Source organism: Vipera berus (assembly GCF_964194415.1).
Source record: "Vipera berus genome assembly, chromosome: 4".
NCBI lineage: Eukaryota > Metazoa > Chordata > Lepidosauria > Squamata > Viperidae > Vipera > Vipera berus.
This window is the reverse complement of record NC_138206.1, coordinates 78643410-78765305: the sequence shown is the minus strand read 5'-3', so window position 1 is coordinate 78765305 and position 121896 is coordinate 78643410. Positions and strand designations below refer to the sequence as shown.

Below are 121896 nucleotides of genomic sequence, written 5' to 3'. Positions count from 1 at the left end.
AGGGACCAGTCCACCCCCAACGTGGAACAGATGACTGAACGGGAATGCAGGGAGCTGCTCCAAAGGCTCCTTGCAGCTCAAAGGACGCCACAAGCCTCACCACGAGGGATGCCAGTGCAGGGGGCCTCTGGACACCGGGTAAGTCCTTCCTCAGCGCCCACGAGGCCCCTTAACATGGCGCCAGCCACCCTGGGGGACCCCGGGACCCCGGAGATTTTGGCGTGAAATTTCCCACCAAACTGTGATCTCCAACTTCCGGGGCCAACCAGAAGCAAGATGGCGGCCCCCAGCCTCGAGGCCCAGCAATCGGTGGCATCCAGCCAAAGCAGCACGGAAACCACCCCGTCTTCCCCATCAGAAAGCCTCAAGGCCTATGATGGCCTCAAAGCCTGCCCAGCTGAGACTGCTATAGCAGAGATTGGAGCAACTATCCGAACCCTGTTTGCAGCTCTGGAGGCCAAAACGACCGCAGCCTCAACATCGGGGGTAGCCAGCCTCCCTCGCTACCCCCAGGAAGCTCCCGGAGGAGCTCCACGGCCCCCAATCCTCTCCCCGGGGCCTAACTGCCAGGAGGGGTCTAGCCTGGAGCCTCCCAGCTACGTCCTGCAACCCCAGAGGGCCCCCAGTGAACCCCCAGGCCCTCCAGCCTACTTTTCACCACCGCCCAGACGCCCTGCTTGCCAGATGGTCTTTGGGGGGGCCTCCGGATGAGGACCCCCTCCAGCGCCGTCTTCAGCCACCTCCAGGGTCTTCAGGACCAGCGATGGGCTCCTCCAGGCAATCCACGGCATCCATGTGCCATCCCGGCCCTATCCTGCGGTCTTCGCCCCCCGGTGAGTGTTCCAGTGCCGGGGGGGGCTTCAGGAGGAATCTTCGGGGCTTCTGCAGCCTTCAGCCCCTCTTCAGGCCCAAATTCCAGCCTACAGGCCCAGGCCTGGGCCTAGCCCAGAGACAGAAAGAGACACATCTGCTCTCTCCGCCTCCCAGGCTCAAATGAATTCTGAGCATGCTCAGTCGGAGCCATCCAAAAATCAGAGAAAAATACCACCACCTGCCAGCAGAGGGATCCCTCTTCCATTCACCTCAATGGAGAACTCACAGATATATAAAAATGAACATAGAGCTAAGAAAAATTCTCTTTCATCTGTTTCTGCCCTCCCAAATAATTTTGAAAAACTGCAACTTGGGGGGGAGAATTATAGCAGTTGGAGTAGAGATGTGCAGGTATGTCTATTGAAGGATGGGACTCTAGAGATTGTTCTGGATCCCCCACCTCTTCCCTGGGGACCCCAAGAAGAGTGGTATCATAGACAAGCATATACCACTCTACTGAGCTCACTGGATAGCAACTTGTACCACAGCATTCCAGATGGGCTCACAGCTGGTGAGGTTTGGCGGTTATTATACAATTTATTCAACAGCGACACCATCGGTTCGATCACCAGACTCACAACTGAGTTTTACACCACCAGACTGAGGTTTGGGGCTAACATGGCCGAGCACCTGGGAAAATTGAAGGTGCTCAGGGCAGAACTGATGTCCAGAGACAACCTTGTACCTGAGGCGAACATGGTCGCTGTCATTCTGGCTTCCCTGGACAAAAATTGGAGCAGTTTCATTGTTTCACTGGAGGGGACCAGGAAGGAAGCCATGACTCTATCCTACCTCGCAGGGAGGCTCATTGAAGAGGATAGAAGACGAAGAGATGCAGGAGAATATGCCAGAGCCACCACCCAGCGAGCCAGCAGGAGGCACCACAACTCAGAGCAGGTTAATGCTCTACTTAAGTGTTTCATCTGTGGCTCTGAGGGGCATCTCAAGAAGGACTGCCCCCATCACCAACAAGGCCCCAAGCGTGGTCCCAATCAAGGAAGGGGCAAGGGGCAAGGAAGGGGGCGTAGCAGGGGCAAAGGTAGTGCCAAGGGCAAATTTGTGCATACTTGTCCTCTCACCCCCACCACAAAGGCTGATAGCCCCACTGACTTATGGTTACTGGACTCTGGAGCTTCATCTCACATTACCAATATGAAACAAGGGTTTAAAAGGTTAAAGAAAATTAACTTATCTGTCAAGGTGGCCAATGGTGATAAGGCTTTGATTGTTGGGGAGGGCACTGTCTCTGTACCTGGACTAGGAAATATTGAAGGGGTACTGCATGCTCCCTCCATTGCCAACAATCTGTTAAGCATTATCAAATTATGTGACGATGACAAGCTGGAAGTTTTATTTCGCAAAGGGGGAGGTCATGTCACCCGGAACCAGAGGGTCATTGGAAGTATTGCCATCATAAATGGTTTGCCATACTTCTCCCCTGAGAACCCAGCCACAGAGGACAGTCCACCGGGTGCCACCTCAGAAGGGGCCTGCGCATGAAAAGAGAGAAACCCCCCACAGCCAGCCCCAAGGCTGTCTAAGGAGCGCAAGGCCGAAGCGGTTGCACCCAAGCCACCTCAGCCAGCCCCACGGCTTTCCGAGGGAAGTGTGGACAAGAAACCCAAACCTCAGCAGGCACCCAAAGCACCGCTCAAGACAACCAGAGCCAAGAGGGTATTAGTGGGGAAGCCGCTCCACGATAAGTGTGCCCATCTCTTACACCGAAGATTAGGTCATGCGAGCTTCCCTGTGGTTAAAAAGATGGGAGAGTTTGCTGAGGGAGTCCAGCTCAAGGATTGTGAGGTGTTCCTGGACTGTGCCATCTGTAAGAGGGCAAAGAGGAAGGCTGCCCCCATCCCTAAGGTGTCACTGCGTAAGACCTAATACCCGTACCAACTAGTACATGTTGATTTGGTTGGGCCATTCACACCATCACTAGGGAAAAGACAGTATTTTCTCACTGCCATTGACGATTTTTCACGGTACGGCCACGTGTATACCCTCACAGAAAAATCCGAAGCCTTTGATGCCATAAAATCACTGTACAACTTTGTAGAGACCCAGTATAAGACCAAGATCGCACAACTGCAGAGCGACCGCGGGGCTGAGTTCATGTCCTGAAAATTCCAGGACTGGGTAAGGCGTAAGGGCATCTGACATTTTCTTACAGCGCCATTCACTCCTGCTCAGAATGGCGTGGCTGAGAAAAAAAATGGAATCCTGCAAACTATGATGCGTAGTCTGATTGCGGATGCTGGGGTCGCAGAATCATACTGGGCAGAGGCGGTGCACTATGCCAATTACACCTTAAACCGCACCTGGAGCAGTGTTGTGGACCAGACCCCATATTTCCTGGTCCACGGTAGGAAATCAAGTCTGGGACACTTGCGTGTGTTTGGCTCCTACGCTTGAGTGCACATCCCCAAGCAGCTGTGGAAGAAGGGGAGATCTGTCTCCCAGAGACTGAGGTTCTTGGGCTATGCTCCTGGCTCCAAGGCCTACCGTTTCCTGGGAGAAGGGGGCAGGACTGTGATTTCCCAATCTGCCTCCTTCGAAGAGGACTCCACTCAAATGATCTGAGCCCATATGTCAACCGACCCAGCAAGGACACACCGACCACAACATCACCTGAGACGACCACATACCCTGCCACCGACGAATGCGAGGAACAAGACGAAGATGTCATCGTACCTGGTTCAGATGGGGAGGATGAGCCGTCCAGTCCCAAGGGGGAAGACACGCCGTCTTCACCCCCAGCGACGTCTCAAAGACCCATGATGCCCAGCACCTGGGACCGAGGGTCTACACGTCCCAATTATGAAATGCCGGTGGACGTGGAACCCACAGAAGAAAAGGGCAGTGAGTGGCAGAAGGTCAGGAGGTCAAAGCGGTCCAACAAAGGGATCCCGCCAAAGAGAATCGACATTGGGCACATCGCATCTGTCAACAGCGTTGTGGTCACCCCAAAATCCTTCTCTGACATCCAGGAGCTGCCCATCGAAGAACAGGAGAAATGGCAGCTCACGATGGAGCAGGAGATGGCGAGCCTGAAAAAGCTCAAGGTCTTCACCCCCCAGCAACCACCAAAGGAGAGGAAAGTCATTGGCACAAGGTGGGTTTTCAAGGCCAAACCACTTGCCAATGGCCTCTACCTGTATAAGGCCCGTTTGGTAGCTCAGGGGTTCGCCCAGCGCTACATGGAGGACTACGTAGAGACCTACTCCCCAACCGTCCAGGCAGAGAGCGTCAAGGCCGCCCTCATAACTGCAGCCGCTCTGGGGGAGGAAGTCTTCCGATTTGACATCCAGACGGCTTACCTTCACGCCAACTTGGACCGGCAGATCTACGTGAGGGCCCCTCCTGGCTACCAGCAGGAAGGGGGAAACACATGGCTACTCCGAAAAGGGTTATATGGCCTCAAGCAGTTGGGGAAACTATGGTACGACTGCCTTAGAAAAAGTTTAGAATGAGTTGGTTTCAGTGCATCCCATGCAGATGAATGTGTTTTCACTCGCAACTCCAAGGGTACCACAGAACGGGTGTTAGTTTATGTGGACGATCTCCTATATGTAGGGCCTGACAAGGAAGGGTGTGATAAATTTGCCAAGGCCCTGGGGGAAAAGTTTACCCTGAAGTCTTTGGGGCGGGTTGACATGTACTTGGGTGTGCACATCTTGGTCACTAAGGGGGGGTTCGCTCTATCTCAGAAAGAAAAGATTGAGGAGTTATTGGCCTAATGCAAAATGGCAGAATCTAACCCAACGTGTAGCCCGATACAAAGTGACTATTACAATCACACTCACAAGGATGGTCCTGAGTTCACAGATAATGGGCTTTACAGATCTGTGATTGGCTCCTTGCTATATATCAGCAATTGGAGCAGGCCTGACATAGCTTTAGCTGTGAATCTACTGTCCAGGCATGTGGAACACCCAAATGAATTCCACTGGACTGCTGTTAAGAGGGTACTTAGGTACCTCAGGGGCACGACCAATGCTCACCTCGTGCTGGAGCCAGAGAAAGGGAAGACGGCCCAGCTCTCCGCTTACTCGGACGCAGACTGGGCTGGTGACACTAAGAGTAGACGGAGCACCTCTGGTTTCATCATATTGCTAAATGGCTGTCCTATCCATTGGCATGTTAGGCAGCAAAAATTTGTTTCTTGCTCCACGGCCGAGGCGGAATATGCCAGCCTGTCAGACACGGCCAATGATTTGATTTGGTTCGATGCTCTGATAACGAGCATCTGGGCACCTCCTCCTCTGCCCATCCAAATTCAAGAGGATAATACGGCTGCAATTACAATCTCGGGGGCATATGCAGTGGGCTCTAGGTCCCGCCACATAGACATACGCTATAAAAATGTCAGGCAGCTTGCCAAAATGGGGTTTATATATGTTGAGCATTGTAACACAACTGACCAGATAGCTGACCTGTTCACCAAACCTGTTCCCATTGACCGGCACAACCTTCTGTGTAAGCGTTTGTGTTTGGTCTTCTGAACGTGTATATGCATGTCTATGACACCTGCTCGCCCCCTCACATACATTCACTGGTCCCTGTCATTGGCTGGCAAGAAGGGGAATTGTTAGATGTTTTTGTGCCAGCCATGGCAGTTCCCCAAAGAGGTCATCAGATGGGAGCAAAGAGGCATCGTTGCTCCCACTGGTGGGTCAGGGGTCCCCGGCCCCTGCAGCCCCATTGGAGAGAGTTAATTGGTAAGGGAGGGGCTGAGACCCCCCATAAAAACCTCTGCTCAGGGGCTGCACTTCTCTGCTCTCTTTGTTCTCTCTTCTGCTTGCTTACTTGCTGATCCATGAGCTCAATCCAGGCATGGATGCCTCCATGCCAGGGAACTCTTTCTATTTACTTCATCGTTAAATAAAGCTTTGGCTGATTGCATCCCTGCGTGCTGCCTTTTACTTGGAAGCACCTTAACGAACCATCGGCCTCGTGAGGCCATCTCACACTTCTACTAATGGTCAAGCCAAATGCATGGTTTGCACCACAAAAGAGTCACTGAAGCATATAGTGACTGGGGACTGGCACCACAGACTGGCAGATTTTTTGCTTTGCCAACATTCCACGCCATGCACGGCTATAGGGAAAAGCCCAGCAGAGCTGCACTGGGGGAGGCGACTGATCATGAAACTGGACAGGTTGCACCCAGACTGAGTGGCAGCAGAAGCCTCTCATCCAAAACCCCTGAGGGGGCTGCAAGCGGGTGACGGGGTGTGGGCCAGGAACTATGGGCACGGGAATTTGTGGGTGCCAGGAAAAATCACTAAAATGTCAGGCCCTCTCTCTTACGAAGTGGGCCTAGAGGGCAGGCGAGTTGTCCGGTGCCACATCAATCAGCTTAGGAAGCATTGCCCAGAATGGCCACAAAGCGAGGACTTCATCATAAGTCCTCACCAAGGGCTGCAAACTGGCAGCCAGGCCAGTCCATGCAAAGACTCTGAAGACTTAAACAGCCAAAGCAACAGGGAGTTGGCCGTAGAGGAGGGAAGTCTGTAAGTGTAACACGGGTCCCCTGATGGAGAAAGTCAACCTGAGTTATACAGCCACTCTGCTAACTCTGCTGAACAAACTGACTCTGGGGTGGGCCAACCTGGAAAGGCCAGCCAGAGAGCACTGAGCCATTCTGAATCACTTGAACTGAGAGACACTGGTCTACCCAGCCCAGCGGGCAAGCTGGTAGGCCAGGAAGTGCCTCGGTCCCCCAGGCATTCCACAAGGGCTTGCAAACCTCCTGCTTATCTGCAAGATTTTGTCCTGAAATAATAAAGCTATAATGTTGTATGTACCTTTTTGTACTGACTGCTGACCTACAAGATTGTCCTGAACAATGAAGCTGTGATGTTGTAAGTGCCCTATCGTGCTGCTAAGAGGAAACCTGTTTTCACACCAGTGTTAAACCTTTTGTAATTTGTATTGCTGTAATTACTTTCTGTTGTTGCTATAATGTTTGTTCATTCTAGGGGGGAGGGGTGTAATGTATTGGGCTTGTTTTGTTAAACACCACGTGGTAATTGCTGGGAGGCTGTTTGAGCAGGGAAGCTAGCTAATGGCTCCCAGCTCCTCAGACAACCTGTCTCCAGCATTGCTATTGGTTGCCCCTAGGGCGGCAATAGTTTGCTTCAAACCTATTGGCCGCTGCCTAGGGGCCAGGGTATAAATTTCTGCAGCTGCAGCCCTGTTCTCTACTTCAGATTCTGCAAGCAATAAAACATGACCTTTGCTGAACTCACTCGCCTCGTCTTCATTCCTGCGCAACGAACCCAGTACACAACATTGTATTATCATAGATTAACCATATTTTAATCCTTCTTGAGAATGGTTTAACTCTGTTCTGTAGCAGGAGAAGAAAACTCACCTATTAACCAGTCCAGTTCTTCTACCTGTTCTCCATATATACCATGTTTGCTCTTTCCAACAATTTTTTTCACTTGTAAATAGAGGTGTATGGATATGCAGAAATGAAACAAACAGGAGAAATGGCTTGTGTTTCTTGCTTAAACAAATAAAATGATTGTATTTAGTTTCCATTTAACAAATTTCAATACAGGTAGTCCTTGACCTACGACTTACAAGCCCAAAATTTCTGTTGCTATGTGACACAGTTGTTAAGTTAGTTTTGCCCCATTTTAGACCTTTCTTGACACAGTTGTTAAGTGAATCACTGCAGCTGTTAAGTTAGTAACACGATTGTTAAATGAATGTGGTTTCCCCATTAACTTTGCTTGTCGGAAGGTCATAAAAGGGGATTACATGATCCCAGGACATTGCAACCATCATAAATATATGAAATAGTTGCCAAGCATCTGAATTTTGATGACATGACAATGGGAATGCTGCAATGGTTTTAAGTGTGAAAAATAGTCATGTCACTTTTTTCAGTGCTGTTGTAACTTTGAACGGTCACTAAATGAACCATTTTAAGTTGAGGATTACCTCTACTTTTGGTATTTGATATTTCGGTAGATCTATTTATTACCTCTGAATAAATGAAAGTGCTTTATTTAGTAAAATAAAAGTTGTTCTTTCCATTGTTCAGTGATGTTACAGTTGCACATCAAGACACAGTTTCAGTATTTCACAATGCCATAGCTGGAGTACCATGAAGCAAAAAATAAAACAAAACAGGAAATTAAACAAAGCAAGGAAGAGGACCACTTTCCAAGGAGTGGACACCAGCCCAGTAATTTTTCCAATGAGTACTGAAAAAATAATGACTTGAGAATAGAACCATAGTTTAGCTTGAAAGGCTCTATCTAGGTTTGGAGATTTGTTATCCTGACAGTTGTTGAGAAGTATGAAGGGCATGCCATAAACATAATCAAAGCCATGATTCAAAGGATGGTGACAATAATCATTGTTAGTATCACAGTTTATACCTTGGTGCCATTTCCCTGAAAATCAAAATGGAAAGTATTACTTAGTCCAATATGTTCTTTGGGATAACCTCAAAGCACAGTACTCCAAAAATATCCTCCTTCTCCATTTAAATCTAAATTTAAAATGACAGGGACTGTGCTCTTGAAGAAATGATCTCACTGCATTGCTTCTCTATTATCCTTTAACAATAATTTAAACCTACTATGTTACCTTTACATGATTTCCTATAAACAAAGTATATTTGTACTGGAAATTATCAGGGGAAATTTGATGATCTTGTTGTTCCATGATGCAACTGACAGTGAACGTTTTACAGTGTCCACTTCTAAAAGATATACTCACTTTTATGCAGATGACAAGAATATAAAATCAAAACAGACAAAACTTGGAGATATATATTTCTAGAAGTTCTATGATAAATATTATATTTAGGTAATGCTAAATCTGATGAATTTAGATTAAGTTCAAAACATAAACCAGTTACAGGTTTTTAAATTTTTCCCCCCAGAATTATGTTTGCATTTAGTGAAATTTCTTGCAACATATCTCATATTACTATGCCAGCAAAAGAAAACATGTAAATTATCCTTGCAGATTTGTGCATTAAGCAATTTATTTGGATGATATCCATACATATCTATTTTTAACCTCTAATAAAAACTTTTTTGAAATGTATAAGAAACTACCTCTTGGTCTGTCCCTGTCCCTCTTTTTCCTCTCTTTTTGTTGAATCATGACCATGCCTACCTGAATAAGATAAAAGCTATAGAATTTATCCTTATTCCTCACAATGCTCATATCCATACATGTGAAACTTGAAACTGTCTTGCCTCTATGCTTATGGCCAGTTGTTAATGTATTACTCTGCTGCAGGTTGAGGAAACTATATAAATTTTGCCTTGTCCTAATATAGATAATTAAGAGGTTTGGAAAGCTGTTGTTTTTATCTACCTTATGGATTCCCCAGCAGCATCTTGTTGACCTTGGTGGGAACCAGAACTGCTTTTAATCTTATACAGCAGTTTTTTCTATGTTCTTATTTAAATATGGTTATGTACACTCTATCATTTGTAGAGAGTAAGAAAGTTGGCCTTTAGATAAATAATTAATAATTGTTTGCTAGGCAATAGCAATAGCACTTAGAGTTATACACTGCTTCACGTTGCTTTACAACCCTCTCTAAGTGGTTTACAGACTCAGCATATTGCCCCCAACAATCAGGGTCCTCATTTTGCTGACCTCGGAAGGATTGAAGGCTGAGTCAATCTTGAGCTGGTCAGGATCGAACCACTGGCAGTCAGCAGAATTAGTCTGCAATACTGCATTCTAACAACTGTGCCACCACAGCTCTGTTATCATAGTTTTTGTGGCATCAAATACATTTTCCCTTTCCCAGTTGTTTTAAATGTTATGGTAGCCCCATTTTTATTTCCTTTATATCACCTTTTGGTTTATGTGATTTCATTCATACAACTTTATGAAAAAACTCTCTACCTGATCTGATCTGATCTGGTAAAGCTGCTCTGCTTCGGGTACAAAGTAAGGCAGCTGTAATATGCTGAGTAAGTTTCACTCCTTCCTTAGCTAGTTGGTCAATGTTGGGGGTCATACAATAAAAGTATGAAATGTTAATATAAGTAGATAGCTAAAAAGGAGCTAGTCATAGAAAAAGAAATGAAAAATGTATGTAGAGATGCTCTAACTGCTGAAGTGTCCACTAGGTTATTTCTATCTATGTGGGGTTGGTTCACTGATTGCTACTCTAAAAGATCTACATTTCTGCTATCTATGCATCGAATGTATAGCCCTTAGAAAGGAAGAGTCTGTAAGATATAGCATGTATTTAGCCTCTTATGGAGTACAAAGTCTATAGTGGAAGAAGTGCGCTGTCTTTGAAAAATCCTCCATATGGCAGCATCCAGCTGTATCACCATCTATAGCTTTAAAGGGAGAAAAAGAGAAAAATGTAGTGGGAATGGCAGTTGGTTGGAAAAATCCAGAGTATGTTTTTTGGGAAATTAAATAAATTATATCAGCATATCAAGGACAATGGAGGGGGAAAAAACTGCAAAAAAGAAAGGAAAATGATTTTCCACTTTGGTGAGCTCTGTCCTAAATTGCTTTTAGCTCCCACCACTCAAGAAGGTCTTTTGTTAGAGCACATAAAAAGGGCCTGAAACTACTCTGTTTGATTTGTGTACTAAAAATACAGGTTAAAAACAACTCCTGTTTTTCTTACAGTTGTTAAAGACAATGTTTCAAGAGAGATTTAAAGTACTGGGTTACACATCTTTTAAAATCACAGTATCCTTTTTGAGTTCGTGTGATATGTAAACATATTATGGTTTAGTATTTCAGAATCAGGCTGGCTCCATGAGTCAGAGCGTAAAAGGTATAAACTAGCATATTGTAAAAAAATAGGCATCTACTTAAAACCTTTAAATTGGCTGAAATTTAATTTTATAGGAGTATTTCTGAAAATTATTCATAAATTATTCATAAAAATCCTAAGCTCTGAAAGAGGATTAATTATAGCAAAACAAAATATGAGCAACTGCATAAGTTGAGAAGGTTGAAGCCATGTTCCCTGCTGCTCTCTGGATTCCATGATTCCAGGTGCTCTCATGTGCAATTGGAATTGAAATCAAACATATCTAAAGGGTATTCATTTGGGAGATCTGTAGGTTGTGTGTAGACTTTATGCATAACAAAACTTAAGAGTGACAGCTCTGATACACCAAGGCAGGGGTCAGCAACCTGAAACACTGAAAGAGCCACTTGGACCCCCATTTCCCTCACAAAAGAAAAAAATGGGAGCCGCAAAATGTGCGTACGCATGTGCGTGCAGAACAGGGGGCTTGATTGAAGAGTGGAACCTAAGGCAAGACATGCACTGGCCCTGCCCCTATCCAGCTCTGGTTTGGATGGCTCTGCCATCCTGGCTTCTCCTCCCCTCAGAAAAGACTGCTGTCCCCCCGCCCCGTACTCTCCCTCTCTGGGACTTTCTTCTTTCTACCTTTTGGCACAAAGGTTCAAAGGGAGCAGAGGAGGAGGCTGATGGGGAGAAGGAGCTGCTGCGGCAAATCTTCTGAGGCGGCAGCAGACGGCCGTTTGGCTCACCTATCTCAGCCTGCTGCAGTAGGCCAGAGTTGAGGCTTATGGCTTGCTCTGGGAGGGATACTCTGTTCCTCCTCTTTGGCAGAAGGATGGAGGAAAACCCAGCCAGAATCCACAGACCCAGAACCAGTGGACAGAAAGGGGAAAGATGGAGAGGAGTTTGCAATCTAAACCAACTGGTTTCTGGAAGGGGTGCTTGGAAAAGAGAGGATGAGAAGCAGAAAGTGGGAGAAAGGACAGGAGGGTGAGGAAGCAGCAGTTGTGCTTCATGGGAGGTGGGAGCAGGTGGCCTCTCCTTCAAGCTTTGCCAAGTGACTCTGGGAGTGAAGTGAGGTCCGAGTCCCCGGAATGTCAACTTTGCAAAAGAGGGAGGCAGTAGTGGGATTAAAATAAAATGGGGGGGGGAAGTTGAGGAAACCCAGCAGACGCCTACATCACGGGGTGAGCAAGAAAGGCAAGATCGGGGAGAGGAAAAAAGCTTTCGGGGCTTGCCCAGCAGGCAGCTGCTCCCCGCTCTCAGAAATTGCCATGGCAGGAGTCAAAAGAAGTGGGGGAGCACCTCTCTCCCCAGTCTGCCAAGCAAATGAAAGAAAAGTCAAATGTAGCAGCTGGCAGGCAGGGACTGTGAGGAACAGCCGGGATTGGAGGAGCAGAAGTCAACACTGCTGAAGAGGAGGAAGGAAAGGAAAAGTGGGTGTCTTTAAATAGTCATGCCCTTTCCCCTTTTTCCTATTTTTTGCAACAACCGGTTGCAAACATCCACATGTGTATGCACGTCAGGTTTGGAAGCCTCTGTTTAAGTCTGTGCATGTGCACAGACATAGGCTGACTCCTCCTCATCTCCTGCGTTTTCTGGATCTCCTGTGAAGACGTTTTTGGGTCTCTCTGCCTCTCTCTCTGCCACTCAAACCATCCTGCAGCTCAATCCTTGAAGCGGTTTCAATTGGCCCCTTCATTGCCAAGTGTCCCCATGGAAGTCAGTGGAGGTCCGCAACAACTCGAAAGGCCAGCCACTGTGTTGTGATTCAGGGTCAGCCTGTGGGTTTGGCAGTTGGGTCGGACGACGACTCAGAGGAGGAGGGGGGTGTTGAAGATCTTGCTGATGATAGCCCTCAGGCAGGCCCCTCCCACTTGGTCACCATGGAGACCCAGCTGTGTGAGCCTGACAGTGTGGATGAAGATGACCCACAGCTGGCCCTGTTCAAGGACGCCCAACGCAGGAGGCAGTCAAGTAGGAGCAAACAGAGGAAGGCTGTGGGGCTTCTCGGAAGGAGGCAAAGAGAGGCCACGCCCTGAACTCTTTATAAAGGGAATGTTTGGGGAGGGCTGGTTTGCTGAAAGCAACCGCTCAGATAGTGTTTCAAAGCTCCTGTATCTTGGTACGTGTCTTGTTTGTTTTTGTAATAAATTTGGCAGACGTATTCCAGCCTCTTGCCGTTTATAAAGGGGTTGCCTTTTCTGAAAGGCCGGTAGCAGGCTGGTACAGAACAGTTTGCTTTCAGCCTCCCACCCCTTACTAATATTATGGAGCAGCTACGTGCTGAGAATGCCCAGCTCACCCAGCAACTCACTTTGCTGGCAGCTCAGGTGGCTCAACTGCAAGCTCAGGTTCATGCTGCACCCCCACCATCACCCCCACCCAGGAGAAAATGCCAAGTTGCAATGCCGGATATGCAGCTCGTTGGGGCACGCCTCTGCTGGCTCAACCTAGCCCATTGTTGGACAACTTTGTGGGGTTTTGTGATCATATGCGTCTGATGTATGAGGACCCTATTAAGACGCAGACTGCTACTCGACGTCTGAAAGCTCTGAGGCAGGGTCAACGCCCCCTACCTCAGCGATTTCCGGCTGCTTAGCCAGGATTCCGCCTGGAATGAGGCTGCGCTCGTGGATGCCTTCCAGGATGGATTGTCGGAGGAGCTGTTGGATGAGCTGGCCCGTGTGGATATTCCCTCAGACCTGAATGGGCTGATCCATCTCTGCCTGCGGATCGATGCTCGGTTGCAGCAGCGAAGGAGTCGCCGTGCCACCCCACAGACCCCTGCCACCCCTGTTGTGCGTGAGCCCCCAGTTCAAAGGGAGGAGCCAATGTAGCTGGGTGCCGCCAGGTCTCGTCTATCGGTGACTGAAATGAACAGACGACGATCGGGGGGGTTGTGTTTTTACTGTGGGGACCCTGGACATTTGGCTGCTTTTTGCCCAAAGAAGTGACAGCGGGCATCAGTGACCGAGCCTGCCCCGAGAAAGTCCCCTACTCTTCTGTCGGGAAACGCCCCGAGCCCGATCTAGATGGTGTGATAGATCGGGCGTCCCACAACAACACTGAGCGACGTCTTTCCGATGCTGCCTGTGGACCTCCAAGGCATCTGATATTGGAGGCAAGTCTGATCCTTCCTGGCAAGCCAGAGGGGATTCCAGTCCATGCCTTAATTGACTCGGGCCACCACAAATTTTATGGACTCAGCATTTGTGGCCAAATGGGCTGTTCCCCAGTGCCCGGTGGATCCGCCCATGTTAGTGGAGACTATCGATGGCCGAGTGCTCCTGTCTGGGCCTATTACGGCTGCCACGCAACCATTATGTATGGCCATCAGTTCCCATGTGGAGGCCATCCAGTTCTATATCACCTCAGACCTGCACTTCCCCATGGTCTTGGGACTGGCATGGCTCCGGGCGCATGACCCACAGATTTATTGGTCACAGAACTTGGTCACCTTCCCAAGCTTGCAGTGCGTAGACCACTCCCGCCATATCTGTGCCGGCCAGGTGGAGGGTTTCCCAGGGGTTTCCTTGCCTCCCGAACTGTCCGACTTTGCTGATGTGTTCAGCGAGACAGAGGCAGATCAATTACCCCCGCACAGGCCCTATGACTGCCCCATTGATTTAGTCCCTAATGCGTCTCTCCCAGTGGGGCGTTTGTACTCCATGTCGGACCCCGAGTTGGCTGCATTGCGGGACTTTCTGGAGAAGAATTTGGCTCGCGGTTTCATCCGGCCCTCGTCCTCGCCAGTGTCTGCACCCGTGCTCTTCGTCAAAAAGAAGTCGGGCGAATTACGGCTTTGCTGCGATTACAGAAAACTCAACGCCATCACGGTGCGCAACCGTTACCCGCTGCCCCTCATCCCCGAACTCTTGGACCGACTCTGGGAGGCTAAGATCTTCACGAAACTGGACCTGCGTGGAGCTTACAACCTCGTCAGGGTTCGGCCGGGTGATGAGTGGAAGATGGCGTTTGGTACTCGCTATGGACATTTTGAGTACACGGTGATGCCGTTTGGCCTGACCAACGCCCCCGCTGTGTTTCAGCATTTCATGAATGACATTTTCCGGGATTTGTTGGATCAGTTTGTCGTGATCTACTTGGATGACATCCTGATCTACTCCCCGTTGCGTGAGGTGCACCATCAGTATCTCCATCAGGTCCTGCAGCGACTCCGAGAACATCGGCTTTTTGCCAAGTTGGAGAAGTGCCAGTTCTACCGGGTGACCATCGATTTCCTGGGTCACTGCATTTCTCCTGAGGGCATCGCCATGGAGCCGAGTAAAGTTGAGTCTTTGCAGAGTTGGCAACCCCCGCGTCGCGTGAAGGATGTTCAGCGACTTCTTGGGTTCGCCAACTATTACCGAACTTTCATCCCTGGGTTTGCTGCCTTGACAGCCCCCCTCACCCGGCTCCTGCAGAAGAAGACTCGGTTCCAGTGGAACGCTCCAGAACAACAGGCTTTCCAGACTTTGAAGGAAGCCTTCATGAAGGAGCCCATCTTGAAGCATCCTGACCCGCAACGGCCGTTTGTCGTGGAGGCGGACGCCTCCGACATTGCCATTGGGGCGGTGTTACTCCAGGCAACGATGCCCAGCGGTACCCTCTTCCCTTGCGCGTACCATTCACGAAAACTGAACCCTTCGGAGCACAATTATACAATCTGGGAGGAGCTGCTGGCCATCAAAGCGGCGTTCGAGGCCTGGAGGCATCATCTGGAGGGAGCGCGGCATCAAATCGAGGTCCGGACGGACCATAAGAATCTGGAAAGCCTGCAGACCGCTCGGAATTTGAACCAACGCCAGATCCGGTGGTCTCTTTTCTTTGCGAGGTTTGACTTCCGGGTTCGGTACATACCTAGCGGGCACAATCAAAGAGCGGATGCTCTGTCCAGGAAGCCCGAATATTCCCGAGTGGAAGACAAGCTTCTGCCCAGGACAGTGATCCCCGTCGAGTCTTTTGCTGCGGTGTGGGAGCCGGTTGATATACGGGCTCAGATCTGGGAGGCACAGCAGCAGGAGGTGTGGGTGGCTCAGCGGAAGGAGGAGGTGGGGCCAGATACTCCTTGGACGGTCACGGATGGACTCTTGTATTATCGTGACCGGCTCTACGTTCCGGGAGGGCCACTCAGGGGACTCATCCTCAGCCAGTGTCACGATAACCCGGCAGCGGGGCATTTTGGCCTGTTCAAGACCCTGAACCTGGTCTCCCGTACCTTCTGGTGGCCCCGAGTCCGACACGACGTCCAGTCCTATGTTACCTCCTGCATCCCATGCAGGCAGGCCAAGTCAGCGACAGGGGCCCCGCCTGGATTACTGCAGCCTTTGCCAACACCCAAAAGACCCTGGGGGGCTATGTCCATGGACTTTCTGACGGATTTACCCCCATCCTCTGGTTTTACGACAGTGTATGTGGTGGTGGACATGCTGACCAAGATGGCGCACTTCATACCCTGTCGCGGCTTACCGTCAGCCCTCGCCACTAGTCGTATGTTCATTCAGCAGGTGTTTCGGCTGCACGGCCTCCCTGATAGAGTCGTCTCTGTTAGGGGGGCCCAGTTTACAGCCCACTTCTGGCAGGAGTTGATGCATGCGTTGGATATCATTCCACTGTGTACAGTCTGGCGGGGCGGATCTCCACCCGCAAGTCTTCCTGCGCATGCCCACGATGGCGGAGGTGCTGGGCTGAGCTCCATGGAGCGTTTCCAGTTTTGGCGTCCTTACCGGTCCTTTGGAGTTCCTCCGAGCCCGCGGAGATGTTTTTCCTCTTTGTCGTGGCTCGGAGAGTTGATTGAACCGAGAGAGAAGGAGAGTCGGCATGCAGTTGGAGTTGTAGCCCTCCATTTTCCAACTAAGCTTCGGTGTCTTCATCTCGGAGGCCCTGGTGGAGCTGGGAGGAGCCGCGGCTTGGAGGGCTCCGAATGGTGGATCCTCGGGGCCGATAGAGCCGCGGCCTAGAGTGGCCTCCGATTTTCCTGTTTGCTTAGTAATGGAGGTTGACTCGGCCTCAGAATAGAATGGTGGAGTGATCGACTGCGAGCGGAATGGGGAGCGTTTTGTGTGGCTGGCTGGGCGACGGGCTTTTTGCCTCCGGCTTTCAGCCCCCTGCATCGGGGTCCATCGATCTGCTATCCTGCGTCTCCTGCTCTCCCCGCTTTGCGTTTCCCGCCTTGAGATGAACTCTGCTCTCCAACTTAACTATGGTTACCCTCAGGTTATTCCTGATAACTGCTGCTCTTCTTTTTCTCTCTCTATGGTCCCCACTGAAGCAAGAAGGTCTTGGACGAGCCTCTGTGAGAGGGCGGCTCGTATATGTTATCATCAATACCAACCAATTACCATCTGCTGCCTCCCTAGAGGTGAGAGATCTAGGGAGGTATGCCCTTTTGAGTTGGCAATTGTCCATCCCATCGTAGATCTGGGCCCTTCTTGAGAGGGAGGTGCCTGTTCTATCCTGGAGTCATCTGACTGGTACCCAGCTCAGTGGCAGGGAGCTGGTGAATTGGACACTTTTGACTTTCAGCTTTCCAACTTTTGACTGATGGACTGCCTGACTGGACTCCCCCGGACTAATGGTTTTATCTTACTCCAGCACAGCTTTATTGGCACTCAGGGGTGCCCCCCTCTCCTGGGTGCGACCCGCCTGCTTTTCCATCGTGCCTCTTGATGACGGACCCAATTATTGGGACCCCGAGAGATGGCTGGGCAGGGACAGGAGCCTCTCTTCCAAATTTAATAAGAGGCCCCTGGTGTGTTTTTTAGCTAAATGTTTTGAGGGGTTAGGGAGGGGGGTGGGCTTATCGGCTTGGTTGGAAACTAGGGGGGTTCCACCAACCGTTTCTCAGACCAGGTCAGGGACTGATCACGCCGTGGTGGGGGCCGGGCTGGGGGTTTATGGGGCCCCGGGGCAGGGTGTGGGATTATCTATTCCCACGGCGGTTGGGAATGGCCGCAGGTGTAGGAACAGAGGGCCACATCAATACCCGGGGGTGCGTCCCCGCTGTCTTCAAGCGGTGATGCGCTCCGACCCTCTGATTTCAGCACATGGTACCGGGAGCGAGGATGAGCAGCCACCTGAGCTCAGGCTCGTGTATTTCAATGCCAGGTCTGTAATGAATAAAGCACCTCTCATTCGCGATCTGATTGAGGAGGAGCATGCAGACCTGGCTTGCATTACGGAGACCTGGTTGGGCCCAGAGGGCGGGGTCCCCCTGGTTGATCTTAGCCCATCAGGTTTCCGGGTGCTGCACCAGCCTAGGGCTCAAGGTAGGGGCGGTGGAGTGGCAGTTGCTGTGAGGGAGACCTTATGTCCGCGGGAGGCCACCATAGTCCAGATAGCCGGGTGTGAGTCCCTCCTCCTGAGATGTGGTCCCAGAGCTCAGTTGGGCTTGCTGTTGGTGTATATTTCACCTAGACACATGGCAGCAGCCCTGCCTGAGCTTCTCGATATCCTCTCAGGGTTGGTGGTTGAGTTCCCCAAACTTATAGTTTTGGGTGACTTCAACCTACCATCCCTGGGGGGATCATCTGAGTTAGCTCGGGAGTTCAAGGCTTCCATGACGGCCATGGACCTGAAGCAGGTTATTCTGGGCCCAACTCACGGAGGGGGTCACACGCTCGATCTGGTTTTTCTATCTGGACGGTGGTTAGATGATCTTGGGGGGGTTTCCCCAATTAATTCACCCCTGTCATGGACCGATCATCATCTCCTGCGGATGGTCTTCCGTTTTGCCACTCCCTGTCGTGGGGTTGCTGAGCCAACAAGATGGTTCCGCCCTAGGCGCCTTATGGACCCTGAGCGGTTCCAAACGGCGCTTGGGCCCCCACCTGCCTCCTTTGCTCACAGCTCGGTCGATGCCCTGGTGGAAGCCTGGGAAAGGGCAGCCACAGAGGCACTCGACCAAGTTGTACCCATGCGGCCCTTGACCCGACGCAGATCCCAACGGGCCCCATGGTTCTCCATGGAGCTCCGCGAGATGAAGCGTCGGAGACGGGGCCTAGAGAGCTGTTGGAGGTCCAGCCGATCCGAATCCGACCGGTTACGACTAAGGTCGTTTACGAGAACTTATCTCGCAGCATTGAGGGTGGCTAGGTCTAACCACTTTGCCACCCTCATTGCGTCCACAGAGAATCGCCCGGCCGCCCTGTTTAGGGTGACTCGCTCTCTCCTTAATCAGGAGGTGAGGGAGGAACCCTTGCAGGGTCGAGCCGAGGAGTTTAGTCGATTTCTGTCGGACAAAATCGCTCGGATCCGGACCGGCTTGGACTCCGACTGGGCAGAGTCTGACGAAGAGGATACGGGCGGTCTTGTCGATTTAATCTGGGAAGAGTTCGATCCTGTGACCCCTGAAGAAGTGGACAAGATCATGGGGAAGCTGAGCTCCACCACGTGTTTGTTGGACCCGTGCCCCTCCTGGCTGACTTATGCAGCCCGGGATGGGACACGAGGCTGGCTCCAGGCAGTGATTACTGCTTCTTTGAGTCAGGGTAGTTTTCCCGCCGCCTTGAAGGAGGTGGTGGTGAGACCCCTCCTCAAGAAGCCTGCCTTGGACCCAGCAATTTTAAACAAATATCGTCCGGTCTCCAACCTTCGCTTTTTGGCGAAGGTTGTTGAGAGCGTGGTGGCGCATCAGCTCCCTTTGTTCTTGGAGGAAGCTGATTACCTAGACCCGTACCAATCGGGTTTCAGGCCCGGGTACAGCACGGAGACGGCATTGGTCGCGCTGGTAAATGATCTCTGGCGGGCTCGGGACAGGGGTTGTTCCTCTGTCCTAGTCCTTTTAGACCTCTCAGCGGCTTTTGATACCATCGACCATGGTATCCTGCTGCGACGTCTCAGGGGGTTAGGAGTGGGAGGCACGGTTCTCCAGTGGTTCTCCTTTTACCTCCTGGGACGTTCGCAGTCAGTGTTAGCAGGGGGGCAGAGATCGACCCTGAGACCTCTCATTTGTGGAGTTCCTCAGGGATCGGTTCTCTCGCCTCTCCTGTTCAACATCTATATGAAGCCGCTGGGTGAGATCATTCGTGGTTTTGGAGTTGGGTATCACCAATATGCTGATGATACCCAACTTTTTATTTCTACCCCAAACCACCCCAGCGATGCCCTCGACGTGATGTCCCGTTGCCTGGAGGCGGTCCGGGTCTGGATGGGGAGGAACAGGCTTCGACTCAACCCTGACAAGACTGAGTGGCTGTTCGTGCCGGCATCCCGTGAAATTCCGATTATCCCATCATTGGCCATGGGGGGTGAGCTATTACCCCCCGTAGATAGGGCCCGCAACTTGGGGGTCCTTCTAGATTCACAGCTCTCTTTGGAAGAGCATATTGGAGCTGTGACTAGGGGGGCCTTTGCCCAGGTTCGCCTGGTGCGCCAGTTGCAGCCCTATCTAGACCGGAATGCCTTGCGCACAGTCACTCATGCGCTCGTGACCTCTCGTCTAGACTACTGTAATGCTCTCTACATGGGGCTGCCCTTGAGGTCCACCCGTAGACTCCAGCTGGTACAGAATGCAGCCACGCGAGTCGTCTTGGGAGTTTCCCGATACTCCCATGTTACACCTCTGCTCCGCGAGCTGCATTGGCTACCGGTTGCTCTCCGGGTGAGGTTCAAGGTGTTAGTTATGACGTACAAAGCCCTTCATGGCATGGGTCCGGATTACCTACGGCAACACCTGCGACCGGCGTCAACGTCCCTCCATCCAGTGCGCTCCCACAGAGAGGGCCTCCTCAGGGTGCCGCCGATCAAAGAATGCCGATTGGTGACCCCCAGGGGGAGAGCGTTCTCTGTGGGCGCGCCAGACCTTTGGAACAGCTTACCGGTTGAGCTCCGGACGGCCCCCGACCTTCGCTCCTTCCGGCGCGATCTTAAAACATTCTTTTTCGAACAAGCTGGCCTGGTCTGACGGGATGGGGTTGGGTTTTTAAAATTAGTTTTTAACTTAATATGTATTGATTTTATGGGCATGATGTTTAATTGGTTTTTAATGGTTTTTTAATTTTTGTATCTGATTTTTATTGTGTATTGCCCTGTTCACCGCCCTGAGTCCTTCGGGAGAAGGGCGGTATAGAAATCAAATTATTAAATTATTATTAAATTAAATCAAGATTTGCCTCTCGTCCGCGCATCATCCTCAAACTGACGGGGGAACCGAGAAGGTCATCGGTATCCTGGAACAATATCTGCGCTGCTATGTCAATCTGCAGCAAAACAATTGGGTGGACTATCTGGCCATAGCTGAGTTTGCTTTTAACAATTCGCAGCACACCTCCACACAGATGACACCGTTCTTGGCTAATGTGGGTTATCACCCCCGGTTTTTCCCCCTTTCTCCTGTGGACTCACCGGAGCCGGCAGCGAACGACTTCATGGCAGAGTTACAGGCGATCCATCGATTGGTGCGACGTCAGTTAGAGAAGGCCAAGGCCGATTACAAAAGGTTTGCTGATCGGTCATGACGGGAAACGCCTCCACTATCGGTGGGGGATCAGGTCTGGTTGTCCACCAGGAACCTACCGTCAACACGGCCGGTGAGAAAGTTAGATCACCGATATTTAGGACCGTTCCCAGTCGAGGCTGTCATCAATCCAGTCACCTATCGCTTAACTCTGCCACGTTCCCTGCGCGTGCACCCAGTCTTTCATCGGTCTCTGTTGGTCCCCGAGCAACCGGCTTGTCCACTCCGCCAAGCGGAACCTCCCCCATCAGGACCTCGTGATGGAGGCAGCACCCCTGAGTACGAGGTCGCCAGCATCAGGGATTCCCGTTGGCTGAAAGGTCGTTTCCAGTACCTGATTGAATGGAAAGGTTACGGACCAGAGGACTTCACCTGGGAAGACGCGACCGCCGTTCATGCCCCTGCGTTGGTGACTGCTTTTCATGAACAATTCCCATCCCGACCGCATCCGGATCGGCAGGCCCGGGGGAAGGGCCCTGCGGTGCGGGATAGTGTTGTGATTCAGGGTCAGCCTGTGGGTTCGGCAGTTGGGTCGGATGACGACTCAGAGGAGGAGGGGGGTGTTGAAGATCTTGCTGATGATAGCCCTCAGGCAGGCCCTCCCACTTGGTCACCATGGAGACCCAGCTGTGTGAGCCTAACAGTGTGGATGAAGATGACCCACAGCTGGCCCTGTTCAAGGACGCCCGACGCAGGAGGCAGTCAAGTAGGAGCAAACAGAGGAAGGCTGTGGGGCTTCTCGGAAGGAGGCAAAGAGAGGCCACGCCCTGAACTCTTTATAAAGGGAATGTTTGGGGAGGGCTGGTTTGCTGAAAGCAACCGCTCAGATAGTGTTTCAAAGCTCCTGTATCTTGGTACGTGTCTTGTTTGTTTTTGAAATAAATTTGGCAGACGTATTCCAGCCTCTTGCCGTTTATAAAGGGGTTGCCTTTTCTGCAAGTCCGGTAGCAGGCTGGTACAGAACACACTGCTCCTCCCATGTCCACTGGTTTACCAGTGAGCCACTCCCACCTCCTTCCTGTCTCCTGTCCTTGCTGCATATCCTGTGGAGATGCATTTGCATCTCTCTGTGTCTCTCTTTGCCACTCAAAGCCATCCTGCAGCTCCATCCTTGAAGTGGTGTCAATTGGCTGCTTCATTGCCAAACATCCCCATGGAAGTCAGTGGAGGTCCACAGCGACTCAAAAGGCCAGCCACAGTGCCTCCAAGTCCATTGGTTTTACCGGTGAGCCACCGCCTCCTCCTCCTCCTTGGCTTTGGCATCAACACAGACCACTGAGCAGAAGGATTGGCTAATCAGAGTGCAGGTCTCTCCTGGCCAAAGTAGCTATGGTTGGAATGGGACCTTGCCTGATCTTTTGTCCAAACTCAGCCAGGTGGGTCCTCTGGCCTTTTGAGTCACCGCAAACCTCCATTGACTTCCATGGGGATTCTTGGCAATGAAGGGGCCGATTGAAACCACTTCAAGGATTGAGCTGCAGGATGGCTTTGAGTGGCAGAGAGAGACAGAGAGACACAAACGCGTCTCCACTGGAAATGCAGCAAGGGCATGAGATGAGGAGGAGGCAGTGGCTCGCTGGTAAACCAATGGACTGGGAGGCGCTGCAGCTTTCTGGGACACTTTCTCTGCCACAGTGCCCCAGTTCGCCAGAAGTTCAGTCTCAGTGCTGTTTTGCAAGCGGCAGAAGAGTGAAGCCCAGTATATGTAGCTTCTCTTTGCTTGATAGTCACTTCTCTGTGTCACTCACTTGTTCTGTAAGTCACACAAACACTAAAAAATCACTTGGTAATGCACAGAAGCAGCAGGCCCACATGGGCAGTACCTGGCCCCATGTGCTCTTTTGGCTTTCCTGGAGTCGCATGCCTTGCGCTTACCGAGCCTTCCTCCCTCTACCCTACCACAAAGCTAGACAATAGAAGAGGACCAAGGATGAGTGCAAGTGCCTCTCTCTCTCTCTCTCTTTCTCTCTCTCTCTCTCACACACACACACACAGACACTCACACACACACACACACAGAAAGAGAGAGAGAGAGAGAGAGAGAGAGAGAGAGAGAGAGAGAGAGAGAGAGAGAGAGAGAGAGAGAGAGAGAGAAGGGTGAAAGAAGGAGGCAGCACTCACCTTTACAGCAGTCCTCCTGTTTCTTCCTCCGCTGCAGCCACGTGCAGTCCGAAGAAGAAAAGTGGTTTGTGGGCAGTCCCACAAACCAAAGAACTTCAACCAATCAATTCAAACTTAGGAAGGTTTTTTTCCGTGAGAAGTTTGAATAGATTGGTTGAACTTTTTTATTTTATTTTATTTTATTTTATTTTTTGGACTGCACATGTTGGAGGAGGACTGGGAGGCACAGGAGACAGCTGAAAGAGCTGCATGCGGCTCTGGAGCCACAGGTTACCGACCCGTGCACCAAGGCAATATGCAGCAGATTAAATAATCATACATGAAGCTATTTAAGCCTAATGCTTAACGATAGTCACAAATAAGACTTAATGCAGTAGATTAAATAAATTAAGTAAATCAAATAAAGTTTAGTGAAACATCTGGATAGATTCACTAAAGTTGTATGCATGTGTTTACTTATTTGTCAAATTTATATGGCCACTGTACTCACAGGAGAGTTTAAAATGAAGCACACTGCCAACTGCTTAACCAGCTTTAAAGCAATATAAAAGTAATCTTAGGATACTTTACTTGACATTAGTGTTATCATAACAGCCTATATGTCCAATTCCAAGATCATCAGCCAACATTAGAATGATATTTGGCTTAGAATCAAGAACTGCATCCATTCTACAGGTATGAAGCAATATAAGAAAAACCAACAGAGTCACCAAGTAGATTCTGAAATCAAAATTAAGGAAAGCAAATAATATTTGTAAAAAGATGTCAAGTAGACACATACAAACACCCTAGAGAGTAGGTTACATGAGAATTTAGGTTTTGGCAAACCAAAATTTATTTTAGTTGATTAGTACAATTAGTTGATATCTGCAGTTAGTTTCAAGATTCAACAACAGATACAAATATGGATGCTACCATTTGCAAGTAAGACTTTGTTAAAAAACCATATAACTCTTTGAAATATTTTCAATATACAGTAAGATGCCCATATATAGAATCAAATGAATTTTGTAATACTTTACAACTGTCTTTTAGCAACATGAATGCCTGTTAAACAAGCAAGATGCATGTACTTGTTCAATTTAACTATTTTTTTCTCCCTAATCTTTACTTATTTGGTTACATTGATAGCAATAGCAATAGCAATAGTGATCTATTAGGTTATGAAATAGAAAGCATTATGAGATAAAACTAGAATATGTTTATCTATTTACTAGGCTTATTTTTGATATTATAATTTGTGTAAAGAAACAATGGAAATTTGTGTTATGGATGATATGGATGTTAAAGGTTAAATTTGAATACTTTAACTAAAAATTAAGAATTAGATAGAATTCAAAACAGAATATGGATATGCATAAGTAAAAATAGATTGACAAATTTAGGTTATTGTATTAGTAAGCTGTGATGTATCGGGATGAGAAACAGAAATGTTTATGAAGTAAAACTAGAAGTTACCTATATAGGTATTAGGTTTATATTAGATGTTATAAATTTTGTGTAGTGAAATAAGGACATTTGGGTTATGCATGCTATTATGAATGTTAGAGGCTACATTTGAATACTATAATCAAAATTAAAAATTAGGAAAAACTTTAAAACAGGATATGGATATGTATAACTAAAAATAGACTGATAATTGTTTTAACTGAGCTTGTTAGAAACTTTCTAGTTTAAGCATGTTATATTAAATGTTAAGGGAAATAGAGAAGGATGTTCTGATAATGTAACATGAGATAGGTACTAAAAACTCTGTTATTGAACCTTTGATTATCCATTCACCATAATGCTTTCTAAATATTTTGATGTTAAATTGGAAAACTAATAAAACTTGTTTTAAAAAAAGCCATATGCTATGCATATATTGGAGGTGGTGACCCTTTGAGAGCTGTATGCAACGAAATTTCATTTTGATGTATGCCGATTGGTGTACATTCAAAGTGACAATAAAGTTATCATCATCATTTAGTCTGACTGAGGTAATGAGGTAATACCTGCATTACAAGGATTGACATGAATTTCAGATTTCTGTTGGCAGTAAAGACTGTCAGAGTAGGCTGAAGAACCACACTAGATTGGGAGGTTAACAAAGTAATCTTAATTATATAGGTGTAGATATGTGATGACTTCTGTAATTCTCAGTATACTTTCTGTTCACAGAAAGGTGCTTGATTAAAACTGTTATAGAATCACTTCTGTCTTGATGGTTTCCCTCCTGTGTGTGTTTTAAGTTAGTGGTGCCTATATATAGAAAGATTTGAGAACCACCACCTGTGAGTAGATATTTGCATACTTACTACTCTTACTACTCTATTTCCTCTGGCCTGTAAGAGGTATTTGTCTCAGATCTCTTAAAAACCATTTCTCCTTCTTAGTAGCAAATCTGTGCCATCTTGTGGTCTACTGGATTTCTTATATTTACTTTAATGTATTTAGTTGGATCTTGTTTCTTTTTCCATTGATTGGAAGTTACAGATCACATTTATCCCTTGCCACAACCTAAAAGGACTTTCAGTGGTACAATATAGTCTTTTCCAGCACTGAAACCTGCATTCTAACATTTAATACTTAATGTATTTGTCATACAATTTATTTTTATTTTATTTCTATTTATTTATTCATTAGATTTATGTGTTACCTTTCTCATCAATTAATCTTTTTCTTGTAAAAAAAAAACTTTATTCCTTGACACTAGTTTATTTCCAAGGGGGAAGGTCTGATATTCCAGTCACATGCTTTGACATTCTAAATGCAAGGGGTAGTATAACAATTATATATTTTTACTTCTACCTAGTAATTGCCACAGAGCAACACATGGTATAGAACCCTATCACTCCAGGATTTGGATGGCTAGGGGGAAATCCAGTCTGTAGCACTGAGAAACACCAAGACATTACTTCAAGGGTCAAGAGGTAGTCTTGACCAAAAACCTTCTGGAAAAATTTATGCCTCTTGTCATTCCTGCTTAGGGGTTTAGCTGATAGTCTTATTTCCAGTGCAGGTGTTCCTAAGGTGACAATGAGTAAGAACCTTGTTTTTTTTGGTGATGGCCCCACCCAGTGGTGGGATTCAGCTGGTTCCCACCACTTTGGCAAAACCAGTAGCTAATTGTTTGTTGCCCAGGCCCAGATTGACGTTCTGGAAGCAGCATCTACTCAGAGAACCTGTTGTTCACATATCTGAATCCCACCACTGGCCCCACCTCTAGAATTCTGTTCTCCAAGGTTTCCTAACTTTTTGCAAGTTGTGATTTTTTTATATCTTACTATGTTTTAGAAACAGAGAAAGCAAATTAAATTCTGCTGCTAAAAGTAACCAACATTGATCCCTCTTTCATTTAAAATTTAAATGATAATATAATGTAATGTAACATAACATAATTCTATAATTTTTTTTTTAAAAAATATTTTTTTGTTCTGAAAGTTCTCCTTTATGGAGAACTAGTGAAGGGAAAGCGCCCCAGAGTGAGACCAGAGTTGTGATATAAGGATATCTGCAAGAGGGATCTAAAGGCCTTGGGAATGGACATTAACAGCAGGGAAACATTGACCTCTGATCACTCAGCTTGGAGGCTAAAGACGCAGCATGTCCTTCTCCAATTTGAAGAGACACTTGTGCTGCAGGCTGAGGCAAAGAGGAAATCCCAGTGAAATCTGAGGGCTCAACAGGGGACAGATTGTATCTGCCCTCAGTGTGGAAGGGACTGCCACTCTTGATTTGGCCCTTTTAGCCACACCAAATGCTGCTTTAGGACCTCTTTCCAGAGCATGATACCATAGTCTCTCAAGACTGAAGGATGCCAATGATGATGATGATTTTTTTGTTCTCTTCACCAATTTTTAAGCAAATAAATAACCATTGGTAACATGATTTCAAGATATCCAAAATGTTTTAATAGATAGACAACATTGTTTCTTTGACAGTTCTATCAGGAATTAATTGGTTTCTTTATCACAGCAACAGAAAGGGAAAATTCCACAGCATGGTTGCAGATTTTTTCCCCATTGATTGCTTGGAAGATCCAGTTGATTAGGAACAGAAATAACAGTCAACTGGTGTTCTCTCACTGCTTCTTCAGCTTGCCTTATAATGATGTCAAAATGTAATTCAGAAGTTGGGGAAAGTGGGGTGGATTCTGAAGGATCTCTTAAGAGGTCAAAAACCAAAGGAGGGTTATAATGGGTTACATTGTCTCCTGAACATGGGCACATAATCTTTCCATAACATCCATCAGCCCCATTTGGTTGAAAGTTTGGAGTCATATAATGAATCTTCCAGAGACTTCCACCTTTTGTTGGGGGGGGGGGGAGAAAGAAAGAAAGACAGAAAACAATTAAAAATAAAAACTTAGCTTGATTAAATATGTCAGCTTTCTTAAAGCTTTTTCATTTTAAATCAAGCTTGGAACTATTTCTTTCTAAAGAGCAGCAGAATTCTTTTTTTAAAATTAGTTTTCCAATATTACAATAGTATCTTTAAAAAGCAATGTGGTGTCTGGGTTATAATAGTTCCATTTCAGACAAATACATATTATTACAAATCTCCAAAAAAAAATTATTGAAAAGTTTTATAAAAAATTACAATATTATCCCCTCCCCAATCCACCCTTAAGCCCCCCTCCCCCTCCCCCACTTCCCAAAGCTGATTACAGGGTTACATATATATAATCATAATCTAACTAACATTAACCAACTATATAAATAACCAAATACATAATGTGCTTTAACTCCCCTATAACAGAAATACAAGCAAACTAAAAGTATCCAAATTATACTAATGCAATAATAATACCATATAATTAAATCTAATAATAAAAAAGAAAAATTTCCATTATAATAAACTATAACAATCTAAAATTTACTCATAAGCTAAAAGGAACTTTTTAGTCCCATATTTATTCTGAATTTAATCTATCCATCTTCTCCAAACCAAAATGTATCTTTCTTGTGAATGATCCTTCAAATAAGCAGAAATCTTAGCCATTTCTGCTAAATTTGACACTTTAAGCGTCCATTCTTCTATAGTAGGCAAGCAATCCTTCTTCCAATATTGCCCTACCAATAACCTTGCAGCTGTTATCAAGTTCAACATCAAATTAATTTCTTTAGTATCACAATCTGTGATAACACCCAATAAAAATAATTGTGGAGTAAACTTTTATCTTTCTCTTAAAAATCTTTGGAATGTTCCACCAAATTTTAATCCAAAAAGCTTTTATATTTCTACAAGTCCACCAAATATGAAAATAAGTAGCATCCAAACTACCACATCTACAACATTTGGGCTGTAAGTTGGGATACATACAAGACAGCTTTTCAGGATCCAGATGCCATCTATAAAACATTTTATAAAAATTTTCTCTTAAACTTTGGGCCTGGGTAAATTTTACATTTCTAACCCAAATTACCTCCCATACCGGTTCTTGAATATTTTGAGCCCACTTTACCATACAAATCTCCAAATTGTTGTAACCAATACTTCCTCTCTCTTTTTTCCTTTAATACATACTATCTCTTATCTAAATTAAAATATTTCTCATTGCTATCCATCAGTCATTTAATAGTTTTCTTGTATTTATGAATACTTTAGTATATTTTATATTTTAACATTCCATCTTTAAAACATCAAACACCTTATATATTTTTCTAGCTTTAATTTTACATTGATATTAAAATTAAACGTTTAAAATTTCTCATTTTCATATTGCTAAATAACCTCCCCCCTTCATGGATTACTGCCTTGTCGTGGTGAAGCTATGAGCTATGCTGTGCAGGGCCACCCAAGACGGAAAGGTCATAGCAGAGAGTTCTGACAAAACGTGATCCACTAGAGAAGGAAATGGCAACCCACTCCAGTATCTTTGCCATGAAAACAGTATTCCAGCTGAGCTATTCAAAATCTTAAAAGACGATGCAGTAAAAGTGCTACACTCAATTTGCCAGCAAATTTGGAAAACTCGACAGTGGCCACAGTATTGGAAAAGATCAGTTTACATTCCAATTCCAAAGAAAGGCAGTGCCAAAGAATGTTCAAACTATCGCACCATTGCACTCATATCTCATGCTAGTAAAGTTATGCTTAAAATCCTACAAGCTAGACTCCAGCAGTATGTAGATCGAGAACTACCAGAAGTACAGGAAGGATTTCGAAGAGGCAGAGGAACTAGAGATCAAATTACCAACATACGCTGGATCATGGAGAAAGCTAGAGAGTTCCAGAAAAACATCTACTTCTGCTTCATTGACTATGCTAAAGCATTTGATTGTGTGGATCATAACAAACTGTGGCAAGTTTTTAAAGAGATGGGAGTACCAGACCATCTTGTTTGTCTCTTGAGAAACCTATATGTGTGCCAAGAAGCAACAGTGAGAACTGGACACGGAACCACTGATTGGTTCAAAATTGGGAAAGGAGTCCGGCAAGGCTGTATACTGTCGCCCTGCCTATTTAACTTATATGCAGAGCACATCATGAGAAAGGCAGGGTTAGATGAATCAAAAGTTGGAATTAAGATTGCCGGAAGAAATATCAACAACCTAAGATATGCAGATGATACCACTCTAATGGCAGAAAGTGAAGAAGAACTAAATAGCCTCTTTTTGCGGGTGAAGAAGGAGAGCGCAAAAGTTGGGTTGAAACTTAAGATTAAGAAAACCAAGATCATGGCATCCAGCCCTCTCAATTCCTGGCAAATAGATGGGGAAGAAATGGAGGTAGTTGCAGATTTTATTTTCTTCGGCTCCAAGATCACTGCAGATGGGGACTGTAGCCAAGAAATTACAAGACGCTTGCTCCTCAGGAGGAAAGCCATGGCAAGTCTAGACAGCACACTTAAAAGCAGAGACATCACTCTGTCAACAAAAGTGCGTATAGTCAAGGCTATGGTCCTCCCTGTTGTGATTCAGGGTCAGCCTGTGGGTTCGGCATTTGGGTCGGACGATTCAGAGGAGGAGGAGGGGGGTGTTGGAGAGGTTGCTGAGGGGGTTGGAGAGCTTGCAGATGAGAGCCCTCAGCCAGGCCCCTCCCACCTGGTTATGACGCAGACCCAGCTGTGTGAGCCTGACAGTGTGGATGAAGATGACCCACAGCTGACCCTGTTCAAGGACGCCCGACGCAGGAGGCAGTCAATCAGGATTAAACAGAGGAAGGCAATGGGGCAACTTGGAAGGAGGCAGAGAGAAGCCATGCCCTGAACTGTTTAAAAGGGGAATGCATCCCACCAGGCTCAAGGTTGACTCAGCCTTCCATCCTTCCGAGGTAGGTAAAATGAGGACCCAGACTGTTGGGGGCAATAAGCTGACTTTGTAATAATGCCGCTTGGGGGGGAAGCCCTAATAAGCAGGCATATACATAGAATGAAGGCTATTGCTAAGCACATTGGTTTGTGCTTAAATTGTAAGCTGCCCTGAGGCTTCGGAGAAGGGCGGGATATAAATGGGATTAAAATAATTTTAAAAAATCTGCAGGGCCAGTAGTAGGCTGGTACAGAACAGTTTGCCTTCAGCCTCCCATCCCTTACTATTATTATGGAGCAGCTACGTGCTGAGAATGCCCAGCTCACCCAGCAACTCACTTTGTTGGCAGCTCAGGTGGCTCAATTGCAAGCTCAGGTCCATGCTGCACCCCCACCATCACCCCCACCCAGGAGAAAATGCCAAGTTGCGATGCCAGATAAATTTACTGGCACTCCAGAACTGTTTCCTGCTTTCCTGGGACAATGCCAGCTCTTTATCAGCGTGAGAGCAGCTGATTTCCCCACTGACCGGGATAAGGTGGGGTTTGTGTTAAGCCTTCTTTCAGGTGATGCAGCTCGTTGGGGCACGCCTCTGCTGGCTCAACCTAGCCCATTGTTGGACAACTTTGCGGGGTTTTGTGATCATATGCGTCTGATGTATGAGGACCCCGAGTTGGCTGCATTGCGGGACTTTCTGGAGAAGAATTTGGCTTGCGGTTTCTTCCGGCCCTCGTCCTCACCAGTGTCTGCACCTGTGCTCTTCGTCAAAAAGAAGTCGGGCGAATTGCGGCTTTGCTGCGATTATAGGAAACTCAACGCCATCATGGTGTGCAATCGTTACCCACTGCCCCTCATCCCCGAACTCTTGGACCGACTCCGGGAGGCTAAGATCTTCACGAAACTGGACCTGCGTGGAGCTTACAACCTCGTCAGGGTTCGGCCGGGTGATGAGTGGAAGACGGCGTTTGGTACTCGCTATGGACATTTTGAGTACACGGTGATGCCGTTTGGCCTGACCAACGCCCCCGCTGTGTTTCAGCATTTCATGAATGACATTTTCCGGGATTTGTTGGATCAGTTTGTCGTGATCTACTTGGATGACATCCTGATCTACTCCCCGTCGCGTGAGGTGCACCATCAGCATCTCCATCAGGTCCTGCAGCGACTCCGAGAACATCGGCTGTTTGCCAAGTTGGAGAAGTGCCAGTTCTACCGGGTGACCATCGATTTCCTGGGTCACCACATTTCTCCTGAGGGCATCGCCATGGAGCCGAGTAAGGTTGAGTCTTTGCAGAGTTGGCAACCCCCGCGTCGCGTGAAGGATGTTCAGCGACTTCTTGGGTTCGCCAACTATTACCAAACTTTCATCCCTGGGTTTGCTGCCTTGACAGCCCCCCTCACCCGGCTCCTGCAGAAGAAGACTCGGTTCCAGTGGAACGCTCCAGAACAACAGGCTTTCCAGACTTTGAAGGAAGCCTTCATGAAGGAGCCCATCTTGAAGCATCCTGACCCGCAACGGCCGTTTGTCCTGGAGGCGGACGCCTCCGACATTGCCATTGGGGCGGTGTTACTCCAGGCAACGACACCCAGCGGTACCCTCTTCCCTTGCGCGTACCATTCACGAAAACTGAAGCCTTTGGAGCACAATTATACAATCTGGGAGGAGCTGCTGGCCATCAAAGTGGTGTTCGAGGCCTGGAGGCATCATCTGGAGGGAGCGCAGCATCAAATCGAGGTCCGGACGGACCATAAGAATTTGGAAAGCCTGCAGACCGCTCGGAATTTGAACCAATGCCAGATCCGGTGGTCTCTTTTCTTTGCGAGGTTTGACTTCCGGGTTCGGTACATACCTAGCGGGCACAATCAAAGAGCGGATGCTCTGTCCAGGAAGCCCGAATATTCCCGAGTGGAAGACAAGCTTCTGCCCAGGACAGTGATCCCCGTCGAGTCTTTTGCTGCGGTGTGGGAGCCGCTTGATATATGGGCTCGGATCCGGGAGGCACAGCAGCAGGAGGTGTGGGTGGCTCAGCGGAAGGAGGAGGTGGGGCCAGATTCTCCTTGGACGGTCACGGATGGACTCTTGTATTATCGTGACCGGCTCTACGTTCCGGGAGGGCCACTCAGGGGACTCATCCTCAGCCAGTGTCACGATAAGCTGGCGGCGGGGCATTTTGGCCTGTTCAAGACCCTGAACCTGGTCTCCCATACCTTCTGGTGGCCCCGAGTCCGACACGATGTCCAGTCCTATGTTACCTCCTGCATCCCATGCAGGCAGGCCAAGTCAGCGACAGCGGTCCCGCCTGGATTACTGCAGCCTTTGCCGACACCCAAAAGACCCTGGGGGGCTGTGTCCATGGACTTTCTGATGGATTTACCCCCTTCCTCTGGTTTTACGACAGTGTATGTGGTGGTGGACATGCTGACCAAGATGGCGCACTTCATCCCCTGTCGCGGCTTACCGTCAGCCCGCGCCACTAGTTGTATGTTCATTCAGTAGGTGTTTCAGCTGCACGGCCTCCCTGATAGAGTCGTCTCTTATAGGGGGCCCCAGTTTACAGCCCGCTTCTGGCAGGAGTTGATGCATGCGTTGGATATCAAGATTTGCCTCTCGTCCGCGCATCATCCTCAAACTGACGGGGGAACCGAGAAGGTCATCGGTATCCTGGAACAATATCTGTGCTGCTACATCAATCTGCAGCAAAACAATTGGGTGGACTATCTGGCCATAGCTGAGTTTGCATTTAACAATTCACAGCACACCTCCACACAGATGACACCATTCTTGGCCAATGTGGGATATCACCCCCAGTTTTTCCCCCTTTCTCCCGTGGACTCACCAGAGCCGGCAGCGAACGACTTTATGGCAGATTTACAGGCGATCCATCGATTGGTGCGACATCAGTTAGAGAAGGCCAAGGCCGATTACAATACGCCTCCACTATCGGTGGGGGATCGGGTCTGGTTGTCCACCAGGAACCTACCATCAACATGGCCGGTGAGAAAGTTAGATCACCGATATTTAGGACCGTTCCCAGTAGAGGCTGTCATCAATCCGGTCGCCTATCGCTTAACTCTGCCACGTTCCCTGCGCGTGCACCCAGTCTTTCATCGGTCTCTGTTGGTCCCCGAGCAACCGGCCTGTCCACTCTGCCGAGCGGAACCTCCCCCATCAGGACCTCGTGATGGAGACAGCACCCCCGAGTACGAGGTCGGCATCAGGGACTCCTGTTGGCTGAAAGGTTGTTTCCAGTACCTGATTGAATGGAAAGGCTACGGACCAGAGGAGTTCACCTGGGAAGACGCGACCGCCGTTCATGCCCCTGCTTTGGTGACCGCTTTTCATGAACAATTTCCATCCCGACCACATCCGGATCGGCAGACCTGGGGGAAGGGCCCTGCGGTGCGGGATAGTGTTGTGATTCCGGGTCAGCCTGTGGGTTCGGCATTTGGGTCGGACGATTCAGAGGAGGAGGAGGGGGGTGTTGGAGAGGTTGCTGAGGGGGTTGGAGAGCTTGCTGATGAGAGCCCTCAGCCAGGCCCCTCCCACCTGGTTATGATGCAGACCCAGCTGTGTGAGCCTGACAGCGTGGATGAAGATGACCCACAGCTGGCCCTGTTCAAGGACGCCTGATGCAGGAGGCAGTCAATCAGGAGTAAACAGAGGAAGGCAATGGGGCACCTCGGAAGGAGGCAGAGAGAAGCCACGCCCTGAACTGTTTAAAAGGGGAATGCATGGGAGGGCTGGTTTGCTGAAGGCAACCGTTTGAATAGTTCCTGTTTCATGGTCCGTGTCCTGTTTTGCTCTATTTGCTTTTGTGTTCATAAATTTGGCAGGCTTAGTTCCAGCCTCTTGCCTTCTTGTAAAAGGGGTTGTCCCTGCCTTATCTGCAGGGCCGGTAGTAGGCTAGTACAGAACATTCCCAGTTGCAATGTATAGCAGTGAAAGGTGGACCATAAAAATTGCTGAGCACCAAAGAATTGAGGCCTTTGAACTATGGTGCTGGAGAAGACTCCTGCGAGTCCCTTGCACTGCAAGGCGATCAAACCCATCAGATCTTGAAGCTAAAACTCAAATACTTTGGCCACCTAATGAGAAGGAAGGACTCACTGGAGAAGAGCCTAATGCTGGGAAAGATTGAGGGCAATAGAAGAAGGGGACGACAGAGAATGAGGTGGCTGGATGGAGTCACTGAAGCAGTAGGTGTGAGCTTAAATGGACTCCAGAAGATGGTAGAGGATAGGAAGGCCTGGAAGAACGTTGTCCATGGGGTCGCAATGGGTCAGACATGACTTCGCAGCTAACAACAACAACAAATAACCTCCTTTCCCTTTACACATTTTTCTCCAATACCTAGTAATGTAATACACTTCTTATTTATCTCATTTCTGTATCAACATTAGTAATACAATATTAGAATAGTAGTCATTAGAATACCAATTGCAAGGAGGAGAAAGAGGAGGAGGACAATATAATATTCTTGTTTTTCATTTATAGTTTCCACATATTAAAAATTAACCAAAATTTCTTCCGTTTCAATATTTCATACATCCTCCCATGTCACTACATCCAAGTATATTAGTTACATTCTATAATTTTTAACATATATACTGTTCTGAACCAGCCTGCTACCGGCCTTGCAGAAAAGGCAACCCCTTTACAGACGGCAGGAGGCTGGAATACGTCTGCCAAATTTATTACAAAAACAAACAAGACACGAACCAAGATACCGGAGCTTTGAAACACTATCTGAGCGGTTGCTTTCAGCAAACCAGCCCTCCCCACACAAGTCCTTTATAAAGAGTTCAGGGTGTGGCTTCTCTCTCCCTCCTTCCGAGAAGCCCCATTGCCTTCCTCTGTTTACTCCTACTTGACTGCCTCCTGCGTCGGGCATCCTTGAACAGGGCCAGCTGTGGGTCATCTTCATCCACGCTGTCAGGCTCACACAGCTGGGTCTCCACCAGGTGGGAGGGGCCTGGCTGGGGGCTCTGCAGAGCCTCAAAGCCATCATCAGCAAGTTCTTCAACACCCCCCTCCTCCCCCTCATCTGAGTCATCCGACCCAACCGCCGAACCCACAGGCTGACCCTGAATCACAACATATACATCTTAATCCATATCATTTAAAGAACTCAATATTTCAATGTTAGTATTCATACATCTGTGTTTTTTTTATTTTTTTATTAGTCAGTATTTTTATCTACTTATGAAAACAATCTCTTGTAATCCAAGTACAATCCTGTCTATTTTGGTATTATCTATTTCAGGCCTCTTAAGAATGTCCATATTTCTTCAATCTTATTCTTGCTTTCTTCCTTTGTCATGTCATTTTTCACTTCTTTGCCTCAGGATCATCAAAGCATTCTTGTGTTGTTATATCATATTGAAGTGGCCCTCCAGTCTCCACTTTTGAAGGATTGAGGAGTCTGTTAATAGCCACAAATCTTTTAATTATTTTCACCTCTTGATATAATTGTCCTGGTTTGAATAGATTTTTTTCCACCTTTTTTCCATTATAATCTTCAAAAGTCTGTATTTGTTGAACATTTAATTCTTCTGCCAATGTATTTGATTCTTCAATTTCTTCTGTTAAGTTCTGTCCCAATAAAATATTAGTTGTAGTCACAGTTTGAGTTTGTTTCTTTGAGATGCTTTCTAGTTCTTCTACAAAAGTTCTTGTTTCATCTCCAGCTGAAGAAAGGAACTGATAAGTTTGGTAAGATATTTCCCACATAGCATAGATTTGTTTTTGAAACTCTTAGATAGTGAAGTTTCACATCTGGTGTTCAAGGTTAATCTTATCTTGTTTTTCTTAAATATTTTCTTGATATTTTTTGAGAAAATCAGATTGCAATTTCAGGTTTAGCCACTGGGTGTCCCCCAAGTTCTTTGAAAATTCTTTTCTTTTAGTCCATTTCTTTTTTCAACGTTTTTTAAAAAACACCCCTGGGATTGCTCACTGCTTATTTGAAGGAAGGGTTGAATTCCCCCCTCCCTCTCCACAGGGGGGAAGGTACTTAGCAGCTTATTTAGGTGAAAAGAAGAAGATTAAGGTATAAGAGAGGAATCTTTCCCCCGTCTCTTTCACGCTGCTTTAATGTTGCCTGATGGTAAGTTTGACTTCGGCTGTCTGCAGCCTAGTAACTGGCCATATTACTTTCATTCGCCGGTACGAAGGGAATGCAGGCACCAACAGGGGGGTTGTAGCTCCCCTGAGTTTCTGCAAAAGCCCCTTCTTTCTGGTCACCCCTCCAGGGTGACTCTTCAGCCCTTTTAGGAACCCCCAGCGATGTGAAACTTGACATGGAAGACGAGAGCCATCCTCCAGATGTCTATGTCAGTTTGAGCTTCGGGCGCTCCACAAGGGCTCTAAATGGGTCAGTTTAGGAAGGACCAGCCGTGGCACGGTATGGTGGGGTGATTCCGGGGGGTGGTGGATGCAGAGACGGCTGCTGGGTGCTGTTTTCGGTGGTGCTGAGCCCCCCCCCTTCGGATAGTGGCGCTTCAGATGTCGCCGGCCTGACGGCCTGCCGGCCTGCCGGCCTGCCGGCCTGGAGAGCAATGCTGTAATGTTGCGGGCGTCCTTTTCCTGTCTTCTCATCGTAGATACCCTCTGCTTGTGCGGAGGGGTGGCGACGATGATTCCACCGGCTGGAGATTCGATTGGGAGTTAGGATTGTTATCAGCTGGCAGGTGCCGTTTTTGGCAGCGCAGAGCCCTCCCTCTCCTTCCGGATGGCGGCAGTGGATTGTGGGCCTGGACATTGGCTTCGGTGGATTTGTTGGTGAATGCCTGGATATTAGATTGCTCCCCGGGAATGCCTTTGCTCGCCGCTGGATCATCGTTTGGACTGGCGGGTGGACGCTTGGGGGAGAGGATGTTTTTTGCCCTCCCCCCCAGACTGGCGGCAGTGGCCGGCGGCCCGAAGATCGGCAGCAGCCTGGCTTGCTTCCTGTGCTGGCAGGCAGGTATTATGGCTATCTCAATGCCCGGCTGGAATCAAGACCTCCCCATTGACAGTCCAGTTTGGCCTTGGGACTTGACCGTGGTGGGAGGACGGTCTTGGACTGGTTATCGACCACCTCACTGGTGTGAGAGACCAGTTGGGGTGGGCTTGGCCCAGGACTCCCTTCTCTCTCCACCCCAGATTGGACTCCTCAGCCGGAGTGAGAGGACGGCTGGGGCTTCCTTTTTGATTGCCATCTCAGGTGACAGCTGAGCTGGTCTAGTGGATCGAGAGACATGCCTACCGGACTCAATATCACTTCATCTAAATAACAATACTCCATCGAACTACCCATTGGAAATATTTATAACATCTGCCCTATGTGGACATTTTATTGCTGCATGGTCTGTCTCCATTACTCTGGAGCTGATCTGTATGCCCTCAGGGGGGTTTCTCCCTCCTGGGCATGACCAACTGCCTGTTTCCACACTCCCCTTAATGACGAGCCCAATTTTTGGGACTCCGAGAGGTGGCTGGGCTTAGATAGGGGCCTCGAGTTGAGACGTGCTAAGAGGCCCCTGATACATTTTTTAGCCGGTTATTTTAAAAGGTTAGGGAGGGGAAGAGATAGGAGGGTGGGGAGGGAATCATTAACCGGCACTCAGTCTGGGCCTGTTAGGGGTCCTGACGGGACGGGGTTGGGGGAGGTGGTTGCTGGTTCTGTGAATGTTGGGGTGGGACTTCAAATCCCACGACGATAGGGAATGGCAGCAGGTGGTTGCACGGAGGGCCATATCAACATCTGGGATCGCGCCCCCGCTGTCTCCGAGCGGTGGCACACTCCGACCCTCCGGTTAGCACCCTTTTGCCCGGGGATGAGGGTGATCAGGTCCCTGAGCTTAGGCTGGTTTATTTTAACGCCAGATCCGTCGTTAACAAGGCTCCCCTCATTCATGACTTGATTGAGGAGGAATGTGCGGATCTGGTGTGCATTACGGAGACTTGGTTGGGCTCGGAGGGAGGGGTTCCTCTGACCGAGTTATGCCCTCCAGGTTTCTGTGTGCTACACCAGCCACGGGCTCAGGGCAGGGGTGGTGGGGTGGCGGTGGTTGTCCGGGAGACTTTATGCCCGCGGGAGACCACCATTGTCCAGATGGCCGGGAGTGAATCCCTCCTCCTGAGATGTGGTCCTCGGGCTCAGTTGGGCTTGTTGCTCACATACCTGGCGCCCAGCTGTGTGGCAACAGCCCTGCCCGAGCTGCTCGACACTCTCTCAGGGTTGGCGGTGGAGTTCCCTAGGCTTATAGTTCTGGGTGATGTCAACCTGCCTTCACTGGGAGGGTCGTCTGAGTTAGCTCGGGAGTTCATGGCCTCCATGACGGCCATGGGCCTGACCCAAGTTATTGAGGGCCCGACTCATGTGGAGGATCATACTCTCGACCTGGTGTTCCTGTCTGGACAGTGGTTGGATGATCTGGGAGGGGGTTCACCAACCATTGTTCCCCTGTCATGGTCAGATCATTATCTCCTGCAGCTGGTCTTCCGTTATGCCACCCCCCGCCGCTGGGCTGCAGAACCGACCAGGTGGTTCTGCCCCAGGCACCTAATGGACCCGGAACGGTTCCAGATGGCGCTTGGGTCTATACCCATCACCCTTACCCACAGCCCAGTCAATGCCCTGGTGGATGCCTGGGAAAGAGCGGCTGCCGGGGCACTTGACTGTGTTGTACCCTTGCGACCTCTGACCCGGCGCAGATCCCGCTGGGCTCCGTGGTTCTCTGTGGAGCTCCGGGAGATGAAGCGTCGGAGACAGGGTCTAGAGAGCGGTTGGAGGTCCAGCCGATCCGAATCTGACTAATTGCATCTAAGAACCTTTATAAGGTCTTATCTTGCGGCGATAAGGACGGCGAAGTCTAACTACTTCACTGCCCTCATCGCGTCCACAGATAATCGCCCGGCCGCCCTGTTTAGGGTAACTCGCTCCCTCCTTAATCAGGAGGTGAGGGAGGATCCCTTACGGGGACGAGCCGAGGAGTTTAGTCATCATCTGGCGGACAAAATCGCTCAGATCCGGACTGGTCTGGACTCTGACTGGGCAGAGTCTGACGTGGAGGAATCAGACGGTCTTGAGCATGTTATCTGGACTGAGTTCGATCCTGTTTCCCCTGATGATGTGTACAGGATCATGGGGAGGCTGAGCACTACCACCTGTTTGTTGGATCGGTGCCCCTCCTGGCTAGTTTATGCGGCCCGGGAGGAGACACGAGGCTGGTTCCAGGCAGTAATAACTGCTTCTTTGAAAGAGGGTATCTTCCCTGCCACCTTGAAGGAGGCGGTGGTGAGACCCCTCCTCAAAAAGCCTGCCCTGGACCCGGCTGTTTTAAATAACTATCGTCCAGTCTCCAACCTTCGCTTTTTGGCGAAGGTTGTTGAGAGTGTGGTGGCGCATCAGCTTCCTCTGTTCCTGGAGGAAACTGATTATCTGGACCCGTACCAATTGGGTTTCAGGCCCGGATACAGCACGGAGACGGCATTGGTCGCGCTGGTGAATGATCTCTGGAGGGCTTGGGACAGGGGTTGTTCCTCTGTCCTGGTCCTATTAGATCTCTCAGCGGCTTTTGATACCATCGACCATGGTATCCTACTGTGGCGTCTCAGGGGGTTGGGAGTGGGAGGCACCGTTTTATGGTGGTTCTCCTCCTATCTCCTGGGCCGTTCGCAGTCGGTGTTGACGAGAGGGCAGAGATCTGCCTCGAGGCCTCTCGCTTGTGGAGTTCCTCAGGGGTCGGTTCTCTCGCCCCTCCTGTTCAACATCTATATGAAGCCGCTGGGTGAGATCATTCGTGGTTTCGGGGTGGGGTATCATCAGTACGCTGATGATACCCAACTTTTTCTTTCCACACTGAACCAACCCAGTGATGCCCTCGCCGTGATGTCCCGTTGCCTGGAGGTGGTCCGGGTCTGGATGGGGAGAAACAGGCTTCGTCTCAATCCCGCCAAGACTGAGTGGCTGTGCATATCGGCATCTCGGGTTAACCAGACTATTCCATCTCTAACGATGGGGGCTGAGGTGTTACCCCCCCATTGATAGGGCTCGCAACTTGGGCATCCTCCTGGATTCACGATTCAATTTTGAAGACCATATAGGAGCCGTGACCAGGGGGGCTTTTGCCTAGGTTCGCCTGATGTGCCAGTTGCGACCCTATCTGGACCGAGATGCCCTATGCACAGTCACTCATGCGCTCGTGACCTCCCGTTTAGACTACTGCAACGCTCTCTACATGGGGCTGCCCTTGAGGACCACTTGGAGGCTTCAGCTGGTGCAGAATGCAGCTGCACGAGTTGTGATGGGGGTTTCCTGATACTCCCATGTAACACCTCTACTCCGCGAGCTGCATTGGCTTCCGGTTGCCCTCCGGGTGAGATTCAAGGTGCTGGTGATGACCTATAAAGCCCTAAATGGCTTGGGTCCGGGATATCTGAGGGAACACCTGCTGCCGGCATCAAGCTCCCTTCGTCCAGTGCGCTCCCACAGGGAGGGTCTTCTCACGGTGCAGCCGGTAAGAGATTGCCGGCGGATGACACCCAGGGATAGGGCCTTCTCAGTGGGTGCACCTGCCCTTTGGAACCAGCTGCCAGTGGAGCTTTGGACTGCCCCCGACCTCCGTTCATTCCGCCGGGACCTGAAGACCTGGCTCTTCGAGCTCTCTGGCCCAGGCTGAGAATTTTAATTTTAATTTTAATTTTAATTTTAACTGGGGTTTTACTTATGCAGGGATGAATATAATTTTTTTAATCTGTTTTTAACTTTTGTATTTTTGTTTTTAATCACCCTGTAAACCGCCCTGAGTCCCTCGGGAAAGGGCGGTATATAAATGTAATAAAATAAATAAATAAATGTCGGCTGACTTGTCAAACCGGAAGTCAACAGCAGTAGAATTCTACTTTTTTCATTTCAAGAATGTATTGGCTATAAAAATATTGTCAGAAACAGTAAATTGCTTGTTAATGGTCTCTGATTGTTGCAGCAAGATACTTCTATCCCAAAGAGGTTTTTTTTAAAATCCTGAACGGTATTGTCAGAATCCATTTATATTTCATTTCTAACTGCCTCTCTGTGCAAACCCAAATCAGGATGGGCAGCAATACTGCCCGTGGTATAGACACTGATCAATTCAAAGACTCTGGCCCCTGGAAGCAAAATTCAGGGGGGAGCCACCATGCTTGGGGTTTTTCCTAACTCAAGTCCTCAGTTATATGGAACAATATGGACGGGACATCCCCAGTGACAAAGCCCACATCTGCATCATGCAACCGCCCTGGACGGACCGGCTGCAGACTGGGTGGTGAACCTGCATGACTCCAACGCCCTAGAACTCAATGACTTTAACCGGTTCATGTCATCCTTGAGGAGGCGATTTGAGGACCCCTTAGCTGATTGTAAGGCCCGGGAGAAAATCAAAACGGTGAGGCAGGGCAGATGGCTGGTGGCTGAATATACCCAAGAATTCTGAGCCATTGTCAATAAGCTGAACTGGCCAGAAGACATCCTCCTTAGCCATTTCAAAGATGGGCTAAACTACGACCTGTTTGATGCTTGCCTGCCTCAAGAAGACCCACACCACCTTGATGACTGATATGTCCTAGCAGAGGAAGCAGAGATAGACCTACTGAAGAGGCACTGCTGAGGGAAACCATGGACCCACCCGCTGTCTTAAAATCTCTCAGTTTTGAACCTAATTTGCTATACCTTGACAGTTTCTACCTATTTTGAGATTTTTTTATGTCAGGGCCCACTTCAAAACCTCATCCCAAGAAAGGAGAACTCATGGAAGCAGTTTCTTCCAAAAGGATCTTTTATTAGGAGAAGTTGATAGCAGGCATACTAGAAAGGATACTAGAAAGGATCTGAAGATTTACTGCTCAAATTGATAGGTTAAAATGTCCCAAGCAAAACCCCACCCCATAGTTCATCCGGTCAGTTCAAATGACCCAATCCCCAGGTGTTAGGTTCCTCGTGGGAAAGGGGAGATAATATCAGGCCGTCTCTGGTTGTAGCTGCGATATTTTGGTGGCTTTTTGCACCTTCACCTGGGAGCGCAGAGATAAACCAGTTGCTGGAGGTTGCATTCCATTCTTTCCCTCCCTTTGCTAGCTGACATTAAGTGACAAGAAAGTTCACAGAAGAATAATGTAGGAAAGCAAAGTGTTACATTGTAGAGATAGAGAAAGTCAAGGCAATAACCCTCAAGCACTCCCCCCTTCCCCCTAGGAGTATGGCAGAACCCAGGAAGAGGAGAAAGTGAGATTCAAGTCAGGATGAAAAGAAAGAAAGAAAGGATTGGATTAGTGGGGAAGGCTAAGGGAGCCTATAGATATGAGTTCAGACAGTTTCTTAAAAGGGTAGATTTCTGAAGGGATTTATTTTTGCATTGAAATAAACTGTTATATGTTACATGTTGGTTTGTCATTAGTATGTTATGTCATAATTTGTTGTATTTCTGGACAGGCATCAATTTGTTTACATATCACCCATCTTAATTAAAATATTGGAAACTCAGAGATCAAGAGAAACTCAGGAACTTTAAATTTTGCTTTTTCCTCCCTAAACCTTTTGTTGATTTTTTTTTGTTCCTGCAGCCCATCCACTTTCTCCTACTTCCTATACGCCACATCTTCATATATATTTTATTTTATTTTATTAACAAATGGGTGGTGGTGATGGACATTTTCAGGTCAGCTGAGGAAGTGCAAACCTTCATTTAATTTAACATGCATTTTTATATTTTGGACATCATGTTATTTATTATGTGAATAATAGAAGTAAAGTACTATGGCATTCTTTCTATTATGATATATTCCAAAAATAATCCAAATTGTTCTCATTGTAATTGAAGCAACAAATAGAGCAAGAAATGCTCTATGCCAAAAGTGACGTCCATTTAAAATAATTGAATTAAATTAAATTGAATAGAGTTTTCCAGATCACATCTGATATTCTTAATGTTTAAATCTGATTTTTTTATTTCTAGTTACATAAATGCAACATATGTATCAGTTTCATGCACAAATTGCCATAAATTAAGAACAATCAAGTTATCAAAAGGCAATATTCTGTTTGCATTTGTATTTGGCCAATTCTTTCAGTGTTTACCAACCTATTTGATTATATTTTTAATAGTATTTATTTATTTGCAAATTGGACAATAAATAGATAAAAAATAATAACTAAAACAGCTTTATACTCACTCTTCTTGTCATGCCAACGCACTGCATGTAAATATGTCCCACAGTAATGAAACATAAATTCATGAGCTGAATGCTGAACAATTCCAAGCAATAATTCTATTTGGTTCTTGCCATCAATTATCCTTTTAGAAGAAATAAAATTTAAGTCTATTAGTTGAATTAATCTCAGTCTTGATCAGTGATACCTTGAGAACAAGTTCAGATCAGAAGAAAAATATAATATTACACATATTGCTCATACTGATGCATCATCTCTGAGAACAATGCTAAATAGTGACAAGGATGTATTATTAAGGAAAAAATAAAATTTAAGTGCATATACTGTAGATTAAAAGGTAAAGGTAAAGGTTCCCCTGCACATGCGTGCTAGTCGTTTCCGACTCTAGGGGCCGGTGCTCATCTCCGTTTCAAAGCCGAAGAGCCAGCGCTTGTCCGAGGACGTCTCCGTGGTCATGTGGCCGGCATGACTAGACGCCAAAGGCGCACGGAACGCTGTTACCTTCCCACCGGAGTGGTCCCTATTTTTCTACTTGCATTTTTACGTGCTTTCGAACTGCTAGGTTGGCAGAAGCTGGGACGAGTAACAGGCGCTCACTCTGTTACGCGGCACTCGGGATTCGACCCGCCAAACTGCCGACCTTCAGATCGACAAGCTCAGTGTCCTAACCCACTGAGCCACCGCGTCCCTTATACTGTAGATTATACTAACCTAATTGCTGATGACAATAATAAAGATTGCAACTTTGCATATTTGTCTCAGTTAAAATTGAATACCTCTCAAACACTTTTAGAATAATACTGCATACCTGTCTTGTGGCACTGATGCCCCAGCCAAATGCACCACTGTGGGGTAAATATCCATCAGACTTGTGGGTTCCTCAAGAACAGTATTAGGAGCGATCTTTCCTGGCCATCTAACTATTCCAGGCACCCGGATTCCTCCTTCCCAACCTCCCATGCCCTTTCCACCTGCAGTAGAGGAAAAATGGATCATTAAATCTTAAATTACAGTCTTGATGTCATGGTTCCAACTAATGAGACAGATCAAAGAACATTCAGGCATTGTTTATTCTAAAAAGTCTATAATAATGAGAACAAAGCATCGGCACTCATGGATGGATGCCAGAATCCTCCTCCCCTGAACACATCGTATCAAACACAATTCCCTCCCTTAATTTACATGTCATAAATCACATTCTCCAATTAGTTTAACATGCAAAGCTTCACTTCCTTTATATAGCGTGCCATTCCTTATCTTATTAAAACAACCTGGTTAGCATTTTCCTCCCCCACCAGCTTCATTTGATTCAAAGCAAAACAGTTTAAAGAAAAAGGCTGCCTTCACATCGATAAAGTTTTTTTCATTAAACTTTTGATGAGTCAGTCAGCCGTCACATCGCTGGATTTCACCAAAGTAGCTTCAGACAGTGAGTACCCCTTCCATTGTACTAGGTACTGCAATTTCCCTTTAAAAATTCTAGAGTCAAGAATGCCTTTAACTTCATAGTGTGTCTGACCTGCTACTACGAGGGGCCCAGGTGCCTTCTTAGGGGGAGGTCTTAAGGTGGAGTCCCGAAAAGGTTTCAGCAGGCTGCAATGGAAGACAGGGTGAACTTTCCCTAAAAGCCTAGGGAGTTTTAATTCTACTGTGATGGGGTTGATGATCCTTATGATGGGGAAAGGCCCCAAGAATCTTGCTGGGTAATTTGAGGCATAAATATTTAGTTGACAGATAAACATTTTCCCCAACTTGGAATGTTCTTTGGGGAGCTTTATTTTTATCAGCCTGTTTTTTATAAGTCTTGGAAGTCTTTTTAGCACCATTTTCATGTTTCTCCAAACTTCTTCCCACCCCCTTACCCATTGATCAAGTGTCTGGGAAGCAGAGGGCACCTGAGGGTATTCAGGCATTGGGCTGAATTTTCCTGTGGCTACTCTGAAAGGCATGTAGCCGGTGCTGCTGTGAACAGAATTATTGTAAGCCACCTCAGTGAAAGGGAGGAAGTCAGTCCAGTTTGTCTGTTGGTAGGAAACATAGCATCTGAGATATTGCTCCATCATTTTGTTAGCGGATTTTGCAGCCCCACTGGTACCGGATGAAAAGCACATGATAAGCCTTGAGATGATCCAATTAATTTAAGAAAACTCCTCCAAAATTTTGCTGTGAACAGCACTCCTCTATCTGAAATTATTCGCTTAGGGGCGCCATGCAGTTGGTAGATATGTTTCAGGAACAATTTAGTCACTTGTTGGGCATACTGTATGGGAGTCCTCTGCAGGCAATAAAATGAGCCTGCTTCGAAAACAGGTCTATCACAGTCCAGATGACAGTATTTCCTCTACTTTCTGGTAGGTCTACAATAAAGTCCATAGCTATTTCTTCCCATGGTTGGGAAGGATCTGCCACTGACTGCGGTAACTGAGGGGTCTTCCTTGGCTGAAATTGTTTTCATGGTGGCACATATGGTACAACTCCTGACATAGTTTTCCACATCTCGTTTTAGCCCCAGACACCAAAATTGCTGGCGGATTAGGTGTAGAGTTTTTAAATATCTGAAGTGTCCAGCCTGTTTTACATCATGGGTGTGTTTGAGAGCATTGAGACAGAGGGCTTCAGGTAGATACAGTTTCCCCCCCCCCCTTGTGTGCCAAACCACCCCTGCATGTTATCTTTGAACCAGTGATCGGTGAGGAGCTCTCGTTTTATCTTCTTCGCTCCCAGGTCTTCAGGATTAGGGTTTCTGTGAGGTGTGAGTTGTGCTGCAGGTTATGAACTGGGGATAATTGCCTCATAGACCTCTTCGCATTTGTTTTTGTACTAGGGCAATCGGGATAGCGCATCAGCTAAGAAGTTTTTTCCTCTCAGTATGTACTTTAAAGTGAAGTTGAAATGATTAAAGTACTGCACTTTTTTGGGGGACAGTTTGTGGGGGGTCTTCAGTGCCTCTAGGTTTTTGTGATCTGTCTATACTTCAAATGGCACCTTGCTCCCCTCTAAATAGTGTTGCCAGTTTAACAGAGTCCATCTAATAGTGAAGGCCTCCTTCTCCCAGATTGCCCATCTCCTCTCGCTTTCAGACTGCAACATCACTGGTATCCAACAGCTCTGACTGCAACGTCACTGGCATCAGCTTGGATTATGAAGGGGTCCCCTGGGCATGGATGCTTTAGGACTGGTTCAGCCACAAATAGTCTTTTTAAATTTTCAGAAGCTCTTTGACAGCTCTTCGTCCAAGCAAGTGGTTGGCCCAGTCACAGTTTCCCTCCTCCTTTGCCTGTCTTGAGTAGTTCTGTAAGGGATAGGGCAATCTCAGCAAAGGAGGGGATGAATTGGTGATAAAAGTTAGCAAAACCTAAAAAGCTCTAAAGGTGTTTGCAAGTCTCTGGGGGCTGCCATTCAATTATAGTTCTCACTTTGGCTGGGTCCATTTCTATGCCCTCATTGGAAATTCGGTAGCCAAGATAATCTAATCGGGTCTGATGAAATTCACATTTCGACAATTTGGCATATAGCTTGGCCTTCAAGAGTTTCTTTAACACTTCTCTCGCTAGCTTTATATGATCAGTCATATTTGTGATGTAGATCAAGATGTCATCAAGATACACCAGAACACCTTTGTGTAAGTGATCATGTAGGACCTCATTAATCAGCTGCATGAATATGGATGGGGCCCCCTGCAGTCCGAATGGCATGACTTTGAATTGTTAGCTTCCCAAGGGACAATTAAAGACAGTTTTCCACTCATCTCCCTCTTTTATTCTCACCTGGTAGTATGCCTCTCTCAGGTCCAATTTTGTGAAAAGGCTTCCCTTAGCTAGGTGGGTTAACAAGACTTTCAGGAGGGAGAGGGGGTATTTGTTCTCCACACTCACTGCATTAAGCCCTTTATAGTCTACACAGAGACAAAGAGACCCATCTTTTTTCCCCCTTGAACAACACAGGGGCTCCCACAGTAGATTTGGCTTGCTCAATGAACCCCCTTGCCAGGTTTTTATCCACATATCCATTTTGAGGGGGGACATGGCATACATTCTCGGTCGTGGGAGTTTGGCTCCTGGCAACAGTTCGATAGAACAATCATTGGGTCTGTGAGGGGCAGGATGTTGCATTCTTTCTCACTAAATGCCCCCGCCAGCTCCCGGTACTCACTGGTGACAATTGGTTCGCCTGGTGGTGGTGAGGCAGCCATGTGCGCTTGCTCAGTTGGTGGCCTAAATTGTCCTGCCACATCTGTTGAATCAGTGGGAGCTTTAGGCCCTTATAGGTAGTCTCACAGTTCTCATTCCTTTCTCTCACCAGATAAACAGCTTCCATTTGTCCAACCAGGCAAATCACAGCCTCAGTCATTTTTGGGGCCACCAGAAAGTGAATAAACTCCCAGTGCTCACCTATTTCTAGGCATAAGGGTTCTGTTAATTCCATGAGTAAAGTCCCTCCCATCAGGGAGCCATCAGCTTGCTTGAACCTCACAGATTTGGAGAGCAGTTTTGCTCGTATGCCGTTTCATGGCAAATGGCAAGCTAATGATGCATGTAGAGCATCCAGAATCAACTAGCCCCTTTAAATCTACCTGCGTACCTGACTTAGGGATTATGAGCTTGGCAGGTAGTGAGAAAGGTGGGATGTGTCGGCTCACCATTGGGTCGTTCTTTCCTTCATCATCACTGGTGAAAGAGGGTAGAATGGGGGCAGACCCAGCCTGAGTTCTGATGTCCTCCCATGTGGGGGATGTGACCTGGGCAACAGGGTCCTGTGTCATCCAGTTGGATTTATCTCCCATTAGCCACTGTGCAAGTTTCTTTCTCGCTGCTGGTCCTGGTCTATTCTGCAATTGGGGGTAGGGAACTGGGCAAGTCGCTGCTCGATGTCCCTGCTGTCTGCACTGGAAACACTTAATTGACGGGCTTGCAGGTGGCCTGGGTCTTTCAGCCATCACAGTAGTTGGAGATTTTCATGGGGGTGATTACCATTCCAGTTGTTCTGGTCTCGGCTCGGCTTCAGGTGGGAGAGGCTTCTTATAGTGGGTGAGCTGAACATCTAATCTTACCACTGCCCGGTACTATTCTTGCAGTTGGTCAGGTACATATTGGTAGGTGCAGGCCTGAAAAAGGTGGTCATCCAACCCTTCCCTGAAATGATGAATTATAGATTTCTCAGGCCATCTCTCTATCTGACCGGCTCTCCAGGGCAGGACGGCCATCTTGTTTTATCTTGTGGATTTGTTCTTCTGCTTTGAGGGCAATGGATGGGTCTTCAAATCTTTCTTTCAGCCCTAGGAGGAACAGGTGTGGGTCCTCCAATTCAGGGGCTTGTTCATTATATAAATTATCTAACCATTCGGATGCTTCTCCCTCTTGCTGGACACAATCACATTGACCATAGCACCTGGATCTGGGTAGAGATAGGACCAGTGAGTCAAATGAGGGCATACTTGGTTGAGAAAAAAGATCAGTTTCTCTGGGTCCCCATCGAAGGTTGCTCTGAAAGGTGGGGCCATCATTTGTTGCTGGGGGCCCCACTGCAGCTGTTGTAACCCTAGTTGCTGCTGGCTCCAAACTGATTGTTGATTCAATGGCTGCTGGGGCCCCCACTGTAGCTGTTGAACCCCCAGTTTCTGGCGACCCCATTGGTGCTGCTGTATGCCCAAGGGTTGCATGTTCGGGCCCTGCTGCTGCCACCCTTGCTGTGGTTGTCTGAGGGAAGGCTGCTGGCTCTCCCTCATTTGTGGGCCACTCAGTGGTTGCTGTACATTTGGGGTCAGTGACCAATCTCCTTGCTGTGGTTGTCCTCCCACCAGCTTCTGATCTCCAGGCTTCTGCACCACCCCAAGCTGTTGCAAGGCCTCTATTACCTGTGGCAAGCTCAGAGGTTGTTGACCTTTCACTTGTGGGGGTTTCCCAACCTCCCATTGCTGCACAGGCCCCAGGCTGGGGCTCTCTGTGGGTCTGGAGGGCATGGCAGAAGGCTCCTGGGGCTGGTGGGCTGTCTGGTCTGCAGACAGGATTTTCCACTCACCCAAATTCTCAGTGGCAGATGATCTGGTAGCTCTCCACCATTCTGCTTTTGAAGTCTTTGGCAGGGCACTCTTGAGGTGTCTGGAGTCTCCGCTGGAGTGGTTCCAGCCTGACGACCAGATATGCTCTCCTAACTACTTGGGTTCTCCCCACAACTGGAAGACCTGCACAAACTTATCTTTCCACAGCATGCTGTCTGTTACTTCCTCCTCTGAGGTGTCAGTAGCTGCCAGGTCACCATCTTCAAGCAATTTCTCTTTTCCCATGATTAAGATTTTTCCCTGAATCTTTGCCAGTTTCTCTCAAGGCTAGAGATAGCAGCTGGGGCTCAGGACCCCCAGGTTGTTTGAAAAGAAAGGTGATTCTGGCATGATGTCATGATTCCGACTAATGAGACAGAGCAAAGAACATTCAGGCATTGTTTATTCTAAAAAGTCCATAATAATGAGAACAAAGCATCGGCATTCATGGATGGATACCAGAATCCGAATTCTCCTCCCCTGAACACATTGTATCAAACACAATTCCCTCCCTTAATTTACATGTCATAAATCACATTCTCCAATTAGGTTAATATGCAAAGTTTCACTTCCTTTCTATAGCGTGCCATTCCTTATCTTATTAAAACAATCGGGTTAGCATTCTCCTTCCCCCCCAGCTTCATTTGATTCAAAGCAAAACAGTTTAAAGGAAAAGGCTGCCTCTTATATTGTCAGAGCAAAAACATCCAATGTTTGCAGCATTGACCATTACATTTCTCCTTTCATTAATGCATTAATATAAAGCCTAGATTCCAGGGACAGGTGAAAAAGGAAGAGAAATGAGACCACTAGTTCCAGTGTCTTTTTCCTTCTGAATATGAAAATTTTTGCATACACAAACCAACAAAAGCATCCACCAAATAAGCAAGTTTGTTTTTTAATTCAGTTAAGATGTTTAATTGCAAACATTTTAACAGAATAACTGAGTTGGAAGGGACTTTGGAGGTCTTCTAGTCCAACCCCCTATTCAAGCAGGAAACCATTTCAGACAAATGGTTGTTTAGTCTCTTCTTAAAACCTCCAATTTTGGAACACCCACAACCTCTGGAGGCAAAACATTCAATTGACTAATTGTTCTAACTATCAGGAAATGTCTCATTTCTAGGCTGGTTCTATTCTTGATTAGTTTCCATCCATTGCTTCTTGATTTACCTTTTAATGTATCTTATTAGAATGGAAACTTGCCCAAATTTCAGATCATTTTTGCAATAGGGTATTCTTTTATAATTCAAATATAGATCTGATTCTTTATGCATCTTTCTTTTCTTATTTTGTGGGGCCATTCCTGAATAGAACCAAGCCTTCTTCCTTTTATCACCTGAACATATATTAATATAGAAGTTTCTTATCCTGTATCAGAATATTGGTTCACCTAACTCCATACAGCCAACATTGATCGATAACCCACAAATCACAGAATTAAACATTAAATTGGGAAAAATTAAAAAGCATCCAATCCCAATTAGATATAAACTCAAACATATTGTGGAAAATAAAGATGTAAAGCTGAGGTTCAAAACAGATTCAAAGATCTGCATTTGAGGGCACAGTGTTTTGGCTATTGTGGGAATATGCTAAATGATCATAAAAAAGAAGTTGGAAAGCAATAAGAAATATGAGGGACGCGGTGGCTCAGTGGCTTAGGACACTGAGCTTGTCAATCAGAAGGTCGGCAGTTCGGCGGGTCGAATCCCGAGTGCCACATAACAGAGTGAGCGCTTGTTACTCATGTCCCAGCTTCTGCCAACCTAGCAGTTCGAAAGCACGTAAAAATGCACATAGAAAAAATAGGGACCACTACGGTGGGAAGGTTACAGCGTTCCGTGCGCCTTTGGTGTCTAGTCATGCCAGCCACATGACCACGGAGATGTCCTCGGACAAGCACTGGCTCTTCGGCTTTGAAACGGAGATGAGCACCGGCCCCTAGAGTCGGAAATGACTAGCATGCATGTGTGGGGGAACCTTTACCTTTACCTTTAAGAAATATGTATATTTTGTTAATCAAGCAAAGCCATAGAAATAGCTATGAAAAGAAGATGCTGTAAGCCAGAGGAGATCAACAGCAGTATCATAATGAACGTGCATAAATAGGTTTTAAAGATGGAACATAATGTTAACCAAAAATGGAAGGAGCATTCAAAAATCTGAACAAGAAGGCCAACGAAGGTGACACTGCATTTGAGAGAGAAGAATTTTTGGACAATAAATAGTAAAAAGTTATATACACCAACTGGCAAATAGGAAAGCCTCAGGGATATATGAAATCTCCATAGGCCAATGTGGCAACAACAAAAGTCATCATAGTCCTTTGCCAACAAATATAGGGTAAATAAACAATATAAATATACATCTATATCCCAATGTCTAAAAAGGAAGATTTATAGGAATGCCTTAATTATAGGAAAATAGCCCTAACAACACATTCCAACAAGAAATTCAGAGAAGGATAAGAATGGGAAAAACCAAACTGGGGATCTGTATAAACTCAGAAAAGAATTTGATGCTTCAATTGAAACAAAAGTTAGAATGAGTAATTCACCGGTCATTCCTATTGCTATGTACAGATGGCACGAGGGATGAATTCTGCAAAAGTTCAAAGAAAAAGATTGATTCCTTTGAAATATTCCTTTGAAGTAGCTGATGGAAGCTACTTCCTTGGACAATCTAGAAGACCAAATGTCCAGTATTAGGGAAACCTGAATATCACTGAACAAGGAATATGAAACAAAAATGATCATACTTTGGAACCATCATGAGGTCTGATGCATTGGTAGAAAAGATGATAATAGTGGACAAGATACAGCACATGAGATGGATAACTGAAATATTGGAAGCTACAGTTAAGTATCTACAAGAATTATGTACAGTGGCAAGAGGCAGGAGAGTTGGAGAGCTTTTACCTGTAGAGTCACCAGGAGTCGGCTGTTACTTTATGGAACACAATATTTTACAGGGAAGTGTCAAAATACTGTAAAATTTCCTATGTGCCTTGAATGATTTTTAAAGTACTTTTCACTAATAATACTTGATCAATCAGTGCTGAAAGTTCTGCAGCCCACACTCTTACCTTTGTATTTACCATTCCAGCCACCCAGCCGTTCACCCCATTGAAAAACCTCTATTCTTCCTCCATTATCTGAAGTAAAGTATGTAAAAGTATCATTCTTCAATCCTTCTTTGTTGAGAGCAGCAAGAATGTTTCCTGCAGAGTTTAAGCAAAATACAGCTTATTGCCAAACAGGAGATTTAGCAATAAAATTAATATCTGAACAAATAAAAAAGTAATACACTTATCTATTGTACATATCAATATTTTTGGCTTCTGTTAGTTCAAAATAAATATGGAGAGTCTCCAGCTGTCTTTTTCCTACAAAACATTTCTTTCATTGGAATTAAGAAAAAAGGGAGTGGGGAATAGTTACCAATAAGTACTAATAAGGATCCCATTTTTAACCCCTACATTAAAGATCAAAGTAACTTATTTAATCCTTTTCCCCACTGATGAATTATTCTACAAATAAAAAGAATTTGTCATTTGCATCACATGTTAGCTTTATTACCAGACCATAAACATACCTGTTGTATGTTCAACTTTAAATAAACATGGTATAACCCTCAGTCCTAAAATCACAAAATAAAATTGTCTCTGTTTCACAGTTGAAGGAATTAGGGAAGCTGCTTTCTTTTTTAATAAGATTTTATTGATTTTTTTTTTACCTACATATAATATTTTTTCAATCAATGTGCTGTCTGGGTTTAAAAATGCTAATACATATTTAATCCTTCATTCTTCCCTCTAGCCATTGATAGAATAAGTCCCAAGTTTGGTAATATTCTGTTTCTTCTTTTTCTTTCAGTCTCATAGTCAATCTGTCCATCTCTGCGCATTCCAGTATCTTTTTAATTATTTCTTCTTTTGGTGGTATTCCTTCATTTTTCCAATATTGCGCAAATATTATTCTTGCTGCTGTTGTGATGTGTAAAATCAAATACAGGCTTTGTTTATTAATCTTTTCTGGCATTATACCTAGCAAGAAAAATTCAGGTTTAAAGTCTATATGTTCTCCCAATATCTTTTCTAACCAAGTATGTATCTTTTTCCAATAATTCTTTGCTTTGTCACATGTCCACCAAACGTGAGAATACATGCCTGAGTTATGTTTACATTTCCAACATCCAACATCCAAATGTTTTTAAACATTTTTGCTAATCTTGCTGATGGCAAGTGCCATCTATAAAACATTTTATATAAATTTTCTTTGTACAAAGTTGACATTGTCAGTTTATAATTTCTCTCCCATAATTTTTGCCATTTTTCTAGTTCTATATTATATCCAAAATTTTTCGCCCATCTTATCATTGTTTCTTTAACTTGTTCGCTTTCCATTTCCAGAATTAACAAAAAATATACATTATCTTGATTAATTTCTCACCTGAAGTTAACAAAATCTTATTAAATACAGTTTGTTCTTTATAAAATCCATACAGTTTTTTCATATCTATTTTGCATTTGTAAATGTGCCCACCACGACGAGTTGACACCCTAATTTTTCAGTTCTTGTTTAGATTTTAAATTCCCTTCAGCATTTAGAATATCTCTATATGTCCAATTATTTTCAAAGTCTACCAAGTTTGGATGTACAAATGCTTCCATAGTTGACAACCACCCTGGAATTTTCAGGTATATTTTACTTTTAATTTTTCCCCATACTATTAACAATGCATTCCTTATATAGTGATTTTGGAAATACTTATGAACTCTGTTTTTCCCATACCATAAAAAGTGTGCCACCCCAGTTGTAAATCATGCCACTCCAAATATAACAATCTTTTGTTTCTAAGAGTTATCCATTCTTTCACCCATGTTAAAACAGATGCTTGATAATACAGAGCCCACTCAGGTAGCCCAAAACCTCCATTTTTCTTAGCATCTTGTAATGTTTTCATTTTAATTCTAGCTTTCTTTCCTTGCCAAACAAATTTCAAAATTAGTGAATTTAAATCTTGAAATAATTTTTTCTCAAGTTTTATCAGAATTGTTTGAGATAGAAATAAAATTTTCGGCAACACATTCATTTTCACTGTAGCAAATCTTCCTAGTATTGACAGTTGCAAATTTTTCCATCTTTCCAAGTCCATCTTTATTTGATTCAATAATTTTATGTAGTTATCTTTTTTATTGTTGAACATCTTGATGATAAATGTATACACAAATATTTAACCTTTTAAACTACCTGTAACTCTGTTTTTTCTGACATTTTATCTGTGAGGTTCTTGACTATTACTTTAGATTTTTATTTATTTATTTTTAATCCTGCCATTTCTCCATACTGTTCTATCTTTCCCAGTAATTTAGGAATCATCTCTGAAGGTTCTTCTAAGGTAAATACTAAATCATCAGCAAATGCTTGTAGTTTGTATGCTTCACCTTTTAATCTCGAGTCCTTTAATTTCTGTATCTTGTCTAATATTTCTGTTTAAAACTTCCAGAGTAAAAATGAATAACAATGGGGATAGTGGACATCCTTACCTTGTACCTTTTCTTATCTCAAAGCTCTCAGTACAATCTCTGTTCATGTTGGCAATTTGATCTCTAGTTCCTCTACCTCTTCGAAATCCTTCACTTAATATATCTTGTAGATTTTTATATAGCTCTGCCAGTAGCCCATCTGGACCCAGTGTTTTTCCATTTTTTTGTCTTTTTATGGCCTCTGATATTTCCATCATTGTAATTCTTTCCTCTAACATAGTTTTAAATGTCTCTGGGATTTTTGGAAGATTATTTCTTTCTAAATATTGAACAGTTCTCTCTCTTGAAGTTTCCTCTTTATCATACAGTTCCTTGTAGTATTCCTTAATTATCTTTTTTATTTCTTCATTTTTAAATTGTAGACAGCCTTTCTCATCTACTAAATGGTATATCATTTTCTTCTCTTTCTGCTTTTTAAGTTTATAAGCTAACCACCTTCCTGGTTTATTTGCATTTTTCAAAAAAAAAATCTGTTTTGCTCTCTTTATCTGCTCTGCCACTTTTTCTGAGTCCAACAAGTTTAGTTTATGTTTTATTATTTCCATTTCTCTTTTCAAAGTCTTTTTCTGTAGATTTTTTTTGTAATTCTGATTTTAATTTTCCAAATTTTTCTTTTAGTACTATGTACTGCTGTCTTCTCTGTTTATTTTTCTTTGCCATATATGTTATGGCTATGCCTCTAAAGTATGCTTTATCTGTATCCCATACATTTTGTAATGTTGTATCTTTTTATTTTCTTTAAAGAAGAGCTCATTTCTTTTCTCTCTTTCTTTTAATATAGATTGATTTAAAGTCCATCTTAGTCTTTTTTGTATTCCTCTCCATGTCACTTTTAATGGATTATGGTCTGCCCATGTACCTATTTTTATCTCAATTTCTTGTATATTCATCCTCAATTCAGATGTCATCCAAATCATATCAATTCTTGACCAGGATTTTTGCCTGTTTGAATAAAAAATGTATTGTAATTTTTCTGGATTAATTTCCCTCCAAACATCTTGTATTCCAATTTCATCTGTCATATCAAAAAACGTCCTAGGTAATCTTCTTCCAGTTTTCCCTGTTTTACTACTTTTATAATCAATTGTTCCATCTACTATCACATTAAAGTCTCCTACTAGACAAATATTTTGGTACTGCATTTCTATTATTTTTCTGTGTAGGCTTTGATAGAATTCTTCTTAATTATTGTTTGCTGCATAAATTGCTACTAACAATGTTTGGTTTTGGTGTAGATATACAGTATTTCTACCATTACAATTCTTGCTTCTTCATCTGAGTACACCATTTTAGAATTTATTGTCTCTTTGACAATAAATTTATTGTCTCTTTTTTCTGATGTGCTGATGCATAATAAAGTTTCCCAAGTTTTGAATATTCCAATAATTTATGTTGTTTTTTTTATATGTGTCTCTTGCAAACAAATTATATCTATATTCAATTTCTGTACTTTCCTGAACATTTTGTTTCTTTTTGATGGAGAGTTTAGTCCATTTACGTTCACTGAGAAAATTCCATTTTCTTTCTCCATTTCCATTTCCATTATTTATATTTAGGTCTAGTCAATCTCATAATCCTCTGTTCTCTGGCAGTTCCTTCACCTTCACCCTCTTGTTCATCTTTCTCTTTCTGTTCTCCTATTTGTATAGCTGCTCCTTGGACTGTCTCTTCTATTTGTTTCTGTTCCTTGCTCTCCTCTTGTCGTTGTTGCACTCCTTCATCTAGAATTACTCGATTTCTTGCTTTGAAGTCCTCTGCTTTCCAGATTGAATCCAGTCGATACCTTGTGTTATTCCAGTTTATTAAGAAGCCTTCCGGCATTAACTATCAAAAGTTTATGCCTTTTGCAATCAGCTTTGTAGTTAAGAAATGGTAGTGTCTTCGAATGTCTCTTACTCTCTTAGTATCTGTTTTAAAACCACGATTTCTTTATTTTTATATTGTAATGGCTCATCTCTCACTTTTCTCAGTACTTCATCTCTTGTTGTTTTCTTTATGAATCTTACATGTACTCTTGGTAGTTTATTTTTTCTTGTGTAGCTTGAGTTCATTTGAAATATTTCGTCTATCTCCATTTGTATCTCTGCTCTGTCTGCTTTCAAAGTTTCTGCCAGAAACTCAATGATCACAACTGCTATGTTTTCTTCTCTCTCCTCTGGGATATTTTGACATCTCAAATAGTGTTCTGCCTTGTCCATTTTCAGAATCGCAACTGCTCACTCTAGATTTTGATTAGCTTGTTTTAATTTTTCATTTTCTTGTAACATTTCCAACTTTCAAAGTCCACTCTTCTATAGTCGGCAGTTCCTCCTTCTTCCAATATTGCGCTACTAAAAGTCTTGCTGCCATGATTAGATTCAACATCAATTTAGTGTCTATAACAGTAGCATCTGTAATAATACCCAACAAAAACAACTGTGGAGAAAACTTTATCCTTTTCTTAAATATCTTTTGCATATTCCACCAGATTTTAATCCAAAAAGCTTTAACTTTTTTACAAGTCCACCATATATGAAAATACGTTGCATCCTCGCAACCACACCTCCAGCATTTGGGCTGACAGTTCGGATACATACTTGCTAATTTTTTAGGGTCTAAATGCCACCTATAAAACATTTTATAAAAATTCTCTCTTAAATTTTGGGCCTGTGTAAATTTTACATTTCTAACCCAAATCTTTTCCCAAGTATCCATTGTTATAACCTCTTGAAAATTCTGGGCCCACTTTATCATACAATCTTTAACAAGTTCCATTTCTGAGTCGATTTCTATCAATGCATTATATATACTTTTTATATGTGCTTGACCTTGATCTCTAATTTGTTTTACCAAATTTTCATCAATCATCGAAAAACCAACTTTCTGATCCTCTTTCCATCTTGCCTGTAACTGCCCATACTGGAACCAAGTTTGTACAATCTTTTCTTCTTTTAGAATATTATATGGCTTTAATTGCCATACATTCCTTTCTAAACTTAAGATTTGCTTATATGTAGTCTCATCATGTTTCCTTCTTAAGTTTGATAAATGAAACATACAATGTGATATCAATAGACCAAAGACATCAGGGGAGCCAAGATGGTGGAGAGGCAGCAAAGGCTGTAAAGAGCTCCTCCAAAAGTAAAGGTTTTATTTTATTTTACTTTATTTTTATTTTAACTTTTTAACCTCTTTTAATATTGTATTTTAACCTACCTCTTTTAAACTTTTTAAACCCATTTTTAACCCATTTCAACCTTTTAAACCATAGTTTTAAACTTATTTTTAAACCTGTTTTAACAAACCTGAATGGGAAAAAGAAGGAAGAGACAGCACTCTGCAGCAGAAAGTATATCCAAGCCTTTGAAGCAGCAGAAAATGGAGGATTATATTGCAAACAGACAGTCTGCTCCAGTAAGTAACTCATTCGCAGGCACCTTATCAGATAAATTTAATTTATGTGACTCATTGGAAGGGGACTTACAAACTGAACTGGAGAGCAGACAGCGTGTGGAGTTGTCCTCCTCCCTCTTGGAGAATGGCTCCCCTCCTTGGAATCTGGCAACAGCCTCTTTTACACAGGAGGGAGATGTAGCAAATTTGAAGGGGGAAAATGTGACAGACTTCCTCTCTAGACAATGTTTGCTTACAGCTCAAACTGTAAACTCAATATATAATCTCTTGTCAATTGTCATGGATAAGGTTGATTGTCTGAAAGAGTCTTTTGCAGAGTTTGTTAGGAGCCACCCAAATACTGTGGAAGGACTTGGGAGGATAACCATGGACAGACATGGGATGGCTAACTCAGAAGGTGAAAGTAGAGAAGGACCTTGTTCTCCTCCCAAAAATTTGAACACCTACAGAGAAAACACTCAATCAGGCAAAGGTCTAAGAGATGACCAATATAACTACAGTCTGCAAACTAACCAGGTTACTTTGCAAATTTATGACAAGAGAGTAAATAGAGGGCGTTGGAGCAATAGAAAAGCTATTAGGCTGTCCCTGAGCCAGCTGCTCCGCTGTGAATTCACTCTGATAGATCTACTACATGTAGAGTGGCTGCCAGCAAGAACACAATGTATGAGAATTCTCCTATCATTCAAGCAGCCCACAATTCCCTCCATGCTCTTCAGAATGAAGCCCTTTCTGAGCTTTTTCTATATATTTCCAATAAGGGTCTTTTGCTCAGAAAAAGTGTGCCCACTCCTGAAACAGCGTCACCAAGAGGGAACTGTCGCTTTAAATCTAGGCTGCAACAGCCCTCACACTACTAAGCCTGAGGCTGCTGCAACTGAACTGACCCTGAGAAAGCAAAGAAGCAATACACGAACTGTGTTACCCACAGCTGCAGGAACTGCTGAGGATGTGCCAGAGGAAATGTTGATTGACCTATTCAGTGCATTGCCAGAACCTGAGCAAGTTAACATCATTCAAAGATTGGACGACCTAAAAGAGGCACTGACAACAACCCAATCTACAGCAAAGCCTCTATTTAATTTGGCTCCACTAAACACGCAACCTTGTGACAAGATATTTAATCAACAATCTGCCTTTACCTCAACAGTAAAAAAAGGTGTTGTCACACAGGCTGAGAGTGGAGTAACTGCACTGACTGACCCAGCCTCTGAGAAACAACTGAAAGACAAAGGGCTTCATCACACAGTGCCCCCTAAGCTGACAAACACTAAGGACACAATCCAGCTTCCATCCTCATCTGATTTAGAAGTTCCCACAACATCTCTCCACAAGATGAACCCTCAGCCATGCCCCTCCAAAAATGGACATAAATCTACATTTATAGATTTAAGCCAGAGTACCTGCTCTTTGGAAAAAAAATCATTCTTGGAGCAAGAGCAGAGGCACACTGGCAACCGAGATATAGAGGAGCAACAACAAGTTCTGCAACCCACGAGGAGAAATATCGAACCTCACAACAACTGTGTTTATATGGGAAGCTTAGATGATATTGACCCAGCTCCATTGTCAAGTTGACATCTGGCATTTCCACCATCTAGCCAATCAACCAAGTCAGACCACGTTGCTTCTGAGAACCCCATACAGTTGATGACCTGGAACATAGCTGGCTGGAAAAGGATGGTTGATAGTGGACTAATGAGCTTTCTTTCTAGATTTGACGTAATAGCCTTTCAAGAAACCTGGCTAACCGAAGTGGATGAACCAGTACAATTGCCAGGCTTTCAGGGATGGGCCTCCCCAGCCCTAAAAACAAAGAACAGAGGGATACCCTCTGGTGGGCTATGCATTCTTATAAAGGAAGAGTTGCAATGGCAGGGAGAGAAATTATATAACGAAGATAAGTATCCGTACTTTCTAGCTGTCAAATTTGAATATGACCAGTTTGAGTTAATATTGGTAAATGTGTACATTCCTCCAAGCACATCCCAGCACTATAATTTTGAATATTGGATGGGCTTGGAAGTTATCTTAGAAGATATATCTATACTGTACCCTCAGTCCATAGTGGTATTATTAGGAGATCTGAATGCTAGACTGGGTCCCTCTCTGTATGAGCTTGCCCAGAAGAAGGGAATCCCAGGGGAGTTCTTTGATAACCATCCTCAGTGGCTCTCGAGAGACTGTAAAAGTAATGCCGCTGGCCTGCTCCTAGTCTCCTTAATTTTTAAGGGTAATCTCCAAATTTTGGGAGGTAAGGACAAGAATTATACATACCCTTATACATACCACTCAGCCAATTCAAGTAGTGTACTGGATCTCTTTTGTGTGTCTAGAGATAAGGCTGACCTCTTCTCAGAGGTCACAGTACATCTTAGTGACAATAGCGACCATCAGCCTGTAAGTGTGACATTGCGAGGCCGCTCAGATTTAAGACCATATAACATGGCTGACAGATGGCTCACCAAAAAGGTAGAGGTGACCCAAAATAAAAGGTTAATTTGGGCCAAAGTTGATACTAAGGCAATATTAGAATGCCTTAAAACAGAGAATGCTACTAAGTGGGCTAAAACAATACAGTCATCTACTACTGACTGGATGTCAGCCTTCAATGCATTCTCCAATCTGTGTAACATACTGAAGAAACACCTAACAGCTAAACCTACTACAAAAAGAGCCCAAGTGGGTAGACCTCGCTGGTTTGATCCTGATTGCCAGCGACAGAAAAAGAAATTGAAGGCAGCCATGAGGCTTGCCCAGTGGAATCCTACTGCCCATATACAAGCTAAGATGCTGCACACAAGAAGGGAATATAAAAAAAAACTATAACATTAAAGAAAAAACGTTTTGCCATTTCAATCTGGTCAGAACTTGAGTTGGCTGCCAGAAGTCATAATTCAGTATTATTTTGGCACTCTGTAGCAGGTATTCTGAAGGAACGGAGATTTGCATTTGACATACCAATCTCTGCTGCGGACTGGGAGAATTATTATCAGTGCTTGTTTGCCCCCACCGAACCGGTAAAGAAATTATTTTTAAACAGTGATTTGGTAAATCCTAGAACTCTCCCCCCTTGGCCACCAGTCTCAGAAAAGGAGATACAGTCCATCATTAAAAGCTTAAAGAGCAATAAAGCCCCAGGCGAGGATTTTTTACCAGCAGATTTATTTAAGAAATTTCCCAACTGGTGGGAAATTAGCAGGTCTTTTTACACACATAAATAACACCTGCCATATACCAGACGGGTGGAAGATGGCAATAGTTGTCCCTATATATAAAAAAGGGAATAAAAAGGATCCTAGTAATTATAGGCCCATCAGCCTGATTGACATTGTAGCAAAAATATATGCTAGGTACCTTTTGAACAGAATTGAAATCTGGGTAGAGGAAAACAACATCCTCACAGAAGAACAAGCAGGTTTTAGACAGAACAGATCTACTATTGATAACTGCTTTGTTTTGAACCATCTAATTGCCAAATATGCCTATAAGAGGAGACCCCTGTTTGCTGCTTTTATAGACCTTACAGCAGCATTTGATATGGTAAATAGAGACGTACTATGGAGTAAATTGACATCTCTTAAAATAGAACCCAGACTTCTGGCTTTGATTAAAGCCCTTTACACAAGTACCTGTTTGAGGGTGCGGTATGGGGTTAATGGGGCCCTGACTAACAGGATTCACACAAATAAAGGGATAAGGCAAGGGTGTATCCTGGCCCCATTATTATTTAATTTATACATCAATGATTTGCCAGGGTTAATGAAGGATACCATGGTACACATGCCGATGATCCTAAATACTTACTGTAACAGCTTGCTTTATGCTGATGATATGATTTTATTATCATACTCACAAGTAGGATTACGTAGGCTATTAAGAAGATTCAGCTCTTATTGCCAGGATAACTCCCTAATTATTAGCAAATCCAAATCGAAAATAATGGTGTTTGGAAGAAACCATCAGAGACATAAGTGGCAATTAGACGGTGAACCAATTGAACAGGTTAATACCTTTGTATATTTGGGAGTAACTTTTTCCAAGACTGGATCTTGGGCCTGCCATCATCAACGAAGTACATTTAGAGCAAAAGCCCGTTTGAATTTATTGCTCAAACTAAAGAACCATAGTTACCCAGGGTCCCTAGCTCCACTACTCAAAGTTTATAAGGCTAAGGTTACGACAATGCTCTTGTATGGAGCAGAAATTTGGGGTCTTTATTCAACCACAGCTTTAGAACGAACACAGTCCCAGCATCTGAGATGCATTTTGGGTGTAGATCCAAGAACATCTGCTGCAGCAGTTAGAGCTGAATTGGGAATTCATACAATTCAGGCATTATCTAAAATTAGAGCTTATAACTACTGGTGCAAAGTTAATGAAATGGAGACTGATAGACTCCCCAAATTATGCCTACTAGAGCAAATAAAACTGCAATCACAAATCTCCTGGATCACTAAACTAACAAATTTTGTAAGAAGCTGTGGCCTTCCTGTTTCTTGCATAACAGGAGAACAATCTAAAAAAAGAGTTGCGCAAAGAATTAAGGATATAGAAGCACAAACTGATATAGCTATCCTTAGTAAGGTGGGTAACTTGAAATGGCTGAGTAAATACAAATGTACTTTTCAAGTGGACAGTTATTTGAAGTTACAACTCCCAAAACATCTTAGGGAGATATTTACGAGAGCGAGATTCGAACAGCTTGATACAATGGTCAGATATGGGAGATTTCATGCTATACCGTACAATGAGCGTCTCTGCATTTGCGGAGCGGCAGAGGTAGAGGACCTGGCTCACATCCTATTTGACTGTTGTTTGTATAAGAGGGTGAGAGACAGGTATCTTGGTCTATATACCAAACGAATGACCCATTGGGATCCCCATATCAAAATAACTTACCTTATGTCCGGCCAGAACTTGAAAATAACATCCAACGTAGCACAGTATTTGAACAAAATGATCCAGTTAAGATCTGCATATGTGGGACTGATTGGGGTAGATTGTAAGGGCGACTCCGAAATATAATGTTTCCATATTTTATCTATATCTTAAATTTGCATTTTATTACTATTTTAACTTAAATTGTATTTTAATTCCATTTTAAATTGTATTTTATCAAATTCCATTTCGGATTGCTTTTATCTAGTTTTGGTGACGGTTTGTTGCTGGAACTTTGTACTTTGATATGGCCCAAGGGCTAATCAATAAAGTTGTTGTTGTTAATAGACCAAAGAATATGAAGCATCCAGCTTCTAACATTTCCTGGTATTTCTCCTCTTACTTGTTCTGCAAAAACTAGATTTAGTTATATTTCTCTTTCTTTCCTTGACAGGAAATAACTTGATATACGAAACACTATACAAAAAACTTTTGTCTTAAAAAGTATGTATACAAGAGGAATTATATATTTTGTCCCTAATTATTGGCAGATAAGGTATAAAACTAAAAACAAATGAATATGGTAAAGATGTTGAAGATCAATAAAAAGAAAAGGGTTCCAGGAAAGTTAACAATTTTAATTACTCACCAACCATCCAATCCATTTCTTCAACATTGTCTCCATATAAGCCATGTTTGCTTGTTCCATGGAACAGACTGGTGCTATAACATGGTGTGTGGACATGTAAGAATGAAACAAAAAGGAGGAATGGTCTGTTTTTGTTTCTGGGAAAAACAAAGATAAAATAAATCAACTCAGTGTTCTCATTAAAACTACAGGTGGTCCTCAACTTATGACAAACTGAACCCAAAATTTTCATTGCTAATCAAGACAGTTGTTAAGTGAATTTTGCCCCACCTTTCTTGCCATAGTTGGTAAGTGAATCACTGCAGTTGTTAAGTTAATAACATGATTGTTAAGTTAATCTTGCTTTCCCATTGACTTTGCTTCTCACAAAAGGTGATCACATGATCCTGGGATACTGCAACCACCATAAATATGAGCCAATTGCTAAGTATATGAATTTTGATCATATGACTATAGGGATGCTACCATGGTCATAAATGTAAAAATTGGTCATAAGTCACTTTTTTCAGTGCCATTGTAACTTTGAATGGTTGCTGAATAAATGGTTTTAAGTCAAGGACTACCTGTATGTCATTTAGCCAAGTGGAATTAAAGGGTGACACTATTATATGATATCAGACTGTATTTGCTCTTCTCTAATGGAGGGCTATATTGCTGTAGGCTGAAAACTAGATAGGGAAACAAAGAGACAAAGGATGAAAGAAAAGCAGCAGTGAAAAAGCATTTCCTCCGTACAAATGTTTTGGTTGCTAGGATGTTGCACCTCCACTTAGAAGGGGTTTTAGAGGGCAGATCCCAAGCAAAAGCATGGAGAAAGAGTGTCTTGTCTGCCTAACAGTATGCTCCTTTTTAATTTTTTTACTCCTTTGCTGTGGTAAAAAAGGAATACCTGTGAATTTTACTCCGTTAGTTGTTGCCAACCATAGGAGGCAGTGTTCATCTCAATTTTAAGGCCACTGAACCAGCACTGTCCAAAGACATTTCTGTGGTTATATAGCCAGCATGACATCACAGAGTGTTGTTACTTTTGCTCCAAAGTGGTACCTATTTATCTACTCAAAAGTGCATGCTTTCAAACAAATAGATTGGCAGGAGCTGGGCAAGGACAGGAATTCATCTTGTTGTCTGGTGCTCAGGTGTTGAACCTGGGCTGTTGGCTTTCTAGCCAACAAGCCCAGCATCTTAACTGCTGAGTCACCATACAACCCTTGCTGGGGGGCGGAACTAGTAACTTAGACTAAGCATTAATTATCCTTGTTGCGGATTCTGGTTTAAATTAAATTTGTGTAATGCATAACTTATGACTACATGTCCATGGATAAAGATTATAGATTTTCCATCTCTTTTTTCCATGGAAAGTGCAAGATAAAGCCATATTTCAAATTCAAACGAACCCTTGTTATAGGTATAGATAAATATCTCTGGTCATAAGAACATCTTTGGCTGAAATGTACCAATATATTTGTAAAGCATTCTGATCCTTAATATTACAGCAAAACTAATTTCCCCATAGCAAAGTCTAGGTCTAGAGAAATCTATATACAGAATATACTCTCTGTCTTATCAATGTTCAGTTTTCAAGAAATGTTAGGCTTTCAGGAACATGCAAAAATGAAGACTATAGTGGTTTGATGGGTGCTGCTGCTTGAAAAGTATGGCATTGTTAGTATAATGTTTTTGTGGTTATTAATATTATTGCAGGATCCAGTCTGAGTCAGTAACCAGTACCAGAGGTTTATTCTTCCAAGCTTTCAGACTCAGTTTGGGCTCTAGCATGAGAGCTTGGAAGAATAAACCTCTGGTTCCGCTGACTGCCTCAGATTGGATCCTGCAACAGTATCCTAGCACATGTATATTTGCTTTCATTAATATTATTCATGGAGCTATTTTAAACATCTTATTTTGTTGCCAACCCTGTTAAGATTGTGCACAGAAATCAAACAAGATGATCCATATGTGTTAATGCATAAAAACAAACCAGAGAACCTAAGACCACTGGTTCCATTATTATGTTGGGTAGCAGTATCATTTTTAAAGAATAATTGCCAAGACAACATTAGACACATTGGGTAGTATAGATTAGCTAATGTGGATATTTCTGATCCTGAGTTGAAATACAAGGGGTACGTTACTTGTGGCAAGATATCTACAGATTCATCTATAGGGCACATTTTGAATTTTCTTCCACATTAAACACAGAAAATAACATCAACAGTGGCTCGGTTCACTGTCATTCATGCCATTGAGTTCTCCTGTCTAAATTACTGCAATGTGCTCTACATGGGCTGCCCTTGAAGAGCATTTGAAAGCTTCTGCTGTTACAGAATGCAGCTGTAGTAAATGGTGTCAGTTTCTCAGCACATGTAGTCCCACTGGTTTGTGAGTTGTCAGTATGTTTCTGGTGAAATCCAAGGTGCTGGTTATCACCTTTAAAGCCCTTTGTGGCTTGAGAGATTACTCAAGGAATATCAGCTGGCAGGGACCAGGAGATGTGGGTTTTTTTGCAATTGTGTCTACCCTTTGAAACATCCTCCCTTCAGAGAGTAGGATGGTCCTGGCTTTACAGGCCTTTTGTAAGGCCTTGGAGACCTGGTTATGTGCCTGGGCCCAGAGTCCCAAGGGTGTGAAGAGTCATATTTCTGGTTATATTTAACATCAATGGATTGTGATATTTTTCTCACCTGCTATATGTATTTAATCTTTAATATGTGATTGTAAGTTATGATTGCATTTTCTTAACTGATTCTATGATTGTTTCTTACAGAAAATCACTTTTTTGAGATAGGCAGACATATATATTGAATGAACGAATAAATGAATGAACAAACAAACAAATGAATGGGTGGATAGATGGAATCAAACACATGTTCAATATTGTAGGAATATTCTACTGAAGTTGGATATTAGTTACCTTTCAATAAATGAGACAGCTTCCCTCACTATCCTAAAAGCCACATCCTCTAATTTCAGTGGTTGTTGAACGATTTCATGATTTCTGAACATCAGACAGTTCCAGGATTTCAGAAATAAATAATGCACAAAAGTATAGGTAACATAGAGAATGCCACACAATATAATGATGAAAATTATTTTCCATTTCAAAGAAATCAAACCAATAATCTTTCCAACCAGAAGAGTAAAGAGCAAAATGTCAACTATTTTAACATAATATGGATTATTATTTCCTGGTTCAAGCTCTGAATATTCCCAACTCAGACAATCATTCACAAGAGTGAAAGGATCACCATAGAAATAATCAAAGCCATTATTTAAGGGATGGTGGCAATGATCATTGTGAGATTCACAGTTCAAACCCTGATGCCATTTTCCTGAAAATACAAACACAGAAATTATTGTTAATAGCAAAAATAGATTCAACATTTATGTATAAAAATAATAATCAATTTGATAACCATTTACTAGAAAGGACACATGCTCAAAAGTGGGAAAAAATAATATAGTGAAGTGAAGAACATTTGTAGAAATACCATTCCTGTCATTTACAGCTAATAGAGCCAATTCTGAATGATGCTATGGCAACCCAAGTCAGCAACCTTAAGAGGGATTCATGCTCTCCAGCCTAATGAAAATCAATTCAGACACAGGTAGAAATTTTACTGAGTTCCATGGGAATTTTCCCCAAGGTAAACATCCCCAGTTTTGTGCCTAGTTATAAATGAATTAAAGAGGGAAACCATAAATCCTGACTTTTCAACTTTTGAAAACTCTTGGAACATATGGAAGCAGAACCAACCTAGCATTAGAGCTGTTTTTTGCAGCAATCTGCATACTGTGAAATAAACTATATTGTATTCTGTTACAATTGTATTGCTGTAGAGACGAGATTATAAGATATTATGCCTTTATTAAGTAGCTACTGTTATTATGCATTTTGCTTTGGGATCAATAAAATGTATGTTACTTTGTCAGGACAGATCAACCTAAAATATGTATACTTTTTTGTTTGGAATAGGAAATATAGGTTTTATACTTTCAAATATGAAGAGTAAAAGCTGTAATGATCCAAAGAAATATAGCTTATTCCATCCTAAAATGTTATTCTTTCATCTGAAAAACTTGGGGAAAGGAATTTAAATCTGAATTGAGGTTGAACCCTGAAACCAGTCATTATGAACACACATAGAGAAAAACTCACATTACCTATTATGCCTGTAGTGTAACCTTGCTGCTGTAATAAGGTAGCAAATGTGGTTTCATTTATAGGCAGTCCACCTGTGGTACCAGGACCAGCCTTGACACGCCTCTCAGTTGTAGCTGCCATGCCTAAAATATCAAAAGGAGAATAAATGAATGCCCACTTTGTCCTTCGTGGAATTGGAAATGCAATCCATGTAGGAGGAAGGATTTATTTTGAAAAAAACTCTTAAGCCTTTGACAAACCTTTGAAGACTTTTGCAAACTTTAGAAAAGACCACTAAACTGAATATCCATTCTAATCTTCAGAACCCTCCAACCTTTCCAATCAAAAGGAACTCTTTCCACTGGGAAGTGAACCAGGAAAATCTTGGTGAGAGTAGTGTTAGTAATATTGATGTGACAGGCTATAGGAGGCCATACTTCTGTGTGATTCCATTGAGGCAGACAAGAATCCATTTGTTACAGTCAGCTGATAAGCAAAAACTGACAGTAGAAAGACTTTCTCATAGAAGACAATTGATAGAGTTGAGTGGCAAAGGAAGATGAAGCTTGTTTGAAGGGTCTAGCAGGGGAATGCAACTATCATATACCCTTGACTGAAGATTTGTACACTTCTGTCTGGGTTGGTTGTCCTCCTTCACTAAGCATGCACCTTCAGGAAGATGCACATGGAGTGGTGAGAAGGTGACACCTGGTCTAGCCAGCCAGGTTAGCTGAATCAACCCTGGCAATCATTCAGGTGGTGAACATTGGGACCAGGGTGGGCAGAATCAGTTTGGAAAAGAGGTTGTGGCAAAAAGGCAGAAGACAAAACATCAGGCACCAAGCCAAGGCAGCCTGAGAGAGGTTTCAACTCTGAATAGAGGTAAGTAGTTATAGTGTATACCTTTTTTAAATGAAAATTATCAGCACTTTTCATCAGTGATGTCATCAAAGTAAACAAACCCACGTGGTTTTGATTACATAAGCAGATCATGGCCCTATGTGGAAGTAACTGCCCTATTTTCAGATAAGGCGAGCAGAAGTGGCGTGTTGGCCTAAGCCCGTCAAGATAAGCAAGAGTAACCCTAGCAACCCTATTTTCAGACAAGGCGTCTTGAACCTATCCCCCATCAATAAGTCAAGGCAGTCAAGCCTCTGGGTACATGATTAGCTTAACCCTAGACTGATTCTATGGACATTCAAAACAAACAGGATAAGCTAAATAAAGTAAATAATTGAGTCCTGTGTTTTGGGGAAACAAGCCCTACTTTGGGGAGCTGTGAAATAATAATAATAATAAAAATGCTTTTTATTTCTAATCATTCTAGCGTAATGATGCTTTTAATTTTTGTGGAGTTTTAAAAATCAGTGCCTCAAAAGCAGGGAAAAAAGGAGGCCCTAAAAGGCGGCCAGGGCTTGCATTTAACCCCCTTTTTTCTAAAAGGTATTTATTTCTAGGAGGTTTTAAAATCATTTTCTCGAATGCAGGGTGGGGAAAAAAAACCATTTTAAACCCGCAGCTGGTTTTTACCTTTGTAAAAGTCTAAACACACATATTTTGTCAATTGAGCCCTCAAATCCACATGTACATGTAACCGTACAAAGCACAGCCTTAATAAAATTTATTCTGCACCCCCTACAGCAAAAACACAAGGAATATTAACAGGAATTAAAATGCTCACAAGAGGCAACCAGCCAGGTGGGAAGTAGACTTGTTCAGGCATGTTAGGGCTGTGGATCCAGGCATGCGTGTTTGTGCCTGATAGTAGAAAAGGGGGTTAGGCCTTGTTTGGGACATGCCTGGGCATGTCATACCCCGTGATTCTGGACAGGCACAATGTCAGGGAGTAAATCAAAAACTCCCTATCAGAGGGCGATGAACCGTGGTTCATTTGATGCATGGTGAATATCAGGTAAAAATAAAGAAACCCCGAAGCATATATTCTACTATAAAACTTTTAATTACAAAGAAACTTGTAAAAGCAAAGAAAGACTCATGACTACATGTCTATCTCACCGGACAGCACAAAGAAAAGGAAAGGAAAAAGTAACTTTTGTTTTTGGACATGGGCACACAGTAATAAATATAAAACCAAACAAAAAACATGGCTGGACATGTGACACTCACCATGGTTAAAATGATAAGATAACAATACAGCTTGGAAAAAAACAGACTGCATTGAGCTTACTGACAAACACTAAAAAACGCAGTGACACCCCCTTATTTTGTCAGTAAGGCAGAACTCAGATAAGACACATTTTCTTACGCAGATACTCGTGCTGGGCCCAGGATGTGGCTTGTTCAGCGTATCAGCAATCTGATCATGTGTAGGCACATACTGCAATTTTACAAAACTTTGTTTAACTACTTGTCTTATATTTTGATAACGGATGTCAATGTGTCTAGACCTAGAACCTGTAAATCGTGTTTCAGATATGTAAACCACAGATTCATTATCTTCCATCACAGTGATCAGTCGAATCAGCTGTGTCCAGATATCTGTGACTAGAGCATCAAACCACGTTAGAGAATTACATGCATCTGACACACAAGCATATTCAGCTTCAGTAGATGAACAAGAAACAAAATTCTGTTTGTGCACGTGCCAGTACACAGGAAGAATGCAACAAAATCTGTTGCAGGGGTTATGATAAAGAATTTTTTTTATTCAGACCCGTTTTGCCCGGCTGTAGCATGGTGTGTTGTAACTTTAATAGTGAGGTGCAGAGTACTTACCATACAACCTGTGAAATGATGAATGATGCTACATTATCTCCCTGCAATGGTAAGTAAAATATGTTTTTATTTATGTTAATGTAAATGCTGCTGGCGCTGATATGACACTAGCAGGATGTGCTTTATATTTTGCAAACTCCAAATTAATAATGCCTAGACAGCAAAAACTTCAAGACACCCAGATTTTATATTCCTGTGGTAATTGCAGCAGTCACAAAGCTTCTGCAGATTTTTCTGATCTAGACTATAACTGGGGTTCTGAGTTATCCCAGAGACCATGCTACCAACCCTGTGAGTTAAAGACTGGCTTGCTTGCGACTGCGGACATGGATTGGGGGGTACAGGCGGGTCACCGTATTGTAAAATAGCATGTTATGGGGGTTTATCTTCTGATTCTGATAGTGGTGATGAGGGGTATTTTTCTGATGGTGGAGACATGCCACCCCTCTGAACTCTGTATAACCAATAAAAGACTGTGTTAATGTCAACGCTTGACCATTTGTCACTTTTCTTTCAGTATAATGATGCATGAAAAGTTTCTAAGCCGTATTTATTATACACCAGGATGTGTAGGTAGTTATGGAGGTGTGAATAGCCTTTTTCAGGAAGCTAGAAAACATGATAAAAACCTGACCATGAAACAAGTCAAAATGTGGCTGTCAGGGCAAGATGCTTATACGCTTCATAAGCCTGCAAGAATTAATTTTCCTAGAAATAAAACAGTAGTGTCTGGCTTAGATCATCAATAGCAGGCTGATCTCATAGATGTCTCCAAGTTTTCTAAGGAGAACCATGGAAAAAAGTACATCATAACAGTTATCCATGTGTTATCTAAATATGCCTGGGCCTCCCCTTTATCTGATAAAACAGGGAGGGAAGTTACAGCTGCCTTCCAGAATATCTTTGAAACAGGACGTGCACCCCGAAAAATACAGACAGATGCAAGTAAAGAGTTCTTGAATGTCCCTCTGAAGAAACTTTTAGCATGTTATGGCATGCATCATTTTGTCACTCATAGTGAAACTAAAGCAGCCGTTATAGAGAGGTTTAATATAACCTTAAAAAACAAACTCTGGAGATATTTCACAGCTAGAAATACAAACCGGTATGTAGACATTTTGGCAGATATGGGTACAATAGCATTTACCATTGTAGCATCGGGACTGCTCCTAATACCATAAATTTGTCTAACAAAAGGGATGTGTGGTTGAGGCTTTATGGGGTAGCTTTAAAAAGTAAAGGAAAGAAAAAAATGTCTTAAGGTGGGAGATCATGTCAGAGTATCCAGACTGAGGGGTAAGTTTGAAAAGGGCTATCAGCAAACCTATACAGATGAGATATTCATCATCAAAGAACTGGAGACAAAGGGGGAAAGAGTTGTGTATAGATTAAATGATTACACAGGTGACCCTGTAAAGGGAGCTTTTTACTTTGAGGAGCTCCAAAAGGTTCCTGCTGACCAACAGCGCATATACAGAATAGAGAAAATTATCCAAAAAAAGAGGGTGGGGGAGACACAGATTGTTTCTAGTCAAATGGACTGGCTGGCCAGAGAAGTTCAACAGTTGGGTTAAGGAGACTGAAGTACAACATGTTTGATATGGAGGAGTTTTACATCACCCTACCCAGCAATGCATCAGCAGCAATTTTCCCCCAAAACAAAAATTCTAGTTTTACTATTCAATTAGCAAGATCGTTGGATCTTCCAGGATCATGGGAAGTAGGGCTAACAGAGATACACTATCCACATAGTTGGCACACATTAACTTCACCTGGATATTTTGAAATTGCTAATGAGAGAAAGAGATGGCATTTTTCTTTGAGAAGTGGGTAGTATAACAGCATCTGACATCTGTTAGAAAATATGAACAAGCTTATATCAAACGTCAAGGACGGACCTAAGACAACCCTACATTATGATTCAGTGGGTTGAAAAATTAATCTTAAAGGAGATGAACCACATACCATTCTAGTTAGCAGAGAACTTGGACATCTATTAGGTATGTTCCCTGGATTCAGCACCTTATACGTTTACACGGACATTGTAGAGCTCCAGATAGTGGGCAACTTCTATGTGCCATTACTGTGCTGTGTGCCTGTGCGAGGGCAAGACAATGATTTCGTCACAATGACCTATGACCATCCACATTATGTACCAGTCAGCAAACATCACATTGATACCATTACCATAGAAATCAAAACCTATCAGGACAAAAACATGCATTTTTATCATGGGAAGATGATTGCCAAACTTCATTTTAGGCCTCGGAAAAGTGAAGGATGGTTGTGATCAAGGAGCACAGGAACCCTCAAAACTACGTGGCTTACTACAGGGCACAAGCTGGTGGTGGCCTTCCAGGCTTCCGAGGAGCCCCCATTATGTATGGGACAGGTTTAGGGGGTCTGTTCCATGGGCTTTTTCAAAAAGCAATGCCTTTTTTGAGGCGAGGATTAGAAATCATTAAGCCACATGTGAAATCTGCTGCCAAAAACATTGCCAGAGATGTTGTGGGGCATCTTGTATCCCGTGTTGTTGAGAGGGGGCAGGATGGATCAGGGGTGATACTGTAATAGCCAGGAAGAATTACACATTGGGTCCTCTTATTCTGTTTAAAAAGAGAAGACTTGTGAAAAAGCCCCACCATAACAAGAGGAGATGTGTGCAGAAGAGGAAGCCCTGTGACAAGGAAGACATATTCTAATACAATATGGCATTTATTCATTCTGCTTCAGAGGAATGTGTTAAATCAGAACTGGATCTTTTTCAACTGGCACCTACACAGGCCAGTATTGAAAACAGTACCTATGTCGAGATCCTACCTTTATCAGCGCTGACACCCAATGATCCCCTGGAATTTTTTTATCACAGGGCATGGTGAGCATTACATGGATTTAAACAACACCCTGCTGTATGTGAGTTGCAAGATTGTAAAGGCTGACAGATCGGATATTGATGACGGGGCTAGGGTGGCCCTGACCAACTACCCCATAGCATCACTGTTTAATCAGCTGGATGTTACCTTGGGAGATCGGCTCATTACACAAAGCCATCATTGCTATTCTTACCGGGCCATGATTGAACTGATTCTGAACTTTGGTGGTGATGCACTGGGTACTCAATTTACAGCTGGTGGTTTTTACAAAGATGACTTGGACCTCATGGAGAGTACTCTACTGACAGCCACTGGGAACTCCGGTTTCAAAGCGAGAGCAAGACACATGGCCGGTAGTCATAAATGGGACATGCTAGGGCCTCTGCACAGCGATCTGTGTTTTCAAGACAGACTGCTAATTAATGGCGTTGATGTGAAAGTCAAACTCACAAGAAGCAGAAATGAATTTTGCGTGATGAAGGATGGCAATGAGAATTACAAAGTGTAACTCTTGGTGGCTTCTCTCTTTGTAAATGTGTAAAAGTAGCCCCAGGAGTGCACCTTGGTCATGCAGAAGCTTTGCTCACCTCCAATGCCAAATACCCCATTGATCGAGTGGGGATGAAGGTTTACAGCATTCCTGCAGGTAGCCTTGTATGTAATCAGGAAAATCTATTTCTGGGTCAGCTACCTAAACAATTAGTGACTGGGTTTGTCGACAATGCATCTTTTAGTGGGGATTATGAAAGAAACCCATTCAATTTTCAACACTGCAATGTCAATTTTTGCGCCTTGCATTGTGATGGTGAGCAGATTCCTGCAAAGCCTCTTCAGACTGATTATGAGTATGGTCTTTTTGTGAGAGAGTATATGCAGATGGTGCAGGCCACAGGCAAAGGCATGAAAGACAGGTCGCTGTTAATCAGCCGGGAAGAGTTTAACCGATGGTATACTTTGTGTTGTTTTGACTTGAGTCCTGATCAGGGGTGCTCTGAGCACTATTCTTTCATCAGGAATGGTAACCTCAGAGCTGAAATTAGATTTGCACAACCCCTCCCCAACACCGTCAACATGATTCTCTATGCAATCTTTGAAAACCTTATTGAAATACGTAAATCACACAAGGAATGTGCTTTTTGATTATATGTGAGTATGGACACACTGCAACTCCGCCACTTGATCTCTGGAAATACAGCCTTTCTAGGGGTCTACCCTTGTGACCTGCTACCCCAGAGACAAATCTCCAAAAGACCTTTTGGATTAATTGTAAATACCCACCCTCACACTCTGCCTGGTGAACACTGGGTGGCCCTCTACTTCCCATCTCCCAGGTATGGCGAATTTTTTTATTCTTATGGAAGACCGCTGGATAGCCCTGACTTTCCTAGCTCCATAGTGATGTTTTTAGAGCAGCAAGCTGAGAAGTACACATTTCACCAATGCCAACTGCAACACCCCAGCGCTGTGACCTGCGGGCAACACTGTGCGTTTTTTCTACTAAACCAGACTGAAGGAGTAAACTATGAAAATATTTTAAAGATGTACTCCAATGTCAATATTAAAAATGATCAAATGGTAAAGCTGTTTGTAAAAACTATAAAGGTGGGAAGGGGACTTGGAACCTGTAACCGTCACCAGTGCATGCAGACATGCCTGCCTTACTGTAAAATAAAGAAAAAGACTTAAACGTTTTTACTTGTTTCACTGTGTTTTTATTCATTTTACAAATTGAGCCAGTCACCAAACCTGAACCTACTTCTAGGGTTTAATGTCCAACAGCTAGAAGGGGTACCGGTAAAAAGAGGCTTTTGAGTCCCAAAAGGGGCTGTCATAACAGAGTCAGGGCTAGTAGCAGTTTCATCCTTAACAACCAGAGAATCTTTCAACTTTTCTATTTGCTCTTTAACAGTTGTAGACCCCAACACAGAGGTCGGAACATTCACCTCAGCCATAGCATGCATAAAGTCATCCCAGCCTTTAGGTTTCCACTTCTCAGTAGGGGCTCAGTGCTGCAAGGCTCCTTTCACCATGTTTAAAATATTAGAACCAGGAATAGGGACCCCTTTGTATAAAAAGGTACTGCGATCATGCCAGGTTGAGACGTCCTGATGCTGTTTCATTTTGTTCAGCAAAAGTTCCACATTTTTCCAGTAACGGGTACTCACACCGCTCTGTGTCCTGCAGAGATGGCTGTGGCGGCTGTTCTGGTAATGTTGGAAGTGGCTGAGTTTCTTCTGGTGGGTAAATGAGATTCACTCTGTCCTTTTCAGACTCATTTTGCCTGGTTAGTCTTAGATACCTCTTCAATGCAGAACTGCAGAGCTTAATCTTGTCATCCTCACACAAATCATCTCTCTGAAGAATGGCATGCATCTCAGCATCCAAATGGTTAGTGGCTGTAGCCCCCATAGTAGGGGGCCTGCCCTGTAGTTGTTCCATCTGATGACGCGATACCAGATACATTTTCTCGGCATGATCCATGGTTTATCCAGCTAACAGGCTAGTCAACAGCAGAATAGCTATCCCTAGTAAGGGACCGATAAAACCACCCGACTGAAGTATGATCTGCTTCTTCTTTTTGAGTGAGACCTTTCTATCACTCAACTTTTTAATGACACCTTTCTTTCTCTTTAGAGACCGGAATTGTGAAGGTTTCAGAGGAAGGTTTCATTTTAGGGTGTTCAGAGCTATTTCTGCTATTGCCCCCACCGTCACTATTAGCATTGCATAAGATGGCTTTTCTCTGTCTTGGTCCGGCCTTTACTAAGATTTTTAAAAGCCCCCAATTTCTACGTACCCTCTCTGACATCTTAAACGAACTAGTGCTAAGGTAATCGGGCTACTGCTTTTTACACTTCTTTTTCATTGTGTAAACAGTAGGCCAATCAGATGGGAAGAGGCCTGTTCTCAACCTGTAGGATTCTGGAGTGGTGGCTGCCAAATCTACCAAAAGGTACCTGTGTGGTTTGCGAGTGGCATCTTGGAATACTTCTAAAAATACTTTGTGTTAGGGGGATACATCTGCCTGGCCAGTGTGACAATTTGCATCTGATCACGTAGGTTGCTGAATAAAACCAAATATTTGGAATTCAGAGCTATTGTTCTCATTTTCTTACCTTGAAAAAACAGGTTTTGTAGTATGAGAATAATGCTCAGGTTTCTGTGATGAATGTACTGTGTAAAAGCCTTCTCTATTTGATCGCTCTCACTGGCCGACGCCATGAGATCATCTATCATGGCTAGAGTAATTTGATTTGGCGGAAACAAATCATCATCTTCAAAAGAAGATGGAAGGCCCTGCATAAACTTAATATAAGGGAATTGTTCTGTACCAGCCTGCTACCGGCCCTGCAGAAAAGGCAGGGACAACCCCTTTACAAACGGCAAGAGACTGGAATTAAGCCTGCCAAATTTATTAAGATAAAACAGAGCAAAACAAGACACCAACCATGAAACAGGAGCTATGAAACAGGAACTAATCAAGCGGTTGCCTTCAGCAAACCAGCCCTCCCACGAATTCCCCTTTTATACAGTTCAGGGCGTGGCTTCTCTCTGCCTCCTTCCAAGGTGCCCCATTGCCTTCCTCTGTTTACTCCTGATTGACTGCCTCCAGTGTCGGGCGTCCTTGAACAGGGCCAGCTGTGGGTCATCTTCATCCACGCTGTCAGGCTCACACAGCTGGGTCTCCGTCGTGACCAGGTGGGAGGGGCCTGGCTGAGGGCTCTCATCTGCAAGATCTTCAACCCCCTCAGCAAGCTCTTCAACACCCCCCTTCTCCTCTGAGTCATCCGACCCAACTGCCGAACCCACAAGCTGACCCTGAATCACAACAATATCCCGCACCGCAGGGCCCTTCCCCTGGGTCTGCCGATCCAGATGCGGTTGGGATGGAAATTGTTCATGAAAAGCGGTCACCAAAGCAGGGGCATGAACGGTGGTCGCGTCTTCCCAGGTGAACTCCTCTGGTCCGTAGCCTTTCCATTCAATCAGGTACTGGAAACGACCTTTCAGCCTGATGCTGGCGACCTCATACTCGGGGGTGCTGTCTCCATCACGAGGTCCTGATGGGGGAGGTTCTGCTCGGCGGAGTGGACAGGCCAGTTGCTCAGGGACCAACAGATACCGATGAAAAACTGGGTGCACGCGCAGGGAACGTGGCAGAGTTAAGCGATAGGTGACCGGATTGATGACAGCCTCGATTGGGAACGGTCCTAAATATTGGTGATCTAACTTTCTCACCGGCCGTGTTGACGGTAGGTTCCTGGTGGACAACCAGACCCGATCTCCCACCGATAGTGGAGGCGTATCCCGCCTTGACCGCAAAGCAAACATTTTGTAATCGGCCTTGGCCTTCTCTAACTGACGTCGCACCAATCGATGGATCGCCTGTAACTCTGCCATGAAGTCATTCGCTGCCAGCTCCGGTGAGTCCACGGGAGAAAGGGGGAAAAACCGGGGGTGATATCCCACATTGGCCAAGAACGGTGTCATCTGTGTGGAGGTGTGCTGCGAATTGTTAAATGCAAACTCAGCTATGGCCAGATAGTCCACCCAATTGTTTTGCTGCAGATTGATGTAGCAGCGCAGATATTGTTCCAGGATACCGATGACCTTCTCGGTTCCCCTGTCAGTTTTAGGATGATGCGCGGACGAGAGGCAAATCTTGATATCCAATGCATGCATCAACTCCTGCCAGAAGCAGGCTGTAAACTGGGCCCCCCAATCAGAGACAACTCTATCAGGGAGGCCGTGCAGCCGAAACACCTGCTGAATGAACATATGACTAGTGGCGCGGGCTGACGGTGAGCCGCGACAGGGGATGAAGTGCGCCATCTTGGTCACCATGTCCACCACCACATACACTGTCAGAAAACCAGAGGATGGGGGTAAATCTGTCAAGAAGTCCATGGACACAGCCCCCCAGGGTCTTTTGGGTGTCGGCAAGGGCTGCAGTAATCCAGGTGGGGCCCCTGTCACTGACTTGGCCTGCCTGCATGGGATGCAGGAAGTGACATAGGACTGGACGTCGTGTCGGACTCGGGGCCATCAGAAGGTACGGGAGACCAGGTTCAGGGTCTTGAACAGGCCAAAATGCCCCACCGCCGGGTTATCGTGACACTGGCTGAGGATGAGTCCCCTGAGTGGCCGGTCACGATAATACAAGAGTCCATCCGTGACCGTCCAAGGAGAATCTGGCCCAACCTCCTCCTTCTGCTGACCCACCCACATCTCTTGCTGCTGTGCCTCCTGGATCCGAGCCCGTATATCAACCGGCTCCCGCACCGCAGCAAAAGACTCGACGGGGATCACTGTTCTGGGCAGAAGCTTGTCTTCCACTCAGGAATATTTGGGCTTCCTGGACAGAGCATCCGCTCTTTGATTGTGCCCGCTAGGTATGTACCTAAATCGGAAGTTGAACTTCGCAAAGAAGAGACCACCGGATCTGGCGTTGGTTCAAATTCCCAGCGGTCTGCAGGCTTTCCAAATTCTTATGGTCTGAAGGGTTCAGTTTACGTAAATGGTACGCGCAAGGGAAGAGGGTACCGCTGGGCGTCGTTGCCTGGAGTAACACCACCCCAATGGCAATGTCGGAGGCATCCGCCTCCACGACAAATGGCCGTTGTGGGTCAGGATGCTTCAAGATGGGCTCCTTCATGAAGGCTTCCTTCAAAGTCTGGAATGCCCATTGTTCTGGAGCGTTCCACTGGAATTGAGTCTTCTTCTGCAGGAGCCGGGTGAGGGGGGCTGTCAAGGCAGCAAACCCAGGGATGAAAGTTCGGTAATAGTTGGTGAACCCAAGAAGTCGCTGAACATCCTTCATGCGACGCGGGGGTTGCCAACTCTGCAAAGACTCAACCTTACTTGGCTCCATGGCGATGCCCTCAGGAGAAATGCAGTGACCCAGGAAATCGATGATCACCCGGTAGAACTGGCACTTCTCCAACTTGGCAAACAGCCGATGTTCTCGGAGTCGCTGCAGGACCTGATGGAGATGCTGATGGTGCACCTCACATGACGGGGAGTAGATCAGGATGTCGTCCAAGTAGATCACGACACACTGATCCAACAAATCCCGGAAAATGTCGTTCATGAAATGCTGAAACACGGCGGGGGCATTGGTCAGGCCAAACGGCATCACCGTGTACTCAAAATGTCCATAGCGAGTGCCAAACGCCGTCTTCCACTCATCACCCAGCTGAACCCTGACAAAGTTGTAAGCTCCACGCAGGTCCAGTTTCGTGAAGATCTTAGCCTCCCGGAGTCGGTCCAAGAGTTTGGGGATGAGGGGCAGCGGGTAACGATTGCGCACCATGATGGCGTTGAGTTTCCTATAATCGCAGCAAAGCCGCAATTGGCCAGACTTCTTTTTGACGAAGAGCACGGGTGCAGACACTGGCGAGGACGAGGGCCGGATGAAACCGTGAGCCAAATTCTTCTCCAGAAAGTCCCGCAATGCAGCCAACTCGGGGTCCGACATGGAGTACAAATGCCCCACTGGGAGAGGCGCATCAGGGACTAAATCAATGGGGCAGTCATAGGGCCTGTGCGGGGGTAATTGATCCACCTCTGTCTCGCTGAACACATCAGCAAAGTCAGACAGTTCGGCAGGCAAGGAAACCCCTGGGGAACCCTCCGCCTGGCCGGCACAGATATGGCGGGAGTGGTCTACGCACTGCAAGCTTGGGAAGGTGACCAAGTTCTGTGACCAATAGATCTGTGGGTCATGCGCCCGGAGCCACACCAGCCCCAAGACCACGGGGAAATGCAGATCTGAGGTGATATAGAACTGGATGGCCTCCACATGGGAACTGATGGCCATACATAATGGTTGCGTGGCGACCGTAATTGGCCCAGACAGGAGCACTCGACCATCGATAGTCTCCACTAACATGGGCGGATCCACCGGGCACTGGGGAACAGCCCATTTGGCCACAAATGCTGAGTCCATAAAATTTGTGGTGGCCCCAGAGTCAATTAAGGCATGGACTGGAATCCCCTCTGGCTTGCCAGGAAGGATCAGACTTGCCTCCAATATCAGATGCCTTGGAGGTCCACAGGCAGCATCGGAAAGACGTCGCTCAGTGTTGTTGTGGGACGCCCGATCTATCACACCGTCTAGATCAGGCTCGGGGCATTTCCCGACAGAAAAGTAGGGGACTTTCTCGGGGCAGACTCGGTCACTGATGCCTGCTGTAGCTTCTTTGGGCAAAAAGTAGCCAAATGTCCAGGGTCCCCGCAGTAAAAACACAATGCCCCCGATCGTCATCTGTTCATTTCAGTCACCGATAGACGAGACCTGGCGGCACCCTGCTCCATTGGCTCCTCCCTTTTAACTGGGGGCTCACGCACAACAGGGGCGGCAGGGGTCTGTGGGGTGGCACGGTGACTCCTTTGCTGCTGCAACCGAGCATTGATCCGCAGGCAGAGATGGATCAGCCCATTCAGGTCTGAGGGAATATCCACACGGGCCAGCTCATCCAACATCTCCTCCGACAATCCATCCTGGAAGGCATCCACAAGCGCAGCCTCATTCCAGGTGGAATCCTGGCTAAGCAGCTGAAAATTGCTGATATAGCCCTGTAGGGGGCGTTGACCCTGCCTCAGAGCTTTCAGGCATCGAGTAGCAGTCTGTGTCTTAATAGGGTCCTCATACATCAGACGCATATGATCACAAAACCCCACAAAGTTGTCCAACAATGGACTAGGTTGAGCCATCAGAGGTGTGCCCCAACGAGCTGCATCACCCGAAAGAAGGCTTAACACAAACCCCACCGTATCCCAGTCAGTGGGGAAATCAGCTGCTCTCACGCTGATAAAGAGCTGGAATTGTCCCAGGAAAGCAGGAAACAGTTCTAGATTGCCAGTAAATTTATCCGGCATCGCAACTTGGCATTTTCTCCTGGGTGGGGGTGATGGTGGGGGTGCAGCATGGACCTGATCTTGCAGTTGAGCCACCTGTGCTGCCAGCAAAGTGAGTTGCTGGGCGAGCTGGGCATTCTCAGCATGTAGCTGCTCCATAATAATAGTAAGGGGTGGGAGGCTGAAGGCAAACTGTTCTGTACCAGCCTGCTACCGGCCCTGCAGAAAAGGCAGTGACAACCCCTTTACAAACGGCAAGAGGCTGGAATTAAGCCTGCCAAATTTATTAAGATAAAACAGAGCAAAACAAGACACCAACCATGAAACAGGAGCTATGAAACAGGAACTAATCAAGCGGTTGCCTTCAGCAAACCAGCCCTCCCACGCATTCCCCTTTTATACAGTTCAGGGCGTGGCTTCTCTCTGCCTCCTTCCGAGGTGTCCCATTGCCTTCCTCTGTTTACTCCTGATTGACTGCCTCCTGCGTCGGGCGTCCTTGAACAGGGCCAACTGTGGGTCATCTTCATCCACGCTGTCAGGCTCACACAGCTGGGTCTCCGTCGTGACCAGGTGGGAGGGGCCTGGCTGAGGGCTCTCATCAGCAAGATCTTCAACCCCCTCAGCAAGCTCTTCAACACCCCCCTCCTCCTCTGAGTCGTCCAACCCAACTGCCAAACCCACAGGCTGACCCTGAATCACAACAGGATTTTATTAAGCAGTTCTTTGTACAGAGGTTGCCAGCAGCTATAAAACCATACAATATTTTGAGGCAATTGAGACAACGCGACATCGCCATGTTCTAACATTTGTTTGATAAAGATTTGCCAGAATTGGACAGACCGCTTATATACAGGGGAAGGGGTGTACAAATTGTGCAATATTTTCCACCATCCTTAATAGCCGTAAGGCACCATACAATAATCTTCACTCTTTAATAATCTTTTATTATACACTACTTTTAGAGTTTTATGGAGGACTTTCGTTTCTAGGGTCCACTGTTTCTTAACCCTAACAATCCCCAACTGTTCTACCCTGATCTCTTTTTTTCTCTCTGCACCAGGCAGACAATAATCATCTACCAAATCTTTCAAGCTGTCAAAATTAACCTTATTGCTATTACCGCAGTTTAGTGTGATTCCCTTCACCTTTAGCACCGCTTCACCGTTGGACAAAGCATAAGCATACATTTTGGGTCCGGCTACAACAAACTCTGTTATCATAGTGTTTGGTGGAATCTCACTTGTCAGTTGAACTAAATAATCACCCAAAGGAGGTGTCCACACCCCCTCTCTACTTATAAAAATGACTGAATCGGTGTCATGGTACAGGCACCTATCGTCCAGCCCATCCAGTAGCCTGTATAATTCAAACCGTGCATAAGCTGTTGTAAAGCTGGCAATGAATACATTAGTGCATGTGGTTTTGGTGGGGTGGTTCTTGGCTGTTTTCCACATCACAACAGCTGTCTCTGTATCCACAAACTCACATGAGGAAACATCGTAATAGGTTACAAAAAGATATTTGAATAGTTCCTCATGATTTGTTACCACGGATGTGGTCAGGTGATTGGTCCTCTTCCCAAACTTGCCCCACAGTGAGTTTAAGAAGAGTTTGGCAATCTGCCTTTTAGTAGGATTTACTTCAATGTGGTCACATTGTAAGCGGACACCTTCCATCTTTTCATAATCCTGAATATATTGCTCTTTATCCTATTCTGATTTGCACCAGTCAGAGTAACCACTGGCTTCCTGTTTCTGTCTGAGATGCGTGTTCATATAACCTGCAAATAACCCATTTGATGTTCTTTCAAAATGCCAGATGTCATAGATTTCAACAATTCTGTAACCTTTTTCTAAAGCTACATTCAATTCAACAGTACACCATGTCCCAGTCAGAGCTCTTTCCTCATCACTGTTTACAGGGGGCAGTTTGCAGTTTTTCTGTGCAGGTTGTGCACAAACTAAACATTAATTTGTCCCCTGATTTGTGTGGTAGGACAGGGAAATAGAGATTCCTTGGCAGGTACACTTTGACTTTGGCTAGCCCAAAATATTGCTTTATGTCCCCAAAGTTTTGATAGATGATTTGCAACTACAGCCCATAGTCCTTCCTTGCGCAGCAGCAAGCAACACTTTGTCGACCATGTAACGTAGTTGGTCCCATCAAGGAGATGCCTGACAACTGTTCTTGTGCCATTTTTACACCGGATAGCTAACACAAACTCAGCTATGATACTGTGTGTACTAACTCTCAGTACGTATCTAGGCCCATAACCAATGTTAGCAAAGTGCTTCTTGAGTTATCAGGAACCTACACAGGCAAAAGTGTACTGAGAATAGTAAGAGTCCCACAGTAACCACACAGAAACACTGAGTTGTGATAAACAGAAAAATACTATTAGGTGTAAAAACAAAAAACACAATCCGAATAAACAGTCCAGGTCATACACGAATAACAACAGATAAGCAACAGCAACAGTCCAGGGAGTATCCAAAATACAATGTCTTCTTACTGGTCTGAAGGTCAAGTACACAGTTCCTAAGGTTTAACATGGTAGTAAGCCAAAAAGCAAAACAATGAGAGCAAAGAGAGAGAGAGAAGCCACATTCCTAGCTCCCTCTTATGGCCATTGGAAAAACTTACACACCCATTGGCCAATTAGCACCTTAAGGTTATAACATCATGGTTTATATATTTCCAACCAAACCAGGTAGGCTATAACCATATGCCTAACATTCTCCCCTTTGGGTAGGTTAATATATAACTTCTTATAATCTTAGGCCAATCTTTTCACAACTAGCCTTGTGTTTAATAGCACTTTGGACCTTAGTGAAATGGTCTGCAATATTTATATCAGTTGAACAATATTCTAGTTGTATTAGTTTGTCCTTGACACATTGTCTGACATTTAATTAACGAAGATCTGTATGTTTGGATCTTGTTCTGACAGCAGCGTTAATTGCCATCTTTATTGCAGCTTGGTTGTCTTCATATACAATAAATGGATCCTTTACAGTTAAGCCCATGTCCAACAATAACTGTTTGTACACCAGCAATTCCATACATAAAACCGATAAACATGAAAATTTGGCTTCCATCGTAGACAGGCTTATGTGCTTCTGTCTGATGGATTTCCATCCAATTATAGAATCACCCAACATTATAGCCAACCCTGAAGTTGATTTATGAGTGCTTGTATCAGAGGCAAAACTTGCGTCTGCATAGGCTGTGAGAATTAACTCACAATTTGGCTTTAAATATAACAAGTAGTGAATAGACTGCTTCAAATATCTCAATACCCGTTTAGCCGCTTGCCAGTGTCTGACAGTTGGTTCATTATTGTATCTTGATAATTGGTTCTCTCTCCCCAGGCATCATGGTTTCAGGGCTATAATACTTGGCTTCAGGGAGTGGTCCCATGTAGTCTTGATTGGCCATTGTATTGAACAAGTGGGGGAAATACCCTTTGCTGCCTTGAAACTCCATAGCTTTGGGTAATTTGCTTAATTTAAGGGGTAAAAATGAAAGACTATCAATAAACTGAATCTTATAATTCGGAAGGGTAATACACAGCAGTTTTCCCCCCTGACTTATAAGTTGAACCCTAACCTTTTCATGGATCAGCTGTCTCAGTACTAGGTACCCGTCATAACCTTTGGAGTTGTGAGCAATAAAAGTACATCCTTTAAACTTAAGTTTTATAAACTCCTTTACAAACTGTTCCAGGCATCTAACACCATAACAAACCCAACTCACAACGTCTTTATCATACCACTCCTTCAACATATCCCTGGCATAGACATAATTAGGTATATGGGTGCCTGTCTCTTGACAGCATTCAAAATCATAAATGATGTATCTTTTGCCAATTCGCAGTCAGACCAACAGTTTTAGAAAGCATAAATGCCCATCCAAGCTTTTAATCTTCTCAAAGCACTGTCCGCACTTGGTTTCCTTGCACTTTTTATTTATTTTTTTATTTTATTTTTATTACATTTATATGCTTTATTCTTACAGTCAACCTTCCCCTCCCTAGCAAGTTGTGCATGTCTTTCAAGACACACCTTAGACAGGCAAAGCACTTTGCATCTACAGCAGTGCGTCTTCTCTGCCTCCACCTCCTGACATTCTTGCTTGAGGCTTGCTCTGCAGATATATTGACAGCCGTGACTAAATTTGTGGTGGTAGGGTGTGTGGCAGAATTTACAGAAATAGTGTTCACCCAGGAAGCCCTTGATATTTTTGATGCCATAGTAATGCTCATTCTGTAACAATATAAACACTATTTTTTCTTGCTGTGGGATACCTGTGACAAAAAACCTCCACCCGCCCTGCACACAAAACAAGATATTTATAGTGACCCTTAAATCTACTTCAAACAGGTGTATCTGAGAAAAGTCAATCCTGTTTTCTGTGGAAACACCCAGCCTGCTGTGAAGTTCCCTGGCCCTGGTAATAATTTCTTGATTTCTATCATCCACACCAATCAGATAGAGCAAACAGCTGGCAAAACACAGAAATTCACCTTCCACATTGAAATCTACTAGGTGTTGTCTTTTTTTCTTCAGCACTCTGCTGAGCAGTACAGTGTTTAACTTCCTAAGCCCACCCCCTCCCTGTTCTTCACAATAGTAACCACTAATAGTAAATTACCCCCCTCCCCCACACACAATATCTCTGCCTTGCTTTGAAGCAGATTTTCAACACTGGTCAGAAAATCATCAGCATTTAAATCATTCACATACCTCCTAAGAGAAAAGAGAGGATGATTTAGACCTTCTGCATCCAACTGAAGTTGAACAAAATCGTTTGGACCTATGTCCCTGGCAACATTATTCAAAAGAGTCTGTACCACATTATGAATAGCCACTATAGCATCTACAAAAGACTGGATTCGGTCAAGATTAGCAAATCTATATCGATGATAGTGTTCCACAGCCCTGAAATTTCAGATAGGCTTCTCCCATGCCTGTACCATATCCAGATAAACAGTGTTCATATTCTGAGAGTTTGCAGAGTTAGAGGCTTGTAGTGGGGGCATAGAATGACATATCTCCTCTTCTGGTTGAGATACAGGCATAGATTCACAACTATCGCTGCCTGCTGGGGATGCGGGAAGTTCACCTCCATGCATTTTTGCTTCTTTGCAGGCTGGCTTTGGTTAAACAAACAAACAAACAAACAAACAAACAAACAAACAAACAAACAAAAGGCTATCACCAACATTCCTAATAATGTAATACCACCCCTCCTCTCTTTAGTTTCTAAAAAAATACTAATGGTTTTGTAGTTGGATGAAATGCTAGATTTTATACCTCCTAACAGCATTCATGCTGCGTAGCTTGTGGAAGGCTTTTGGCTGGCGCTCTGTTGGAATTGTGAAATCCACAAATGGCTGGTCATCCTCCCATTCTGAAGGAAAAGAAAAACCCTTACATTCAGAATTGTTGCAGAAATGTTTATAAGAATCTAAATGTATTAAAGTATGAAAGACAAATACCTCCATATACCCTCAAACATTCTGAGTCTGTTAATTCATTCTAGTGAAAGAAAACAAGCAATCAGACAAACAAGCAAGCATACAAGAATGTTACAAACCCATTTTGCATCTAGGTGTTTCAAGAATTAGGCATAAACTACTTACATTAGTAGGATTCATTGTGAAAAAATTCTTCTTAGCAGATCAAATTGCTCTGGGTATGACAGAAACCATCAAACGTGACTGTCCCAGTAAGGGCCATGTTTTTATACAGGCTGTTGATGTCACAAATTAATCCCATCAGAGTTAGTGAGTTCTTTTCACCTTTTGCAAAACTTCCCCCCTGCCTCATCAGGAAAACCTGATTGGATAATATCACATGAGCTTTGATTAAATTGTATCTCTGTGTTTAACACATAACAAAGTTAAACAGAGGGCCAGCAAAAGAAAAAAAACATAATACATCTTTCATGTGATTTGTAAAGCACATTTTATTATAAATTTCATAGCGTTAACAGTTTCTTGTAATTAATTTCTGTTACATTCTGACATATGAACCTCTTCAGAGACAATGGCAATTCGGCTTCAATCTTTGACATTAATGACAGTGGTTTACTGTTCTTCTCAATACACTGTATGAATCTCTTGAGCTCACCAAGGGAATCTCTGGTGAAATATAAGTTATTCACTTTGTCAGAAATACTGATGATGACCCAGAGAACATGAGGCATAGAAAATCTAAAGCATAAGCTGTTAATAAGCTATCTTTCACTGGTACCATCCGCATGGTCTTCATCTGATTGTAGACACCCCATTAAACAATGGTGTAATATTTTAATGATACACGCTTTCAGAATCTGAGGCATGCTGACATTTTGAGATTACACCGTTTCTAAAACAGGAAATAAGGTAGAATTAGGCTTGCTGTTTCAACTAATCAAAATACTGTTTTCTTAATTTTTATATTTACTTACCATTTGATGCTTTGCAGAATCTGCAACAAAAAGGCTTTATAAGTTTGTTGTCTTCAATGAAGCCATATAGCTCAGGTCCTTTTCTTATTCTACGCCCACGCTTGGGAGGTTTGGGGGTCAAATTTACATCAAAGAAATCTCAATCAGTATTTGCCATCTTCAAAAGACTGCTGGAATTAAATTGCTAGCTGTTCAGACCTGCCTGTACAATCTCCCACGCGCATGCTATGACATGTCCTTGAGCCTTGCGCCTGTCCAGAATCACGGGGTGTGACACGCCCAGGCATGTCCCAAACAAGACCGAACCCCCCTTTTTACTATCAGGTACAAACATGCATGCCCGGATCCGCAGCCCTAACATGCCCGAACAAGTCTACTTCCCACCTGGCTGGTTGCCCCTTGTGAGCATTTTAATTCCTGTTAATATTCCTTGTGTTTTTGCTGTACGGGGTGCAGAATAAATTTTATTAAGGCCGTGCTTCATACAGTTACATGTACATGTGGATTTGAGGGCTCAATTGACAAAATATGTGTGTTTAGATTTTTACAAAGGTAAAAACCAGCTGCGGGTTTTAAAAGTTTTTTTTCCTCACCCTGCATTCGAGAAAATGATTTTAAAACCTCCTAGAAATAAATACCTTTTAGGAAAAAGGGGGTTAAATGCAAGCCCTGGCCGCCTTTTAGGGCCTCCTTTTTTCCCTGCTTTTGAGGTGCTGATTTCTAAAACTCCACAAAAATTAAAAGCATCATTAGGCTCGAATGATTAGAAATAAAAAGCATTTTTATTATTATTATTATTTCACAGCTCCCCAAAGTAGGGCTTGTTTCCCCAAAACACGGACTCTGTTAATTAGTTACTTTATTTAGCTTATTCTGTTTGTTTTGACTGTCCATAGAATTAGTCTAGGGTTAAGCTAATCATGTACCCAGAGGTTTGACTGCCTTGACGTATTGATGGGGGATAGGTTCAAGATGTCTTATCTGAAAATAGGGTTGCTAGGGTTACTCTTGCTTATCTTGATGGGCTTAGGCCAACACATCAGTTCCGCTCGCCTTATCTGAAAATAGGGCGCTTACTTCTGCATAGGGCCATGATCTGCTGACATAATCAACACCATGTGGGTTTGTTTACTTTGATGACATCACTGATGAAAAGTGCTGATAATTTTCATTAAAAAAGGTATACACTATAACTACTGAGGTAGAATCTGTATAAATATTATACAACAGTATACATACATCTTGAAATGATACTACCGTATATACCACTGCCATATGAACTGTGTAATGTTCACCAGAGGGAAAAAAGTTCACATTACAATCCATTTTAAATCAGTAAAAATTGGCAGAAGATAGCTTGGCATTTCTAGTTGTAAACAACAGCAAAATTTCTACAGAATATGGCTGAAACTCAAAATATATGGTGTTTTAATGAAAGAGGGGAGAAAATAGTCTTGAGAGGAATTTTGTACCTTTTTCATGAAATCTTGAGAATTCCCAAAAAGATTCTGAACCTAATGCTAGTATTTTTTTTCTATAGAAATTTAATAGCATTGAGATATAAGGTTAAGTCAAAACAGTAAGTAAATTCCTATGTATTTCAAAAATGGAAGCTGCATATCCCCAAGTTATGAGTCCTCTATATTATCTACAATATAAATGGGTCTCTTAAATCTGCTTCTCCCCATTGTGTTAACATAGAGGACATAGCAGTGTTTCCCTAGTAAGACCTCAACCTGATTTTTTGCGCTAACATACTATGTTGAGTTCAGACTTTTCACATAGGAACCATGAACAGTACAGGGATCTTGGAGGTCGTCTAATACAATCCCCTGCTCAAGCAGGAAACCTGTACCACTTCAGACAAATGGTTGTCCAATCTCTTCTTAAAAGCATAAGAATAAGTATAGTATAGCATATGAATAAGAGCTGTCATAAGCTTGTGCTTCTTGACAAATAACAGAATTAGGATACAAATAAAATATAGATAATCAGCTAGGATACAGCAGTGTTCATATGTTGCCCATTATGGAGCAAATTAACACTTATTCTTTGTGTATTGATAGTAAATCTGCATTTCCTTTACCTAATGCTAATGGCATGTAGTTCTTTCTATGAGGTAATCTTTTTTTAAACAAAACAAAACACTTATTTGTTACACAGTAAATATATTTAATATGCAGTATGAAGGTCTGGCTACTCTTTCCATCTAATATAGTTCTCAAAACAGAATAGCATATCCACAAGTAAGCAACCTTCTTGTCTGCTATTTTCACAAAAATTTACCAACCTGATCTGATGGGATATCTACCAGTCAGGAAAGCAGATCTGCTTGGAGTACAAAGAGATGATGCACTAATATGCTGAGTAAGTTTTACCCCTTCTTTTGCCAGCTGATCAATATTTGGTGTCCTAAAAAGGAGAGTGAAAATGATACCCAAATATAATTGTCTGTCTCATCTTCAAGAATTTTAACAAAGCAAAACATTAGCGCTTCTTTTCAGAATAAGGCCTAAAGCACTATCTCAAGTGATATGCTGGGGGCCAAGTCCCAACATTGCCTACTGATGCTGGTTCAACAATGATGCACTGTCTTACTAAGGTTTAATTCCTGGTGACTTTCCATCATCTAGTTCAATATGGTTAAGATACATATAGAAATTACGTGATACAGCTGTCAATGCTGTTAGCATCTAATGTTCTTGCTTGACAAGAGATGAAGAAGCAGCTATTTTATGTGTTAAACTTGTGTATTACTTTTTAAGAGTTAGAATTAGATTATTGCCAGGAGGAGGGAGGAGGAAGATTGTACCTCAAGGCTCTCTGAAATAAGAGAAGATAAGAACTTGGCAGGTTGTCTAACAGAAGAGAAACTGATTCTTCAAATTAATTGGAGAATATGATTCATGACAGAAATAGATGTGTAGAGAAGTATATTTAATTGTGTTTAATATGTTGTGCAAAGGGAAGGAGAATTCAGATTCTGGCATCCATCCATGAGTGCTAATGCTCCATTTCTGTTCATTATAGACTTTTTAGAATAAATAATCATGCTGAACTCTTTGTTGTGTTTTTTAATCAGAACCATGACAACAGCAGACTTCCAGGTGGCGCTTCAGCGGCGAGGACGGTCGGATTCGACTGCCGGCCCTTCGATCCCGTTGAAGCGGCGGAATAGCTGATGATCAGCTGTTCTGCCGCTTGAAAACCCTTCTCCTCGGGCAAAGAGGGGAGGGGGAGCTTCCAGGTAGGGGTAGAGCTCCCCTAGAGCCCCAGAACATTTGTTCTGGGGCCTGAAGGGTGAGAGCCCCCCCTGAAGCCTGGAAATGCTCTGGATGAAGGACTCTTCTGCTTTAGCAGAACAAGACACTGAATCCACTCCTGCCAGATCTGATTGACATCTTGAGTGATGGTAGCAGCAGAGCTGATGCAGGAGCAGTATAAATATCAAATAGGTAAAGGTAAAGGTTCCCCTGCACATGCATGCTAGTCGTTTCCGACTCTAGGGGCCGGTGCTCATCTCCGTTTCAAAGCCGAAGAGCCAGCGCTTGTCCGAGGACGTCTCCGTGGTCATGTGGCCGGCATGACTAAACGCCAAAGGCGCACGGAACGCTGTTACCTTCCCACCGTAGTGGTCCCTATTTTTCTACTTGCATTTTTACGGGCTTTCGAACTGCTAGGTTGGCAGAAGCTGGGACGAGTAACAGGCGCTCACTCTGCTACGCGGCACTCAGGATTCGACCCGCCAAACTGCCGACCTTCTGATCGACAAGCTCAGCGTCCTAACCCACTGAGCCACCACCACAAAGCTTTAACTCTGAAACTCAAACTCTCTTCCTGCTCCAACGATCGTTTTGAAAAAAGGGGAAGATGGTGCCTGACTGATTTTTTTTCTTTTTAACAAGAAGTGAAAGTGTTTTTCTTCAAAGTAAAGTGACTGTTTGAACTGAGTAGGAATATGTAAAATGGACTTTTAAACCTTAAAAGAGCTAGTTATAATTTGGAGGTGTTAAAAAGTTATTTTCAATATTTGGTTATTTCACAGTTTAACTACAAAGTAATAAATGGACTAGAAAGTGAAAGTGTGTATTGAAAGTCATTAGTTGCAAAAATGGCTCCCAAACCACATAGACCCGTTTTTAAAAGTGTGGAGGCATTGTTTGTTCAGCAATCTGGAACACAGTCTTTGAAGTTACCTCCCAAAGCTGTTGCATCTGTATTGACTTTAAAAGATTTACAATATGCTCTAAACGATGCCTTAAATATTCAGTCTGAAAAAATATTTGAGAAGGTGGCAGAATTTATTGGAAAGGAGAGCAAGAAAATAAGGGAGGATACTTTGATGGCACTTCAAGTGTTTTCAGGCTGTATTGAGAATCTGGATGAATGTGTGGAAGAAGTGAAACAAAATAATCTGATGCTGGAGGCTAAAATGGGTTAAGTGGAGAATAAAATGGAAAAACTTGCAGATGAATTGATGATGATGCAATATAGAGATATGGAATTCGCCTTGAGGATCAGAGGCTTGAAAGAAAATCTGCAGGAGAATCTGGAAGAGACGTTGGTGGATGCCCTGGTGCCTATTTTGGGGTTTCAACTTGAGGATTTTTTTGGGAAGATAGATAAAGTATTCCGTGTTAATTCTTGGATTGCTAAACAAAGGAAACTGCCAAGGGATGTGGTTGTGTATTTTACAAAGAGAAAGATTAGAAATGAGATCATTCAAATCTCTTATAATAAAAGACTTAAAGTGGCTAATCAGGAGGTTTTGATTCTGAAAGAGATTCCTCCAAGAATTTTGAGAAAAAGGAAAGATTTTTTCTTTCTGACAGATGAATTAAAGAAACAACAGCTTCAGTTCGGGTGGGAGATACCAACGGGGATTGTGGTGAATTATTCTGGAGAAAGATATTGTCCTAATACAGTATGGAAGGTACGTGATTTTTATTCTAATATATTGAAAGCAGGCTTACCATCATCCTCAGAAGTCAAAAAAGGAAAGGAAGAAGGAGAGCGACAGTTACAAGAAATAGTTTTGGAAGCTGTCCAATCCTTGGTTTTATTTAAAGATCTTAAGAATCAAAGAATGACATGGGCTGCATGGGCAAATAGATGGGGAAGAAATGGAGGTAGTGACAGATTTTATTTTCCTGGGCTCCAAGATCACTGCAGATGGGGACTGTAGCCAAGAAATTAAAAGACGCTTGCTCCTGGGGAGGAAAGCCATGGCAAATCTAGACAGCACACTAAAAAGCAGAGACATCACCCTGCCAACAAAAGTGCGTATAGTCAAGGCTATGGTCTTCCCAGTTGCAATGTATGGCAGTGAAAGCTGGACCATAAGAAAGGCTGAGTGCCAAAGAATTGAAGCCTTTGAACTATGGTGCTGGAGAAGACTCCTGCGAATCCCTTGGACTGCAAGGCGATCAAACCGGTCAGTCCTAGAGGAGATCAACCCTGACTGCTCTTTAGAAGGCCAGATCCTGAAGCTAAAACTCAAATACTTTGGCCACCTAATGAGAAGGAAGGACTCACTGGAGAAGAGCCTAATGCTGGGAAAGATTGAGGGCAATAGAAGAAGGGGACAACAGAGAATGAGGTGGCTGGATGGAGTCACTGAAGCAGTAGGCGTGAGCTTAAATGGACTCCAGAAGATGGTAGAGGACAGGATGGCCTGGAGGAACATTGTCCATAGGGTCGCGATGGGTCGGACACGACTTCGCAACTAACAACAACAATAATAATAACAGTAGAGATTAATGGAGGACTTTGATAGAAATAAGATTTAGAAATGGAACTTGTTAAAGATCGTAGGATAATCAAGATCTAATAATGGTGGATATTTGGGGATGGTATTTACAGTAGATCTTAAAAATTAGTATGTACGTATTTAAATTGTTAGTCTAAATGTTGAAGATGTGGTTGTGATAATGCAATGTATTATTATGTATGGTTGAATTGTAAAAGATTACAATTTTTAAAGTTAAAGTAATTTAGTGGAATATGTAAGATCTTTAAGATATTGGAAGAAGGCTGATTTGTTTATTATAGAAGAATGGATTTTGAAAGTTTTGAATCAGATAGAAATGGTAGAATTTGGAATATGTGAAGAATATTTGTAATGGAGATATATTATGATGTTTAAGGAGAGTTAAAGCGCGACTGGATTTAAAGTGTAATCATAGTTAGTTACCGTATTTTCCGGCATATAAGACAACTGGGCGTATAAGACGACCCCCAACTTTTGAGAAGATTTTCATGGGTTAAAAAGTCGTCTTATACGCCGGAAAATGTGGGTAAGTAGGAAGTCAGGGCTGCTTCTCAATTAGGTGAAAGCTTATCAAGAGCTTTTGGCCTCGAGATCAGCTTTGCTCTGCCTCGCCTAAACCTCATCTCCTCTCGCCTTGGCTCCCCCTTCTACTTCAGCTACGCGCGCTGGCTGTTTCAGCCATGAGCGACGAGCATTGTGGCCCAACACTTCGGGAAGGCACCAGGTCTGAAAGAAGGCAGTTCTTTCCATAGGTTAGTTAATGAACAGGGTGGTGGAGTGTGTGTGGGGGGAAGAAATGGGCTCAGCCCTGCGCCAAAAGTTTAAGATTCACACACACACCCTCCCCAAGGTCGCCTTCTACTTCAGGGTGGAGGGGCGACCCTGGGCTGCTGAAGCCCCAGTGCCAGCTTTCCGCTGCGGTCTGCCTGTCGCAATTCCTGAGCTGCACCTTCCTGGGCGGGTGTTGCTGTAGGTCTGCCGTGGCACCACACCCTGAAGTCAAACTCCCAGGGTCAGGTGAAGCTTAGCTCTGCATGAACATGTCAGGTCGGCCTCCGCCTGGCTTCCTACGCTCTTGTGCTCATGGAGCGCCAGCGGCTCGGCACGCGCTTGACTCCCGCTCCCTTCCAAAAAAAAAAAAAAAAGAAAAGGGCTGATGCCGTAGGACACCAGTAAGCTGGAGCCTCAGCCTCGGTTGGGCTGGTCGGTTTATTTATGAGGAGGCCGTCTTTCGCCATTCTCGAGCGCTGGATTTGTCTGTTTCCACTAACGTCTCTGCTCCCGAGGATTTACTATTTTCCGGCGTATAAGGCGACTGGGCGTATAAGATGACCCGTATAAGATGACTGGGCGTATAAGATGAGAAGATTTTCATGCGTTAAAAAGTCATCTTATACGCCAGAAAATACGGTAGTATATTTTAGATTAAGATTGTGAAAATAATACCCTGTATTCTGCTTTGGGAAGTCGGAGGGGGGCTGGGGGAGTTAGGGGTATTGGGTGGGTTGTATGTTCAAAAATGTACTTTAAAACCTTTTAATAAAAAAAAGAACCATGACAACAGCCTAATTATCCTTTGTATCTTTTATTGTGTTTCTTTACATTATGTACTTGGAGTTTCTGGATTAGCTAAATTTGCTCTTTTCACAACCTTGATTGATGATCAGCAGAAGACTTGGTAATTTTTATTTGATAGGTACTCATAGTATCTAAGGGATGCGGTGGCTCAGTGGGTTAGGACGCTGAGCTTGTCGATCAGAAGGTCGGCAGTTTGGTGGGTCGAATCCCGAGTGCCGCGTAACAGAGTGAGCGCCTGTTACCATGGAGACGTCCTCAGACAAGCGCTGGCTCTTCGGCTTTGAAACGGAGATGAGCACCGGGCCCTAGAGTCAGAAACGACTAGCACGCATGTGCGGGGGAACCTTTGCCTTTGCCTTTGCATAGTATCTGGGGTGGGGGTTGATGGAGGAGATCACAGCTTTGTTGATTTCTTGTTGGAGCAGTGTTGGACAGGTGTTTCTGATGCCTCTTTTCTTCTGGGTTCTTAGTCCAGAACATCACCATTCTGATCATCAACGTGAATCTCACATTTTGTAACTCTGCAATTCTTTACTCCCTGGTTAACAGCTTTCCAAGCCCTCAGAGTTTGACTCTGTGATTTCTTATTTCAACCTTTGTGATAGCTCGATTGTTTTCAAAATGTGTTAAATATGTTTTTCTCTGGCCACTGAGTTACTGTGAAGAAAGCACTGGGGGGAAGGGAAGGAAGGGAAAAGCAATATAGCAATTGTCTACATTCTTCATTAAAAAAAAAGTAAGGAATGCCAATCTCAAACCAGATTTCCAAGATCATATCTATCAAAGCAATCATTCTTTTGCAGCTAGTCATTGCTGAATGTGTAAAATTGTCAAATACAATTAAATTATTATATACAATTAAGGTTTATATAAAATTAACACTAGAAATTCCTGATTTTATTTAACTTGTTGCTAATTTAACTTGTAATAAATAAGATGAATTTGAATCAATCCTATCATCCCTATTCAATTGTTATTAATCCCAAGCATTTACCACATAATCATTCCTGAAAAGCCCTCCCCTCCCATATTTCCATGGTGTCAGCTACTCCACTGAATCTGAATTTCTGCAAGATAGAAGCTGCTTTGGCTCATATGAAACCAAATGCATTACATGTACATTCATAAATCACCTGCATGCATCTGGGTTGCATAATTGTCAGAATCCATTTATATCCCATTCCTAAATCTCTATCTGTATACCCCAAATCTCACCCCTCACTGGATTCTGCCATTCCCAAGGAGGAGAAGAGAAGATGTTAATTGGCCATCCCTATCCATTAAATGCAAGGTTGTTTATTCAGCCTGCCTGGAGGCCATCATCAAAGACCAGGGAAAGAGCCTTTGAACTGAGAAGAACAAAGAAAGGGGGGGAGAGATCCTGGTTTGTATCTCCAATTGGAATCTGAAGGGGAGGAAGTAAATGTCGTAAAGGCATGGAAGATCCCTTTTCCCATGGAAGGTTTTGACACCTGAACCTTAATTGATCTGGGACTGACCAAATGCACTGAGGGGAGGGTTTTTTTTACTCAGGGACACTTTAAAAGTATCAATCTGCAACACAGTTTCCAGATCCTGTCTAGATTTTCCACTGACAATCATGTTTTAGTAAAAGTTCCTGCTTGGACAATCCTGTCTCCAAGAGTTCTTCTTTCCTAAGATGTGGATTGGGGTGGGTCCTGCCATTAGACAGGATCTGCAGTAAGAGTCAACCTGGAAGGAAAAACCTTACCGGGGGACTTTGCAAAAAATACAATGTCTAATGATGAAGCAAGGGAGGAGGAAAGCCACATGGAAAGGGAGTTTTTCCCCCAAACGAAACCCCACCAATGGTCAGAAGCTGAAGCATCATATCACTCCAGGGAAGAGGTGTTGGAGACGCATGACCACAAACTGCGGTGGTCGATGGGCATTGGAAGGAAATGCGAGTGGGAAAAGGCATCGAGGAAAGTGACCCTGAGGCGGGGCGGCCACCAACCTGAATGGAGGCAAGAGATGGAGAGCTCCCTGCACATCAGTGAAGAGGAGTGGAACCTAGAAAGAACTATTGACCTGATGAAGAAAACCCTTAGCTCACTAAGAGAGGAGAAAGCTGAATACTGCAGCCGCAGCAGCACCTGGGGCTGCAACTGGAGAGACAGTGGGGGGGGGGTTCCGGTACCTGCAACACCAGGACCGTCTGCTGCAACAGGAGCTGCTGCCTCAGTAGTACCCACCCACCCCAGAACCACAGACGGGGATCTGGATAAGGGGCAATACCACCCGCTGTGCAGACAACGATCCATTCAAAGACTTCTGCCCCTGGAAGCAAAATTCAGGGGGGAGCCACCACACTTGAGGTTTTTCCTAACCCAAGTCCTCAGCTATATGGAAGAATACGGACGGGACATCCCCAGTGACAAAGCCTGCATCCGTATTGTGCAATCCACCCTGGATGGACTGGCTGCAGATGGGGTGGTGAACCTCCATGACTCCAACGCCCCAGAACTCAACGACTTCAACCGATTCACGTCATCCTTGAGGAGGCAGTTTGAGGATCATTTGGCTGATTGTAAGGCCCAGGAGAGAATCAAAACAGTGAGGAAGGGCAGACGGCCGGTGGCTGAATATACCCAAGAATTCCAAGTCATTGCCAGCAAGCTGAACTGGCCGGAAGACATCCTCCTTAGCCATTTCAAAGACGGGCTAAACTACGACCTGTATGATGCTTGCCTGCCTCGAGGAGACCCACACCATCTCAACGACTGGTATGTCCTGGCAGAGGAGGTGGAGATAGACCTACTGAAGAGGCACCACCAGGGGAAACCATTGGGCCACCCGCCACCCGAGCAAACACGTGAGGGGGAAAAACCACCGTCCACGGCTAAAAAATCAACAGGCTGTTTCAAATGTGGGAGAGAGGGTCACCATGCTGCAGAATGCCGCTCAAACTCCCCCCAGCATAAATCAGAGGCATCATCCTCCAAAAGCCTTGGTGGAGCAGTGGGCTAATGCCTCCTTAAGTAACACCAGCTGCCTGCAATTAGTGCAGGTTCGCATCCCACCAGGCTCAAGGTTGACTCAGCCTTCCATCCTTCCGAGGTAGGTAAAATGAGGACCCAGATTGTTGGGGGCAATTAAGCTGACTTTGTAATAATGCCGCTTGGGGTGTGTGTGAAAGCCCTAATAAGCAGGCATATACATAGAATGAAGGCTACTGCTAAGCTTGTAAGCCGCCCTGAGTCTTCGGAGAAGGGCGGGATATAAATGGAATTAAAATAAATAAAAATAAAAAGACTAAGGAAGTCCCAAGGCAACACAAAAGAATCTTCCATGAAGGGGAAAGAAGCTGTAGAGGCCACAACCCCTGCCAAGAACTGGGATTGGATTCTGGCCTATACCGCAGAGGCGATGGACACCTTGGAAGACAGCTCAGAGGGAGAACCATTGGTAAGTGGATCCATTCCACCCATCCTTAAGGCAGTGACTATATTGACTTCCGGTGGCAACGCCATGCTGAATGGCGGCTTTCTCTGGCCGCCCATCCTGAGGCTTCCTTAGATCCATGGAGATGGTGACAATCAGCTGTCCTGCGGCTCGTAAACTTCCCCCTTAGGTAGTGGTAGAGCTCCCCAAGGCCTCCCAGAAATATCTGGGGGTTGGAGGGTGAGAGCTCCCACGGAGCCCGAGGCTTTCTTCGAATCCAGGACGCCTTTGCTCCGAAGCAGGGGCGAAGCCAGACGCTGCATCCACATCTGCGGATTGTAGTGATTTATGATTGATCTTAAAGCAGACAGAGCTGACCAGGAGGAGTAAATTTGCAAGTATTTAAAACTTTAACTCGGGGTGCTTTAATCTTCCCCATACACAAATTTGACTTTGAAAGAGAAAAGATGGCGCCAAAATGTTTTTTTCTTTGAAAGAATAAAGTGGGAAGAGTCTGTTAAAGTCTAAACAGTACATTGGATTATAGAGTTTTAAAGATTTTTTTTATTATTATTAAAGGTTCCTCTTTTTTCTTTTTCTTTTTTTTCGATTTTATTTTTATTCTGAAGTGCAGAGGGAAAGTGAAAGTGATAAGAGAAAGTGAATTGTAGCAAGTTGGAAAATGGCTTCAAGACGGCAGGCAATTCCTGTTGTTTCTAAAACTTTAATTTCCTCTCCTGTAACACAGCCTGCAACATAATCCACTTCAAAGCCCAGATCCCCTCCACCCTCTCCTTCACCACCAGCACTTACACTTAAAGACCTGCAGGATGCTTTGAACCTTCAAGCACAACAAATGGCTCAACAAATAAAGGAAGAGGTGGCTGATCTTCTTGAGTGTAAAAATAGAGAGATGAGAGAAGACATTTTGCTTGCACTTCAAGGGCTGGCTGCACATATTGAATGTTTAGATGATCGTGTGGATTAGGTTGTGGAAAATAGTGAAAAACTTGAAAATAGAATTGCTAAAGCAGAAAATAAAATTGATAAAACTGAGGATGAGGTGATTATTTCACAATATAAAAAAATGGAATTTGCTTTGAGAATAAGGGGGTTGAAAGAAAACCCTCGAGAGGATTTACAAGAGGAGGTGATTAAAGTTATAGCCCCCATCTTGGGATGGGATCCTAAGGAGCTATCAAGGGAGGTGGATAAAATTTTCAGGGTCAATTCCTGGATTGCGAGGCAGAAAAATTTACCTAGAGATGTGGTGATTTATTTTTCTAAAAGGTCACTTCAAAATGCAACCATCCAGGCCTTCTATCAACAGAGATTTCAAATTGCAGGTCAAGATATTATAATTCTGAAAGAAATACCTCCTAAAATGTTGAGAAAAAGAAAGGATTTTGGTTTTTTGTCTGATGAGCTTAAAAACCGACAGATTCAGTTCAGATGGGAGATACCTATTGGAATAGTGGTAAACTATGCAGGGACACGATATAGACTTAATACGATTGCAAAGGCAAAAGATTTTTTTTTAATTTTTTTTATTGAAAAGTTTTAAAATACATTTTATCTTTAACAATCCCCCCCTCCCCCTCCCCTACCTATCCCTCCCTACCCCTCCCCCCTTTCCCCCCTCCCCCCCCAACTTCCCAGAGCTAAGTACAGGGTATAAAAACAAAGAACAATCATAAACATCCATATGCTACCAACAATAAATTCTTAAATCTATCACTCTCTAGCTCATATAAAATAACTACAAGCAATATTAATATTACATATAAAAAAAAGAAAAAAGAAAAAAGAAAGGAAGACTTATTCAAATGCTAAGTGAAACTTTTTAGTCCCGTATTTCTTCTGGATATATTCAATCCATTTTTCCCACTCCATAATATAACGTTCTTGTGAATGATCTTTCAAATAAGCCGAAATCTTTGCCATTTCTGCCAGGTCAGAAACCTTTAAAGTCCATTCTTCTATAGTCGGCAGTTCCTCCTTCTTCCAATACTGACCTATTAAAAGTCTTGCTGCTGTAACTAAATTTAACATCAACTTAGTGTCCACAACAGTAGCATCTGTAATTATACCCAACAAAAAGAATTGCGGACAAAACTTTATCTTTTGCTTGAAGATCTTCTGCATATTCCACCAAATTTTTATCCAAAAAGCCTTGACCTTTCTACAAGTCCACCATATGTGAAAATATGTTGCATCTTCACCACCACACCTCCAGCATTTTGGCTGATAGTTCGGATACATACTTGCAAGCTTTTTAGGATCTAAATGCCATCTATAAAACATTTTATAAAAGTTCTCTCTTAAGTTTTGAGCTTGTGTAAATTTTACGTTCCTCACCCAGATCTTTTCCCACGTATCCATTGTAATAACTTCTTGGATGTTCTGGGCCCATTTTATCATACAGTCTTTAACCAGTTCTGTTTCTGAATCAATTTCTATCAATGCAAGATATATCCGTTTGATATGTGCTGGACCCTGATTTCTAATTTGCTTTATCAAATTTTCATCAGTCATTGCAAAACCAGTTTTCTGATCTTCTTTCCACCTGGCCCGTAATTGTGTATATTGAAACCAGGTTTGAACAATCTTCTCATCTCGCAAGAAATTATACGATTTTAAACACCATACACTTCTTTCCAAGCTTAAAATCTCCTTATACGTAGTCACGTCATGTTTAAAACCAACATTTATGTTTTCTATTGCGTGTTTTGGAATTGCCCACAATGGTATCTTACAGTCTAACTTGTATCTATACTTCTTCCAAACTCTCAACAATGCCTGTCTTAAAATATGCACTTTAAACACATTATCTACCTTCTTATCATACAACAAATACGCATGCCAGCCAAATAACAAGTCGTGGCCCTCAAGATTTAATAATCTCTCTTGTGTCAAATTAATCCAATCACTTATCCCTGCTAACGCAGCAGCTTCATAATATAATTTAAGATTGGGCATTTTAAGACCACCTCTTTCACGAGTATCCTGAATAATCTTAAGTTTAACTCGTGGCCTTTTCCCTGCCCAAACAAATTTATTGATACCCCGTTGCCATTCTTCCAAATTAGAATCTTTCTTAAGAACCGGTATCATTTGAAATAAGAATAAAAATTTAGGCAGGACATTCATTTTCACTGCTGCGATTCTTCCCAACAAAGACAATTGCAATTTTTCCCAACTCTCCATTTCTTTTTGAATTTTACCCCATAGTTTTTCATAGTTATTTTTATATAACTTTGTATTAGAGGGTGACAAAAACACCCCCAAATATTTGACCCTTTTAGCAATCTCAAATCCAGTTAATCCTTCTAAAAGAGCCTTTTGCGATACTGTCATATTTTTGGCCAGAATTTTAGTTTTTTGTGCATTAACTTTAAATACAGAAACCCTCCCATATTGCATTATTATCTCCATCAGGTCCACAACAGAATTTTCTGGCTGGGTCACTGTAACAACCAGATCATCTGTGAACGCCCTCAATCTATAATCCTGATCTCTAATTTGAATACCCTTAATTTTTTCCGAGTTCCGAATTTTTATCAATAATATCTCCAATGTTAAAACAAATAATAAAGGTGATAACGGACACCCTTGTCTTGTGCCCTTCTCAATATTACATGCTTCAGTCAAACTATTGTTAACTATTATTCGGGCCGTTTGTTTTTGATATAATGCCCTAATTGGTTGCAAAAATTTAACCCCAAAATTCATTTTATCTAAAACTTTCATCAAAAATTGCCAATTCAATTGATCAAAAGCTTTTTCAGCATCTAAGAAAATTAGCGCCGCAGGGACAGAACTTGTTAAAGACTGTATGATAAAGTGGGCTCACATAAACGTAAAGAAAAGGAGCAACTGAAACAGAAGATGGACTCTAGGCCTATGATACAAGGCCCTGTTACTACGGAGCCGGTGGGAGGGGCGCGACTGAAGAGACCAACTGTGGATCTTCAGGCAGTGTTCCAGAGGCTCCAGGTCGCTAAGAATGGCGATAAAGTTTTTGACATGGAATGTTAATGGCTTAAATTCACCACAAAAAAGAAGGAAAGTATTTCACTACCTGAAGCAACATAAAAATGATATTGTTTGCTTACAAGAAACTCATATTTGTGCAAAAGATCAAAAGAATTTGATTAATTCCCAGTTGGGATTACACTTTATAGCATCTGCTCCAGATAAAAAGAGTGGGGTGGTTATTTATCTAAGAAGAGACTTATCTGCTAGATTAATTGAGTCTGATCCACAGGGAAGATATGTTATTACTGAATTATTGTTACAAGGCAAGAAAATTCTCATTGTTGGATTATATGCTCCTAATCAACAGCAAAGAAAGTTTTATAAGTTTTTACATGATAAATTAACTCAATTGGATTATAAATCTGTTATTTTGATGGGTGATTGGAATGGTGTTTTGGATTCAAGCAAGGACAAGAAGGGATCTTTTAAAAACTCTCCTAACTATTCTAGATTGCCTAAAGTTTTTTTTATTTGAAAGATGATTTGGAATTAAGAGATATTTGGTGGGAGCGAAACTTGGAGGACAGAGATTTTACTTTTTTCTCAGACAGGCATCAATCGTTTTCCAGAATTGATTTTTTTAAATTACTGGTGATCTTATTTCCAGGGTCAAGATTTTTCCTAGAACATTGTCGGATCATAGTCCTGTATGGATGGAGCTATTTAGGGAAGATGGGATCAGAAGATCTTGGAGATTGAATGAAAATTTATTTAGATATGATGTACTTTCAGAGAAATGTAAAGATTATTTGAAAGAGTTTTTTGTTTTGAACATGCATAAAGGAACACCGATTGAAATGGTTTGGGATGCTAGTAAAGCTTATATGAGGGGGATTTTGATTCATATGAATAATGGTCATAGGCGTAAGCAGATGCAAAAATGTAAAGAATTGGAAGAGGAGATTAGATTGAAGGAGAAAGCTTTTATTTTGAATCCATCAGACAAGAGACTAAGGATTTCAATAAATTTGTTGAAAGAGCAATTTAATATGTTAATGGTGGATCAGGTTGCAACTAATTTGCGATATGCGAAGCATAATACCTTTTGTAACGCAAATAAGCCTGGTAGGTGGCTAGCTTATCAATTAAGGAAAAAACAGAAGTTATGTACTATAGAGAAAATAGAATATAAGGGTAAAGAAACATATGAACAAAATTTGATTAAAAAGGGTTTTTTGGATTTTTATGTAAAGTTATATGCTAGCGAGAATATACAAGCCTTAGATATAGATAAATATTTACAGGAAGCGCATATTCCTATGCTTTCATATGAACAACCGGAAGGGATGAATTGTTTAATTACTTCTGAGGAAATTATATTAGCAATTAAACAGTTAAAAGTGGGTAAGGCTCCTGGAACAGATGCCTTAACAGCAATTTATTATAAAACCTTACTTGCAGAGATGGTAGAACCTTTAAAGGAATTATTTAATAATATCCAGGCTGGAGGGGAAGTGCCTCCATCCTGGAGAAGGGCTTTTATATCGTTGATCCCAAAGGAAGATCAAGATCTTACTCAGCCTAAGAATTATAGACCTATATCGCTTTTAAACACAGACTATAAGATTTTTGCAAAAATATTGGCAAATAGATTAATGCAAGTCTTGAAACAAATGGTTCATACTGATCAGTCTGGATTTATAACTGGAAGATATATGAAATATAATGTAAGACAAATAGTTAACTTGATTGAGTATTTGGATAAGAACAACCAAGTCCCCACGGCATTGATATTTTTGGATGCTGAAAAAGCTTTTGATCAGTTGAATTGGCAATTTCTATTGAAAGTTGTGGAGAAGATGAATTTTGGGGATAAATATTTGCAATCTATTAAGGCCATATATCAACAACAATTGGCACAAATTATAATTAATGGGGGATTAACAGACACATTTAAAATTGAAAAAGGTACAAGACAGGGGTGTCCCCTATCACCATTACTGTTTGTCTTAACATTGGAGATTTTATTGATTAAAATTTGGGAATCAACTAAAATAAAGGGAATAAAAATAAAGCAGAATGATTATATAAATTAAATTAAAAAAAATTAAAAATTATAGGTTAAGAGCATTTGCGGATGACTTGGTTGATACATTATCCCAACCGATTCAATCGATTATAGATTTGATGGAAATTATAATTCAATATGGGAAAGTTTCAGGTTTTAAGGTAAATAATAATAAGACTAAAATATTATCTAAAAATATGACCATGAATGAAAAGGAAATGTTAGTAAAATTGTCAGGTTATGAAATAGTGAAAAAGGTTAAATATTTGGGAGTATATAATACAGCTTCTAATGTGAAATTATATAAGAATAATTATGAGATGTTATGGTTAAAAGTACAAAAGGATTTAGATAATTGGAAAAAATTACAATTATCTTTGTTGGGAAAAATTGCAGCTGTTAAAATGAATGTTTTACCAAAGTTTCTCTTTTTGTTTCAAATGATACCTATTTTGAAAAAGGATGCTAATTTGGATGATTGGCAGAAGGGTATTAATAAATTTATTTGGGTGGGGGAAAAAATCGAGAGTTAAACTTAAGATTTTACAAGACGCACGGGAAAGAGGAGGACTTAAGGTGCCTAATTTGAAATTATATTATGATGCGGTGGTTTTAACACTGGTTAGTGATGGGCTTAATTTAACAAATAAAAGTATACTTTATCTTGAGGGATGGGATTTATTATATGGGTGGCATGCATATTTGATTTATGATAAAAAAAGTTGACAAAATCTCATATTTTAAGAAGTGCTTTATTGTGTGTTTGGAAAAAGTATTATTATAAGTTGAACTATAAAATACCAATTTGGGGGATTCCTGGACACACAATAGAGGGTGTATCTACGGGTGTGAATTTGGATATGATTTCTTATAAGCAATTACTTAGATTGGTAGGGAATGATTGGCAGTTAAGGTTGTTAGCTGAGTTAAAACAAGAAAATATCGTACAGTCTTGGTTTCAGTATACTCAACTGCAAGCTAGGTGGAAGTTAGATCAGAAGGTTGGTTTGACACTGATGGATTATCTTCACTGAGACCAAAGAGGAGCATGTTAACCTAGTCAGAGCAGTCCTGAGAAAGTTGCAGGCCGCCCACCTATATGCCAAATTATCAAAATGTGAATTCCACCAGGAAAGAATAGACTATCTGGGGTATCGCATATCCCCAGAGGGCATCGAAGTGGACCCTGAGAAAGATAGGGCAGTATTAGAATGGGCACCCCCCTGCACATGGAAGCAATTGCAAAGTTTCCTGGGATTTGCAAATTTCTACTGCCAATTCATCCCTTCATTTGCCCAAATAGCCCTGCTCCTCACAAACTTGTTGAAAACGAGGGGGGGGGGTCCCCAATGAAAACCAGCCAGCCTCTGAAGTGGACAATGCAATGTCAAGCAGCATTTGAGAGGCTAAAGAGAGTTTTTTCTGCTGAACCTGTCCTGAGACACCCAGATCTCGATAAACCTTTTATAATACAGGCAGATGCTAGCGATATGGTGGTCAGAGCCATATTATTACAGGAAAATGATGAGGGGGCATTGCAACCATGTGCATATACATCCAGGAAACTCACAGACACAGAACAACGTTGGCCTGTGTGGGAAAAGGAGGCTTATTTACTGGACCCGTGCCCTTCCTGGCTGGTCTATGCAGCCCGGGAGAGGACACGCAGCTGGTTCCAGGCAGTTATATCGGCTTCTTTGGGTGAGGGTAGCTTCCCCGCCGTCTTGAAAGAGGCGGTGGTGAGGCCTCTCCTCAAGAAGCCTGCCTTGGACCCAGCTGTATTGAACAACTTTCGTCCTGTCTCCAACCTTCGCTTTCTTGCGAAGGTTGTTGAGAGTGTGGTGGCACATCAGCTCCCTCTGGTCCTGGATGAAGCGGATTATCTAGACCCATACCAATCGGGTTTCAGGCCCGGGCACAGCACGGAGACGGCATTGGTCGCGCTGGTGAATGATCTCTGGAGGGCTCGGGACAGGGGATATTCCTCTGTTCTAGTCCTATTAGACCTCTCGGCGGCTTTCGATACCATCGACCATGGTATCTTGCTGCGGCGTCTCAGGGGACTGGGAGTGGGAGGCACAGTCTTACAGTGGTTCTCCTCCTATCTCCAGGGACATTCGCAGTCGGTGTTGGCAGGAGGGCAGAGGTCGACCGCGAGGTCTCTCGTTTGTGGAGTTCCTCAGGGGTCGGTCCTCTCGCCTCTCCTGTTCAACATCTACATGAAACCACTGGGTGAGATCATTCGTGGTTTTGGAGTTGGGTATCATCAGTACGCGGATGATACCCAACTTTTCTTTTTGACCCCAAACCACCCCAGTGATGCCCTCAACGTGATGTCCCGTTGCCTGGAGGCGGTTCGGGTCTGGATGGGGAGGAACAGACTTCAACTCAACCCCGACAAGACTGAGTGGCTTTGCATATCTTCATCCCGGGTCTATTCGGACATTCCACCTCTTGCTATGGGGGGTGAACTATTACCCCCCGTAGATAGGGCTCGCAACTTGGGAGTCCTCCTAGATTCACGGCTCACCTTGGAAGACCATATAGGAGCTGTGACTAGGGGGGCTTTCGCCCAGGTTCGCCTGGTGCGCCAGTTGCGTCCCTATCTTAGCCGGGATGATTTATGCACGGTCACTCATGCGCTCGTGGCCTCTCGTCTGGACTACTGCAACGCTCTCTACATGGGGCTGCCCTTGAGGACCACCCGGAAGCTCCAACTGGTACAGAATGCAGCCGCGAGAGTTGTGTTGGGAGTCTCCCGATACTCCCACGTTACACCTTTGCTCCGTGAGCTGCATTGGTTGCCAGTTGCCTTCCGGGTGAGATTCAAGGTACTGGTAATGGTGTTCAAAGCCCTTCATGGCATGGGGCCGGAGTACCTTAGGGAACATCTGCTGCCGGCATCAAGCTCCCTGCGCCCTGTGCGTTCCCACAGAGAGGGCCTCCTCAGGGTGCCACCGATCAGAGAATGTCGATTGGTGGCGCCCAGGGGGAGATCCTTCTCTGTGGGCACTCCGGAGCTGTGGAATCAGTTGCCGGTAGAGCTCCGGATGGCGCCCGATCTTCGCTCCTTTCGTCGCGATCTCAAGACGTTTTTGTTTGTTCAAGCCGGCCTAGCCTGATGGGGATTGGTGGGGTTTTTATTTTTTTTGTACTCTTAATTTTATTTTTGGGGTTTTATTATTGTATTAATTGTTTTAACTTGGGCAATTATTTAATCTCTTTTTAATGTTTGTACTTTCTATTTGACTTTTGCCCTGTGAACCGCCCTGAGTCCTCAGGGAGAAGGGCGGTATATAAATATTATTAAATTAAATTAAATTAAATTATTCTGTGAGATGGTCATTACTTACATGGCGCCAGTTCCTGGAAGGAAATAAAATCCCCTTCCAGGTCTGGACAGATCACAAAAATTTGGAAGCACTAAAAACACTCAGGAAACTCACTCCTATGCAAGCCCGCTGGTCCCAACATTTTCACCAATTCAATTTCACTCTCAAACACTTATCAGGGGGAAGAATTTCCTGGTGGATGCATTATCTTGCATGCTTCAATATAACAGCACACGGGCCACTGACTCTAAGCCACTTGTGCCTAAACAACAACTGGCAGCACCAATCACCACCAGGGCCCAAGCTAAAATGAAGCCGAAGGTGGATAGCCTAACTGGAATAGAATTCCGAAAGTCTTTGGAAACCGATGAATGGGTCCAGAAAAATAGACATGTGTGCACAATTAAAGATGGACTACCCTGGGTGGGTGAGACGTTATACATACCTACTACCCAGAGGATCAATTTCATGCAACTGTGCCATGATACAAAATCAGCAGGACATTTCGGGTTTGTAAAAACCCTACACCTAACTAAAAGGTAATTTTGGTGGCCTTCCATGAAAAAGGACATAGAAAGCTATGTGGGCAGCTGTCAAATTTGTGTGATGGCTAAGAGGCTGCAAGGGAAATTGCCAGGACTGTTACAACCGGTGGCAAACCCCTCAGCCCCATGGAAAGAAATAGCCATGGATTTTATAGTGGAATTACCAGAAAGCAATCGGAACACTGTAGTCTGGACTGTCACAGATCTGTTTTCCAAACAGGTGCATTTCATACCTTGCCAAAAGATCCCGACTGCAAAAGCCTTAGCAAAACTTTTCATGCAGCATATTTACAGATTGCATGGGGCACCACAACACATCATATCTGATAGAGGGGTGCAATTTATGTCAGCATTTTGGAAAGAATTTTTATCCCTTTTAGGAACTACTCAGGGACTGACATCTAGTCATCATCCTCAATCAAACAGTCAATGTGAAAAATGTAACTCAGTACTTGAGCAATATTTAAGATGCTTTATTAATTTCCAGCAAACAAACTGGACGGTCCTACTGCCTTTCGCAATAGTAGCATATAATAATGCAGTCCACTCCAGCACAGGTTACACTCGTTTTCAAGTAGCTACCGGTCAAAGTTTCAACCCCATGCCAGAACTAACCCCAAATGAACTGGTAATTCCCGAACTGAAGGAATGGATTGCTCAATTAGAAAACATCTGGCCAATCGTTAGGAAAGCTTTAGATGAAGCTAGACAGGCATACAAGACACAGGCAGACAAAAAAAGAGTCAATCCCATACCATTAAGGGTGGGAGAGATGGTATATTTATCCACAAAATACCTTAAATCACTACAATCCTGTAAAAAAACTCGGACCAAAATATATTGGACCTTTTCCAATTAAAAGAATCATAAACCCAGTAACAGTTGAATTAGGACTACCCAAAAATCTTAGGCAGATACACCCAATTTTTCACTGCAGTTTACTAAAAAGAGAACAACAGTCACCCCTATGAACAAGAACCCCACCACCACCACCTCCCATCATGGTGGAAGGAGAACAACACTTTGAGGTGAAGGAAATCCTAGATTCCAGGAAACACCATGGAGCAATTCAATATCTAGTAGCTTGGAAAAACTTCCCCTCCTCAGAAAATGAGTGGGTCAATAAACACCACATCAGAGCACCAAAGTTGCTTAAGAGGTTTCATACAGAATATCCTAACAAACTGGGCTAACATTTATATTTTATTTTCTGTACAGATGGACCTATCTTTCTTTTAAGGAGAGCAGATTGTCAGAATCCATTTATATCCCATTCCTAAATCCCTATCTGTATACCCCTAAATCTCACCCCTCACTGGATTCTGCCATTCCCAAGGAGGAGAAGAGAAGATGTTAATTGGCCATCCCTATCTATTAGATGCAAGGTTGTTTATTCAGCCTGCCTGGAGGCCATCATCAAAGACCAGAGAAAGACCCTTTGAACTGAGAAGAACAAAGAAAGGGGTGGGGAGAGAGAGAGATTCTGGTTTGTATCTCCGATTGGAATCTGAAGGGGAGAAAGCAAATATCGTAAAGGCATGGAAGATCCCTTTTCCCATGGAAGGTTTTGACACCTGAACCTTAATTGATCTGGGACTGACCAAATGCACCGAGGGGAGGGTTTTTTTTTACTCAGGGACACTTTAAAAGTATCAATCTGCAACACAGTTTCCAGATCCTGTCTAGATTTTCCACTGACAATCATGTTTTAGTAAAAGTTCCTGCTTGGACAATCCTGTCTCCAAGAGTTCTTCTTTCCTAAGATGTGGATTGGGTGGTCCTGACAATATGTAAGAATGTGGGGAGACATTTGATTGACATCAGTGGATGACTGCCTCTCTGTCATATAAAGGAGACACGGCATTTAGAAAGAAAGGGGTTAGACTGAAATATAATCTCTTTTTCTTCTTCAAGTCAAAGATGTGCGACTGATTTAGCTTTGCAAGTCAGATGTTAATCAGCAATTGTTGTTGCCACTAGATGGCAAAAGAGAATGGGGCTATAAGAAATCTGATACGTTATGGAAACTGATGCTCATTTTGAAGTCTGCTGGAAATGCATAATTGGATAACTTAATCAAATTACTATGATTTCTTTTGTCAAGTTTACTTATGAAAATTCTTGCCTTGTGTGGCTAAAATTTGACTACAAGAATGGCCTATGGATTTTGCTTAAGGGGCTTCTGTTGTGTGCCTTCTATTTTTGTGTTCTTCATCCCTTTTTCTAAGTGAACAGGCATAGTAATACAAGAGATCACTCTCCTAAATTCAAATATCTATTCATATTTGAATAGATATTCATGATTATATAACAATCATGATGCATGTGATATCACTGAGACATGTACTAGGTATCTATGATTCATATTGTAGGCCTAAATCTATATGTATCCTTTATATGGCTTCTTAGATATTTTGCACTGATAGACAATATTTTCATGTCACTTCATTTAGCTTTCTTATTATCCCCCATTAAAAATTACTGCATTATTCTTGAATAGTCTTTAAAAAACTCTTTAAACCTAATTTTAAAAATATACTTTATTTTTATTTATTTTTTGTAACATTTACCTGATAGTATCATTTCCAAAGCATCCCAAATCGCCAGTTCCAAGATCATCTGCCATTAGGATCAAAATGTTAGGTTTTGACATGCTGGTTACCCAGATTTGGAAAAATAAGATGGAAACAAGCAAAACAGTTGAATAACTGTAAAAATAAGAGCAATATTACCAGTAGGTTAGAATTTTCAGAAAGAAAATGTCCCACAATCATCACTGGTAGAGGTTTTCTTCAACAGAATCACATACAGAATGAAAGACCTTCTGATGCCAAAGTTTTAATGAAATGTTGTAGCTTCTTCTCTAACTTTTGGTTGCCTCTTTTCTTAATCGGAAAATGGACCATGGTGATATTTATTCAGGAAATATGATATTAATTTGCACAAACAAGTTGCTTTTTCAGCCAGACAGTAGAGAATTTGAGCTGGATTTGAGCACAGCTGAACTTTCAATGAGCAGAGTTATTAAATGTAGGATCCAATCTGGGTTGGTCACCAGGACCAGAAGTTTTGTCTTCCAAACTTTCAGACTTGTGCTGGAGCCCATCTTCAGGGAACTTCTCTCTAGCAGAATGTATGCTGTTCTGTGTGTGGTATTTATGGTGCCTGCTGTAAGTGGCTTTTTAGATGTTGATTGGGGTGCATCAACAAGAGTGCTGATTTACTACCAGCCTATCAAGTACTTAGAAGGCAAGGGCTGAGCCGCACAAGCAAATGACAGCTAAGCACTTAAAAGCCAGCCATCAACACACCCAAATCAACATCTAAAAAGCAACTTACAACAGTCCCAGTCCCTTATTTAAACTTGAGATACCATATCAATCTAATCAGATAACCCAAGCGGAGACTTCTTGATCAAGCAGCACTTTATTTGATCAAATTAAGCAGCTGGATGGCCAACAATCTGGAATGCTGGCAGTACACCTTAGAAAGTTGATAGCATTGCTTTATAAACTTTGTAAGCCAATGAAAATCAGACAACAGAGCCATTACATCATAAAGAAGACATCAATCATTCCTTAATCCTTCCTTCAGTATATCGCATCCATGTACATGTTTCCCAAGCTTGGATGAGATTTCCCTGGTCCAAAAGCTGATTACAAAAAGCAAGAAAGCAACAGTTAGATTAAACAATTTTTCTTTGTTCCAAAACCCTTCAATACCATACACAGAACACCACACACTTTGCTAGAGAGAAGTTCCCTGAAGAATCCCAAAACTCAGAAGACAAAATCTCTGGTCCCAGTGACTGACCCAGATTGGATCCTGGAACATAATCCTGGGACACATATATTCACCTTCATTTGTGAAAGCTTTGGGCAACTAGCGCTTCAAATAGTTTCACTTTTGAAATCCTTCACAGCACACAAGGCATCCATTTACAAACAGCTACACTTCCTACACTGATGCACTCAAGAAGGGGTCATTCCATGCAGCCTACAATACCGACCTCTGTTCAACTCAGAGATGGGCAGATGTACCACAAAAGCATTCAGCAAATATATGTTAGAGGCCTTAATCAATGACTACTATTTACAATTGGGCATATATAAACAGAGCTATCAATATACCTAAGGTGCATTGCCTATCACAACTTAAAGAATTAGTTACCCACCTAGAGAATGAAAAATAGGCGAGAGAAAGGAAATAGTTGTAAGATAAAAGTCAAAAGTTTAAGCCATGATCTGAAACCTGTGCAAACCTGGTCCCTAATTTATCAAGCAATTAAGCCAGCAGGAACTACACATACTTGAACATGATGAGGGATTCAACACACAAGATGCCAAACCAAAAGAATTCATAGCCACGTTGGAATTCATATTCAACAAAGTAGAGATAGAAGAGCCAGATAAACATGCTATCAGACAAAAATCATAGGCAATGCTGGTCTCACACAAACCAACAAAACACTCAATCCAAAGCAAAGCACATTGAAAGACCTGAAAATATCATTATGCTCAATGGTGGTGATGAACTGCATAGATTATGAAATGAAGGCATTCAATTTGCAAAGACATCAAAGATGAGAACAATGATCACCCAACTGAATGCTTATTTTAGCCAACTCCAACAAAACAACTGTATAATGAAGAAGGAATGGTGGAAAATGAGAGGAACAGATGCTGCTCCAGAAAAATTCTATAGACTCCCCAAGATACACACAGTAGGAGTCCCCCTCAGACCTATTATAGTGCTATGAGACACTGGCTAAATGGCTGTCAGAACACTTAAGCTTCCTGACCCAACCCTCAAACAGCACAGTCACATCATCCACACAATTTCTGACAAAACCACAAGGCTTAAATGTGGCTCCTGAAGAGATTATGGTCCCCTTTCATGTAGTGTCTCTATTTACATCCATCCCTCCCCACTTAGCATATGAAGTAATAGATAGAAACTAGAAGAAGAGTACAACACAGATCAGAACAACCTAACCAGGATACAAATCATGAAGCTACTCCAATACTGTCAACACACCTTCTTCGCATTCAAAAGTGAATGTATGAACTAATAAAAAGAAAACCCATGGGTCCCCCAATATCAGGAGTCATTTCAGAAAATGTCCTCCATGAACTAGAACACCATGTGTTTCTGAACTATGCACCTAAATTCTGGTGCTGCTGCATGGATGACACATTTGTCATCATCAAGAAAAATGCACTTAAAAGATTTTAATACCATACTCAACTCTTCTCTGACATACATTTCATAATGGAGAAAGAAACAGCTAGGCAATTACTATTTTTAAATGTACTTATCAACAGACAAGAGGATGGAAGCCTAGAAACTACAGTTTATTGCAATGCCACCAACACTCCACAAATGGTGAATTTCAGAAGCAACCATCCACTGTCACACAAAAAGAATTGTATCAGAACACTATATGGCAGGATGAGAACTACTGTAGTACCCAGCAAGCCAAACAGCTGGAGATCAGGTATCTATGTGAACAATTCAAGCAGAATGGGTACCCACAATTATTTATCACAAGATGTCTGTGCAACACGGTGGGGAAAGAAAGTAAGAAACAAGGTACAAGACCAACTACCTGGCATACCCTGACTTTTTTCAGTGCAGCAGAGTACAAAAAAAAGTTACAACCCCATCTTTTGCTTTACATTTCTGGAGTATTTCAAGCCATTTCTGTAACAACAAAGTCATACTAATCTTCAAAACTTCATTCTTGTCATCTTCTATTCTTTATTTTTACTCATTTTATTTTTCCTTGGTTTTAATGGTTTTTTTGGTGAACTTTTATTTGTTGAGAATTTGAAGGCAAAGAAATATAAATAAACAATAGTAATACAGCAAGGTCAGATATTAATTTTCAGTCAAATGTAATGCGGTATAGATATATTTTTTGAAATTCTGATAAGAATATGTACCATGAAGATCTTTTTATAATACATTCAATCAGGGCTTTTTTTCTCATAGAACGCTCAGAACAGAGTTCCGGCACCTTTTTTGGATGGAACCTTGTAGGGTAGGCAAGGCGGGTTGTATGACATGTGTGAGTTCCGGCACCTTTTTTTTTTTACAAAAAAGCACTGCATTCAATTATATTTAGTTGTCTCCATAGATTAATCAAATTAAATTTATGAATACCAAATATTACTACAACTCTGTATTCAGTTTTTCTTGGAAGCTTTACTTCAATCTATTGATGGCTACAAAACTATATTAAACACCCTACCCAAATTTTATGGAACATCTGTAGGATTTGCAAAACATTTGTGCAAAATGTCTGATTTACATCCACTTGGCTATAAAACCTTATCAAAACTATTGAATAAAAACACATCAATAATCAACTTCCAATTTATTTCTTACTTAATGGAGCTACTCCTTTTTAGTTTCTACTGATATAAATCTGATCCACCCAATGTCAACTGTCCAGTTGTCATTTCCAAAAAAACAAACAAAAAACAAAACAAAACTCCTGGGACATAATTTTACCAAGAGTATAATACTGTACTTTACTGAAAATCTACACTGGCACACAAGAAGCGAAACCAGCTCTGATTTCCCATGCAAACACAAGCATAGTTATTTCCCCATTTCCCTCCAAGCCGCTCACAGTCAAATACATCCACCAATCACTTCTGTTCATTTTGTTATGAGAAAACAGCCAGGCTTGTTGTCCTTGCAAACTTCCAAAGAAGACTTGGTTGCCTAGATACCCCCCTCCCCCCCACACTTTTGGATTCCATGCCACAACTGCTTCCCTTTTTTGTCAAATTGTGAGGGAGGGAGAAAATGTAGGTGAAAGGGTGAATCAGTCTTGACACCCAGTTTCTTGTAAGTATAAATAAATGTTTTATTCAGGGTGAAGCTGAGTTTCTTCTTTTTCTGTTTTAATTTCTTAGGTGTAAGTCTAAATACAGTGACATCATTGTAATGAATGAATGAATAAAGATATATAATTGTACATTTAATTCTAATTACATTAGAATTATATTAGAAAAGTAATATCAACATTACAAAAATAAAATGTTCTTATTTAAGAAGCCAACTTAAAGCTGGCTGTTTAAAATGTAATGTCTAAATTTAATAAAAATAGCATTAAATGTAGTAATAAACATGAACCATAGAAGAATTGATAGTCATGAAAAATGAGGAAAAAAGAATGACATGAGTATGGAAAAGAAAAAAATAATACTGAGGAGAAGAAAGTGGCAGCCACAAGTACTTAGATTACTGGGAGTGAAGGATGAGACCATACTTTTATCCCACCTTCCTTCCTTCCTTCCTTCCTTCCTTCCTTCCTTCCTTCCTTCCTTCCTTCCTTCCTTCCTTCCTTCCTTCCTTCCTTCTTTCCTTCCTTCCTTCCTTCCTTCCATTACAAACTTAAAATATTTCCCAAACAAAGCATCTTATACTTCCTGTCTAATACAATAAAAAACTCATTATAACAAATTTATTTTTTTCTTAGAGAATTGCTATGTTCCTCCCTGACTAACCCAAAGAAAATTGCCTTCAGATCTTATTTTTAGATAATTGGCAGCAGTTTTCAGATCACAGAATTTCCTTACTCAGTCATCTGTATAACAATGTTGCTATGCAAATCAATAAATTGCACTAGAATCTGGCCTGTGGCAGGCAAAGACCTTTGCACTGAGATATCATTCTCTAAAGTAATCATTCTCACAATATGCTAAACCACAAAACAAATCTAGGTAAAATAAGATTGGCATAATATGTGAATGAAGCCACCAAGTCTTTAAACTTGGTTAAGTGTGGTTTGCAAAACCAGCCTTAGATTAACAATATTATCTTCTTGTTTAGAACTTTTCCTAAACAAGTCAGGCATTAATGAACCATCACAGAAACTATCACTATCTGTATAAAATGGTTGTAAGGAGCATTCAGCTTTTCAATCTCAGTTCTCATCCCCAGCTGTCTCCTCAGATTGCTGAAAAACTGCCCACTCTTCTCAGATAAATAAATTCTAGCATAATCCTATCCCTGCTTATGGAGATGCAAAGTCGTTTGAACTGGATTTATGGATATAAAAGCCTTAGAAAGATAACTGTCAACACAACCTACTGTTCTTGCATACCATTATTTACAAGGACAGCCATAGCCACCATTATATGAAAAAGTACTCATAGACATAATTACAAAAACAGATAGAAACTAAAGAATCTAGCAGTACAACAAACAATATGCCCTGTGGTAAAAAGGAAGATCATCTTCAAAATGAGTATCAGAAACAAAGTTGCTTAAGGCTTCTCTTACCTGGCATTTCCTCCACTGTTAAGCAGCATCATAATGCAACCAGAAGCAGAACTAGAAGAGATTTCAGGACTTCTTTCTTGTTTTGAAATCACTTTCCCCACCCTTGGATTACTTTATAGGTTGTGGCTTAATGACAATACTACTAGTAAAAACTGACACAAATATTTAGGGACAGCATACTTCATTCATTGGCAAGAAGTTTAAAAGCCAAATGTTCACCTTTGGTATTCTAATCTGGAGTGTTAGCAGGGAAAGCAGGGTCATTTATCTGAGTCTCCCAAAACATTTTTGGTTATTCATTTACTTTTAAGTAGAGTTTGATACAGTAACTTGCTGACTGAGTACCTAATGACTAAAAATGGTAAGAGCAGAGTTATAGTTCTACTTTAGGTATATAGCCAGGTTATCTTGCACCTCTCTCTCAGCCCTAGGAAGGAGACAATGGCAAATCACTTCTAAAATCTTTCAAAGAAAACTACAGAAAATTGACCAAGCAACTACTAGGAGTCAATACTGACTGGAATGTGTGTGTGTGTGTGTGTGTTAGATGTTTTTGTGCCAGCCATGGCAGTTCCCCAAAAGGTTCCCCAAAGAGGCATCTTTGCTCCCACTGGTGGGTCAGGGGTCTCCGGCCCCTGCAGCCCCATTGGAGAGAGTTAATGGCCCTCCAGCCCCCTCACTCTCATTGGTAAGGGAGGGGCTGGGGACCCCCATAAAAACCTCTGCACAGGGGCTGCTCTTTAGCTCTTGTTCAAGCTCCCTCTGGGACTGATCCATGGGCTCAATCCAGGCATGGATGCCTCCATGCCAGGGAACTCTTTCTCTCTACTTTATCTTTAAATAAAGCTTCATCTGATTGCATCCCTGCGTGCTGCCTTTTTCTTGGAAGCACCTCAACGAACCATCGGTCTCGTGAGGCCATCTCACAAATTGGTAGCAGAGGATGGTTTGAGGCAACGCTTCCAAGCCAGCAGCTAGAAGCAAGATGCCTGGAGGTTCCAGCAAGAACCCATTTGAGATGGATGGCAGGAGATCCCCGATTGTAACCAGGAGTCTTCAATCAAGGACGGCAGCCCTGCATCCAGCCCCTGACGCAAGCTTCGGTCCAGGTGAGAATACAGATGACCTCTATTCCCCCAGAGGACCCAGCGGAGCCAGGGACCCCTTTGCATGCCTCCCTACAGCCGCAAGCCACGGAGGGAAGCATGGAAGGCCTGCAGTCCACCCAAGACTGCCCAGACACCAGGGAAGCGGCCCGGGTCAGGGCCAAGCGCAGAGTGGACCAGATGACTGAATGGGAATGCAGGGAGCTGCTCCAAATGTTCCTTGCAGCACAAAGGACGCCACAAGCTTCTCCATGAGGGATGCCAGCGCAGGGGGCCTCTGGACACCGGGTAAGTCCTTCCCCAGCACCCACAAGGCCCCCTAACATGGCACCGGCCACCCTGGGGGACCCCGGGGCCCAGGAGCTTTTGGCGGGAAATTTCCCACCAAACTGTGATCTGCATCTTCCGGGGCCAACTGGAAGCAACATGGCGGCCCCCAGGACACCAATGTGGTTTGATAGGCCTCAGTCAAGCCTCGAGGCCCAGCAACCGGTGGCAGCCAGCCGAAGTGGCACGCAAACCGCCCGGTCTTCCCCACCGGAAAGCCTCAAAGCCTATGATAGCCTTGAACCCTGCCCAGCTGTGCCTGCCACAACAGAGCTTAAAACAGCCATCCAGGCCCTGGTTGTGGCCCTGGAGGCCACAATGACTGTGGCCTTGACATTAGGGGTAGCCAGCCTCCCTCGCTACCCCCAGGAGCCTGACTGCTGGGAGCGTCCAGTCCGGGGCCCCCCAGCTACACCCGGTGTCTCCAGAGGGCCTCCGAAGGAGCTCCAGGGCCTCCGACCCTCTCCCCGAGGCCTAACTGCCAGGAGGTGTCTGGCCTGGAGCCTCCCAGCTACGTCTTGCAACACCAGAGGGCCTTTGGGGAACCCCCGGGCCCTCTGGCCTACTTTTCGCCACTGCCCAGACGCCCTGCTTGCCAGATGGTCTTTGGGGGACCTCCGGACAAGGCGCCCTCTTCCAGCGCCATCTTCAGCCACCTCCAGGGTCTTCAGGACCAGCGATGGGCTCCTCCGGGTGATCCTCGGCATCTCTGTGCCATCCCAGCCCCATCCTGCAGTCTTCGCCCCCCGGTGAGTGTTCCAGTGCCGGGGGGGCTTCAGGAGGAATCTTCAGGGCTTCTGCGGCCTTCAGCCCCTCTTCAGGCCCAAATCCCGGCCTGCAGGCCTAGGCCTGGGCCTGGCCCAGAGGCAGAGAGAGAGACATCCGCTCCCTCCGCCTCCTGAGCTCAAATGAATTTTGAGCATGCCCAGTCGGGGCCATCTAAAAATCAGAGAAAAATACCAACACCTGCCAGCAAAGGGATCCCTCTTCCATTCACCTCAATGGAGAGCTCACGGATGTATAGAAATGGACAAAGAGATGAGGAAAATTCCCTTTACTCCCAGAGCCCTACATCTGCTTCTGCCCTCTCAAATAATTTTAAAAAACTGCATCTTGGGGGGGGGAATTTCAGCAGTTGGAGTAAAGAAGTGCAGGTATGCCTATTAGAGCAAGGGACTCTAGAGATGGTTCTGGATCCTCCACCTCTTCCCTGGGGACCACAAGAAGAGTGGTATCATAGAAAAGCATATACCACTCTACTGAACTCACTGGATGCTAACTTATACCCCAGCATTCCAGAAGGGCTCACAGCTGGCGAAATTTGGTGGTTGTATAATTTATTCAACAGCGACAGCATCGGTTCTGTTCTGTACCAGCCTGCTACCGGCCCTGCAGAAAAGGCAGGGACAACCCCTTTTACAATCAGGCAAGAGGCTGGAACTAAGCCTACCAAATTTATGGATACAAAAGCAAACAAGACACGAACCATGAAACAGGAGCTATTCAAGCAGTTGCCTTCAGCAAACCAGCCCTCCCATGCATTCCCCTTTTATACAGTTCAGGGCATGGCTTCTCTCTGCCTCCTTCCGAGGTGCCCCATTGCCTTCCTCTGTTTACTCCTGATTGACTGCCTCCTGCGTCGGGTGTCCTTGAACAGGGCCAGCTGTGGGTCATCTTCATCCACGCTGTCAGGCTCACACAGCTGGGTCTCCGTCGTGACCAGGTGGAAGGGGCCTGGCTGAGGGCTCTCATCAGCAAGATCTTCAACCCCCTCAGCAAGCTCTTCAACACCCCCCTCCTCCTCTGAGTCGTCTGACCCAACTGCCGAACCCACAGGCTGACCCTGAATCACAACACCAGGATGCTTCAATAGCGGCCTTCAGCTCTTCTGCATTGTTCGGTCTCATGTCTCTCATCTTTCTCTTGACAATGCCCCATAGATTCTCAATGGGGTTCAGGTCAGGTGAGTTTGCTGGCCAATCAAGCACAGTTATCCCACGGTCATTGAACCAGGTTTTGGTGCTTTTGACAGTGAAGTCAGCATCCCCATAAAGCTTGTCTGCGGAAGGAGGCATGAAGTACTCCAAAATCTCCTGGTAGACGGCTGCGTTGGCCCTGGACTTAACGAAGCACAGTGGACCAACACCAGCAGATGACATGGCTCCCCAAATCAACACAGACTGTGGAAACTTCACACTGGACTTCAAGCATCTTTCAGTGTGTGCCTCTCCATTCTTCCTCCAGACTCTGGGTCCTTGGTTTCCAAATGAGATGCAAAGGTTGCTCTCATCAGAAAAGAGGACTTTGGACCACTGAGCAACAGACCAGGTCTGTTTTTCTTTAGCCCAGGTAAGATGCTTCTGACGTTGTTTGTTGTTCAGGAGCGGCTTGAGAAGAGGAATACAACATTTGAAGCCCATGTCCAGGATCCGTCTGTGTGTGGTGGCTCTTGATGCACTGACTCCAGCCTCAGTCCACTCCTTGTGAAAGTCCCCAACACTTTCGAATGGCCTTTTCCTGACAATCCTCTCCAGGCTGCAGTCATCCCTGCTGCTTGTGCACCTTTTTCTTCCACACTTTTCCCTTCCACATAACTTTCTATTAATGTGCTTTGATACAGCACTTTGGGAACATCCAACTTCTTTTGCAATTACCTTTTGAGGCTTTCCCTCCTTATGGAGGGTGTCAGTGATGGTTTTCTGCACAACTGTCAGGTCAGCAGTCTTCCCCATGATTGTGATTCCTACTGAACCAGACTGAGAGACCATTTAAAGGCTCAGGAACCCTTTGCAGGTGTTATGGCTTAATTAGCTGATTAGAGTGGGATACTTTGAGCCTAGAATATTGCACCTTTTCACAATATTCTAATTTTCTGAGATTGTGGATTTGGGGTTTTCATGAGCTGTAAGCCATAATCATCACAATTATGACAAATCACGGCTTAAACTATCTTGCTTTGCATGTAATGAGTCTATCTCATATATTAGTTTCCCCTTTTAAGTTGCATTACTGAAATAAATAAATAATAATAATAATAAACCTTTATTGTCAAAGTACAACGTGTACATTGAGATTAGCTGAGCCTCCCCCCGTGCTCTCTCCCCCCAAAACACAGTGACAACAAACCCTCCATCCCACCACACTATGTGAACCAACTACACCACACACCGGCCTCCCAAGTCAATTCTGCATAAGATTATGTCCCATTTAAAAGCCTAACAGCCCACGGATAAAAGCTATTTTTCAGCCTGTTGGTACGGCTGGCTATA

General features: G+C 43.7%; 1 protein-coding gene and 1 pseudogene across 2 annotated transcripts; both read right to left on the bottom strand.

Moving 5' to 3' along the window:
* Positions 1–920: 920 nt before the first annotated feature.
* On the bottom strand, positions 921–25513 carry LOC308667240 (arylsulfatase D-like; annotated as a pseudogene). The gene is made up of 6 exons: positions 25494–25513; positions 23793–23942; positions 9766–9878; positions 7871–8285; positions 7250–7387; positions 921–940 (listed from the first exon to the last, which is right to left on the bottom strand). The product of its transcript is annotated as an arylsulfatase D-like (transcript).
* Positions 25514–27157: 1644 nt separating this feature from the next.
* LOC308667239 (arylsulfatase H-like) lies at positions 27158–117226 on the bottom strand (the record flags this gene model as incomplete). Its single annotated transcript, XM_081326381.1, has 10 exons — positions 27158–27510; positions 43649–43770; positions 44455–44617; positions 52772–52906; positions 64158–64294; positions 67069–67486; positions 68319–68441; positions 90511–90632; positions 111467–111604; positions 117195–117226. The coding sequence occupies 10 exons, from the start codon at positions 117224–117226 to the stop codon at positions 27158–27160; spliced, it is 1743 nt and encodes a 580-aa protein (XP_081182507.1).
* Between the last annotated feature and the right edge of the window lie 4670 nt (positions 117227–121896).